The 115,193-nt window shown below is 41.4% G+C and overlaps 4 protein-coding genes across 11 annotated transcripts; 2 read left to right on the top strand and 2 right to left on the bottom strand.

Moving 5' to 3' along the window:
- Positions 1 to 1,613: 1,613 nt before the first annotated feature.
- Positions 1,614 to 14,565, top strand: cfap36 (cilia and flagella associated protein 36). 3 transcript variants are annotated; one of them, XM_040138911.1, is made up of 12 exons: positions 1,614 to 2,025; positions 2,773 to 2,837; positions 3,007 to 3,108; positions 6,446 to 6,560; positions 6,655 to 6,742; positions 9,160 to 9,319; positions 9,565 to 9,660; positions 10,488 to 10,593; positions 10,885 to 11,066; positions 11,839 to 12,003; positions 12,561 to 12,650; positions 13,151 to 14,565. In XM_040138911.1, exons 1-12 carry the CDS (start codon positions 1,920 to 1,922, stop codon positions 13,232 to 13,234), a joined length of 1,359 nt encoding a protein of 452 aa, XP_039994845.1. In that variant the 5' UTR covers positions 1,614 to 1,919; the 3' UTR covers positions 13,235 to 14,565. The 3 variants fall into 3 exon arrangements, with proteins under 3 accessions (XP_039994845.1, XP_039994847.1, XP_039994846.1); XM_040138913.1 differs by lacking the exon at positions 9,565 to 9,660; XM_040138912.1 differs by lacking the exon at positions 12,561 to 12,650.
- A 1,510-nt stretch (positions 14,566 to 16,075) lies between these two features.
- LOC120796531 (serine/threonine-protein phosphatase 4 regulatory subunit 3-like) lies at positions 16,076 to 25,308 on the bottom strand. Of its 2 annotated transcripts, none has more exons than XM_040139500.1 (16): positions 24,831 to 25,308; positions 24,202 to 24,257; positions 23,587 to 23,685; positions 22,782 to 23,405; positions 21,874 to 21,951; positions 21,180 to 21,296; positions 20,899 to 21,015; positions 20,072 to 20,203; positions 19,703 to 19,805; positions 19,568 to 19,609; positions 18,990 to 19,148; positions 18,556 to 18,725; positions 18,305 to 18,444; positions 18,023 to 18,162; positions 17,783 to 17,937; positions 16,076 to 17,394 (listed from the first exon to the last, which is right to left on the bottom strand). In XM_040139500.1, the coding sequence occupies exons 1-16, from the start codon at positions 24,970 to 24,972 to the stop codon at positions 17,290 to 17,292; spliced, it is 2,379 nt and encodes a 792-aa protein (XP_039995434.1). In that variant the 5' UTR covers positions 24,973 to 25,308; the 3' UTR covers positions 16,076 to 17,289. The 2 variants fall into 2 exon arrangements, with proteins under 2 accessions (XP_039995434.1, XP_039995435.1); XM_040139501.1 differs by having other exon boundaries at positions 17,783 to 17,922; positions 24,831 to 25,307.
- Positions 25,309 to 26,942: 1,634 nt separating this feature from the next.
- Positions 26,943 to 37,632, bottom strand: LOC120796926 (polyribonucleotide nucleotidyltransferase 1, mitochondrial). The gene is made up of 28 exons (XM_040140113.1): positions 37,404 to 37,632; positions 36,288 to 36,348; positions 35,345 to 35,419; positions 34,975 to 35,080; positions 34,795 to 34,844; positions 34,571 to 34,634; positions 34,436 to 34,483; positions 34,172 to 34,285; positions 33,125 to 33,311; positions 32,746 to 32,797; positions 32,426 to 32,483; positions 32,120 to 32,216; positions 31,902 to 32,004; positions 31,541 to 31,611; positions 31,267 to 31,303; positions 31,101 to 31,167; positions 30,873 to 30,962; positions 30,640 to 30,693; positions 30,025 to 30,134; positions 29,789 to 29,860; positions 29,326 to 29,389; positions 29,138 to 29,221; positions 28,927 to 29,010; positions 28,639 to 28,745; positions 28,238 to 28,293; positions 27,980 to 28,058; positions 27,822 to 27,869; positions 26,943 to 27,728 (listed from the first exon to the last, which is right to left on the bottom strand). Exons 1-28 carry the CDS (start codon positions 37,520 to 37,522, stop codon positions 27,573 to 27,575), a joined length of 2,313 nt encoding a protein of 770 aa, XP_039996047.1. The 5' UTR covers positions 37,523 to 37,632; the 3' UTR covers positions 26,943 to 27,572.
- Positions 37,633 to 47,843: 10,211 nt separating this feature from the next.
- LOC120796350 (girdin-like) lies at positions 47,844 to 114,814 on the top strand. Of its 5 annotated transcripts, XR_005708372.1 has the most exons (37): positions 47,844 to 48,261; positions 48,396 to 48,496; positions 58,778 to 58,886; positions 74,645 to 74,714; positions 80,560 to 80,618; positions 81,480 to 81,563; positions 81,843 to 81,983; positions 82,985 to 83,157; positions 88,332 to 88,413; positions 88,931 to 89,089; positions 89,247 to 89,393; positions 89,619 to 89,763; positions 90,372 to 90,550; positions 92,157 to 92,294; positions 93,445 to 93,628; positions 93,842 to 93,972; positions 94,606 to 94,899; positions 95,280 to 95,462; positions 96,052 to 96,330; positions 96,547 to 96,671; positions 97,092 to 97,230; positions 97,880 to 98,056; positions 98,208 to 98,369; positions 99,783 to 100,060; positions 100,319 to 100,462; positions 100,607 to 100,793; positions 101,050 to 101,195; positions 101,378 to 101,470; positions 101,950 to 102,152; positions 104,272 to 104,349; positions 106,223 to 106,459; positions 106,668 to 106,721; positions 108,523 to 108,612; positions 109,612 to 109,886; positions 110,327 to 110,780; positions 112,730 to 112,836; positions 113,830 to 114,814. XR_005708372.1 is itself a non-coding variant. In XM_040139094.1 (36 exons), exons 1-36 carry the CDS (start codon positions 48,199 to 48,201, stop codon positions 112,707 to 112,709), a joined length of 5,574 nt encoding a protein of 1,857 aa, XP_039995028.1. In that variant the 5' UTR covers positions 47,844 to 48,198; the 3' UTR covers positions 112,710 to 112,847. The 5 variants fall into 5 exon arrangements, 4 of the variants coding, with proteins under 4 accessions (XP_039995028.1, XP_039995025.1, XP_039995026.1 ...); XM_040139094.1 differs by lacking the exon at positions 113,830 to 114,814 and having other exon boundaries at positions 112,699 to 112,847; XM_040139091.1 differs by lacking the exon at positions 113,830 to 114,814 and having other exon boundaries at positions 110,327 to 112,847.
- The last annotated feature ends 379 nt before the right edge of the window (positions 114,815 to 115,193 follow it).

The following is a 115,193-nucleotide window of genomic DNA, read 5'->3' as shown; positions in this document are numbered from 1 at the left end:
AACATATTGGCTGATTGTAGGCCGAGCAGTTACCAATAATATTCACCCGACTGTCGACACAAGAGAAACCCAGTTCACTATGAGTTATGAGGTTAAAGTAACACCACAGGTTAACTCATTCACAGACAAAGAGGACTTCCAGTACAAATATTTTTATGCCTGAAAATGTTCCCACAGTCAGTCAATGAGAGTTGCGGCCAGTGAGTGGCAGGTGACAACTGGCCTCACACACACGCACACTCACATTTGAAATGCTTTATTTGAATCCACCAATTATATTACAAGCATACAGGGTTCACACAGGTTTACAGCCAGGCCAAATATTACAGAATTTTGCCAGCTCTCTAGCTCCTTTTTTAGTAAGTCTGCTTATTGTAACCTACTAACAGTAGTTTGTGAACATGCCCAAGGCTTTCAAATATCAGTTTCACTAACCTTTATTAAAGGATGGGTTCACAATTTTTCAAGTCTGTCCTAAAACAATAGTCAGGTGCCTATATGAACACTGAAACAGGTTTTACTTGTGCTGTTATCTTTCCTCCGGTTCACACTGGACATCAAAAAAACCCTGTCCCGACGGTCTTTCAATGTAAGTGATAGGGGACGAAATGCACAGTCTTTCATTCTGTGCAAAAAAATGATTCAAAAGTATAACTGAAGCTGATATGAGGCTTCAGCCATCCAAAGTTAGACAAACCAAATGAATCTCTTCCAAAATTAGTCATTTTAGTGCAAAACTCCTGCAGAGTGAGGACTGTAGATTTTGTCCCCTATCACTTACACGGGGAGAGCTTTAGGAAAGGATCTCTTAGGGTAAAGAAGTGCCCTCCTTTTTTTAAAATAAAGGAATATTGGTTTATGCTAAATAAATAAATATACAGTACTGTGCAAACATTTTTGGGAACTTTAGATGTTTATTTTCTTATCCATCATGCAATATCTTCAAGGAGGCGTCTGAACGGTCCCCAATTCATTCTGCAGCATTGACCCCAAACACACCTGCCAGAGCCATACAGGGCTGTCTTCATTCACAAGAAGAACAGGGAGCCCCGCAACAGATGATATGGCCCCTACGGAGCCCTGATCTCAACACCATGGAGTCAGTCTGGGATCAAATGAAGAGACAGAGGATGCTGAGGCGGCCTAAATCCACAGAAGAACCGTGGCAAGTTCTCCAAGACTTACCTGCCAAGTACCTTGAAAAATTGTGTGCAAGTCTATCGAGGAAAATCGTGGTGTTTTAAAAAGGAAGTACTGTATGTCAGAAACTGGATTCTCATTTTGCACAGTACTGTATATATAAATAAAAGACAATAGTGATGTATATTGTAAAGCTGTTGGTTGTTAGTGTTATTAGAGATAATTGTTCGTTTGGGATAAGTGTTGGGTTACGAGTGTCAAAGTGTATCCTGTGTATGAAGACCTGAGTTTTGGAGGTGAGACCAACTGTTGCGCTGAGCCGCAAGTTTGGCAAAGAGAAGTGCGCGAACTGTTTTGAAAAAGCGAACTCGGTATAGAGAGAACGGAACACAAACGAACAAAAACTGAAAATAAAATAAAATCACACAGCGTAACAGGCTGAAGCAGCGAGCTTTCGGCTCTTACCTGTGTGGCCTCGAGCAGCAGCGGCCTGACGTAACAGTTACCTAAGCAACCGATTAGGCGTCACCAGTCTGGACTCTCGAGTCCAACAGATACATGAGTGCGCATTTTCTTCTCGGGGACTGTCCAGTCGAGAGAGGAAAAACAGCCACCGAGTCGCGCTATGGGGACTGGTTTATGAAGGACAAGAAACCAAATGTCTTTTCCCGTCCGTTCGCGCTGTTTGTGTTCGTGCCGTGGCGGAGCTGGACGTGCTGACCCGAGGAACATCCCTGCGCGGGTGCTGTTGTTGCTAGCATTGCCCAGCGGCAGCCAACATGGCTGAGGATGACAGTGAGTGGGTCGTAGAGAGCATCGTTGGCTACCTGGGAAGTCCCGAATGGGTCATTCCTGTCACGGATTTTATGGAAAACAAATGCACAGGTAAAAACAGGTTTCCCACCACGTCCAGGCTCGTATATCTGGCTACACAGTAACGTTAAAGCCTTTCTGTACCGTTAGCGCGGTGGCTAAGCTACGGCTAACTTGTGACTGCGATGTTTTTCTGGACGTAGTTATATTTGTAATGTTTGAATTTTTTTTTTTCCAACCGCCTGATAACGCCACACTTTACTCGGTACGCGTCCTTGTTGGGAATTAGCCAGGTTTTCGGCGCATACGCCCGGACGTTTAGCCACAAAGGACACAGGTGAGGATACAGGCAGCGAGTCTTATCACAGTGAAGGTAGCGTCGGCGAGATGAGCCGGCCTGGGAGAAAAAGCCACCAAACAGCTCATGTACATTAACCTTTTGTGGGCAAAACCACCATGGAAACGAGTTATTTTCTCTCTTTCTCTTAGTGTTTTTTACAAAGTGTCATGCATCAATTTTATGCGTAACACTTGGTTTGCTCTGTATGCTACTAGTGGTTTGTTTTTTGCACGGTTTCTGTTGTACCTCTTATGTGTTTGTTTCATGTTCTATTGACTCCATTTATTTATTTAGTATATTTGTACACGTGTGTTTTATGTGTGGGTTGTTTCGTGACTAAATAAAATCAAACCAATTAAGGCTACAACGTGTAGTGTAGCTGTAGGTGTTTTTTGAAATGTCTGCCATGGGCACAGTATAAATGCTAAACTACTAACTAACTACTAACTTTGAGTGTTGTTAATCTGGCCCCTTTTCAGTTTTTGATGACGAAGATGAAAATAAGTTATCCTACACAGAAATCCATCAGCAGTATAAGAAACTGGTGAGTACAGTCTTTGATCCGCATGTGTCAACGAATGTTAACTGACAGATAATGTACATTTTTCCAAAGTGGCCTGTTTTCACACACGGCCTCATCAGCACTACTCGTGAGTGGTTGTAAATTGCTGGCTCATCAAACTGGAATGATGTAAGCTGCTTTGCTTTTGTAGGTGGAGAAGCTGTTAGAGAATTACATGCAGGAGGTTGGCATCAACGAGCAGCAGTTTCTGGATGCATGCACCTCTCCTTTTGCCAAGTCAAAAACTCTGCAGGTATCCCAGTTCACTCACCTCTGTCAGCCTGCCAGTTAACCTGAATGGAAAATCAAGGATGGGATTTGCTTACACAGCCCCAGTTATGCTACTGTTTTACCTGCCAAACATAGCAGGTTTCTGTCTCCTCCTTCAAGGCAGATGTGTGTTTTCCTGATCTTTCCGTCCATCCATTAGCTATTAGCTGATGAATCAGCAAAATGAGAATCCAGTTTGTGTCAGAGTTACAGGCACTAAAAGTAAAGTGAGGATGCTTTTGAAAATAATGCCATGAATCGTATTTATTTATCAGTTAACTTCATACAAACCAAATCAAATCAGTATTTGATGTGACCCGCTTTTGCCTTTTAAAACAGCAGCAGTTTTCCTCAGTACACTTGCATACAGTTTTTCAAGGTACTTGGCAGGTAGGTTGTTCCAAGCATCTTGGAGAACTTGCCACAATTGTTCTGTGGATTTAGGCTGATGCCAGACTGACTCCATAATGTTGAGTTTAGGGCTCTGTGGTGGCCAGACCATCTTTAGCAGTACTCCTTGTCTTCTTGTCTCTGAGGATATTTCTTTATGACTCTGACTGTGTGTTTGGGGTTGTTATCATGCTGCAGTATAAATTTGGGACCAATCAGAAGCCTCCCTGATGGTACTGCGTTAGTGATAAGAATCTAAATATTTAAAGTGCCTAAAACTGTTGCACAGCACTGTAACCTAGAAACACATTTATGTTTTTATCCCAAAATAAATTTATATCCATCCTATTTGAGTGCCATGAGTTTGTCAGACTGAAGTGTGTTACCCAAACAGTGTCCAGAATGGATATAACACTAAGTAGAGTGCAACTGCCAAGACAGGTCAGTTCCAAGCAAATGATTTTCATCACATTTTTGCCTGTACTCTGTTTATATACACATAAATCCAGAATTTCTCATGTTTTCATAACTGTATCTAAAACCTGACATGAGATACTCCTGTTAATGCTCTTGCTACTTTTAACATTATAGTCAAATGTTGCATTACCATGTGGCCTGTCAGCTCTACATATTTGTTCCGTATTCCTTATGGCAGACTTTATACAACTATTTTGGAGAAATTGACAGTGCACCTATGTCTAAAGCAGAAGTTATCTCTCCAGTGCGCCCATGTATTATCTTTAAGAAAAATAATAAATCTTTATCTCCTTTACATAGTTTGATTCTAAATTAATTAGTATGTCTTTTTCGAGGATTCATGCCCACCGCTGCAACCCCTGTGTTGTCTGTGGGAAAAATCTCAACTGTTGAGTCCCTTCATGAAAAGGTTTGTTGCAAATTTGCTTACAAATGTGGAAAGTGTCTTGTAAAGAAGCAGATACAGTGAAACAGATGGAGCAGGTCTTAAAATGTACCCCCCTCCATCCATGGTAGTGGAGGTAATAAACTGGCAGTATGTGATCAGGCTCTAAAAAGGTGATAGAAAAGTTGGAAAGTTAACCTTGTGTTTGGAAGGTCATCAGCAAACAGGTGGTCTCCTTCCCTCAGCAATTGTCAACTCTGGAGCTGGTGCCCAGTGGCCTACACATGTTTGTTTGTTGTTCAGGTGCTACTGGGCCAGCATACCAAAAAGTGTGTGTGTGTGTGTGTGTGTGTGTGTGTGTGTGTGTGTGTGTGTGTGTGTGTGTGTGTGTGTGTGTGTGTTTGTTTTGCATTTCACATTATGCACAGGTTTTGTCTGCTATTTTAGTTTAACCACGCATTTCTAAACTAAAAAATAAAAAAATAAATGTTAACGAATAAGTTCCTTTCATTTGTTTAAATAGTAAATAATTAAGTAAAATAAGTAAGTAGTAAGTAAATAAGTAAATAATTTGTTTGTTTGAGAGCATATTTAAAACTGCATCTACACTTCAGAATCAGACTGAGGGAGTTAACTGGAATATGGGAGTTTTACATGTGGTACCCTGATTTTCAATTTGAAAACAAACGTCAACACTCATCATACATCAAGATAATGCTAGAAATCTCACACCGGAAAAGTTTGTATCACATATATATGCACATATTTCTCATAGGGTTTGGCTGGTTTGGTTTAGGTAGTAAGAGAACAGAGCAAACCGTTACGTGAAGACAAAATTATTTTTTGCAGTATCTGCATGTAATTAATAACGCAAAGGGAAAACAAGGTCATACCTCAGATTGTTCTGCTGCATAACTCCCATCTGCTCGCATATATATTAAGTAATGTGTTTGATCAGAGCAGTTACTTCGTACAGGCTAACATGAGAAGTCCAGCATTGTATCTTCACTGGATAAATGGTTAAGAGCATATACGCTGATAAGAGTAGAAAATCTGACATTCAGTTGTAGACAACTGGGATACTGTAGATTGACGGAGGGTAGTGAGTTGCAGAGGAATATCTCTTTAGACTTATCTACTATAACTCACTGTGCCTTTTTTATGTGATAAAGTGAATCAGCGAAACAAGATATACTGTAGGTTTGGGCTTCAGGCAGGAACGGTATTGGATAAGAGAGAGACTGACAAAGGGAGAAGGGAAATAGTGAGGATGAGGAAGAGAGGAAATGAGTATGGAGACTTAGAGGCTGGTGACCCAGTTGAATGGTAAGGACACTGAATGTGTATTAATGGTTGGTCAGAAAGACTTGCCCAGCATTAGCCTAGATGGGGGTCAGACCTTTGAATACAGACAGGAAGCTATGTGAAAGATTAGGCCTAAGTACTGATCTGTTTACAAACATAGCTTAATTTTTTAAGGGACTTGAGTCAAGTGCCTACCATGGTAGAAGTACGGTACATCCTGTCCTGATCTGTTAGAGGCTTAACCGGGCAATAATTCCCTTATAAGAACATTGAATATTTATCATTTATTGTTTATGGTTTGCAGTTAGCTAATTTCATGTATCCAGACACCTGGACAACTTCATCAAAGCAACATAGGTCTTGAAAATTCAAGCACAAAATTTGGCCAGAAATGAGTGTAGACACAGAGGCCTGTTGATACACTTCAAACCAAAAGAAGGAGAACAGAGAACTTGTTTGGTGTAAGTTAACCAAAATAAAATAGACCAACTGAATGGCTGCCAAAGGTATGTCAATACCTTGTAATATTTAAGTAAAACCTATCTTGAACTTACTTAATGATGACTGGCATCTAAAGTAAAGTACATTATGTTCAACCTATATTAGCATTCACATGTGCTGTGTATATGTAGCTTCGCATACTGACCCATTCTCTACAGTCTCAGATGCTTCCCTCTGCCTAGGTCCTAATGCCATTCACTCATCATTATCTTGTGGGTTTGGTGATTTTTCATGGCCTTATGTAGTTGTTTTTGTTGTTCAGTCGGTGTTCCAGCCAGTGCTGGCTACGGATGACTTCCAGATTTTTCGCTCACTGATGGTCCAGAAGAACATGGAGCTGCAGCTTCAAGCCCTCAGGGTCATTAAAGAAAGAAATGGTGGGCTGGATTAACACACATACAAACACTCAACACACTCACAAACAGGAAAACGCTACTAATATAGCTGCAAGTAATATCTCCATGTGTGTAGGGGCCCTCCCAGAGTGTCTGACTGATGGTGTGGATGTGATGACAGAGTTGCAGCAGCAAGAAATGAAAATCCTGCAGGAGGTTCTCAAGTAAGTCACTTGTTCTCTCCTTCTCCTTCACTGTGTTTCTTTTTCTCTGACACACACAAACATACATAACGTCCACTGTCCCCCTTTGGGATTTTTAAACTGTTATCTTAAACATCTAAAATGTTTGCAGTGGCCTTGAATTTCTTCAATATACTATGATCTAGATGAAGGACAGTCTTTTTGAAAGGTCGTGAATCGTTTCAAGTGAAGTTGAAATTGAGCGTCCATGAACGATACAAAGGAAGAATCAAAGAGATACTATGACCCCCCCTAAATTTGGGAGTTGTGATGTTATGGGTAGCAATGATGAGTTAGCTAATAATCTTATCCTTGTGTGGCTTGACTTTTTACTCTCTTAATTCTGAGAATAAGCATTAAAATCAACTGTGTGAGATTGCAGTCATTGACATGGTTTAGGTTTGGTCCCTCAATCCTAAACCTTTTATGAAAATCCCAAGTATATTTATGTCATTGTATATGCGAGAACTTGCCACACTAAATTGAATAGATTATTTTTTCTCTTTATGTATTTAGGCTGAAATAATACAATTTCTTTAAACTTGGAAAACTTAGTCGTTAAGGTATCTTACAGTTTAATTCACAGCTTTTTGTTTTCTTTTTTTTTTCAGTTTTGTTTTGTATTTTACTAATTAATTAATTAATTAATTAGAACAGAGTTTTTTCTTCATTATAACTGTTCTGATATGTCCACATTTTCTTTAGGTGTCCATTGCCTGCATCTGCCCAGGTATCTTGAAGCTCCTGCCACTGCCCTCTAATGGGATTTTGCTAGTGGCAGCCTCACCAAGTAGAACACATGGAGTCTAATGGGGCCGCAGTTAAGCTCCTTAGGGTCCAGCTAATTTAGGTTGGAGGGATTGACACTAAACAAGCAAATGAGAAAATAGTATTTTATCCCCTTTGTCTTACCAGGTTACCTTGGCTGCTTATCAGCACCGCATTATCCAGCATTTCCTCCCTTCCATATCACCACTGGTTTCAGTTCATTGGATCTTGTAGAGACTTTTACACCAACAAATTTTTCTTTTCATGCATTCTCATTGTCTTCTGAGATACACTTTCAGACAACATATACTTTGCTGTACTATATTATGTTACACAAAAGCATTGTATTGACACAGTGCTTTTGTGACTTCCCTACAAGGACCTGATTGCACCACGTAGGAATTGTTTTCCTTAGTCCTTGATTGCAGCTGAAGTGATAAGTGATAACGTACCTTGAGAATCTTAATGCGTGTAAATGTTTTCTATGATGGATCTGAATGACCAATCTCAGGTTTATCTGCACGTTGACTTTCATTCTATACTAACATGACTTTAACCAGTGGTTTGGGGAGTTGGTGTGAAAACTGAATACACTGAAAGAAGATCCTTTTAGAGCACAGGTATACAGCAGTCTCAGGTCTGGTTGACTGACTTGAAATTGTCTCTTGATGCCAACTGCACTGTGGTTAGAATAGCATTAGAATAAGACAGGTCTCTAACAGTATTAAGCTTGATTGACAGTGAGTGTACTGCAGTGCTATCAATATCTCAGTCAGTCCCTTTGGATGCTATAAAAATCTTTACAGGATTTGTGATAGGGCGGAGTCACAGTAACAGCTGAAATGACTGTGATCAAAATGCTGAAATGTAACTTAAATGTCATTTATTCAGTATTTGTATAGTGTGCATTTCTTGGCATGCAATGAAGAAACAGTCAATAAATATCAAACAAACAAAAAATTTTTAGACAAAATCTGATTGATACATTGACAGTATCCTTTCATTAGTCACATATGGCTCTAGTTGGATAATTGTGAGCCCCTTTGGAAAGACTGCCACCATGACTGCGAGTGATCATCATGCTGGTGTTTCCTTTATTCTATTGTATAATCTTTGTTTAGTTTTGTTATCAGTTTCATTAAACACCTATCATGATGATATGCTGATCCTGTGCATCGTGTCTTGGAAAAATTAAATGATAGACCATCCTTTTCTTGCTCTTGTACATGGTCTCTCCCACCTTTTGTATACCTACTTGTTAATGCGGAAGTCTCTTCTAAGGCAATTAAAGTTGTTACATAGTGTGATCACCAGGTGGAAATCCCTGACGTTGATGTCTTATTCTAGTATCTAGTCCATTTGTGGCATTGGCCAAAGGCAAAATGGACAATAGAATCTGTTTAACTCCAGATTAACAAGGCTATTATAACACCTGGGCTACTAAACATACTCTGAAATAGTCCAAAGGGGCTCTTGAATTCTCTGCAGCAGGACCAGTTACAGGCTTTGTGAAAGAAATTACTTTTGATTGGGATAAAATTCCAAAAATTAGCCCTGTACCAACTCTGATGTTGAACAGCAGAGTAAAAAATGGACACTTCTTTTTTTCTCTCCTGCTACTTTGTCCTCAGAAAATCAAAAGAGGAGTATGATGAGGAAATGTCCAGGAGGCTGCTTTTAGAGGAAGAGGCCGGTTCCACCTCCAGGGGCTGCTCTGATAAGCCAATGGCAGAGAGCGGTGAAGCCCAGAATAACACCTCCGCTCCCAGCCAGCAAAGCAACACTGCCAAGGTTAGACATCGTGAGCTGCACGCGCTAAATCAGACCTGTGGACCAGCCAAACTGTGGAACCTCTTGGGAGCCTCTGAGGCTTTTTGTGCAAGCTGCATCAACACAAACCTTTGATACAGACTTTTTGTGTGTAGTGCCTGATGCTACCAGTGCTTAATGGTTATTGCCAATATCCCTTTTCCCCTCAAAGCCCCATGTCATATAACGTGACATTGTCTCTAATGTGCTATTTATTCCACGCTAAGGCCAAAGCTGAGGAGAGAGGTGACTGCAGCAGCAGCGGCAGTAATGGTCACCTCACCCGACTAGTGAACGGAAACACTGCCACTGAATTTAATCTGGTAACGGAACCATCCATGCAGTATCACTTTAATCAATGACCTGATAATACATACACCACAGTTTTCTGCCCAATCTAAGGATGCATTCATACCATTTCAGCCCTATCTGTAAAGGCTAACACAGAGTTAAAATGATAACCAAATGTAAAACTAAATATATTTAAACTGAGTACAAATTCAAGCTCTTTTTGTTAGTTTTTTGCTCTTGTTAACAAGCAGGAATCAGAGATTTCCTCTGATACCAAAATGTAATGCGTCATGCAGAGGTATTGGCATGACATTCAAAACCTCGGTATCAGTGCATCCTGAGGGAAAATGGAAACTTTTGGGTTCATAGCCTGCGTCTTGGGTTGGTCATGTAGTAGATTTGTAGTTTTAAAGCTTGTAATTTAGGTTTGGCATGAAGTATCAATGGAATAAAAACATTTGCTGACTGGTGGGTGATTGGGGAGTGTTTCATTTTACATTTTTTAGAAGTAACTTAAATGCACATGTTGAGTTAAAAACCAGTCAGGATCTTCCCCGACCAGTTTGTTAGCAATCAGAGCTTAACTATCAGAGGATGAGTTGACCGGAAGTATAAAGTGCATGTCTGGGCAGGTACCAGAAAAAGGAGAGAATCAGGTCGTTTGGAAAATGTGGCTTGTGTTTTTCAGTATCCAGAAAATCTTCTACACTGGTGTCTAAAAGCCTAGAATCTGAGGACTGTATGTGTTGTTGTAGCTTCTGCTTTCCAGCATTAGCATGTTGCAATAATGGGCTGAATTTGATGCAATTTTGTGTCATCTGTACAACATGTATTTATTCCTGTGTGTCCCTCCCTTCAGGTCAACGGCAACCCTGTCAGAAAAGAGGAGAGGAAGACGGCTGCCCCAGGAGGAGGAGATGAGAAAAGTACAGCTAAGAAAAGGTCCTCGTCTAAACTCATACCAGGTAACCGAGAAGAGGAGCAAACTCTTCACCAACTTTGAACTCTTCTTCTCTTTGTCTTATTAAAAACTCCTCACCGCACTTCACTGGTTTACTGGTTTTATTTTAATCTTGGAAAAATCCCAGATAAATCCAAATTGTAGTTTTCAAAACCTCATAAACCTCAGGCAGTGTATAAAGTGAGGATTAATCAGAATGTACTATACCATTAACATTTTTGACAATATTGTGTCATTTACCAACCAACCTGACAGAGCTACAGGCGACCAAACTGATATGAACATGTGCTTTCAGATTGTGACAGTAACAGTGTGGAGTCCAGAGTCCTTCCAGCAGTGAGAGCTCCAGTAAAGTCCAGTGAGCTCTCCGTCAGCAACAGTCGTCATACAGTGGAGCAGAGCAGCAGCAGCCAGACTGCAGCCGAGATGTGGCTGGAGGAGGCACACAGGGAGGCTGGCTTCTCTAAGCCATATACTGTGAGTCTGTGAGCCTGCTTATATACGCTACGTCATCTGTGAGTTGCAGTATGCTACATGTGATTCACTCTGCCGAGTCTCATGCACATGCTAAATCTGGCTGTCCCGGTAAGGTGGTGGTCATCACAGACTATTTTCCAAGTTCAGTCTAGCCTTTTTTCTTTGTTTGAATGAACAAATTAATACACATACATAATAAATACATAAATGCAGCAGGCTTTTCCTACATCCCTTGCTTAATTTAGCACAGTTGTTTGAAATAACAAGTATATAGTACAGTAGGCTATGGAATTCCCTCATGACCAAATTCGAGTGAAGAAACTTTAATGGGTGTGACTATGTCGTTTTTTTTTCTACAGTCAGAGATGAACTGTAGAAAAATAAAGATGCCTAATCTCGGTGGTATGGGGGTGTTAACAGCTGTTTAGTTTGTTCTCACCAGAGAGAAAAAACATAATGTAAAATGGCACTAGAATGATTTAACTTGTACACTTGAAAAAAATATTTAAAAATACATTTTTGTTTTGTCTTTTGATTTTCTTATAGCAGCCATTAGTGCCCCAAAATCCTAAATATCCTTCGTCCTCACAGTTGTTATTTTTTTTAATACATTTAGTTGTAAACTAAAACATCAATAATGACTTTGGAGGAAACCCCACCAACACTTTCATTTGTATTATTTTGAAGTTGTTGGAAAAGAGTTAACTGGGCAAAATGAATAGTGTTTGCTTGTGCATGGTTTAAATTGTACTTGCGCGCCTCTTCCCTCCAGGAGTTGTCAGTGTCACAGCAGGAGCAGCTCCAGCAGAGGGCGACGTATCTGCGTCAGCAGCGAGACAAGCTGCACGCGCTGAAGAGAGAACAGCAGAAAACCAAGCAGACAACCACGCCAGAGGAAGCACCCACCAGCCCCACACCATTACCTACCACTACCCCGGTAAATACATTGTGTTCCTGCCCTTCGTCCTTATACCTCCCTTAACAAAGTGGCCAGAGGTCAGGAATAAATACCTGACTGTTGCAGGACACTTTGGCAAATTGAATGCCTGTTGAAACAGGGACCTGAAAACTGTTGCTACAGTTGAAGGACACATAGTGAGGAGATAATGGCTTTGAGTCCAAAGAGTGTAATCTTACGCCTCATTACAATGTGCTTGATGTTAGACATTGGCTTATTTGAATTATTATTTAAAGCCATTGTGTGTACAGGCCACAGTTAATCTCACTTTGACACTGGCTGTGAATTGTGTCTCAGTAATCACATTGTGATCAGATTGTGCCATGACCTAACAAATTAGAAGTAAAATTCAGTTCAGTTTTCATTTTGGACATTTTTTCGTCTTTAAATTCTGGTTTACAACTTGATTTCACCCAATTTTCTTTAATCCACATTTTTCTCTAGATTTTTCTTTGTTTTTCTTCTTCCTGACTCATTTATTGGGTTCTTGTTCTTCATTTCCCTCTGCCTGTATCTGACCCGGTCTGGCCTGTCAGGAGGCAGTGGGGCAGTCCCACAGGAATGGGGCCTGCTCCCCTCCTCTTCCTCCTCCAGCACAACACTCTGCTAACTCCTCCAAACACAAGGTGATCCATCAGCTGCCTCTGCCTGATGTGAACACATACTCATTCACGGATAATGAGTTGTTCTGGTTTTGCTGTGTAGTGCTCTAAAAGTCCTCAGTCTTCATCTCTCAAGCTCTCAAACTGTAATTGCTTATTAAAGTCACAAAGGTAAAGAGAATGAGGTCTCACACCCACTGATAAGATATTGATATGTTTAAGGTAAAAGGTTGAATGGAAAGCTAGCATTTTAGCTTATGATCCAAACCTCATCAGATCTATAAAGTTTTATAAGTATTTGATACCACTACAGGCATAGCATAGCCGCATCTCCACCCTCAGCTGCTTTCATTTAGTTTTGTAGTTAACACATGTATATGTGTGTGCTATGTTGTATTTGAGTAGTCTTTCCCGCTGCTTTTTCACACACACACACACACCCCCCGGCGTGTTTTTTTGGTGGTGGTAATCCTATTATCTATCAGGTCGTCATCCTGACTGACTGGTCTGGTCTCTTTAAACAGGAGATATCTGCAGAGGAGCGGAAGAAGCTACAGAAAAGAAAACATCTGGCTGATAAGCTGAAAGAGGAGGTGATCAAGAAATAACTCCCCCTCCAACTGCACTATTCTCATCTATATCCTATCTCTTTACTCCGGTAATCAAGCACATGGCTTCCTTTACACTGCCCCCTTCAGACAGATCATTCACTTTACATAACACATTTCAGGGTTTTTCCCAAAGAAACATAAAAAGTATAAGCTCTTCCTTCTTCTAAGTTCTTCGCTTGGCTGTCTTCAGAGGAAAAAGGTGCACTTTCTTTTATATTTTGGATGTGCCAGTAATGTGGCAGTCTCCTCACATAACAGACCACGCAAGCACTCTAGGATCTGTTAGATACGCAAAACCAGGAGTTAAAAGTGGTCTTGGACGATCTGGAACGGCGTTCATTACTTGAATGACACTGGAGTGTCCAAACTGTAAGTGCAAAATTTATGGACTACATAATGTCCTCAACAGTTCCCACACTGGAATGAGAGATGTGTTCATGGTATGTACACTACTTGCTAAAAATCTCTATAGCTGCAACAGTTAGTTGATTAATCCATCAGTTGATCGGAAGTCAATCGGCAACTATTTTAATAATCATTTTAGTTATTCCCTCAAGCACAAATGCCAGACACTCTCTGGTTCCAGCTTCTCAAATGTGTGGATTTGAATCTTTTCTTTATCATACATTGTGATAAACAAAATATCTTTCCGATTTTAGACTGCTGGTCGAACAAAACGAGCTAGATCACCTTAGGCTGTGGGGAAATTACAATGGGCATTTTTCAGGCATTTCTGACTTCTTCAGAAAAACAACAATTCATCGATAATGGAAATAAACATTAGTTGCAGGCATAAAAATCTCATAATGCAATGCTTCACCCTCAGAAGATGTGAAAATTACTTTGCAGCACTACACTTGTCCGTAATGACACAAAATCATCATTCGTAAGTTACCGAAGTCTCATTTTACTACAGGATAAAGTAACGACTAGGGAACGGTGACTGAAGGAGTGATTTTGGACACAGCCCTGAGCTCGTTTGTAGACAGCAGTAATAAATGGGCCATGCGGTGAAAGACGGTCTCAACCTTGGCCACAACTGGTCTGGAGTTGTGACAGTGAGTTACGCATTAAGGCGGGGAAAGACCTGATGGGGAGTCTTGTGTTGAGGTGAATGTAAGCTAGCTCATATAGGTGAAAACACTGTAGCAGTTCATCCTAGCCAAAGAGCATTGTGGACGTTGTCACGATGAGCACACTGTACTGTGTTGTTAAAGGGGCCAAGAGAACAGTGTCGCTTTCTACAAGGAGTGCTGTATTTATCTTCAAACCAATCTGCAGTCTTCACTTTAAGCAATCATGATGCACCAGTTTCTATGTAATATTGTTATCAGTTATGCTGTTCAATAAATGAAATTTTATAGAAACAACCTGGACTCCAGACTTTGAATGTATGAAAACTGTGGAGCTATCATCAGTTGACAATTGGTCAGTCGGTAGGTAGCTGGTCTCAGACCAATCTTCTGTTTTACTCTTGAAAAAAGGGTTTTTGTTTTTGGTCTGCAGAGCAAAATGTGATTCCTTTCAATCACAAATTACCGTATGATCACATTTGCATTTGAAACACTTTCCAGAGTACAGAATAGTGTGTAGGAGTCATTTTCCAAGAACAAAAAGGTCAAAAAACGTAATGTCCTTTCTATAATAATTTCCAACAGCAAAAGAATTCAAAATATTGTAGTAACTACTTCAAGACTTGCCAATATCCTAAAAGAAATGGTATAAATGGTATTCAGGTACAATTCTACCAAGAGTCAAATTTGTGAGATTTGATCAAATACAACCACCTGGACTCAAAGGAAGAGTTGGGAATCAATTAAATTTTGTAGGTTCAATTGCCAAATCAGTAAATTATTGAAACAAAGCTCGATTCACAATTTCAATGTCAGGGTCACATTTAATTTCAAAATTTATCAAATTCATACAAATGTTAAGAATGGATAGTGGTAGTAAATGCACTTGGTACAAATTCATCAAGGGAGCGCATAAACAGTCATATTGTTGGGCAACACTAACAGACAGGAGGAAGGACAATTCACTGGCTCACATACTGCTGAACTCCTGAAAAGCACACTGAAAATAATCATTTTACTTGTGCTCCTACCCTGCTACTTGTGGTCTTGAGTCCAATCTGTCTCTCAGTGTGCTTGTGGTGAGACCAGGAGAGAAGATACAACACGAGAAATGTTTCGACCTGACACTGAAATGTCTCATTGTCCTCTGACATTGTCAAACCTGTGTGTTGTCAGAAATACTCCACCTGAACAACGCTGTTTTGATTCAAAAACTGCATTGCATCAACTCTGGGGTTAAATCATCTTTATCATAATAAAAACAGCTCATCCATTCATGGAGTTTGAATTTAAAACTATAAAAAAAAGTTTTCCTTCAACGTAGTTTTAATCTAGTTGTTTTGTGGATAGGCAAAAAAAAAAAAAACTTGAAATAAAGACAAACTGTGGAACTAAGCTCAATACTTCTGACCTGGATCTGAATATTGTAGTCCTTCAAACTGGGATTAAAAAACCCCTGGCACCTCAAGCCCCTCATAACTCGCTAGAATCATTCTCCATTCCGTAATAAATGTGAGATGTTTCACCGGCTAGCAGCGTTACAGCGCACAGACAAGGGTTGGTATCTTTTTGTTTCTGATGCAAATTGAACTCTGAACCTGAGATCTGTCGGAGAGGAAGGTGCCAAGACGAACCTCCTGAAACAAAAGTGTGCACTAAATCTACTGGTAAGCACACCAACAGCTCAGGGCTATGTGTGCATCATAGTGAGGCCACTAAATTCTTAAATCTACTAAAATACAAAACTCCAGACATCCTCAAAATGTTGGCTGCAAAAATGACTTTACTGCAGTTTTAATGTTATTTTTAAAACCAGCATTTTACATTGAATCAAATGAACTGGACTGAAAGGGTGAACAGTGAACCCACCTTTTTGTGCAACAACAACAAAAAAATACACAGGTAGGTAGGTATCTCTATCCCCTTTCAAAATCAGAACAGGGGCAAATGATTAAAAAGGGAAAAAAAAACATCTGTACAATACTTTTTAACAAAGTCATGAAATACAGGATTTCTGGCTAACGCAGTCCTGCGTGAGAGACACTGTTGTGTTGTGTGTGTTCATTGGCCAAACAGACGCCATGGCTTTTTAAGGTTTGAGTCCTGCTCCTCTGGATCAAAGCCTCATTACTGCTGAGTTTTCATCCTGGTACATTTTGTCATTTGCCACCTCCCTTGTCTCTCGATGTTTTGTTTATTTCTTCCATGTTGCCCAGATCCCTCTATCCCCAACAAAAGCGACCAGTTCTGTGGCAGGGCGGCACACACACTGCTTCAGCCAGTCAAGCTTTCTATAACTATGACGGCTAGTCCTGCTAGCCTGACTGGCTTGCTGAACAGTTCGCACACTGGCTGGTTGTGTTCTGGCTTCCTCTGTCTCTAGAGCTCACTGGTTCGGGTTCGAGAAGGATGGAAGGGAGAGTTCAAATGAGGACGTGTGAGGGGTTCCTGTGGGGTTCCTGTAGTACCACAGCTTCCTTGCTACTGTTGCTATAGCAACAGAGCAGAGTTGGGAACCACCTTGGCACTGTGATTTCCACTGCAGCCTCTCTGGTCGGTACGTGGGATGGTGGAAGGAGGAGGAAAACATTGTTCAGACAGAAAAAAACTGGGAGAGTAGGTGAGTGTAATGAAAGAGGAGGGGTGAGTTTGCAAAGGGTCAGGAGGAAGAAAGGAGATTTTGGGATCTCCTTGAGGAGGCTGTTGGTAAAAGGAAAAGGTAAAATCGACGGGCTGAAAGAATGGACTGATCTGTCTTTCTTTCCAGTAAAAGAGAAGCTCTCCATCTCCTTCCACTGAGGGAAAAAGAGGAGCCGAGATCAGGAGGGACTGAGTGAGTTGGGAGCTCGTCTTTGCCCGTCTCCTCAGCGAGACTGACGGGTGGCACAGGCAGGCCAAGGACTAATGAGACGACCAAAGGAGGGAGGATGGGAGGGACTCAGTGTCCGTCCACCACAACCAAATAGAGGACAATTAGCCTTAAGAGCTCAGACGGGGCCGCTTCCTTGGAGACTGCTCTTCCTCCTCATCTTCTTCTTCTTCATCCTCATCGTCAGGGTAGTCCACCAAACCAACCAGAGCAGTCTAAGAGAAACAACAAAAAGGCTGACAACAATGCCAACATACCAAGCACAAGAAAATACAACCATTTTTAAAACTTGATGTGATCAGTTTATATTTCTACATTCATGAGCCCAATCTCAAACATGTAATGTTGTAGATATCAGCTTCACACAAATTTTAGGCAAATTCAGGAATTTTGTTGTTGCTTATGAAGCGTGTGTAACTGCCCTGCTGTCTGAAGTGTTAAAGGACAGCTTTGCCCAAGACATAAAACTTTCTCTGGTATATGACTTAAAGTCTCAAATACTGTTTCCAAACATCTTCTACAGTTTGACAGTGGCACTAAAAAAAAAAAAAGATCCTGGACTCAGTTCTCATCTTCACGATACCATTCATAGAGATGCATTACCTTCACTACTGGTGTGGCAGGAAGCGCAACTGTTTTGACAGACGAAGTTGAACTGTTGTTTGGAGTGACGGCTGGTGAGGAAGGTGGGATTACAGCAGCTTTCCCGTTGTTGTTGGCACCATTAGCTCCGTTGGCAGCTCCTGCAGTAACAGAGACTGTAAATATCAAACTGTAAGATATGTGGCAATCTGAGGAAAAAGCTTCCGGGAAGATACATACAGTAATACCAGTGCAGCTTACCTTTTTTGGCCTCCATGTACTTGCCATAGCTGTCAGAAAAGTCATCCTCCATCCTCTTCTCCACAGCCTCTCCATCGTCGTCGTCGTCATCAAACCACAACTCCTCATCCTCGTCCAACGACCGGGCATCTCTGCGATATCTACCGGCGAAAAGACTGCCTTGTGAAGTACAGTTAATTACAGGAAAATGTGATGAAAAATGTGTGGGGGAGCAGTGGGAACTGGGAATATTATAAAGATCACTCTGCTGGTTTGACTTGTGTGTCCAATCAGTGTACTGACCTGTTGAGTCTCTGATTCTGCCTGTCTTTTTCCTGCTCATACCGGCCTTTCAGGCCCTTGAAAGTCTGGACGTACTCAATGGATTCAAGTGCTTTGTAGAAGTTATCCACAATGTGAGCTATGAGAGATTTGATGTCCTCCTGGAAAGAGAAGATACGGTGGAAATCCCAACCAATCCACTTTTAGTGCCATTTGAAAACACAATGAAAATATACACTTTTCATCTAGGAAGAGTTGGTGTGTTTGCGCACCACTTTAATGAACTCAAAGAGCTCTATGATGGCAGAGTTGAGGAGGTTGTATCGGGTGCCATTGTCCAGCAGGGCATTAATGACAGGCTCAAACAGGTTCCCTTTGATGATGTAGCGGTTGTAGTACTCATCCTTCAGACCAATGATCCTGCGCATGAAACGCAGGGCACCTTGGAAAAAAAAAAAACATCACAATTTTGTAAAAATGAAGCCGTGTTTGCATTTTACTCTGAAGAAAAAACTGTGTCTCTTCACTGATGTGAGGTTGGATGCATTATGCAGATCCACAGCTCCATACAAACTCATGACTGTATAGTTGGTAAAAGTTCATTGAGAAAGTGGGATAACCAGTAACAGAACACTTAGAGAAGGAAAGACAAAGCAGCGGAAAAAGTGCGTGTGCATGTAATCCCTTTGTGTGTGTGGGGACTCACAAAGAGCAAGGAAGGTGTGCTTTGAGTTCATGAGCACCAGCACTCTCCTGAGTAGGTCTTTGTTCATGATGTAGGTCTTGATGTGATAGGTGTGGTGCTCCACACAGAAGGTCAGAAGCTCCAGGATCAGTGCCAGCAGCTGAGCTGTCTGGAAGTTGTCTACACAAAAACAACACAGCTACTTCATACCAGGACGTAAATATTATATCATGAAACATAGGCGGAGACCAGATTATACCTTTTAGTACTGCTTTTTTTTTTTTAAAATACAAGCCACACCATACTTTGTTATTCAATTTAAAGCAAGTGTGTAATCATAGAATATACAATTATATCTTACAGTCCAGTTTTATTAAACAAAACATCTAAGACTTTGTAACTCTTAAAATGTTCTTCACATGAAGTAGCAAATCACAGCCACTGTATCAATTTAGCAAATTTAAAAGATGTACTGGTCATTTGAGGGGCTGGAGATAAAAATAATGCAGTACACGAATATTAATTTCCAGCAAACTCTGGCATGAAAAATAAAAAGACTTTGGAGCCGTTCATAGTTGACTGAGTTAAATAACACCCACCTGGACAGACAGGGTTGATCTTAGTTGATCCCTCCTGCAGATCTGGAAGACCCAAACACAGAATACTTGTCAAATTCTCTTATTTTCCAGTCTGAAACAATCCAGTTTATTTGAAGTCTCTCTCCCCTAGATTACCTTTTGAGTTTTTGTCATGTGCAGTGTTAGCCAGCAGAGGAGCAGTCAGAACATGCATGCAGTACTTGTAGAAGAAACTCAGAAATTCCGTCTTCTCGGTTTTCTAAAAGGAAACAAATGACAAGGAACGATAAATTGTTGAATGGGGTTTGCAGTTTAACAGCTGGCCACAGTGTGTCAAGGAAGCATCATGATTTATGTGGGAAAATAGATATCCGACTAAGTTTTAACAGAAATCCAGCTTTTCATGTGTGCATACAAGTTTGGCTGGAGTTAGACAAATGATCCTGGTCTTACTGTTCATCAATACATAATTGTATAACTGATCTACATTAAAAAGCTTGGGTATGTGTGTATTGTATGTTGTACATTGGTGGAAGCCAGCATGTTCTCAGGGTCGATGAGCGTCCTGAGCAGACCCATCAGCTGGACAGCCCCTCCTAACTCTGGGTCGGAGTCACAAATCATCTGCTTGATCACAACATTTATCAGCAGAACATCCTGGGGAAGGAAAATAAATAAATAAATAATTTAACACACACACACACACACACACAAACACACACACACACACACACACACACACAATGCAGTTTCAGGTCCAATAGTGTACAAAACTTTTGCATGATACAGTAAAGTAACCCTAACCCTGCAGGAAGGAAATTTGATTTTATTTCATTGTGAATTCCATTAACTATACAGGCTCCACTTCTTTTATGTATATTAGTGCTAGTGAAAGGAAGGGCCTTATTAATAAGCAGTAAATCAACTAGGCTTTCAGATAAATCCAAGCTATGGGCTTCGTATCCTTGCCTTGGTGTTTAGGTACTAACAACGACTTGACCCCCGCAATTTGGCGAGTTGTCAAGTGAGAAAACTGAGATGTGAGAAATTGCCCTAATTGTCAGGCAGTGGTGTAACATGTCCTTCAAATTTTACAAAAAAGCAGTTGAATTACTTCTTTCAACATAAAGCTTGTTTTATTTTAAAATGTGCCATTACTATACACACATAATTTAAATATTCTGTTCAACTATTCCTTTTATCACAACAATACTGTGCTATGTAGAACCTTTTTTTTTTTTTTTTTAAATATGGAATTTTATAAATGCAATCCTGGTCTTAACCAAACTATTCCCTGAAATCTAAAAAATGAGCACAAGCACGCTTGTTGACAGTGATATTAAGATGCTTACATCGTCTGTCTGCTGTGGCTCCTGCATGACAAACTCCCTGACCATGGAGGGGCTGAATTCCACCAGGTAAGAGAAGATGTCTGTAGCTGCTGCCCTCACCTGCAGGTCATCCATTCCCTGAGTAGGAGTAAAATAAGAGTTAAAGACACAGACATAGGGAGAATTTAAAACTCATACACGTTTTTTTTACCTAATTGAACATTCACAGAAAAAAAAATGGAGTATGTTATACCAAAGAATAATGTTTTATTAGCACCAACTTAGATATTCATATAACATACCATGACTATTTCAAGAGCAGGTAAAATGCCTAGATTTGCCAGAGTTTTGAAGAAAGCGTCCCTGTTTTGTGGCTGCAATGTTTGTGAAAAAGCACAGAATTCTTTGACAAAGTTCACCTGCAGAGGAAAAAAAAATAGATATAATGGTTGTTCAGCATTTCACACGTTTATGCAAGCCATTAAAGTTCAAAAACAAAAACACTATCCCCAGGCAGATTCATTTGTGAGATTTTACAGCAGTGGGAAAATTAATTTCTGGTTCTGTCTCAAACACTCCATTTACAGATGCAAAGTTTTTCCAAAGTTGAATAAATGACAACTGCATGGACGAATAAATTGGTTATTTCTTATTTCACTCTCAGTGAGAGTCTACAGTGTTGAATGAATAGCATTGCCAAAGTTCTTCTATTACAATCCGGTAGACAAAGAGGTTATATGCATCAAAATCATTAAGGAAAACTGCTCAAAAAAGTAAGTAAATATTAAACCACTGCGAAAAAAATGGCATTATAGGTAGCAGAATTAATCCATATAGCTAGAACATTAATACTGGGCACATTTCACTCTCACAGCAATGAACGTCAATCATACAATAAGTACTACAATACAGCTCAACCTTTAAGTTTCTATATTTTACAAAATAAAAATATTATCAGAGCATCTGGCCTAGAGATTTGACAACTGTTTAACTTACAAGCTCTCTCCTTTTACTGTCCTCTGTGGCTTCATCTGTGAGCTGTGCAAAGACCTCTGTTAGGAACTTCTCGTCTTCCTGCGGCAAAGGAAAAACAGGGTTCAACATCAAGACAGTGAAGAAATAAAAAGCTAAAAGACACAAAAGAGGAATGTAAAGCTTAATCCTGACCAGTTTGTGCTCATCTTTTGCTGCAACAAGAATCAAAAAGGTGTACTATTCCAACAACACTTAGAGAAACCCATGATTCATAGAGACAGGCACTTCACTTTTCATTAGCCCCAAAATACAGTCATTGGATGCCCAACACTTAACAATGAAATAGATGGACTGGCACTTTTTGAGATGTGAGATGGGATAGTAAGGCATTGTTTTCATCATGACAATTATTGTGTGGTGCAAATTAGTTTCAATTAACATGCTTCACATCAACTCACATTGAAGTCCACTAACAAGCAATACGATGGACCTTAAACCATTTATTAAATTACCATTCAAAAATGTTTTTATTATTTTCTAGTTTTAATAGGTCAATCATCCCATTACAAAACTTGACAAACACACACACAAACAAACAAAAACTACCATAAATTGAAAAGTCTCCCGAGCAGCCATATGGACCGTGTATAAAAACATGTACAGGTAGATTATCTCAAATTATTTAATGATGGAAGTTCAGTTATTCATTTACTAAGTATGAATTATGTTGTTGTCTTGGAACCACAGGGACTGTGGGTACTCCGGCATTTGTAAAACAAATTTCAGTCAGTGGCAGCACAGTGGAAAATGAGGAACCAGTCAAACTACACTGTAGATTTATGAAATGGTGCATTTACTGTATATGCATTAGATGAGGTCTTGTTGATAAATTGTTCCTGAAAGAATAATACAAATTACCAGATCCTTACCTGCAACATACTGACAATCTCCACCTTGTTGAAGAAGATAAAGGATGTGAGTGTGGACAGGAAGTTCTCCTCAAAGACAGATGGTGTTGGCAGGATGATGTCCTGGATGTACTGCACCCGGTAGGTCTGGTGGATCTTCTGCCGCAGCTCTGAGTCCGTGATAGGGATCACCTCCTTAAACTTTGCTGTCTTGGTCAAGAATTCCCGGTGCCGTTTAGGCTGAACCAGCGCTGGGTCATATTCAAGGCAGCCCACCACATCCATGATACAGTCGTCAGAGAACATCACTTCAAAGAGGGCCGCTTTATTGAGGAACAAGACGCCCCGGACAATCTCATAGAGGTGATGTAGGCCCTCCCTGTTGTCCAGATCCTCACATACTCTGAAGAGACCCAGGAGTTTCTTGATGTAGCCCTCGCTCATTAGGGCCAGGGCGAGTTTTTCCCTCCGGATGGGCGAAGACAGGACAGAGGTAACCAGGTCTGCGATCTCCTCCAGTCGGCTTAGCTCACAAGGAGGGAGCTCCACCAGGTGACTTGTCTCTGGAATCTCCTCAAAGCGCTCCTCCTCCGACTCATCAATGGGATCTTGGGTGATGTCCAGGGCAGGGTCCTTGCCTTGAACCTGAGCAATAAATAGTCCATAGATATGAAATGAAGAGTTAAACAAGTAATATCAATGTACTACCTCTCACCCTTTGTGGTAGTTTCAATAAAATGTGAGCATCGGCAAACCAGCATCACTGCTGTTTGTGTACTCTCCGGTAAACAATGTACAAAACTTGGTAAAACTGGATTGCCTTTACCTGACAAATCTTCTCCCAGATCTCATCACAACCAGCCTTTTCCTGGAAACTTAGGGCAAGGTCATAATTATCTGCTTCTGACCAGACAATCAGTGTGTCCTGGAAAGAGGGGGAAGAAACATCAGACCTTGCATGCATTCTCGCATAGGTTACATACTCAAAACACATTTCAAAAATTGTGAGACCTTAGTTAGCTAACACAAGCTCTTTAATGCTTGTAACTGTATGAGCATGAAATCAAGTCCTTTAAAATGATGAGATCACTTTGTCTACAGTATGCAAACATTTGGCTAAGATCTTATTTCAAACCATGTGGCAGGTTTCTGATACAGATTTCTGTCCTGGTACTTACTGTTAACATTATGAAAAAGCTGCTTAATGGTATTGTAATTACTAATGACGTGACCTGCCTATTAACTGTTCCCAGGTTTACAATCGGACCAGATACTAAATTTCCATTGTCTGCACTATATCATTGCAGCAGTAACTGTCCAGCAACAGGTCTCAGTGTTGAAATGACGGTCAAATCTTGGCATTACTGAGAATTTGAGTCTAACAGGTATGTATGTACATGCCATTTGTGGCTTATTCAGACTCAAGATGGTCTGTACTTACCTGTTGTTTCTGATATGCAGTATTCGGGCTTATCTTGGACTCCAATAGTAGTGATCCTAAAACACGAAGATCTGGGTAAGTTAACTTTCGAGCTAGTGTGCACGATAATAGCAAAGATTACTAAATGATAACTTAACCATTTGTTGGAGGTTAAGGTCAACTTAGTAGTACAATGACGCAAAAACACAAAGTTAATACTTATGAACTAAACACTTATTGCCCAGCGCCAGCCTATTCCGCATTTTTTTTGTGATCTGTGCATGAACACATACAGGTTTACTATCCTGAGAAATAACAAGTTTGTACGTTTAAGACTAGACTTTGAGGGCCCCCCCATGCTACTGAGATCACGTCGCCTGCTCAACTAACCAACTTGCTAGTACCAGCTATTGAATAAATTATTGCCTTTTATCTAGAAACAAGGTTAATATGGGTGGTTCCCGCAGTCTGCAACCGTTGGCTCAAAATACTTCAGCAAAATTAAAAAAAAAAAAATAAAAAAAAAAAATCGAGCCTAACAAGTTAACCAAGTATGCATATCGGTCAATTGAAGCATTCTGTCTGAGCAAGCAGGAGTTAGCATGCTAACATTAGCCAATGTAACGTTGGTATGCTAACTGAGGACTTACCGTCTGATTCGGCCCGAACTAATAATGATATTCCCTTCAGCCGTTCAACAAAGGTTGACGAAACGTGTCCGGTACCCCGATCGTCCCACTGCCGGTCTTCATTCAGCGTATACACTTTCACTCGCCGCCGAGTGTCCGACATGGTTAACCGAGTAGGAGCTAGCAGGCTAGCTGGCCGCTAACAAGCTATCACCTCACCCCGTCTAGTGTTTTCCTACCCTCGACCTGTTAACTTTGTTTCCACCCGCATGTTACAAAACATGCACGTCTAAGTAATGTTCTCAATAGCAGTACAATATACCAGTAGCTACTTCATAAACACATTACGTTTAAGATGTGAAACAACTCAACAGGAGGCTTAATATCAAACTGTAAATTCACACAGAGCACAACAACTCCAACGGCCTCTTTGCTAACGTCCACAGACCGCCATCTTGTAATCCGATCTTGTGTTCTTTTTCTTCCTCGACGTCAATCAAGCCTCGGTGCTGCGGGGTCTCCCCCCTCCGAGCGGTATCATCCAATGGCAGAGCCGCAGCGCCGCAAATTCAACGCGCCACCGACAGGCGAGAAAAGCAACAGCAGCAGCAGCAACAGCGGCAGCGGCAGCGGCGGCCGCTACCTGCAGGCGTTAGACAAAAAAAAAAGAAAACGTGCCGTGTCTATAAACTGTTTGTTTTTTGTTTGTTTGTTTGTTTTTTGATGAAGAGCGATGACAACACAGTACATCACTGGGAAATCCGTTAATTCCTAACCATCTAGGACCAGAGAGCTTTTTCCAGTACCTGCCCTTCGGACCAGCGAGGCAAACAGATACACAAATTCTTTAAATACCACCTCAGTTTATCAATACATACTCTCAGTCGGCAGTTCATTAGCTACACCTTATAAAGCTAATGTAGTCTGGTACAACAGTCCTGTCAGTAAATGCTACTTTCGTGGAGGTTTACAATGTTGAATTTCTATTATAACTGTTCTAGACAGGTGTTGGTTCAACCCTCGTTTGTGGTGCTATCGCGTTATACGGCAAGTGTTTCCATTATTTTGTCCAACCCCATTCATGCCAATGAGTGTAGGCCAACAGAGACTCCCCGGACAACGCATACAGTTCAACGGCAGCGCAAACTGCATCCTCCAAAATTATCATCGAGCTCAATCAACCCCTGTTTTGAAACACTTTCAACACACACTGAAAGTTTTAACCTTAACGAGTGGATAATTTATTGCAGGACCGTTTTGCTATACTGCAATATTATTAGCCAGGTGTACCTAACAAACTGCCAACTGAGCGTATATTGAGAAAGGAAGATTGTATGCATTAACTGCATATCTACATAACTACATAGGCAACATATCATTTTAGGGTTCCGGGTTAAAAATGTACCTCTCATTCTGGCTCGCTGCCGCAGGGCAAATAATGACTATTTTCTTATTTAGTTAAACAATTCAAGAGTCAAACGAATCACCAGGGGGCAACAGTTTCCTGACAGGGGTATTTCCCAAATCTCCCTGGCCCCAGGGGCCGCGCATCTCGCGGGTGTAGGAAAGTGTCTCCTCGCCGTCAGATTATTTAGTCGCCCACGTGGCTAAACCCTGCACATGTCAAGCAGTTGTCTTCATGGGACCTTCATCTGGCGATGAGGTACTCGTGTCTGTCACTGCTTGAGCCACTGAGGTGAGCAGAATTGCAGCAGCTATGTATACATTAGGAACAATTTATCATGACTCTGATGATTCATTTTTCAATAAATATTATTCATCCATAGTGTTGCATTTTTAGTTCATCCTAGCTCGTACCCTGTGTATACAGTATAAAAGCGAATTTAACTTTTACTATTATTGCCTTTACACTGCTTCAATTTGTTGTATTGACCTTTTTCTCTATGATTACAATTTGTGGCACTGAAGTTTAATTCCTTGTTGGCTTTTTTTGTACAACGTCTGGGATTGGAATAATGGGCCAGAATTTAAGTCTAGTACCTTATGTGTGCATGGTATTTTGTGCTAGAAGTGGCTGTAAGTTTGAACACTACAAAGCAACCAGTAATTGTTTTAATTATACATGACTGAATGACATATACTGTAAATGAAACACAACATAGAGTGAATATTAAAAAAAAAAAAAAAAAGGTTAATAAAAAATGGAAATTTCTCCCACTTGCTTTCTTTGTCCACATCTTGATCCTGGCAGCTTAGAGTTGACACCAAATGCGTAAGTACCATACCACAAGAGGCAGTATTATCATCACATGTAAATAACACAACCATTGTTAGACTGTACTGGGTCTATTAGGTAAAAGCTGCTAGATGACAGTGTTGGGGGAAGCTAAAAGAAAATCTAACCCTCTTACAACTAGATGCTGTCAATGCTGGCCGAGGTGGCATTTTTGAAAGCAGGGCACCATTAAAGGGGAATACTTAAAAAATACAAAACATTTCTAAATTCAGAAAACATGTATTGCCAGCTCGTTATTATTTAAGGGTTCAACTCAGTTTGTGCACATCCACTGAAGCACAATGTAAGCAGGCCACTGTATTTGATGAGATGCAGTTCAGTCCGGTGCAGTTTTATCACGTCCATACTGGGTAGCGTTCTTTATATACATCACTGGTTCAGTTTGTGACAAAATCCGATGCTGTTGGTTTGGGAGATTTCTTGACAGGGCTGTTTCGTAGAAAAATCTATATAATTTAAATCCACCTTAATGGCATAGTCAGAAGTTAGCCTGTTGTGCTGACGTGTCACAAATCAGTGCTGGTCGTTTGGCTGTTACTTGAACCCATGGAGATGCTCTGTTTCTCACTTAGTGTCTTGACAACAGTTGCAGCAGGAGACTGGAGCACCTTACGTGAAAGTCTCATTCTACCGTCTGTTGGGTCCCGTCCAAAGTACTTGACCTGTTAGCAGAACTCGAGTTAGAGTAAAGCAGCTCAGGATGTAAACGCAGAAGGCTACTTTTGACCATGCAGCTGGCAGTTATTGACACGTACCTGTATCTGCTGTCCCACCTCTAAACCCAAAGCACTTGGGTGTTTGATCTAAAAGAGAAAAATACAAAGATATGACGTTAAAGTAGTGATTTCTTTCTCAAACACTCAGAGAAACATGGACACAAAGGCAAACAGCGTGCAGAGACAGACTCACTGACCCGTTTGTGGTCCAGTTGAGAGTTGTGCAGCAGGACAGCACTCATGTTGGGATAAAGTTTCACCATCACACCAATGTCCCTGAAGCAGTGGATGAAAAGCCCCTTAGGAGTTGTTTGAAGGCTAAATGGCTGATTTAGCCATAGTTTAATTTCCTGGTGTGAGCGGAAACATGCATAAAATTGTCCTAGATAGCATGTTGAAAGTGAGTGCTACTGACAGGCATGTTTTACCGTAGATAACGCAATGTATTAGTTTACCTTATTTCAGTGATGGTGGCTGTGTAGATAGCGCCAAACTCCAGCTGCTGCTCTTGCTGCAGAAACAAAAAGAAGAAATATGCATGCACGTTGATGCACATACTCTGTATATGTATCTATTGATGTCTGCATATATGGATCTAATGTTTTTATTTGAAACCAAACTTACTATATGTCCAGACATGACTTTACAAATGTTCATAAATACATGCAGGTGAAAACACGCACATATATGAACATACACACATTCAGATAGACGTCTGTCTTGTGCTGTCTAATGTTAGTTCCAGTGTTTTTCAGCGCAGTAATTGCGACATAGTGCAGTCCATTAATTATTTCTTATTATGCGCTTAAGAGTACGAAACGTTTTTCAGAGCCCCCTACACGTGGCAGAGACTCACATCATCTTTGCAGATCTCACTGATGAAATCTTGAGCTTCGTTCATAGCTCCTGGTGTTGGAGCGAACACAGAGAAAGTCTCCTCGTCCACCTGACTTATTGTCACACCTTAAGAAGAAAAACAAAATGTGCTGAAGTTTTCCACTTTCTGTCAAAGAGTTTGCATTGCGTAGCAGAAATAATTAAACTCGATCCTTGGCTAGTGTCACATCTCATCAACAAAGACATCCCAGTCCTGGTTGGTTTTCTGATGCACTGAAATTTGGACTTTAGATTACATGACTGTTACCTGTTTGAGCTTGTAGCCTGCGAAGGTTATAGCCTCCTGGACCAACAAAGCGAGCTCGTCTCGAGACAGGCACCCGGACATTTTCTGAGGGTAGAATAACACTCAAATGCATCAGCCCAGAATATGTTAAACTTGTTCCAAGCATGTCCCTCTTCCTTTAAGATGGACACACACATATAGGTATTTACATATATTCAACCACGACACCTACCAACAACAGGTCCGTTCTCTTTCCTAGTCTCTCTAGGTTTTACTATACATTTGTTCATGATGCCCAAGATTTCCTTCTTTGCCACTGAAACATAATAATATAGAAACAAAGGCCATCAAACGATCACAAAATACACTCACTTTATTCTTTTGTTTAAACTGTTAAGTTTCACTGCCATTTTGGTTTACCTGTGGCCTGTTGGATAGCCTCCATGACCACCCGCAGAGGCAAACCTGGTATTTTCACATCAGCCTGGAGGTTAAATAAAAGAAAAGACAGAAACCAGAAGGAGGATCACCGTAATATTGTTGATCTACAGTTTGGCAAAGCAAAGCTATGTTTTTTTTTTTTCCAGACAGGGTTCTTTTTGGCTGGGTTTTACATTGATTAACACAATCTGGCAGCGTCTTATAATAAATAATAAACTCCATGTATTTTCTGCACGCAAGTCTTAAATTAAGGCTCCAAATGTGCTTTGGTCCCCTCTTTAACGTTTCACACAGCACCAGACTATATTTACACAACACGGAAAACGGGCCAGGTGAAATATTTCTATGAAAAATTTATCTTTTCAGGTAAATTTATTTAGTTTTCCTGCTCTTTTCAGCCACAGACTGAGCCAAAAAAAAAAAAAAAGATCAGATGCAGTACCTGTAAAGCAGTGATGCCCTTGTTTGTTCCTGCCAGTTTGAAGTCCATGTCCCCAAGGTAATCCTCTATTCCCTGTTTAGAAAATAACAATCAGCTCTTATTCAAAAATCACCAAAATATTTAATCAAAGACATTGGCAATAACGTTTCGATTTGTATTGTTTATCTGCCCTCTTTCTTCCACCTGGTGGTGATAAATGATCGGTCACACACTAGGTACAGGTGTACTGTATGTACCAGAATATCAGTTAGTAATCTGTAGTCTTGGATCTCAGCAGGTTTCTCTGGGTTGGCCTTGGAGATGAGGCCGACGGCTACACCTGCCACAGCAGAAGAGATGGGTACACCTGGGAGACACAAATTTGGACATTTGAGCTACATATTATCACACAACTGTACTTTACTAAATAGCAAAGGTTATCTATCCATCTTTAAACTGTGGTGTCTATTTGCATAATAAGGACCTTTCAGAAAGCCTCTATGGTAGAACGTATAAATATTCTTTGCATTGTTGAGTTGTATGGTGTTCTGAGTATTTGTAAAATGGACAGTAGCTTCATTATTGGAAACCATTAATACCAATACTGGAAATAAATAGCAGATATTAAATGCACTAATAAAATATTTTCAAAATTGCAACTGTAGTATTTGGAATGATTATTGACTTTTAATACAACCTATTTTTTTAATTTTATGTTTAAAAAAAAAATCCTAGATTGAATTGACTGTTTTATTAGAAAATCAAATTTTATCTGCTGCATTAAAGTTAAGTAATAAAACCACATTTGAACAATGTTACTCCAGATATTATCAACAGCACAAGAGCTATCTCATGCATTCCCACTCTGGTACCTGCATCCATTAGTGCAAGGCTGCCTCCACATGCTGAAGCCATTGAGGAGGATCCTGAGAGGAGGTAAAGAGGTGGAAATAGAGAGAGGCAGAAAAAAAAAAAAAAAGAACAATAGACATTCAGACACAGTAATCCCACGTTCCTGCCTGAGAGATTCTGCCAATCAATGGTCAAATTTCCCCTTGGTGACTGTATTGTTTTAACACTTTAAAAACCCCGTCACCACACTCACCGTTTGACTCTAACACTTCTGCAGTGACTCTAATAGTGAAAGGGAAGTCTTTGGGAATGACTGGTCTCAGAGCCTTCTCAGCCAGCGCCCCTGGGAATACACAGCCATGAACAAATACAAGTACATCCACATCCTCATACACACAGTCTTTGTCCATAAGGTTCATAATGGAGATGCATGGTTAGCAGACACTGAATACCAGTAGAAGATGTAAATTTTTATACAAACCATGACCAAGCTCTCTCCTGTTGAGGCCTCCCATCTTTCCAACTTCATTGGTTGCATATGGAGGGAACTGAAATTAAAAGCAATATCGTATTATATATTAAGTCCATCTTGAAAGGATAGAGAATCAAATCTTTCACTTTACAAATGAAAAAGGGATTTTACTCACTTCATAATGAAGCATGAAGTTTTTGTCTTTGATGCCACTGCAGAAAAGAATGATGAAAGAAATGGGTTACATTGTATTAACGGTTTATTTAGTCTGTGTGGATAATTTAGGACGGGTTTGCCACAGAGGACAATGCTCTGAGTGCCATGGCATCCAGATATGACAGGAAAGTACCAAAAAGGTGGTTTCTTGTTTTTAAGAAGCAAGGGCCAATAGTACCTGAACTGTCCCGATAATGTTCAGTTTCATGTGTGAAAATGAGAGATGATTTTACCTCAAAGCTGTGGTGATTATATCTGTTTTAATACTGGATTCCAGAGAATCAAATGTGACACTGCACAGCACCTACAGGAAACAGAGGAGGATCAGGACTGAGCTTTCTGGTTTAAAAGACTTTAACAGGGTTTTTATTTTACAATCACATATTTGACTATGGCATCAGAACACAGAATTTCAATGCTCTCCCTCCTCCTGCTATTGCGTTATGTATAAAACCTGCAATATTTTATCTTTAAGAATTGCAGAAAACTGCAACGAAAATCTTCGATCCCTTAAATGAAATTTAGCCACAGTTGCATTCATGTTTTTGAAAACTGAAATTCGATTTTTTTGTGATCTTCATGCTCTTTACCCACCTGTGTTTGTCCTCTCTGAAACAGAGCGGAGCCATGGAGCGGCTTAAAGAGGTCTACGTTGCACGAAATGTTCCTTAAAGCGCTCAAGTCCCTCCCATCACACCTAAAAACACACAGAACAAAACATTGATATCATACACTAAAATATAATGTTTGAACCACTTACAAGGGCGCATCATGTGTCAAAGGAAAATACATTCACCGTGGACAGTGCTCACCTCCTGTACTCATTAAGCACTAAATTGCGGAAGATGTCTTTGCTCACAGTGTTGAAGGATTCACTGACTTCAAAGGGCTCAGCCTGAGGGAATTTTTCTACATAAAGAGAAGTCATTTGATATTTTTAAGCAGACGTATAAGTACACAAATGCAAGTACAAAGACAACGTATGTACAAAGAATGTATGACTGTGAGAAAGATTGTCATACAATTTTGAATGAGACTTAGAATTTCTAGAGGGGCCGCAACATTATTTAAAACGCTTAAATTATTTCCATGCAACACAGACACTGAGCATGCCCTACCTTTTAGGTCCTCTTCTGTTTCTAGCCGAATTTTGTTGATAGCCCCGTCTCTAGAAATCTGAAGACAAAATTATTATTGTTATTAATCAAGAGACAAGGTATTCTTCTGAAATACAAAAACATTCCCATAACTAATGCAGACTCAATCCGATTTAAATTCATCTGGCTGCTTTGATGATAATAATAATTTTACTTCACCACACAACCAAAGCAGAAACAGAAAAAACAGAATACTAACTGGCCACAGAAGGTGCCAAGAGAATGCTGACGCAAGGATGTAACTTCTAGTCGGCATATGGGGAACAGAGATCAGACTTTACCTTATCGTGCGTGTAATCAGTGAAAACGGCGTAGATCCTCTCAGAAGCTAATCTGCAAGGAAGAAAATGAAAAACAAGTCATTACTTTACATCGAAAACAATATGAATCCGATTTTTGTCACTCAATTCTGAGTAATCAAGCTCAGATACTGCTTCATCACGTTCCCCAGTGCATCCACCTTTGTCTAATTCACCGTCAATTTTATTCAGAAAAAAAAAATAAATAAATAAAAATCCATGAAAGTTATTTTGTTTCATTTTCGGAAATTATATCTAAATGCAGTTTTGGTGCTATATTCAAATTTTACACTCTCTGAATTACATTTGATCACCCTCATCAAACCGAAACTATGGTAAACAGTTTCATTATTGGACTTACTGCCGAACATGTTCCACCATGTCTGTCGGGGCTGAGAAGACCTTGACCGGGGTGCGCTTGGTGACCTTCTGCTCTCGGGCCAGCTGCTGGATGGCTTGTATGATCTGCTGGGTGTGTTTGACTCCCACCTTCACCGCGTGGCAAAAGTCCTGCTGCAGCACGTTCTCAGCTGACGCCTCAATCATCACTGGCAGACAGAGAGTCACATTAAAGAAGTGTTGAATGATGCTATTATCAGACAGACAGAGGAGATGCTTATTAATAACCGGTGACACTGAGCTGAAAATGCAGGTGCTGAGCATATTTGTGGTGATGACATCTACACCTGAGAAAATTTACAATATATTTAAGGGTGATACTGTATCTTTCCGCTACCTAACTGATCATCCTACGTGATTCTTTGACTGAAGTAAAGTCACTGAAGGAATAACCCGTCAAAATGCAGTATAATGTCCCTTTCGATGAGTAGAAAATGTAATAAAACCTTAATAATGGGTATCATCACATTAATGCACGGGCTGGCAAATTGGTGTGAAACATTTTGTTTTGATAGTGCAGTGATAATAATAACTAATATTGTTTGATAGAGTTATTACATTTTGAGTTATTGCATTCTTCCCATTCTTCCCATTCTTAAGTAGTTATTCCAACATAACACATCACATTATATTGTCCACTTCTGTAATAGTTTGTACAGTGGACATTATTGTTCTAATTGTGACATTGCCAAAAGGTTTTATTACATTTTTAACCGATTTGGGGAAACAATTCAATAATTCTGAGTAATAATGCTTCAATAATTCTACATGACTACATTTTCAGTCACATTGATTGCTGCTATATGTACACAGCAATGTTAGGCTACTTGGCTTGGAACCTAAACTTTGCAACTGAATTGTAAGCAGCTTTTATTTTATAGCATTATGACATGTTTGTGCATAAGTTTTAATGCTAAACGACTATCCGTGTCATTGCTGGTCTCAAAGTTTTTTCAGTAAACAAACACCTGAGCTTCAGCTGGGAGCTTTACGGTGTTTGCCAACTTACCCACTTGACTGCTGGGGGCTCCAGCCACAATCAGGTTAAGACTGCTGGAAGTCATCTCTGCCCTGGTGGGGTTGATCAGCAACTCTCCATCTACCATGCCCACGCGCACAGCACCTGTAAAAACACATTGCTACGAGTAGTCCCAAGCTAGATTGAAAGAAGAGTAAAGTAATACCCCCAGGAACTGTAACTGAACAGATAAGTTAAAAACCAGGATTTAGGACAATAAATCAAAATATGTGAATAGGCCTAAAAATCCCTCACCTATGGGTCCATTCCAAGGGATGTCGGATAGGGCCAGAGCAGCGGAAGCTTTAATGAAAGAAAATATTGGTTTTAGTTAACAATCTAAAATAATTATGCTCTGTTGAAAACATAGATGGCTGAGATTTAACTCACCTGCATTAATAGCCAGCACATCTGGATCATTGACACCATCAACTGCTAGCAGGTTACAAAGGATCTTAAGGAGACATGAACATATATCCACACACACACACACACACACACACACACACACACAAGTTGGAGACAGATACACATCATATCATCTTTGTTCAAAATGCAAAACAAGGCCAAAATATTATCACATAATGGTGAAAACACTTTCAAAGTGAACTGACCTGAGTGTCATAAAAGTAACCAGCCGGGAAAAGTGGTCTGATCGACCTGTCTGAGGACCACAATCATGAGGGACAGTTAGTCAAAGTACTCAAGTCAAAGATAGTCACAGTACAACATCAGTACACAGACCTACTGCATCAAAGGCACACATTTAACTAGACACATTCATATCAACTTACCTATTAGTCTGCTGGTGAGGATCTCATTGTCAGTGGTGCCCAGCTCTCGCCTCAGGTAGTTAGTGGGGATTCGACCTGCGGCAGCTGCTTTCTGTCTGTAGTCCACCTGTCAGTCAAAGTGGACATGCATTCAGCAAACAGCCCAGACAGCCCAATTTGCGCAAGATCATCTCATCCATAAGAACATCTTTTTTATTTTCTAGTCCAAGCAGACTGAGTTAAGAATGACTCATGGTCTCGGGCTGGATAACACTTTCTATCTTCTACCGAATCCATTTGCATCACATACACACACGACTAGAGACCACCTCCTCTGAATGCGCTCAATAAACATTACTCAATCACTGGGAATGTTACTTGGAGAACGTACCACAAGGGGCATGAACTGGGACGGAGAAGGCTTGGTTTTGCTCACAGCAGTGACCATCACAGAGGTATCTCCCAGCTTCAGACAGAGAAATGATGGAACAGGTTATGAAAAAATAAAAATAAAAATAAAAATGACACATGACAGCGAACATCTAGGACTGCCAAGTTTAGCCCTACAGAACACGTTATTTCTTTTCATGGAGAAGTCTTCTTCACTACATTTTCAGCAGCAATAACATACATTTTAGAGGAAAAACCTTTAATTAACACAGGCTCTATTAAACTAGGGCTGGAATACCAGCCGGGCAAATTGGACTAACTGCCCAAGGGCCCCATAGGCCCGATATTCACATACCATGTGTCAGCTGGTTTGTGTTTAATTGATTAACTACAATTTTGTTTGGCAACATACATCAATAATACACAATATCAGCTCAAATGATTAGAGCCTCAGTGTTGGTTCTGCATTAATCGTCTTGTCTACCGGTTTGTAGAGGTGCTAAAATGTACATGATACATATCCCTAAATAAATTTGTGTTTAACCAAACTACCGCAAACAAAGCGTCAGTAGACATTTTTGCCCAAGGCCGCCTAGTGGGTTTATCTAGCCTTTTTTTCTTTCTTTTTTTTTTTTTTTTTACACAGCCTTATTCCATATGGGTATCTATGTTGTACGGTCTGTACAACATAGATACCTTTAAGACTCCTGATTCAAATAAGAGAAAAAAAACTACACCAAATAACCCTTTGATACCTCTTCTAGGACAGACACAAAATAGGTGTCATATACAAAGAGGAGAAAGAAGCAGAAATAGAAGATAAGATAATAATAGGTATATAAAGTTCAAGGAAATATGAAGAATATGCATCTAAGATTACACTGGGAAACTTTCAGGGGCCACCAAGCACCTGCTTGGTGCAACTGTTGACGTTGTTTCTGTACCTGTACTACAGCAGCTCCATCAGCAAACCTGGCAAATTTCCCCGAAGAGATCTCAAGTTTCCTACAAAAAAAATCGCAACACATCAAAATATCTGAAATACGAAACCACTCACATATTTATTTATTTTTTGCAAATTACATATTTTGTTGATTTTTGAAGTATAAAGAAGTAAATACAACCCCTGCAGCAAACCTACATCGAAAATGTGTTCTTCAAACGTTAATGCACTGTTTATTTCATGAACTTAACGAATAGCCAAAAATTAAACAGTAATTGTGGCATGTGCAAAAGTCTGTGTACCCTACTAAGTCAGTACTTGGTAACCAGCCCCTCTCTTTTCCAACTGTTAAGCATGAGGTTGGAAATATTCTTCTTTTGGGTTGTGTGGCAGCCTGTTGCACAGGAAACATTACACGGAGAGAGGGAAGAATGGATTCAACTAAATATCCGCAAATACTGGCTGCAAATGTCCTACAGTCAGTCATTGTCCTGTTGTCCTATTCAGCACAATGATCCAAGCAGCTCTCAAAACAAAATCCACCGTGAAATACTTCAAGAAACGCAAAGCTGAAGCTTTTGTAGAGGCCCTCACAATCCTCAGAGTTTAACACTACTGAAAATCTGTGGGTAGGTCATAAACATGCTGTGTGTGTGTGTGTGTGTGTGTGTGTGTGTGTGTGTGTGTGTGTGTGTGTGTGTGTGAGAAAGACAGCCTAAAAATATCTCAGAATTTGAAATGCTCCACAAAGAAGAGCGGAGGGAAAATTCCTAAATCAAGAATAGAAAGAGTGATAGGTGAAGATACCAAGTACTGACTTAGTAGTAACAGCACATTAACATGTGAAGAAAGGCTCATTTTTAACGTCTGTTAGCTGCAGAGGTTGCTCAACAAAATCCACAAAATATGTAATTTGCCCAGGGGTGCCCAAACTTTTGCACGCAAATGAATTATAATTCTGTGTTCTGGAAACCAACACAGCCCAGTTGTCTGTTCTGGCTCTGGTTAAGAGCTGCTTGAGAAAAAGGCGAGGATACCAAAGCAGTTTTGTGTAGAGCTCGAGCCTCGCTCGTTGACAGATATTGGAAGGGAGTAGAAACTGAGAAAGTCAACTCACTTTTCACCAAGGTCCACTCCCACTCCTCGTGGGTTTGCATGGCTGTTGTACACACTCTGGTGACACAGGCGGACACGAAGGCGGGCAAACGAATGCCCCAGTCGGAGCAAATACCTCATATCTCAAAACCACGGAACCTAAACGAGAAAATGATCCGGCTGTCTTTTAAAATTTAGACGTACGCATGGGGGCTTCCATGACAGTTCATCACTTCGACGGAATGACGTTTTAGAGCCGCGTCTTCTGATTGGACCGACCGAGGCGAGGGTGTAACATCAAAAGTTTCCGAACCACCCGATACACAAGAGTTCCGCTTTATAAACCATGGATTTTTAACTCGAATTGGCTTTTTTTTTTTTAAACACTCATTTCTCTACACTGAGTTTGCTTTTTTGAAATACTTACACACACAGGTCTCTTTACCAACATGCGGTTTACCGCATGGATTGTGCTGTCTTACAGTATTTGTTACAGAGATGAATCAGAAATGCTGCAACATGCTTCGGTAGGCTTTTTTTTTTTTCTAGAATAATTCCAGCAATGCAATTCAAAACAAATATATATGTATAGATTCCCCATACAGACTTTATAGTACCTTGCATAATATTCATATTCTTATCCATCAGGGAAGCGTCCCAAATTGAATCTGACAACGATCCCAAAAAAAACACAGCGAGAGCCATACAGAACTATCTTCAGCGACAAGAAGAACACGGAGTCCTGCAACAGATGGTCTAGCCCCCATGGAGGCCTGACCTCAGCATCATCATGGAGTCAGTCTGGGATTATACGAGGAGACAGAAGACACTGAAACAGTCTAAATCCTCAGAAGAACTGTGGCAAGTTCTCCAAGATGCTCTGAACGACCTACCTGCCAAGTACCTTGAAAAACTGTGAGCAAATGTACCAAGGAGAATTGGTGCTGTTTTAAAGGCAAAGGGTGGTACCACTAAATATTGATTTGATTTAGTTTTTTTCTGTCTACTTCACTTTGTGTAAAGTTCATTTATAAATATAAATCATTGATGGCATTATTTTTGAAAAGTATCCTCACTTTACTTTTAGTGTCAAAAACTTCTGCACAGCCTATAACTGTACATCTATAGGATAGCTACAGATACAGTTATACAGCAATGCTAGTCAACCCCGTCGTTTGAATTTGGCCAAATTCTCATCCACATCACACTTATGTCCTCGCTTGCAATCAACCTGCGAAAGAATCGTGTTGCACGTCTGATCTATGCCCGGAAATCTGCTGTAGATACCTCCAGACCTCCAGTATCCATTGTAACCAGGAGAGACATCTGATCATGTGGACGATGGTCACAAACCTTCCACCTCCATGAGGAAAAGAATTCCTCTGCTGGGTTGAGGACACTCTGTGGTGTCTCTGTGTTTGGCTGTGTCCATGTTTACGGGAAAAACATGTTCCAGAGATTTGCCCTTTTACAGTATAGATGGCATGAAATTGAAAAGCATTTGGGTAGGTGCTCTGCTAAATTTGGGAATTAGCTGGTTGGTATTCATTTGTTTATTTATTTTCAAGATGTAAACGTAGAAAACTGGAGTCTAATTACAGTAATTTTACAAGAAGTTTTTAAAATAGTATGCAAACATGTAAAATGGACTTTAAATACACAGAGTTTTGGTGATTGTGTAGGGGTTCAGAGAGAAGTCTTCAAATTAGATTGCTATAGCAGCAGGCTACATCCCCAGTTTGTGCCTCTCATGAAGTTAAATACATGAACATGGGTTAAAGTTCTTTTTTAAAGCAGTTTTGATGCCAGACTTGAGGTTTTAGAGCTTGATTATGCAGTTCAGAATGGCATGCAGAGATGTCTGGTTTTGACTGTTAAAATGGCACGTTTCTCATTCCTTAAGATCTTTTAAAACTGTTGTAACTGCTGTTAATTCATGTGTATGAGTTATTGATTTGAGGTAACAAATAAAGGAATTAAATGATACAAATGACTAATTCCTGCACATAAGTTGTCAAAAATTTTACCCCTTTAGATTTACACATTTACATTTATATCTACCAGGCTACAGATGAGTAGCCTAACTCATAGGATCACAATGTATTTCTCAAATTTAAAGCAGCTTCAAGAACTGTTATAAGTCCTGGCAATATAATTAATGTCCATTTAAAACAAAGTATAAGTCTCTGAAAGTAGACTGGCATAAGAAAGAAGGTGGCAGCCTATGATTCAAACATGCAATTTGAAAGCCTCACCATTAGGTGTCAGGAATACCCTACAGAGACCATCTGTCAGCTTCTAAGAACATTTATAAATAAACTGACCAACTGCCTCCCTTTAATAATACATGCACCACTGTACACCGTATACTTATTAAATTAATTTGAGGATCTGTGGCAATATTCTTTATTAAGTTTGACAGCCACAGGCTACTTTTTATATATACACCTATCAAAGATCAAGGTCCTTTTAAATGTATTTCGCAACAGGCAAGAAAAATTGTTAAGTGTGTTTGTTTGTATCTCCTTCACATAGTGCAAAGGAGCCTCGGGTCTAGCCTGCTGTAAAGTAGTCAAGTAAAGATAACTGTTACTGTTAACTGTTAAATGTTGCTGGAAAACATGGACTCACTGTGTGTTTCAAAAAGCCAGTCTATTCATGTGTCAGTACAGCAGAGAGCCGGTAAATCACTGACCTTGCGAGCTGATCAACCAGTCAGTCTGGAAGTTACTTTACCAGCCAGACAGCCCTCCAGTCTGTCAGTGAGCCAACATGCTAACAGTGGGTCCGCTGCAGTTGTTATGGCAACAGATCAGTGTTAACGGCATCTCTAACACTCTCTGGATTACTTTCACACATACACACACTTGTGCACGAGCCAAACACATGCACACACTCCGGCTAATTGCAGGGGAGAATAGCAGGACTTTACACAAGCACACATTCCCATTATTATGGAGGTTTCGTCTCGTATTATCTTGTTTCCATGGCTCCAGGGCACATTGGGATCTCATTATTACCAAGCAGAGCCATGGACTATTAGTGCGTAATGAACCAGTCAGTGTTTTGTGGTAGTATACAAGGGTCATAAACAGCTCAGTGGAGGATGCTGTGTTGCCTTGTCTTGAAGAGGTTTTACTTTTTGGAGAATCTGCTTGTATAAATGTCCGTCGACCAACGTAGAAATCAATGTCATCTGTCAACTGTGTCTCATTCTATATATCAGTCTAAATCTAGTAATCCTACAGAGACCTCTGGGACCTTTGAAATGATTTGAACCACTCTGTGTAAAAGAGACAAAGCATTTATGTATGTGATTGATCACTGGATTCACATTTCAAGACAGTAAACTGACCAAATTTTAAGATTGAACACCAAGACAGACAACCAAACACAATGTCATTTCTTTCTTTGTAAATGCATGAGTGGTGCAATTTTTTGGAGAATACTTGCAAAACAGTTCAAGCCAGAGCAATCGATCTTCAAGTGATGGAATATGTATGAAGTGTGTGTGTGTGTGTGTGTGTGTGTGTGTGTGTGTGTGTGTGTGTGTGTGTGTGTGTGTGTGTGTGTGTGTGTGTGTGTGTGTGTGTGTGTGTGTGTGTATGTGTGCGCGCCGCGGTCACTTCAGGACTCAGGAGGTTTAGGTGCTATTCTGATTTTCATGCTGCAGTGTTTCAGGAGGTGACAACGGGAAAGTCTGCATGAGCGCTGCACTGATCTCTTGAACAACATGAACAAACACACACATGCAGAATCCACAGGATTTTCAGAAGGGATGACAACTGAGGTTTGTCTGGGTCTTTGGCAACCACACATGGCTGTGTCTTCAAAGGGAGATTATCTATCATCCTAAACATCCAGTGAAAGCTTCACTGAACAGACTTTTTTTTTCGTGTGGAAACCTGTGACAAGTATTTTTTTGTAACTCCTTTTACTACGATTTGACTGACCAGACTGCAGCATTGGGCATATCCTAATTTCATCAGCCGTTATGTTGAAATAGCTTGCGTTGATTCTTTTCTGTGGTTAAAGAACATCTCACCACTGCTCCTCCCTGTCCATGAAAAGCCAGTAACTGGATCCACCCTCCTCTGACTGATATGGATATGCATAAGCTTGAGGGAACCATCGTTTAGACAGCTCTTCGCGACTTGAACTGTCAAGGCTTGACTTTCTTTGTCACAAGTGTGATAATTACACCATGGCACACATCAAGGGGCGACATAATGAGGTTTCACGCTTACAGAGGGAAGCAGAGAAGAATTATAGCTTTCGGCAAAGCTTCTTGCTCCGGCAGTACCATACAGAAGTGCACAATGGTGGTGAAGTACTCTGTTTAAGTAAAAGTACTAATACTAATGAAACGTCAGGGATTGTAACACCCAGTCCTACTAATGAATCTGTACATATACTCCATCACAAATAAAAGTCCTGAATTGAAAACGATATTCAGGGAAAAACGATACAAGTATAATCAGGAAAATGTACCAAACACGAAAGTGCTCAATGCAGGAAAATGGGCTCTGTGAGTATAAAACGCTTATAAATTATATAACTACATTATTATTACTCACGCATTAATGTGTAAGTAGCAGTTTACTGCTGTACCTGGCAAAGGTGCAGATATGGCATATGAGTATAAAAATGACTTACATGAATATAAAAACAGTTAACTGACTTTAAACTTATCACAAATCACTCTATGATAGATCGAAAAGTATCCAGTGGCAGGTTAGCTTTGTCAGTATGAAGCTTCCATAATAAATTAGCCTCACAGGATCAGTCTATTGATTGGATACAGATTACAAAACCCCCAGCATGTCTGTGAGTGTGGACTGCCTGGATATGATGATTCATAGATAAGTGGGTAAGTGTCTCATCCTGTGTGATTCATGCACAATAAACAACAAGCTGATGCAGTGCCAACCAACCAAGCCAGAGTATGAATCAATGACTGATGAAGAACATGGACAAAGTATGTCATAAAGGAACTGAGAGGGCACTTTTTTTTCCCCTGAGGGTCTCGATAATACCGTTGTGGGTCATGTTGGATGGCAGTAACAGTAACAGTTATGATAAAAATCAAATTCATTGGTTTCAGACAGTTACTGGATGCAGTTACCAGAGGGCAAAATGTAGAAAGTGCACAGCTCTTATGTTTAAATCATGAAAAACAATTTCAGCGGGGCGAATAATCTTCACAGCATAAATAAAACCACCCTTGCCCAGAACAAATCCAGTGCTAATTTGGTTTAGGTCTTACAATAAACGTTTTTGTGAAACGTACCAAGTAACTAATCTTTGTTTAATCACAACTCTGACCCCTGCATTCCTAAATATTGGCTCTCTGCAATGTTGTTGATCTAAAAAGCCTCAGACATAGGGGAGTTAGAGTAATTTAAAGCCTTGAGGTCTGGACTGCAAAGGGCTGATTACTTTTTGGTCTCAAGCCTTGAATCCAGATCGGTCATTAAGCCTCATCTTGAGGACCTCAGACTCTGCTGTGGCTCACGATGCGTTAAATGATCTAAATATAGCAATAACACAGACCAGGACAAACCGGAAATATGGGGCACAAAATATTGAAATAAATAATAAAAAAATGTAGAACAGGTAAAATATGAATAATAAATTAGTCTTAATCAATATTCTGACCCCCTGTGACTGTGCCACAGTAGGTCTTAGTCATTTCAACGGGAGATTTGATTGTTAGGCATTGATTTCCCAATGCAGCACTGAGAGAGAGTGGATGGTCAATGACCTCCACTGCAAAGATAAAGGTCAGGCCTTGTTTTATCAATCTAGAAAGGCACGAGTAATATTTGATGATGTTAAAGGTGTGTTTCTTGTGCTGTCGTTTCCATGGAGTTTTGTTATTATTGTCATGTTTATGATAGTGAATTTTTACATGCATCTTTTCACAACCTTGGGTCTGGAGGGGAAACTAAACACAGGTTAATATACAGTACATACCCAGACTACCTTATTTTACTGAAACATATTTGTAAAAAGTCCAACTGACCACGTGTTCATCAGTCCACCAAGGAGAGGCTTCCAACATTGTGAGTATTTATCAAATTTATAACCGCCTGGCGTAAGGATGGTAATGTTGGTCAGTCTATTCAACACAGGAACAAAGCAAGATCTCTCTACTACCACTGACCAGATTATCCTCAAATTCATCATGAAAAATAATGATACCAAGGCTATGATTCCAAAGACTTTGGGCACCTCCTGACACTTTGTCAAGCCTGATGACTGGTTCGATGTGACAAGGAATTTCAGTAAATATTGACCAGATTGATGGTAAATTTGGTATGAATATTCATTTTCATAATGTATATTCATATATTCTAATAATTGTCAACAGAATTCCAATAAATTTATCAAACATGCACTTTTATTCAGAATATGCTGTTTGTTTTTGACTTGTGCACGTGGCTTTTTGTATGAGGATTTATTAGTCAAGAGCACCAGGGTTCCGTATTATCCATTATCAACAGAAACATAACTACACTTTCCATCTTCCTACGGTATTATTCATATTAACTTATTATGGATATTCAAAACAGGTTATATGTTACTTGAAGAAAGAGAAAATGGTAACTACTCAAACAATTCTGCCCAGCATTACTCAGCCCACCCTGCATTTAGGGTCACATGAGATCATCTCAGCACCAAATCAAAATGTTTGTGGTGACTTGTAAATTCCTGTGAAATAACTAACAGGAAACTACAGTCAACTATAGAGAACAGAAAGAGAATTGTATCTGAGAGAGGAGCTGCGAGGTTATCCAGTTGCTCAGGGAGAGAATTTATTTTTTTCATTTGTGGATTTCAGAGCAGAACTGCTCGGTGGTCGGTGGATATTTTTTACTCCTGGGCTAGATTAATGCCAACTAGAGGAAAAAATTCCATGTGTTTCCATGTGTACACATTGGTTCCGTAGAGTTTTAGCCAGAAGAGCTGGTTGGTGGGCTTCCGCCGGCTTTAATAGCTGAGTGTGTGTGTGTGTGTGTGAGGAATGCTGCTGTGGGTCTGTGCAATCACTGACTCACTGGGCGGAGGTGGATGCTGCTTTGTGACAAAACTTAAAAGCATCATGAATAATAGAGTTTGATGAAACAGGCACGAGCGCCCAGTTCAGTCCAAGGTTAATGAATCCCACAACAACACAAACAAATGCTAACAGGCGCACACAATCACTAGCGCACCGAGCTATACAAAACATCCATCTACACCTCCACAGTAGCTTAGCAGAACATAATTGTGTTCAGGCTGCTATGTGGGTAAGCAGGCACTGCACGAGCCATGAGAAGTTTTCATTATCTGCGTCAATGTTTAATTGTGTGCTGGGGTGATAAGGTGAGTAGAGATGTGTGTGGGTTGCCTCAGAAAAGGCCCATATTTGATTTGAAAAGATTTGGTTTGAGTAGATTCTGAAACAAATTCCCCTTTTTATTTTACATCATTAAGATAAGATAAACGTCCCTGTTCTCGGAGGGGAAATTGAATCTTTGTGGGAGCAATGGGCAAAAGGATGACTGGAGAACAAAGTACAAAATGTATAAAAGGCCCCGAAAACCCTTTTTTCCTCAATTAGCTTGTTACTCTAAGCGACGGGGTCCTACATGGACACAACATTTCAGTTTTTAATATTTCAAATGAAAATATTTTAAGTATTTTTTTCTTCTTCTCACTGGTTTGAAGTGGGTGGAACTCGACTGGAAAAAAAAGTGGTCAAATTTATGCATCTCTACCAATCCAGATGTCGCCACATTTTATTCAGAGTGTGATGACAGATGTGGCGCTGTTTGCTTGTGTTTCCAGACCACTGTCAGTGAAATCTGACAAAACGACACCCCCACACAGCCGCGATTATTCAGATTAGCTGAGTTTGTGAGGGTAAAAGTTTGTTGTTGTTTTTTTTGTTGGAAAAAACATTTGATTTGATTGATTATTAATGTTATAGAGAAATACTTGAAGCTAGATAATGCATCTTTTGAAAGCATAAACAAACACATTCATCTTCCCACAAATGGAAAGTTTAATTAGCGAGCAATAAAACACACTCTTGCTCAGTTGAATACACTGCAGGGTTTTGCTGCTACACCCTCACTCGGTCCGTTATGACCAGTAGCGTATGGTGGCTAATGTCAGCTGATGCTAGCAAAATTTAGATAGATATTCCTGTATAAAGCATATTACCAAGTAAAAAGCAGAGCCTGATTGAACTGATTGAACTGATTGAACCTCTGGATGAAAACGCAGATTTCAGTGTGAGAGACAGACAAATGCAGAAAATAAAATGCATTTACCGATAGTTTGGAGGGCTGTTTTGGGCGTACAGTACATTGGATATTGAAAAAGCAGCACTGTACGTTGTAACCTCCCGATGTGCACTCACTCAATTTACATCCCTCTCGTCAGACCCGTTTTGCGGAAAACAAGACACGACAGGTACAGTCGGGATCTCAAACCGTTTCGCCTCCAGCTGAAGCGCCAACAACACCAGCCGTTATTCTAAGTGCAAACGAGAACCTCTGCTTATCCAAGAGAGCTGCTGCTGCTGCTGAAGTGTGCTTATCAAACCTTTTTAAGGGAGCATACGATAATTCACTCACTTTCACTCGGTTCCTGAGAGGTGATGCAGGTCCCGAGATCCCAAATCACCGATCGTGCTTTAGTTGACTATTTGCCCTTCGATTCGGTAACAGGGCCTCTAATGGGCCTGTGCTGCCTATTCATACTGATAGAGCCATTGATCAATTGTTGATTAAGTGTCTCCTGCTTCTATAGTGAATAATCGTGGGTCTGGATTTATCTTGCAGTCACCTACTTTAATGCTGACACATCTGAAATTAATACTGTGAACCGTACAGTTTAAAATAACTGGATGTTGGTGCAAACTGAAGTTCCCCATGCATTTCTTGATTCAAATTTGTCTTTGACAGCTGCATATGCTGTAGCACAGTAAGTCCCCAGTACAGAACTTCATTCAGCAGGAGCTATTGTTTAGCATTTTTGTTTGAAAAATGACTCAAATGACTCAAAATAGTTGCTTATAAAATAGTTAGGATGTGATATAGAGCAACAATCAGTTTATCTTAAGAAAATTCACCTGCAACTACTCAGTCAATTGATTGATGCCATTTTTCAAGCAAAACTGGAGAAACGTGATGGTTCCAGGTTCTCAAATGTGAGAAATCCCAGCTTTACCTGCTCTCACGTCGTAGCAAATTGATTTTTTTGGGGAGGTTTTGGGCTGTACCAAGACATTTGAAGTCGTCACCTTGCTGTAGAATATTATGATGTGAGTATTTTCTCACTGGTTCTTGAGGTTTTCACCGACCACGCGAACAATCGAGGAAACAACCAGCAGATCGATCAGCGATGAAAATAATTTCCCACACAAGGGAAGTGCATCTTGTCAGCTTGATGAGGGTCATTTTCTATTATCGGACGTTGATTTTTTTTTTTTTTTTTTTTTTAACCCCCTCTACATCTTTTAACAGAGCTCGCGGAGTAATCCCCCCGTGCACATTTACAGTAGCCTCTCTGCACGTTACCCACCAGGTGTCAGTAGCCTACTTGCCTTGCCGCCGTTAGTGCGCTTGAACGGCGCAAAACGCACGCACGGATCCCAAGTATTTCCACTCTCCGAGGAGTAAAACAGTCAAAAAACTGTTTAGCATGCCGCAGCACGCAAATGACATCACTTGAAACGTCTTCCCTCCCCATTTTATGTCTGCCTCATTCCTCCAGACCCTTTGCTTCAGCGCTTCAACTATGGGAATTGCGGTGGATGAACAAATGTTTTTTTCTAAGAGCCATTACGGACACTTGGAAATCTAGATGGGCAGGGATGCTCTGGCCAATGCCCTATTTTTCCTTCAGAGCGACAGAGGCGGAGGGAGATGCACAGGAGAGGCAGAGAGGGAGGCGGTCCCTCCGGCGTCCTCCAGTCAAGCCCCTCTCCACTCTCTGTTCAGTACCATGCAGCATTTGAACGGAGGCAGACGGAGGAGGGAGGGAGGGGGAACCATTGACCTGGCAGAAATGACATTAAAATAAATATGAGGACTAAACCGACGATTTGAAAAACCGGGATCTTAAACCTCTGGATTTGTCCGCACTGGGTGTTTACTTTTTTCCCGCTGAGTCGTGTCGGAGGAATATTTCCCCTTAACGTTAGATTCGTCTCAGTGAGGACAGATCTTGCTCCAGTGACTATCCTTTTTTTTTTTTAATTTATTTATTTTTTATTCCCCCTCACAGTAAGCCGCTCCAGGGTAAAACCATACCTGGCACAGGTCTCGTGTAGTCTGTCTTCACTCGCTTCTGTAGACAGGACGCCAAATTAGAGATTTAGCAGATTTTTTTTTTTTTTTTTTGCTCTAATTAGGGAATTACACACACACACACACACACACACACACACACACACACACACACACACACACACACACACACACACAATGTGATTCCCTGCCCTTCCCATGAGGTAGCCAAGCCCCGTCGTTGGCATCTGAAACAGCTGGGTCGCGTCGAGAAGATTGTGGATTAACGTTTTGTTTTTTTTCTTTTTTCTTTTTTTTTTTCCTTCTCTCCTTTTCCTTTTCTCCGAGAAACCCCCCGGACGTGCTTCAGTGGCCTTTAGCCAAAATGAGCGTCGATTTAATTGAATCAGCTACATGAGTGGAGTCCAAACAAACACGTATTTCTCCTAAGGAGTGCACTTTTTTTTTTTTCTCTCTCTCTCTCTCTCTCCTCCATATCTGCTGAAACAAACGGCGCCAGACGCTCTGGAAAATATGGAAAGCGAGGTTTTCAGCCCTTTGCTGGAGCAGTTCATGCTCACGCCTCTGGTCTGCTGGGTAAGATCCCTGATGAACTATTCCAGCGTGTTTTTAAGCTCTCTCATTAAACACCTCTGCCCCGCGAAAGCGTTTCTTTCGAGCGTTTATTTATTGTCTTAACGCCCGTTTGCATTGTCCCGTTTATTTTACAGGTGAAGACGGTCGGGCAGCCGTCGGTGACCGACGGCACCAAATTATCGGAATATATTGAGTTGGTGGACGGGATTTACCTGAACGAGATAATGCTTGAGATGTAAGTAATCTGACACACTCAGAAATGCTCCAGACCGACCCATCTGTCCCCGGCGCTGGCCACCGCAGTGTCAGGATTAGCCAAATGAGGCCATGCCGACCCTGCGCTTGGGTCCTCAAACGCACCATGTGGATGCTTGTACCTATGCCTCAAAAGCTTGGAAAATACAGGCAGTCACTTCCAATAGTTGGATAGAAAGATATACAGTTTGTGGAGTTTGTTTGTTTGTTTTTTTTAGCCGAGTGTACAGGGTCTGTAGGTGTGGAGGAGGACTGAGATGACACTGACCCCGGGGCCCTTTTGTGAGGTCATCCCCATGTGAGCAAATTGAGCCATTCTTCAAGGAGCCCAGCCTCTGTCCAGCGTTTGAAATTGAATTGGAGTGAATGTAGGCTACGCACAAAGGGATCTTGTATTGGGTACAATGAGGGGTCACACTGTCAGAAATCTTTGCAGACAGCTATTGTTAGGGTCCCCCGGAGCTGTGCAGACTGTCTGCAAGCATCCGCGGTGGAAGGAGACAGCGAGCAGCTCCACAACTTTCCATTGCTCTGCTTTCCTCAGCCACCCTACACTGTCATCCGCGGCCAACTGGCAAGACACCCCGCCCCTGGAGGCGGCAGCGCTCACGTTTGCTGCTGTGCTTTAGATTGAACTAGAAAATAGTAGCCTCAAGTGGAGAAACACTGGTAGCAGCACAGAGTCTTAATGCAGATTACACGGCGATGCAGCAGGCCAGCACAGACGCTTTTTTTTTTTTTTTTCCAGTTAAAAGGGAAGTAAATGCTAAGGCAGGTCTCTGGATGGTGAGACAGGGTGACTGCTGGATGAGGCTGAGGCATTAGATGTCAAATCTGTCTGTCTTTCCAGTCAGCTCCTAGCAGTTTATAGCATGACAGAAGACAATTTTCCTTTTCTTTGTCTGGTTCCAGACTGCTGCTTCCCACTAGCCAAACATTTTTTCATATTTTCCACTAATGCTACACTCTGCACTGTCAGCATTTACCCCTCCTGCCTGCCTGTCGAAGGAGCTTTCAACCCAGCTTGCTTCCAGTGGAATTGATTTTCACTTCTCAAGAGATTATAATGTGTCGCACTTTGATGGGACAACTTTGTGTGTTACCGCTGGTCTTCTGTACAAATCTTTCTTTGCATTTGTGGCTGTGCAGAATTTACTTCAGTATCCAGTGTGAATTGTTTTGAGAAGGATTAAGCTGTAGCTGTGTTGCATGAGGAGCTGGTTATCCCGACTGGCTGTTTCCTGTCTCTGGCTGGTGTCCTCTTCCTCCTGCTCTGCTCTCTTCCACCGTCCTCGACCTCCTGCTGCTCAGCTGTATCACTCTACTAAGCTGCCTACCTTCAGGTTTCAACTGTCTCTGCCACAACTTCAAAACAGAAAGTTGTTTAGGGAGGTCATTGCAGGTTCAGTTGGACAAGGGCTTATTTCCTCTTCCATGCGCAGCCTCTTCGAAACGGTTTACGAGCAAGCAGTATTTTTAGAGTATTTTCCCCCATGGTACATTGTACAGTGGAAAGCAACCGGAAGGATATGAGGGGGAAGGGTTGGAGGAGTGAGTGTGAGAGCAAATGATTTGCCAAAATGGCTGAAAACTTTAAACATGACCGGGATGATGTGCAAAGAAAAAAACAAGCAATGTGACATGCAAAAGACAAATTCAAGCCCCCGGTTTGCTGAGCCACATGGAAACTCCTCAGATCTACCTATTAAGACTTAAGGTGTTTGACTAGGTACCCAGTAGGAATTCGGTCTGCGAGTAAAAGGAATGAGCTGGATGGGAATATTCTGTGGCTGGTTGAGTGCTCCTGTAGAGAACAGCCAGCGTTGAGCTGAAATGAACTGTGACTGGCTTAGTGATCGCCTGACAGGATGTCAGGGATTGCCAGTCACAGCCAGCTCTGTGTGCTTACGTTTGTGTGTGTGTTCCTTTCTGCAGGGCTTCTGTGTCTGCGTGGGAGTATATGTATCTGTGGGCCTTGGTTTTTGACCGAGGCAGCTGTTTGTAGTTGTCTTGCCCAGGCACCCTCCCACACAGAAGGCCCACAGTACTGGTCAGATGCTATGTTGGAGAGACTGCTCCTTGTTTGCCTCTCCCACTTTACCAGCACTACGTGTTCACCTCCAGTAGGCTCGGCGAACTAAAATAGACTGTATCATTAGCTAAAGTGCACGTTACAGCTCATGCATCAAACCTTTGGCGCTGTTGCGGGGAGTTTTGGATGGCGACACCCATCAAAGACACATGCTGTATCTTTTTTTCTCAGTCCTATTCATTTTTTTAAAAAACTCAGCGTGAGTTCTTTCATCGTTAAAAGGAAGAAATGTAGATGAAACGGTACATTATCCAAAGTTTGATCACATTTTAAGCTGTATGTTGACTGGGAGAATTAAAAGGCTCTTTAGCAATGCCTCCGTCCCTCCCTTCATCTCTGTCTTACACTGTTACTCTCGTTAAAAGAGGCTTAGAAACCACAGGTGACTTTTCCAACGTCTTTAAAGGACGGTAGGTAATAATTAACAGGGCTTGTATTGGCTCCCATTCTTGGGCTCCCACAAACGCACTCTCACTTATTCGTTTTTGTTTTCTCCTCAACCCCTCCGTTCTGACAGCTTGAAATATGTTCTACTGACTGTTGGTCGGGATCGCGCTGCTTGTGATTGATCCAGTCGGGCTAAAAAGGCTCTGCTGGGGCTAGCCCCCCACACAGTGGCTGTTGTTTTCGCTCAAAAAAAAACATCACTCTGTAGATGAAGAAAATTTTCTTTGAAGCCAAGAGACACGCTTGTCTTCCAGAGTGGATGATGAAACTCCAAAAATGCACACACATTAGTAGATGAGAGTCAGAGTGCAGGAATGTGGACACAAACCATTGGTAATTATGGTTGAATTATTTTACTTGAAAATATTCTTCTCTTTCTCGTTTGTAAACTCACACTTTACGTACCCAGGCCGAAGAAACTTGAGCTTTTCTCATTTTTACTGGTGCTGCCAGCTGTTGTGTTGCTGTGTGACACTAAGCAAGAGACATAGCAGAAAGCCTGGCAGCAGTTGTCATCGGGGCAGCATGGGGGGAAAAAAAAAAAAAAAAAGAGCCCCCAGGATTTTCTAACGGTTTGCTGACACCCAGATGGCTACCCCCTCTCTCCCCGCCCTCTTGTGACTGACATTAACTAGCCAATTAGATTCCCTCCTCAGCACTGTCAGACCAATTAGTTTTCCCGCTTAGCAAGTGGGGGCCAATTAAATTTTTGTCAGAGTGACAACTGTCCAGTTCAATTCTTTGCTCCCCTGCCAATTCTGTGGACCGTTCAGTCAGGTTGTCTTCTATGGGCTGTTGGGCAAGATTCGTGTGAGTGAGGAATTAAAATAATTTGACCTGATGTGTCCTACCTGATTTTCTTGCGCAGCAGGTTAACTTGCACTTTTTTTACACACCGCGCGGTTATCTAACCCAACTTCAACCCCGAACATTTGTCAGAAACTTCTATCGTTTACTAATTTTGGTGACGAAAGTGCGGAGCGTGGAGAGGTAAAACGCACGTTGATTATGAAAAGAATGCTGCTATGCATGTTCCGAAGGGGAATGTTTATGCCCTGGCGGATCCGTGCATGTCTGTAAATCTGTCTGACTGGCTGCATTCGGATGAGTGTATAACTAGGGTGAAGGTAACTGTCACCTTCCAGGGTTTTCATCTGCATAATTTTTCTCTGCAGACGATGGTGCTTGCCAGTGGTTGTCTATCATAAAGAGGTAAACCTACGAGTCGGTGAATATGGATCTATTAATACTGACTGCAGAGTTGAAATTCCGTTTTCCTCTCAAGGCCACACTACAGTAAATTGAGTGTGTAGGCTCACATACACAGGATGTAGTCCTCACTACACCTGTCCTTTCGTGACAGAATTCGCTTTTCGACACACATGCACACACTCTTGACCGAACTTGACCGATGAGCTTCGTAGCAGAGTTTTGGTTTCGGGGACAAGAATGAAAGACGTGTTGGTTTTAAGTCCTGGACTTACACCCCGATTGGTCTGTCGTTGAAGATGACCTTCTTTTGTTGTACACGGTCAGATGCGTCATTTGATTCTCTTGTAATTGTTATTTTAATGTATGGAGGCTACGTTATGCTATGCTTTTTATGGCTTTGTTGCTGTAGTGGAATATTCTGAGGTTAGACAACCATCTGGGAACGTTTTATTATTCCAGGCAGAATCTAAGTAAGGCCACGTACAAAGAGACGTTTGAGCCGGCTCTTCTCCTTTTGTTTGTCACAATCTTACATTCATCGCTTCTATTGTTTTTCGAATGAGAAACCCTGGCTGTTTGAGAAGTGTAGGTGATAACAAAGTTGGAGACGGTTTAATGCATAAATGAAAAATTTCCTTGTCTTATTCATGTGACATCTTGAACCTTTTTTTTCTTTTTTTCTCACCTTGTTTTTGTTTCTTCTCTCTGTCCTTTATTTCTCCACACTTCAGTTCTTCTCCCCATCATCCATTTTTTTTTTTTTTTTTTTTTTTAATCACTCCCATTCATCCTCCTGCTGGTTTTGTTTATCTTCTTCATCTCTGTGTCTGCTGTTCTGTCCCTGCCTCACCTCTCCTACCCTCCCTCCTCTTTCTCTCCTCTGTTTTCTTTGAGCAGCACGTTGAAGCCTTTGTGGGCTGTTTCTGGGGCTCGTTGCAACAGACATAGTTGGGATTCCAGCTGGACTGGAGAAAGGAGGCAGAGAGAGCTGCTGCTGGGATGTCAGTCTGTTCAGTTCCCCCTCTGCTGCTCCTCGGACTGCGGGGTCCACAGCTTTCTACATCACGGTGTAGAATCGGACAATAATCTGGCAACTCCCGTCATTATCTTTGTGCCATGCCATTCTCTCCGTGACTGTCTAGCAGGAGGATGTGTGTCATGTCAGACAGGAAACAGCAGCTGTGACCTTGAGAGGACACAACTTTAACAAGGCTGTGTTAATGTGAGGCTCTCAAAACCTCAGAACCAGGGCCATGTCAACCCCGAAGGGATCATTTTAGGACTTTAGACACAGGTTTGCTCTTAGTTTTTCTGCTCTAGCAATTCAAAGTCAGTCCGATATACAGTGGTTGACATTTACAGCAATGTATTATCAAGATTACTGGAATTTCTGGGCTTCAACATGTTCAGCATTTGTCAGGAAACGGCATAGATATTGCCACTTAAGTGGTCAATTGTGCTGCACTTCATTTGACTACAAATTTTTGTTTTTGGTTGACTGACTGCTTGTACTGTTAACTTGGGGGCATGCTAATAGGAATCAGGATAAATGTAAATTCTTAAATACTTATTAATTATTTACCACGAGCTAATAGAGAACCAGGCCTTTTTTTTTTTTTTTTAGACTGAAACATTACTAGAGACTAGTGTTTATTTGTAATTTCCCTTTCCCCCTGCTTCGTACTTGATTATACTTGAGCCGATTTTTCTGATCTGCCCCCATTTTGTGTGTTAATTTGCTGTTGCTGCTGTTTGCAGTTACTGCAAACTCAACACTTCCTCCATCTGTTTCATGTTACAGGCCCGTCAGTGGCTCAGGGGACCTAATCCCTTCTGTTCCCTGGAAGACTTTTGCTGTGCATCATCTGCAGGAAGTGTTGCGCTGCGTTAACAGAAACTTACCATTGAGAATTAAAAGCAAAGTAGAAGTAATCAGTTACCAAGTACAATACTTCTGTTTTAAAAAGAGGAACTGCACCAAAGTAGTCAGTATGACATGACTATGTTGATGTATTGAAGAAATTGCACACCATGCTATATTTACCTCATGAGCCATTATAATACAGGAATTTTGCCTATTATTTAAGAATCATGATTCAATGTTTTATGGGTAGTCCAGTGCAAAGTAATGCGGCTGATCACATCCAACATGACAGGAGTGTGTTTAGCTTCAGTCCCTATGGATACAGTGACAAAGGAGAGGAATGGGCAGAGGCCCTGTGGAAACAGAATGACAAAGACGGGAGAGAAACGAGCCCATGAAAAACGAAGACAAGGAAACGGGCTGATGAGAACCACATACCAGTGGTCAGATCCCCACTAGTCTGTTTTTGTATACTACGGTTCCCAATGGGAAAAGGGTAGGGGATGATAAAGCAGGATGCATTCATCCTGAGGATTACACTTGCATGATGGCAAAATACAAAATATTTGCACACCTGCGATACTAATGATGTTCTAAGGTTGTTACTTCATTCTTCACTAATTTGAGATGAATTGCGTTTGTAATTTCAAAAGTGGAAGTTAGCTTGCGTGTTTGTGCGTACTGTACTCAGAAGCTTCAGTTTGGAAAGGCGGTCAGTGTGTTAACGTGATCTCCGGTATAACAAGCTTTGATTCTAACAAGATTAAGGCAGAATTCCAGGTACTGTAGCTGTCGTGTAAAGATTTAAACAAACTTGAGGTTGTACTCTGAGTACTCATGATGGGATTTACAGAGCCACACTCTACTCTTGAACCACTATGACATCTATACACCATTGTCTGGTTCTTGTTACTGTGCAGACACCATAACGGGCACAGAGTGATGTATTTGGGGAACGGCATGGCAATATTTGACAATAAGGTGTCCTGTAAAATTCAACACAAAATCCTATAAATTCATTCAATGTGTTATTTCATTTTCCCACTTATTTCATATTAGCCTTGTCAGCTAATGGGAACGTCACTAACAAAAATGACTGTCAATTTTATTGGTTATTGGGTTAGTTGTATCCCTACCAGAAATGTAAATGATTTGATTTAAGTATGACTTTTATCTAGGTAATTGAGTTAGCTGCATGTACGAAGTGTGTATGTATAAAAAAAAAAACAAAAACAAAAAAAAAACTGACAATCTTGATTTGATGTTTCAGTGTGTCGTGAGTGGATGACTGCTCATGTTGGCGTCAGCCTGTTTTAATTTGTAATGTGGATGTTACAGGAACACACCTGACCTGTTAACCTTAGCATGGTCTTAGCAAGCTGCTCATCCGCCCGAGATTCCTCTTAATGTGTGTGTTTGTGTGTCTCTCTCTCTCTCTCTCTCCCCCCCCGCTGAGTTTGGACAGTACAGCTCATAAGCTCTGTCCCCAGCACGTGCCCAAATGTAGCCTGCATTTTCTCTTTGTGTGTGTGCATTTAGCCTGCTTTCTGTGTGTGTGTGTGTGTGTGTGTGTGTGTGTGTGTGTGTGTGTAGGCATGTGCCTGGCTGCCCATGCTGACTGTAATGTAGCCTGTCATATATAGGTTAACACTACTCCCTAACCTACCCAGCCAGTCAAAGCCAGGAGCTGGGAGGAGAAAGCCCAGTGGCCCCAGGCCTCCACATTGGGCTGCAGTGCCTATCGACAGCACTGGCTTATTGACTGGCCGTCTGGCTGACTTGCTGACTAGTTGTGGGCCTTGCTCGCTCTTAAGCTGGCTTTCTGCCTGTCTCTCACTAATCTATTTGTCTATTTAAAAGTCTTAGGTTTACTTTATCAGCAGGAATGGGAGCGAGGCAATAAGTAGGATTTTTGACTCCTGTGTGTGTTTTAAGTCCCTGTATTAATTTGCCTACTGATCCACTGGGGGGGGGGGGTCTGCCCGTCTCATGCTTGTATGTGTGGAATCAGAGACGGAGCCAAAGAAATGAGGGGTGAATAGTGTAGCGTTGTCATGGTGTCGTTGTCGTGGCCGCCATGTTCTTGGCTGACTGTGACCATGAAGGAATGTGTGAATGGGTGACTTTTTTTTTTTTTCCTCGCCGTTTTCCTCTCTTTCAGCCCCTCTTTCTCTCTCGCACACCTCATCCACCGTGTCACCCTCCTCGCCCTGACAGGATTACAGCCTCCTCTGTGCTTTTTTAATTAATGGGTTAAATAGACCCCCTACTATGGACCTCGAAAGGGGCTGAGTGTGTGTGGAAGGGGGGAGATGGGGCGGTCACATGACTGTTCATTTAGACCACTATTAAAAAGAACCCCTGTGTCCTTCTGATTAGCATGATATTGTGTATGTGTGTGTATCAGGGGGGAGGATGATTAAAAGGCTAATTAACACATCCACACTGCATCCGGTTGACTTAGGAGACCGGCTTTTTCATTTGAAACAAGAAATTCTGCCTTTTTTTTCTTTAACATCTTTTTTGTAACACAATACCTATTGTATTCCAACAAATTCTTGACAACATTTTTTTTTTTTTTTTTTGGTTTTTGTCATCAACATGTAAATTGGAATAAATTGGTAGTTGGGATTTTTGGGACACGTACATGGGATTTACTGTATATTTTCCTGAGCATGAAGCAGGTCCCTAGGGTTTGGTTCATGTGAAATAGATGTGTGTTTTATCAGTCTTAGAAACAGGGCAGCCACACGGTATACTTATTAGGAATATGCTATTCAGCCAGGCGTCCCCTGTGACTCTAAACATCCATCAAGCTCAGTGTCCTTGAGGAAGATAAAGAGTCCTTCCCCTTAGACTTCCTCTCTCAAACGGAGTAGGACAGATAATATGCATAAAAGCAAATCTTGATTATATACTGCTTTTGCTGTATTTCAGGATGAACCTTTTATTTAGCTGTAACGGCCAGAGATATGGCTGTGCTGTTCTGGAGTGCAAAAGCACAGATGTAAACATGCAAATGAATGCATGACTACACATGTGCTACATGCATGCATGCATGTGGTGTCCTCTCCTCCCCCCCTACTAAGGGCATGTTGACCCTCATATATAGGTCATGCGATGTACATTCTTTGAGGTGAGAGGTGCATACGACGAAAAATAGAGCTGCTCTCCAGCACTGTTGATGCAAGGCTCTGAAAGTCTGAAGTACATGAGCAGTGTTGTTTTTCCTAGACAATCCCAGGGCAAAATGTAGCATAAATTAATTACAGGCATAGTTTATTTTAAGGGAGAGCGGTTGGGATTTACTATTTTTCCCTCTTGGGATCGGTGCAAGGTAGACAAAGGACGACACTGTCAAAACATGCTGCCCCCCCCAGTGTGCCAGAACAAATTATATTATTGAATATTTTAACAAATGAATTTTCAGACACAGTATATGAGCAGTGAAATGAACTAACTGTTTCAATAGATTCAAGTGATGTTTATCTAGACGTTTGATTGTATAATCAATCAAGTTATGTCAATTGTGCTGTATCTCATTTGACTATGAATATATAGCATTGTGTTTTTAGATGTAATTTACATCAATCCACATTAAGCAGTTAGGAGCTCTTTCTTGTTAACTTTAGAGTTTGAGTTAAAACATGGGAAAGTAATTAGTTGATAGATGCATGAATGGCTGCTTAGTACTCACCATGTGACTGACAGATAATTAGCATATCAAGCTTTCCAAAGAGACAGAAAGACAGACACAAATTGCCAGGTCAACTTTTTGCACTAGTTAGTTGAGCTAATAACCTTGTCAGCAAATTTGCTTCAAAGACAGGTTTGACGCAAAATGAGGTTTGAAATTCTAAAGGTTTTTTCAATAGATATGCAAATGGTAATTTGTTGCAGATAACAGCCGCTGGGGAGGTGGTACTGTGTTAGTGTGTGGAATGTGTATGAGGCTCCCTAAAACATGTTGACACCCGTGATAACATCAGTTGTCATGCATGCTCCTTTTTTAAAAACCCCTCGAGCGATTGCAGTCAGATTAAAAACACAGAGTTTCTGTTCTGCTAGCATTGAGAAGATACTTCTTCTCTTTGATTCGGACAAATGAGGAAAAATGAGATCATGGTTAAAGAGAGAATTATTGACCGTATTTTTAAGCTCAGATGACTGTTTACTCCCTTTACCATGCTAATGAAACCCTTCTCAGTAGTTTGAGGTACAGTCTATAGAAGGTGTATCGGAGAATTTTCAGTGCTTCACAAAGATGTCTGAATCTGATTTAACTCCCCAAATACTTTTATTTGAAGGCAGGAGACAACACAGTGTGAAACGCCGGTGACATCAGATGGAAGGGGCAGCTTTTTTATTTGGCTCTGTCTCGTAACTTGTCTGTGGTTTCTTTAACATGGTTGTGGCACTGGACTTACTGAAAAAAGGGTCCATTGTCACTGTGCTGCTAATGTTTTTAGTCAGACACACACCCGTTCCATCACACGGAGCAACACAGGGTCAAACTGAAAACAAGCCAGTGACATGCACTTATAAACATTAACTTTAAAATGTATCTGTCCACATCTTCGACTGACATTTATCTTTGCTATAAACAGTGATTAAACAACAGTATGCCATTTTTTTTTTCTCCGCAGAAATCCTAAAGCCACGGTACAGAGGACCAACAAGAAAGTGAACAATGACCCCACACTGCGCATCCAGAACCTTTCTATTCTCATCAGGCAGATTAAAGCCTATTATCAGGTAAGATTGATTTCAGCTGAACGAGCTGCAAAGTCAGACATCACTTGTTCTCTCTTTTTTTTTTTTTTTCTTTTGCTTCATTGGAAGTTAAGGTTGTTCAACAATGTCCATGTTGAGGGTGAAGGTTGAGAGAGATTTTTTGCAGTTATCTAATGAAAGAGCACGTGGATCTACTGTTATGGGTAAAATCATGCTGATTTTGATGTACACTCTGGTCCCATGTTCCCTTATGCCTGAGCCGGGGATGGGCTGCATTCAAACGGTGGGTTTTAACCTCTTAGGTTACAGTGAAAAAATGCTGCTGGACAACACAGCTTTCACTTGCACCCGCAGAACTGATGCGTCCACACAAGCATATACCACATAAAAACTTGGCAGTATAAACAAAGATATATTTGCGGTTTTGTGTGTGTGTGCGTGTGTGTGTATGTGAGTGACTGCATGTGATGTGGTATCATCACCCCCCCCCCCCATATCCAGATGTTGGAGGGGGCCAAGTGAATATACAGAGACATCAGGAATATGAAACACATAAAGCCACTGATGTGGTTCTGCTTCTCCCGCTTACTCTGTTGAATATCTGGTATTTATTTTATTTTATTTTTAATTTTATTTTATCGACTTGGAAACTTACCAAGTCACATGTAGTTAAGTCTTATCTCATGTTCAGGCTCTGTTTTCTGCATAACACAATATCAGCTCATCAGGGCCTGAAACACATCAATTTACATTCTCACCACAGTTAATCATTACTTGGACCAAAAGGAAATGATGGAGACTTCCTATTAATGTAATGGGCTACACAGAGAGAGAGAGGAGGAGGAAGTGTGGGGGAGTAAAAGATGGTGGAAAGATAAAAGAGGGGCTCTTTGATAAGATATCAGTAAGTGAGCCCCGCACTTCTCATATGCAGCACTTCAGTGCATATTTGATGATCTGATCACAAGTGGAAGGATACAATGATATACAATTAGTCAGGAAATATTTGTACTTGTACTGCATTTGTACGCATGCATCCTGGACCATCTCTTGACCCTTTTAGTCAGCTTTGCACCATGCACATACAGCACGCTAAACCGCTGATTCTGCCTGTGTCAAACAGCTCAGATAAGGGTTTGCAGCCTATACTCGAGGCTAAATGCTATAATGTCACTGTAATCCTAATCTATAAACCATATCTATCTGTATGGCTGAGTGTGAAATTGTATTTTTTCCCACTTGCCAGGCTTTGGTTTCTACATTGTGAAACCAAAGCCTGGCATGCCAGTTTCTCTACATTGTGCAAATGAATTACTTAGTGTGTTTTCAGGACATTATTATATTGTATCATGTCAATCATCCATATTGTCAGGTCATTTTGAAATGTTAGGTGTCAAGAGTAACAATATATGGTGGTTTCTGATTGTATTCTACAGTATAATGTGATTTCAACACAAATCAGAAATCAAGGTAAGTTAATGCTGCAATCGTACAGTTCTTTGTCTTTAAATGATTCCTGTTAAAGTCTGCTGTCATTCAGTATTAAGTGCACAGTGTCAGTTCTTTACTGTGTGCAACCTGTTATGCGCATTGTGAAACCCAAGAGTTCAGCAAATTACACACAATCCAGAGAGAAGATGATTCACTATATATTGCTGCAACAGTGTTTCGGCTGCGTTTGTGACAACCAGGAATTGAGCATGACCCAGCATGCTTTTGCGACAGTGCAGCGCGTTCAGGAATGTTATCATGGCCAAGCAGTCGCACTGAGAGAGAGGCAGATTTCCCACACTTAAGACTTAGGACTGTGATTCATATCCTCGGGTGCTGTGGCTGTGCAGAGTCCGTGTAAAGGCAATTATTATGTAAATGGTGGCATTCGATTATAGATATATCAAATGGTGTAACAATGAATTGTAAGGCCAACTATAGCTTTTAACCAGCCCTAATCACATTTTGTCTAAGTTGATAGTGTTAGAATAACACTGAATAGTTCTTAAGGTTGTTGTTTTTGTTGTGTTTTTTTTTAAATCTTTTTTTAATAAATCTGCTGTTTTCATGTCTGAAGTCAAGGGAAAAGTGTCGATAATTGGTTAATTGATTTGTGATATCTGGTTTGCCGTGGTTCTAAACATCTTGTTAATCACTGCCGGGTCATCTTATTTAAACAATCAGCCTATTGTGTCGACTTTGGCATTATAAGCCTACAAAAGCTCCACTAGGCTTCCTCAAACGGCCAGCAGAATGATCTGTCTGAGTCAGTGGTTGGGTCAGTGGCCGCTGGGGTTAAGTAGTGACCAGCAGAGTTGGTGGATGATGAGATGACGGGAAAGGTTAAGGACATTACTGAGGGCTTCTGGGTGACTCGATTAACTACAGGAAGTGCCCTGTGTCTTTATCATCCAGGCTCCAGTATATTTATGCAATACTACCAACCTTTTTTGTCCAAAAGAAAACAATACAGAAAATTTGAAATGGCCCTTTTTTTTTTTCTTTTTTTTTTTTGCCATGGAATGGATGTGCACATTGTAAACCTAATCTAGTTCATCTGCCCGGTTTCCTGTTAACCTCCAGTTGAAAATGTACTGAATTGAACTGGATAATTGTTTTGTCTTCAAGTTGAGTCAGCCTTGGTCGATGTGGCCAAAGTATTCAATACGGGGACGTAAGCAGGTACAGAGGAGGTTTTCTCATCCCTTTCTGAAAAATGTTTTGGGTGTTGTTTTGGGGATCTAAATGCAGGGCAAGAATTAAATCATTAATTTGTTTGTGGGGGCATTTAACCCATACTATTGTGTAATCTCAGTTGTTTTAGCGTTAGGAGGACATTGTAAGCCAACAATCTCATGTTCGTCTGCGGTGTTTCGTTAATCTTCTCTGTTTGTCCCTGATTGCACTATTGACCTGCTGGTCACACTGTTGTTCAGCCACCACGTGTGTCTGCAGGGTCTCCCTCACAGAGACCACCTACAGGTTAAAATCCCTGCTGTCCTTGCTGTGTGCCCGTCTGCCCCCTTGATGGCCTTTTATGGGCTTAACCAGACCGCTGAAAGTCATTCAGTGAGCTGGTGATGAGATGGACTTGCCTGTTTAAGTGGACATTTTAGTGTGTCCTTTTAGACAAAAAAACACACTATATCATAAAGTGTTCTTTGTTACATGGGGGCTATCAGTACTTCATATCTATGAATTTGGTGTTTGCATTACATAAAAAGTCATGAGTAGACTTCACTTATTTGGTTCAGACCTTCTTGATTGTTTGCTCTTTGAATTATTTCAGTTCCGTCATCCATTTCCCTTTTGATTTCCAACTCTTTGATTAACAGGTGGTAGACTTTTAGATGATTAGCAGCTTCAATAATTGCAGCAGTAAAATAAGAACCGCTTAAAGTGTTAAGAGGGTGGGTGTGAAGCGAAGACACCGACTCGGATTAGTAATGGTCAGAAGTAGACACAGAATCCAAGAAGACTGAGGCAGAAAGTAAGTATGAGAGACAAGTCTGACTTAGAAAGAGATGGACAGATTCCCCATCCTTTGGTCTTCGTTTGTCAGTAGGGCAGAGACAGACAAAAACAGCAGCGCTACGAAGTAGACCTGCATTAATTTGTGTTGTCATGCATGCATACAGCATCCTGCTCACACACAGACAGTGAGTATTTGGACAGTGACGCATCTTTTTAATGTTTTGGCTCTTTACTGCAGGTCATTGGATTTGAAATGAAACAATGACTTCAAGATTAAATTGCTGACTGTCAGCTTGAATTGGATCAGAAGGTGTTAAGACCTTTTGTTGGACAGTGTGGGTAGTTGTGGCCTGTTGTGTTTTTTTTTTTTTTTTTTTTTAACGGCTGTGCTGTTCACAAATTTGGGGTGGAGGGCAGTCTATGAAAAGGGCTATATTTCCTACGTGGGTCAACATCAAATCAGTTGTGCTGGAACACAGAGCCAAAACAGCACAAAATGTGCTCATGTCTAAATACTTACGGATCACACTGCACCTACCCACGCTCAGTTTCTGTCTGATCAGAAAGTCGATCGGAACCGGTTCTTATTAGGGTAATGAAGAGTAGAACTGCCTTTGAGATATGCTTTTGTTGTGGTCTCTTTTTCCCTGCAGTTGGTTTGTCGCTTACCGGTTTCACGTTTCTAGAGCCATATGGCTGGAAACAGAACCATTCAGGTCTTAGGCTAATGGATTTAGCAGGTTTTAAATTTACTGTACTTCTCAGCACTTTGAAAGAGGACCTGGAGTGACTGGAAGCCTTGTATGGTTGCTAATGCTTCCTGTGATTTAATAAAATGATCCTCACTTAAGACTCTTTTAATTAAATTTTCCCAGTAGTCTTAGACCCCAATCAGTTAGAAACCACTCTGTGTGTAAGGTGATAGCCTAAAAAGTAATGCATCAACATGAGCTAAATTCATACACATAAAATAAATGTGTTATTGAAGGCAATGCAGTGATGCTTTTTAAAAACCTATGCTCTGGTGCCCATAGATGTGTTGTCTCCTCTATAATAAAAGCGCCATATTTCATTCAGTGTGTCTGGGAGGAGGAAGGAGGGGAAGACTTTATTGAACTGGAGACGTTGCCGACTCACCAAAGGATCTTCTGGTGTCAAGAGAAAACTAATTCATTAACCTTTTTGAACCATCAGAGGCAGGCAGTCGAGGACGTTTCCTGATACTTTGTCCCTCTCCTCCCCCATCCCTTACCGTGACTACTTTTCCACTCCCTTTCCCTGTCCCTTCGCTTCTGTACGAGATGTAATCCTAGAATATTGTGTATATGTGCGTGTCATTTTCCGCATGGAAAACGCCTGGAGATCGACTTTGTGCGGGAGTTGTGTAAAGTGAATTCGTGTAAGACAAGAAATTCAATAATAATGGTTTTCATTTCATAATGTGAGCTCCCCTCAGCTGAACCTGCATATGAGGAGTGTGAGTCAGTGTGTGTGTGTGTGTGTGTGTGTGTGTCTGTATCCAGAGTCTGTTATTCTGATGCAGTAGATTGTGTAGGAGTCAGAAGCCTAGACAGGCTTCAGACTTTGATTTCAGGATATGGTGAACAGATCAAGGCTGAACAACTGTAAATGTCTGTGTGTGTGCGCTTGTCCATATGAATGTACTGTGTATTTTTTATATTACATAGAAGCAGACATGATGAATGTGGTGACCTATTTTGTATAAAGTAATTATGTAATTATCACATCTCTGCTTTCAGAGTGGGATATTAACTTTTCCGGTTGGTCTTTCATTTCTGTACAGTAGAGTCCAAGGAAGGTTTCATTTCTCTGGTGGTCAGTCCAAATATATGCTGGGCCTCTTTTTAATTTAGTGGCCTTGGTTTGGCATTCTTCAGGGGGATGTGATATAGAGCCTCAGCCAGCTGAACTAAATTCTTTGTGCTTTTGTTGGCTTTTCTCATATCTTGCTAAGTGAATCACTTTATCCTGGTTTATATAAATCAGACTCTGAGAACATCTGGTGCCATTCAATGTCAAAACTACTCGCTCAAACAGATTTTTTTAAAAAAAAGAAGAAAATAGCTACTTTAGTGATAGTTTCATAAAAATATGCAAGCACCAGTGGATGCTATTCATTGTCATCGTGCTTTATTACAGGGTGATTTGTACTTAAAAGTGAAATTTTTCTCTGCTCCCTCCCTGCTTTAGATCTTACCCTTGGAAATAAGAGCAGTCCTTTCCTCTCTTTGCCAATGCTTTGGTTTGGGCTGTGGCGTAAAGGCTGGGAGCTCTGTTTTGACTTTTTAAAGGGTAACAGAGGCTACCATTCATGGCGAGCGGCCCTGGCCTTAAAGCTTTGCAAGGTTCTTTGGCAAAGCAGTGGGAATAGGTAATGTAAGTAAGTTTATCAGGCCTTCTTTAGCTGTTACTTGTTATCAGCTATGGACTACGTTCATCAGAATCCAGCATGAGAACATTTTGAAAGGAAGTTGCACAGTCTTTTTAGGAAAAAAAAAACTTTTTTAGCATTTCAGTGCATAATTTTGGCCTCTTTCTCCCTCATTTGGTCTCAGCTGTTTATTTAATGAGCATTCAGTATTCGAGCTTGGAACACTGTCACAGTCTACGTCCTCTGCTAGCATTAAACCTGGACATACATGAGTGTTAGACCTTTGAGATGACATGGCTGTCTCACTCCCTTGCCTTTTCTGTCACGCTGAAAGAACACACATGTTTAATTACTGATATTATTAAACTTGTTTTCTCTGCTCTAAAATACCATGAATTATCTAGTGTTATTTTTTTCTGCAAGTGTTCTTCCAGGTTAATGAGAAGAAGACTTCAGGAGTTCAGCTTACTAAACTGTTGCCTGGTTTGGGGCATAAGAGCCTGGCTTGAGCCTGGCTTTTTTTTTTTTTTTTTTTCCCCCCCTTGTTGACCTAAAGCCTCACAAAGGTGCTCTGTTACTGGGCCAGAGTGAAACAGACACACATACAGTATATCCTCTCACCCTTACTCACATGCATTCATCCACACATAATGTGCTGAAACATACTGTAGCTGTGGATGGTTGTTTTTGTTTTTGCCTTAATCAAAAATGGAGAAAATAATTTTTAATCCTTCTTATTACAGCTTTTGCCTAAAGTCAGCGGCCATTTTCATTACTTTCAACTACAACTTGGGCATAGAAATATAATTTTTTTTGTTTTAATATATCTTCTTTTATAAGTCTGGAAATCCCCTTTGACTCCCCGTCTTTCTGCCCCTTTCAGCATCCGTCATGAGCAAATCAGTTTATTAGGGCATGTGCTTGTAGCTGCAGGCTAAAAATGTGTTTTCATGCAGGCTCACATGCTAGTTAGTCTGAATGTCCTGTTCATGTTGTAGTAGCTAGATAACTAGTCAGTTTTTTTTTTTTTTTTTTAAGCAAATCACATAGGCAGCAGGCAGCCAGACATCTCTTAATGCAGGTTGGATAAGGCTGATCTGTCTGGCTCAAGCCATAAAATGGACTTTAAACTTAAAAAAATACTACTACCTGACTCTATTAAAAAGAACTATCAATTAGCCATATACGTAATTGTGCTGCACTGCTAGAAGTCAATCTGTTTCTTGTTTCTGCCAAAACCACAAGCTGATTTGGAAAAGTTTACAGGTGTTTACTACAGTTTGATCCTGCCTGATGATGCAGCAACACATCCCATTCAAGTGAAATTGATTTGTTAAAATCAAAGCTACAGTGAATGTGGCCTCCCGTGTGGAAGGTTTTTCTGCTTTCACATTCCTGTCATTGATATGATTTCATTCTGAACACAGTCAACACACACACACACTGTAGTGTTTCCGATCTTGAGCAACAAGGGAGGCATTCCAGTAAATGTCATCCAAGTGTCATTTATTACCGCCGGCTTTTTAATAAGCTGCCTACTGTAAACAAGCACTCACTTATTCTGAGACACATTTGTGCACAAACATCCCCACTGTTTGTGAGCTTTCACGACCTTCATGTTGAGCGGTGTTCCCCGTTACACCCACAACATCTCACCAGTCACATCATGTAATCACAGCCTCGAGTGGGAACTGAACATTGGCTTACCAAAACAACTCGGTATGCCTGTAAGTGTGCCGACATGTCTGCAAGATCTTACTTTGTATGTTTTGCGCACGTGCCTACTGAGGTAGAGTACATGTGAAGAGGAATTTGTGCCAGTTATGATGTAGCGTTAGGTTCCCATATGCTAAAAGGGGGCTATTTTTAGGCGCTAGCAGAGTTGCCGTATTAAGGGGAAGCTAGAAGCTGGGTTCTTCTTTTCCATCACTGAACAGCAGCCTGTGGGTTGTGGTTCAGTGCAGTCGTCATTGCTCTATGGTTAAAAAAAATAAAAATAAAATCCAGCCTTAAAATTAAAATTTTAGTTTGAAGGTGATTATACTTTTTTTTCATTCAGCAGTCACACCTTTTTAGAATACAAAATGTGGGGGAAAAAGGGAGCCCATTTTCACTCCAACAATTGAAAAAACACAAGGCACAGTTATTAAAATGACCACTTTTAATTGTGCGATCGAAGTTGTAGCCGGTAAAAACATTTACTCAAAACCGCCACAGCAGAAAACAATTATCGAGGCCTCCTGGCCATTTTAGTACTACAGATCTATTCAGCGAATTAAACAGTAGGTTAGAGTTGAAAGAACAATCAGCTGGAAAAAAAAAAAAAAGAAGCTTCATTTGAATAACTTGCAATTGCAAAGGAATGACGTGTGTTTGCTCGTGTAAACTTTTCCAGCCAATGCGAAGCAGAGCCCTGGGGTGATGGGTGGGGGCTGAGGGATCGGGCTTTTCCAGCCCACCTGCCTCCTCCTTTGAGACGTGCAGCAGGATCAACCCATCCACTCGTTCAGCCTCAGGGCTCTGTTCTAAAAAGCACTCTAGCTGATAGATAACAGCGAAAAACAAAAGAAACAGGGTACTAATGGCTCGTTCTCTCCTCCTCCTCATGTAATAGATGATCTGTCCATCTGGCCAACAGTAGACCCCAACTGCTGTTCTTTTCATTGGAGTTTACTGTTGAGCCAAGAGCAACTGTTGCTGATTTTTTTTTTTTTTTTGGCCAGAGCATATCTAATTAATAATAATCTCCTCAGTTGAGGAGATTTTAACATTGTCTTGCCACACTGCTTGTGGCCAGCTTTCATCCATGGACAATCACTTTTAAGATTGTTGTTTTCCTGTTAAAATACTAGTTCCTTAGTCTAGTAAAGAGAACAGGGTATCAGTAGAAAATTTTGTCATTCACCCAAAAAGCTATTGTGTGGGTCTGTTACAGTGCTGAACAGCAGGAAAACCTTTATTTGCATTGATTCTATTCATGGGGATATAGTGAGATCAGGTGTTGACTGGTTTCTCTGTGTGTGTGTGTGTGTGTGTGTGTGTGTGTGTGTGTGTGTGTGTGTGTGTGTGTGTGTGTGTGTGTGTGTGTGTGTGGGGAAGAGGAAGCACGCTCCTTCCCGTTGTTGGTGGTTATAACCTTTTCAAGTTCATAATCTCTGCAGTTTTTTTTTTACCCAGGAGAGAGCTTATGTGTGTGTGCGTGTGCATGCACATGTGGGTTTGAACATGTACTGTACCATGTGTGTCAGACTCACTAGCATTGGGAGACTAAACCCATCTCCCCGTTTCTATGGTAACACCCCACGTCTGCAGAATGGGTGTGATTCAGGCTGTCAGGGTTCAGGCAGCATTTATATTTACATGCACGAAGACACACACACACACACACACACACAGCAGCGGCAGCACAATTAGCCCCCTGTTAAAGCTGCGCCGGTAGCGGAACTTGTGCTTGGATGGATAGATGGGAAGGAGTCGTAGGGAGGTGTGTGTATGTCTGTGTGTTGAGAAGGGCTAGTTTAACAGACAGGGTTCCTGTGAGACAGAAACACAGCAGCCTTATAACCTTTCCACTGACACCATTTTAATACAGACTCTCACACATGTATGTTTACCTGATCTAAGAGCACATGCACTAGTTATCCTAGCATGGCCCTTGCCATGTATTACACTCACGGCTCTGTGTGTCTACAAGGCTGCTGTCTCGATCAGGAGAATATTCTCTCTATTGTCAGTCGATGTCCACTCAGCCCACATTTAGCCCAAGACAATAGAGTAGGATGCAGAGCTCACAATCACACCTACCTCCATAATTTGTTCTTTAAAATATGCTAAAGTATATCTTTAGTTAGTATATCAACAGCATAGGGAGGATGATGCAGATCAAATTAAGTATTGTCAGTCCTTACCAGACCTGCAGAGCTAACTTGAAGATTTCATTGCTCTGCTCACATATACACAAAAGGCATATCTTTTTGCACGTTGTATGCATACAGACAAAACATATTGAGAGTAAATTCCATTGTGTTTGACAAGCTCCCCTTTAACCGGCACCTCGTCTGTCTAAGTGTCTGTGGGATGGAAGAGGAGCCAGTTTCGAGGAGCTGCTGGAATCAATAATACAGCAATATAGTGTAAGGTTAGGGGGATGGGAGGGAAAAAGAAAGAGGAGGAGGAAAAGAGGAGGCGGCAGCTCAGCCCTGCGTGCCTGGAGTGAGAAGTGATGGAATCAAAGCTGCATCTCTCTCACATTCTTCCCTTTCCCCCTCCTATTTGTATTTTCTTTTTTTCCTCCATTCTCCCCACCATTTTTTTTTTTCTGCCTAACCACTCACTCCCTCTTTGTGTGAATATTGACTCTTTTGAAAATTTGAATGACTGGCTATTCCACATTTTCCCATGTGTTTATGATTTAGACGGCGAATATTGAAGAGTGACACAGTGACCGAGCCAAGGACGTTTCTGCTGTCCCAGCTACAGCGAGGCGGCGAAAACTTTCCATTTGAAAGCTGTGCTAGCATGTGTGCGTTCGCGCATGCCTCTCAGTGATTGCAGCACATCGCCGTGATATGTTCTTTGTGGTGACTGTTCTCTCCCCTGCACTGTCCATCATGTTTTATGCATGAGAGCTAAACCTTTGCCAGTTAATCCAAGAGGAATATTAGGCTACTGTAGTTTAGCTTTGATATTAGCCTGCAGCTAATCCTCAAAGCGTGTTATTACCCACATCCCTCAAAAATACATTGCATTTGACTAGAAATATATTTAAGTTGCTGAATTAAGAGCACATGCATTATCCAATTTTATCAACATACAAATAAAGTTGGTTGGACTTGCAGCTCTTTCTCTTATTGGTAACATCTGTGTTTTGCCAATTTCCTCCTATTTCCTGCTCCTTAAGCAGCCAGAATCCTATAGTTTGTAAGTTGTGATTTAATTTCCCCCTTCATATGGCATAAAATATAAAAATTTTCTCGTACACCACTTCGTGTGCCTTGCGACGGAGAGATAAAGCTGTGACAGTGCCATACGCTGCAGGAAGGACACAGCGGTGTTACCACTCTGAACATCTATCAAGCACCTAGTCTGCGTTAGTCCCGTGGTACTACGATCTGCCTTAACTGTTATAAAGTCAGGTACAGAATACAGATTAAAAATAAGAGAAAATGCATCAGAGGATACAGGTGCATCAGATGTTTTTTTTTTTTTTTTTTTTTTTCAGAAAGCTCCAAGCTAACATCAGGGTAGATCGGGGAAATACTGACTAATGAGCAGCTGAATGGACCCTTGAGAAGGGAAGGGAAGGAAGGAAAAGTGGTACTGAATAGCCATAGTGTAGGGTTGCATCAAGCTCATGACTCTGCACAGCACAGATCATGCCACTGAAGGTCTTTATGTAAAAAGAGAGGAAATCCGTTGAAATGAATCATGTTGGGGGTAGAACAAGATTCGGTAAGCTACACTATCTGTTTGTGTAAAAAGTGGTAATATTGCCCTGCGCTTGTTTGTTAAAAGCTAAATACTCGAATCCCATCTGTGTGAACCTAGGGTGATAAATTGAAATGTCATTACTGTATGTTTGGGTGGTATGAAAAGTGTGACAGCCTGAAATGTCGTGCTTGCAAAGCAAACACATGCTGCCATTGAAGGGGACAGGTGTGACCGTGAGTTGAGGGGCAGCAGTGGTCATAGTTGGGACAGGTGTGTGTGTGTGTGTGTGTGTGTGTGTGTGTGTGTGTGTGTGTGTGTGTGTGGTCACCAAACTTGAGATCACGTAGGAGTTCTCTTCTCTGCGGTGACTCGTCGTTTTCTATAAGGCTAAAAGCACAATTAGCACGGTTCTCTCCACACACAATTCATGAATCAAACCTCGTGTGAACTGCAGAACTGGACCCACCATCGTTAACACGGTTATGCTGGTGTTGTTTTTTCTTCCTTAAAAGGCCCAGTATGTAATGAATTTGAGTCTGTGTGTAGCTGTTCACAGCAGCACAAATACAGGGCGTTAAATCAAGACTTAACAAGCGGGCCTATTCCAAAACCACGGCGTGACCTTTTCGTAACGAATAAAAAAGCAAAGGAAACAGACCGATTTGCTTTTCCTCCTGATACTGAAGAGAGAACTCGGGAGACGTCCTGGAATGTCCTAAAGCTTTAGATGGGTTGATTCTGGGCCTCACAGTTATCTTGATGATGCAGATTCTGTTTTATTTATTTATTTATTTATTTTGCCCTTTTAAAGTGTTGGCTGATTCAGCCCAAAGTGGCTGTCATGAATTCTACATGGTGAATTGGCTGTCAGGCACACCAAATGCCTCTCTGTGAGACACCAACTGTGGCTTTCTGAGCTATGCTGATTATTCTGTCTGACGCTTGTTGAGTCGATCTGTCTCAGTCGTCAGACATTGTGGCTGTTTGGTCATTTCGTACTGGAACTGCCTGATATTAGACATCATTCTTATTATGATCACAGTATATCATCATCAGTTTTGCTGCTGCCACCGCCTTATTTGTGGATGTCTATTATTCTCTATGCATTTATAAAACATTTGGTTTGGATTAATATTACTTGTAGCAGCAGTTAAAGGCTGATCTCATTTGCGTATCTGAAAAGGTAATTGTCCAATAAATTTTCTGTTGACATGGGCTTTTATATATTTTTTATTTATTTTTTTATTTTTTTCCCAAGGATAGCATCGTAATACACCATAACCTCTTTCCCTGCATGTCCCATACACCAGTGTAGACATAGAGATAGACAGTCAGGGCAATTGGGGTCAGTGCTCCTATCACCAACGACAGGAAACCATGACAACCATGCTCCTAACCTAATAACTGTGTCTGACAATCACTGCAAGCCAAACTTTGACCTTCACCTCAGAACACAGGGGCCTCTCTGTGTGTGTGTGTGTGTGTGTGTGTGTGTGTGTGTGTGTATGTGTGTGTATGTGTGTGTGTGTGTGTGTGTGTGTGTGTGTGTGTGTGTGTGTGTGTGTGTGTGTGTGTGTGTGTGTATGGAGGTTAAAGCATAGATCTGTTTGTCATGATTTTGGTCTCCTCTTGAAGTCAGACCATTTGTTTTCTTCATGTGAAGATGCACCAGTCTATTGAAGCGTCTATAAAAATGGGTGTCATGATGGTCAGTGTCACACATTTGTTCTGGTAGTGTATGAAGCATAGGTGATTTTTCTCTCCACACACAATTCATGAATCAAACCTCGTGTGAACTGCAGAACTGGACCCACCATCACTAAAAACAGTTGGGGACAACATGATAAAAACACTTTACAGTACAGTATGATACATCTTGTTGTAGCTCCTTGTTTCTGTCTGTCAGACTGTGCTATCATCTGCTTGTAACCAGATGTGAGTGATGCACTGGCCATCTGTCACCCCAGTCTGCACATCTTCCCCTGTAAGCCAGTATTTCTTCGGTGTCTGCGTCATATCAGACGGCCAACAAACGACCAGACGACCACAGGCGTCAGAGTCACCTCTGCTGCAAGCTCTGATAAGGTCGCAACTGTACTGAATAAATTTCCCTCGATGTGGACAAACATGGGCACGTGTGGGTTCTTCAAACACAAGCACATTGTGTGCATAGGCTGGTATATGAGATATAAGGGAAACTGAATTATGGTATTGAAGAACATCTTGTAAGAAAGAATGGTATGTTTGACATATTATTAAAACTGCATCTTAGGACTTAGGAAACATACTCTAAGAAAACATTTTCAAACATCTGCATCGACTATTTAACTGGTGTAAACTGTAGCATATGATATGTAGTTAACTGGTGTAAGTTTATGAACTCTGAAATCGATAGAATTGCTCTGTAATGACCTGTGTTTCACGACACCTGTTCACAGAACCCAGAAATGCCAGATGTATAATCTGAAACAGGACACACACAAGACGGAATCCCAGATCTTTACATAGTTTGACTTCGCTCAGCACTGATCCCGTGTATATACGTGAATATGATAATATTGACCATATGGTTGTAGTTATCGTGTTAGGGGTTAGACAGCCTACTTTTAGAAACGGACGCTAGCTTGTTCAAAGTTCAGTGCTAAATCTCAGACAAGAAAATCTCTGCATCTTTATACAGATTAGTGAGAAACACATAATGTTGCTTGTAGAGAAGTCTGTGACAAGAATATCCTAGTGAGTACGGTGTCCTCCTTCTGACTGGGCCTCAGCAGTGGCAAGTAGCAGTGATTTTACCTTCTTTTTTTTTTTTTCTTCCTATACCTGCAGCACTTGTGCCTCTCCAGTGTGACTTTGAGGTAGATTAGCAATGTGTTGAAGCTATGTTATCAGTAAGGTTTTGAATTAATCAGCTCTTGGTCACCTTGATTATTTTGAGAAGGCACGAAAGCAGCGCAGATGTGGCTCTGGTTTTAACCAATCAAAACCATCCAGTGATGTCAGGTTTCCTGTCCCCTGTTATCTCCGAGATGAGGTAATGCAATATGTATAGGGCAGATGGTTATGGTGTGTGTGTGTGTGTGTGTGTGTGTGTGTGTGTGTGTGTGTGTGTGTGTGTGTGTGTGTGTGTGGGGGGTTCCAAAATCCCTTACTTATATAAGCCTCTTTGTCAGGACTTCAGCAGTAACCTGCATAGACTAGTCGAACCGCCGGGTCAGATGAGTTCAGACTGTTCTCTGCCATCACGTTGGTATGAAATATTCAAGTTCGCCTAACTTCATGTCCTTTCTGCTTAAAGAAACCGGCTTTCCCTTCTAACACAACTGTGGTTTGGACTCGTGTCTGTTGCTCTAAAATATAAAATATTTTTATAGTTAGGACTATAAAAATATTTTGGCAGGCTGCTGTTGAGTCATAACAGCCATGTACGATTTTTATAATGCAAACAAGGGCAAACATTTGGCAATCTAATTATGTAAAGATATGAATGCAAGTCATTTGTTGTTGCTGGTACCTTGTTTATGGTCTATTGCAGTGCCCAAAATTTGAGATGATTTGACTCAAACCAGAACATTGGTAGTAATTACGTCTTATCCATCCTTACCCGCTGTACGTCTAGATCGTGTCTGAGTGTTGTGAATTGCAGGTCGTGGTTACATTTTGGTTTTTGAGATTGACTTGTGAATGGAGGGGGCATAACCCACACCAGCAATTTAACTCACATGAATAACAGTGTCACTTGTATCCTCTCACACTCTCACACTCACACTTTACTCTCTCTCTCTCTCTCAATCACTCTCTCTCACTCTCTCACACACACACACACACACACACACACACACACACACACACACTCACTGGATAACATCACCAATGCACATGCAAGCATTGATACTGTTAATTTTCGTGTCCATTGGCTATTTTGATAATCTTTTGAAGTTTACGCCTTGCCCCCACTATAACACTATTAAAACTTACACCTCAGGCCTGCTATTCACTATTACTGTCTTTGATTGGAGATGATATTACAGTCTGTCAGTGTTAGAGCCCTTACGATTGTCGTTTGAGTGTTGTATTCTTCCTTTAATGCCAACAGCTTTCTCGGATGGTGGTATGCACTGAAAACCTCCGCTCTCATGGCTAAAATAGAACTGCGAAATTCTGAGCTCTTTTCATAATGAGTTCTTATTGGCAACAATTTGGATTTACACTAATGGAATTAGTTATATCAACAGTTAAATCACATTTAAACCATACTTAAAGTGCTTGAATCTTCCATTGAAATGTTGACCAAGCACACACACAGTGACAAAATCCAACGCTTATAAACTCTATGAATAGTTAAATCAAGCTATTTGGGCTTGGTTATGTTCTTGGAGTCATGTAAATTGTATTTCTTCATTTCCTTATCCATAACTGATTTTAAATGTTGACTATTGGTCAGTGCTCTCTCCCCCTGACCACATTTTTTGTTTATGTCTTTGTGTGACAGGAGAGTCTCCAGCAACTGGTAATGATGCCTTTACCTAACGTGCTGGTACTGGGCCGGAACCCTCTCTCCGGTAAGTGTCAGTTCACTAAAAAAATACAACCACAACATGGATGATACTTTGACCAGTGCTGTGCTAGTTTCGATTTGAGTGCCCACGGCCTCTAAACATGGACTGTGGACTTCTGTTACCCGAAGGGTTAAATTAAAATTCAGTTTAACCATTTTGCAGCAAAGCTTTGACCTTCTGAACCCAGCCATGCTATTTGATATGTCTGAGCGGCCTAGCAACAGAAGCGCAGTGTCAAGTGTTTCATGAAAACATTTTTGAGCAGCTTGACCTGTGCACCCCCAGGTGCTACTTGATATTCCAATGTGATCATGATGAAGCCACCGAGCAGAGATGATGACTAATGGCAGGCCATAATTTAAGATCATGGTTGTGGAAATAAAAGGCTTGTATGAATAAAAAGAGAGTTATGTGATGAATCAACACTCTGCCTTTCCCAGCCCACATAAATCAGTTATTGGCACAATAGCCCCCACTCCAAAACTATCGGCTAAAACCACTATAAGGAATTGGATTGTTTGTTTTACTTTTGGAAAACAGTGTCCACACAAAGTTTCATTGCCTTAAGTACATCTCTGCAAATGCAATTATTAGCTCTTCAAAGTGAATTGTTGCCAGGCACAGCTGGCAGAGTTTGTTGAAAGATATCTGTACCTTTTTACGCAGACGAAATGGCCTCTAAATCCCTTTCCTCCCTAAGCTGCCTTTGTCACACTTTCACCACAGCCTTTGCTGTTATGTTTGGCTTTTCGTCACTTTTCAGTGGTCACAGTTACCTCTTTAATTTTCATATGCCCCCGCTGGCATGAAGGGTAAATAGACGGACAAAAGGAGCTGTAGTGAGTACATATACATTCGAGAATGTGTCATTGTGTTTGATTGTGTTTCCTTTTCAAGCAAGAATAACTTGGTTGATTTTCTGTGGGGATGAAAAAAAAAAAAAAAATGCTCTGCCAAAGTAAGTAAAAGGAAGTTTTCATTATTTTAAGACCAAAGCCACACAGTCTACACGATCCCTTAGTTTTCAGTTTATTGCAGTATAAACGTATTGTAGGTACTCTGGATATTCTGAACATTTCTTCCACTGCTAGTGATAACAACCGGCAGCATACTTAACTATTAAAAAGCTTTCTTTTTAGTATTTTATTAATTCCTTTCAGTGCTGCTGCCCATAATAATCCAGTATAGTCATTGTGGAGCCAAGAGGGATTCTTTCATTAACGGAACTCCCGAAATATTGTCTTCTGTTTGAATATGTCATAGCCAATTCCACAGCAGTACATTTCTGAAGATCCACTGTATGTACAGCGCCTTGGAAATCTTCCAGGTCCACGGCCCTGCACGGTAACCTTACACGTCGCTGAAGTGATTACTAAGTGAATTCTGAAGACGACCCAATGCAGACAAGCGTGTAGGGCAGCTCAGAGCAAGTTGACCAGAGCAGGCCAAAAAGCATTGGATTGCCTTCCTTAGGGTTTCCTTTGCCCTTTACCCTCTAGCTTGTCAGATAATCAGTCAGCCAGCCGGCCAGTCAGACCAGTGGTGGCGGTGGAGTCTGGCTCTCTGGCTCAGCGGCTGCCGGCTGAAAGTCATTGGCCATGTGGCTTTTATTATGCTCTCATTAGGGGGCAGGGGACGACTCTGCGTGTGTGTGAGTGCATGCACGTGTGTGTGTTTAGTTGGTGGATGGGGGAGGGGTGTCTTCACAACACTGAACAGTGGGAAAGCACTGTAGTGCCCCCCAGGCTCCGATTTACCCTAGTCTGCCTTGTAAAATGTATACACACAGATACACAGGCACACAATTCACTTGTGCATGCAAGTAGTGTTTAGTGAGTATGCTTGGATGAACGTGTCAGTGCACACACTCAGACACTCAGACACACAGTACTTCCTTTGTTTAGTCTGTCTTAAAGCCTGTGAATTTTCTGCAGTGATCTGGACTGATATTCTGAAAACGGTCTGTCCCCTCAAAATGTGTTGGTGACTATCAGTGTCCCTCTCCAAACCCGAAACTGATTCCTGATGTATCGGCTGGTCTGTAGGTGCTTCAGTCAAGGCACTTGCAGTCAGTAGTTAAAAATATTGCATGAATACGGTCCGCAACTGACCCCAAAAAAAAAAAATCTTATCTTATCTCCACTACTCCTACTGAGGGAAAACACTGCACATTGGACAGCTTGCCACTTAAAAATCCCAGATTCAGATTTATTTATCTTTTTATAAATATAGATTTTATGAATAAATATGGAAAAACATATGGAAGAAAAAACATGGGTTTAGGTGAAAGCACTTCTCCATGAATAGAAATTCTTCTAACAGTAGCTCAGTTGTCTTTCCTTTTGAAAAGAGGAAAGACAACTGTTGTATGCTGACAGCTGACAGAAGGCGTAAACCGAGGGGCTTGACAGATGTGTGTGTGTGTGTGTGTGTGTGTGTGTGTGTGTGTGTGTGTGTGTGTGTGTGTGTGTGTGTGTCAGTCATATATATAGTTAAGAATAAACGTCAGGCTTGCTATTTTTGCTAGAAAAGTTGAACTGTTGTGTGTGTGTGTTGGGGTTATGTTTTCACAGTGTTGTGGTGAGTCCAGTGTCTCCACGAGAAACAATAGAATAGAAAGAATTGTTTGTGTGTGTCTGACCGGGATGTAAGTGCTGGGTTAGTTTTGAAAGTTTTGAGACTGAGACAATGAAGATTAACTGGGGGAAAAATGCCGATTGACCGATATGTTTTTTTTATTTTTTGTAATTTTTTCTTCTTCATGGTTATATTCAGCCAGTTCAGTGGTCCTTCTGTGGTCCTTAGGCAGACTGGTTCGTGTGCATTGCTGCTCATGACTCTCACCTTAGCTCCAGGCTGTCTGCCTCTGATTTAACTTGACACTGTATCGTGTTTTACAAAAAGCACAAATGCCTCTAAAATAATCTGAAAACGAGGTTCAGCCATCTCCGTCCTCTGTTCCCGTGAGATGGTTGAATACACTCTGGCATGCTGTCAAAGCAATATCAGATTGCCTATACTAGTTTTATCAATGACGGTCAAGTCATTGGGGCCTGAATGACTCTATTCATCATGGCATAAGAGAGGGTTGTAGCAATAGATGGCACATGCACGCCAGCACACATTTTTGTTCCTTCTTATTTACTCACATCCTCACACAGATTAACAATGGCATTGAAGGAGGAAGGGGTTAGTCACTGGTTAGTCTCTGTCCTCAGGTTTCCTGCTAAGAGGATAAAGCAGGCAGGGAGGAAAGGAGGTGAGGAAGGAAGCCTCGATGAGTGAATGCAAACACTCAGGAGGCGCAGATGATTAATAACAATACCGAGGGAAGGAAGGATGGGTGGATGTATGTTGCAGCAAATAAATGGGTGGATGAAGTGAGTGTGTAAGAGGGAAGGAAGAGAGGGATAGAGAATAGATTAGGCTGGCAGAGAGGTGGGTAGCAACTCCTTGAAGCCTCTTTGCTGCTGCTGCTGCTGCTGCTGCTTGAGGGAGATTTCTTTTTGTCTATTTTCATCCTTGCCTCTTTGCCTTCCTCCTGCTCTCTTTCTCTCTCTCTCTCGGTTTCTCTCTTTCTATTTTCTTCCCCGGTGTTTATGGTGCTCATGCTCTGTGGTGCTTTCCCTCTTTTGTCTCTCTTCCTTTCATCTCTCCCCCTTACCGCACCTCCCTCTTGTTCTCCTGTTCTAGCTGTATAAATTATTTATCCTATGAGGTCTCTTATCTTTTCTCCATTGCTCCAGTAGATTTGCTGAGCTAAATCCCTTCCCTGACTAGAATAGGGTTCCTGTGGCTCTGCAGAGCGCTGTTAAGCCCTGCAGCAGTGAGAATGAAGTTTTATCAGCCTGTCAACCTTCTAGGCCCAAATTCTCTTAATGTGTTTAATATTTCTTTAAAATGCAGGTGCTGACGATGAATTCGGACATTTTGTATCTTTCTCTAATATTGACCAATACTAAATAACTGCACCACAATATTCACTCACTGAAAAGAGTAAAATCTCTTCATTTACTGCACACCATCATAACAGATAACTGAAGTTCTTGGTTGACGATATATTTTCTAGAAGTAATTACTTACTTCTATTACAAATATAGTTAATAATTGATTTTAAGTAATGGAAATCAGCTTTTCAAAAAGTCTTGATACGAGCTTTTCCAGCTGTTAACACCCATAAAGCCATGTCATTTATGTCTGGGTGCTACTGGGTACGGCTGCAGTTGTTTTAGCAAGTTACTTATAGTATGGTTAAGAGAGAAGTTTAAACTTCCTTTGCTTACATTATAGCTTTCATCCACTGTTTTTGAGCTTGTAATACAAGTGTTTACTTGTAATTTACTTAGCTGTGTTGTCCAACGCAGTGGCTGGAAAGTTTTTTTTTTTTTTTTTTTTTTTTTCCCTCCACCTGTCCTCGGCTGCAGTTAAGAACAAATACAGTTCCAACTGAATTTCTGTATTGTGATTGATATACCCAAACATTAGCCAGTCTTAATGAGTAAAAAAAAAAAAAATGTGAAATCACATACAAAGGAAAATGTTGCTGCAAAGCTCTGATTGTGTCGGAGAATCTGTAAAAACAGTGGAAGGATCCTGACAATAAGACACATTCTGTTTTGGCGTATTGGGCCCCTCCCATAGGACACTGCAGGGTAAAGCACACTCTAAATTCGTGCTTTACACAGACAATCCAGCAGAGTCGTTTTTTGGAAGATTATTCTATAATTTGCGATAAAATTTGAGAATTGGTTTTACTCATCTCATTTGATTTTAAATCATTAAGAAAAATCCACAAATGGTAAAGATATAGATCAGAATAGTCTTTCTGTATGTCTGCGATTTAGCTGTTCTTGATGTGAAGATTGGCCCATTAAACTGAAAGGCAAACATTCCACCCTCCGCGGAAAACATGCTTTCACTAATCTGGATTTATTATTATTAGACCCGGACAGTGTTAGCACTCCACTACCCTTTTGGACCACATGATGAGCTGGCTTATCACATGCCCTGCTCCAAATAGGGAAAGCACCCAGACATAAACACAAAGGCACACAACTTGTATACCATACCACTTAGTCAGTGTAACACACGCACACACACACATACGCCACCTGGTTTACTGTTGTTCAGCCCCAGAGTCCCACAGATGAGCTCAGGCCTGTTGAGCATGCTAGCAGCTGTTTGTGGGTTTGAGCAGGTTCTGACAATATGTCCTGACATGTGGAAGAGTACTGGAAGCTCATCCTGCCAGCCCACTACACTTTGGAAAAAAATGTCGCACTGTGACTAGACGAGGGGGTTTTATTAGGGGGAAATTGTAACAACGCAAGAATGAAGTTAATTGGAAGTAAATGTGGGATAGATGTGTAACTATTTTTTCTGCCTTAAAATTTTGTCAAATGTGGCCCCCCAACTATGTCCCACGAAACGTTCTCATTTATTTTTCAGGGAAATACATTTAAACATCTTCCAGAATAGACAGATAAGTGGAAACACTGGCTATGACCTAGATAATAACTAACTGAAAAAAACTGGGAATATTTTGTTACACACAGTTGGTTGTTGTTGTTTTTAACCTCCATCAATCACCAGATCTCGGTTCAATAAATAGACTTTATTCATCAGTCTGTGTGTTTTTACTTCTACCTAAGCCACAAAAGCCAATTGAACAGACTGTCGACAGGGCAAAACAGGAACAAGACAGAATTACAGTGACAACAAATTGTCAGTTGTGTTTGGTGTTTCATGCAGCCATGTTTAATGTGGTTTAGCTGTAGTAATAATAATAGTAGTAATAATACTTTGTGTATTTTTTTTTGTGTGTCTATCTTTTTTGTTTGTTTTTTAGAGCAAGGCCTGGAGGAGATGAAGAAACTACTGCTGCTGCTACTAGGCTGTGCTGTTCAGGTACGAGCACAGTTAAGCCCACTTAAACATTCACACACCGAACACGTGCGTATGAAATTCGGTTCATAACAGACGTCAATCATACTTTGAGGGAGATTGAAAATTTTATTACTTTCATTACAAATCATCTTGTAGCGTTTTAATTCCAAAGCCAGGAAATCTAGTTTTGGGAAGAAGTCTCTATTGGGTTCAGCCTCCAGTGATTGCGGACACTTGCTCCCTCTGATAAAATGAATGAACTCAAACTCTGTCATACAGCTAATGCTGTGTGATGAATGGCATAGCAGACCTTTTCCTGTCCTGTGACAAAGCCCCCACTCAGCTCTTACTCACTGCATTTCAGACAACAGCAGTGACCTTTCGCCACCTCTATTGTTTGCAAAAAGATACCGTAGTTGCATTCATGGGATTAACTCTGATTAAATACTGTCTACTTCAAGCCTGTCTTAAGCACGGCTGCACCTGTTGCTGAGTAAGAACTGGCACACCATGAAAAAGAGAGAGCTAATATCTTTAATGAACAGTCTTGTTCGGATCTGATCTTGTGCCAACAAGAGAGGAAACTGATGTTTGTCTGATCCAGAAGATAAACTTGCATTTGAAGACTAGACCTCTTTCCTAAATACAACTTCTGCCTTCCTGGAAACCTGTGTATCAGATCATGTTCTTCTTTATGTATACAGTGTCGATCTACTAACCTCTACTGGACCCCCCCCCCAAATCCGCCTAACCCTTTAACATCTCACAAATCTCCCCTTTTCTCTTGTGTTTGTTGAACATTCAAAGATTCAAAATAATAACCAAAGTCTTGATTGCTTTTTCTGTGTACCCCCTCCCCCAATCCCCCCACGATTTACACAGTGCGAGAAGAAGGAAGAGTACATTGAGTGTATCCAGACTCTGGACTTTGACAGCAAAGCTGCCATAGCCTCCCACATCCAAGAGGTATTTCTCCTCCATAGTAAACAAAACTGGAAAGAATTAAGATATTTAACTTCTTGGTAGACCTCTTTTGCCTCCATTAACTGGTGTGTGGTAATCATGGGATGGGCTGATGAATAGGTCTTTGTATGGCAGTGAGAGTGCTGGAAATCAAATGTTTGTCAAATGTAGAGTCCTGACAGGGTGTTATGAACGCACAATTTTAATGTATTTTTCAGCAGCAATCTTTTGCTTTCCACCGTTGACAGACTCTTATTAATGATACAATGGCGGTGATTTTAGGTGACTCATAACCAGGAGAACGTAGTGGACCTGCAGTGGTTGGAAAGTGGGGAAATGCCTCCTGAGGATCTGGACAGCCTCTCCAGAAACCTGGCTTTCCACCTCAAACGCCTGGTGGATGAAAGGGACACCCAGCTGGAGGTAGTTACATATATATTTATATACTGTGTGTACTAACATTAATTTATTTTGCCTTGTTAGAAATTAATTTTATTTCCAAAACAACATAAGCAAAATAACCATAAACAGGGTAGAAGAGAGTGCAACAAGGAAAGTGCAGTAAATGATGTGGGTTTTTTTTTTTTTTGTTTGTTTCTCTTTTTATATTGTTGGGATGACGTTGCCGTGTGCAGATGTGCGTTTGTGGATGTCTGTTACATCTTCTTCAAACAGAATTTTGCTAATGAAAATGATTGGCTGCGTTTAGGAGGGTTATATGGAAACTTTTCTCTTTTTTTGCCATTACCACAAGAGAGCAGCCTCAGGAAGGAAGGGTTGAAACTGTTAACTGTCTCATGGACCGAGGGTGTTTTTTTTTATACGTATATACGTCGTCAAATGAGTTTCCAACCCATAGGGTGCAGATGCCCACTACTGAGATAACAGATCTTTTTTTTTTGTGTGTGTGTGTGTGTGTGTGTGTGTGTGTGTGTGTGTGTGTGTGTGTGTGTGTGTGTGTGTGTCAGGGGTTCTAATGGCCTCCAGATTATCACTGTGTAGTCCAGCCGCTCTCAATTAAAATCCCATTTCCTGTCACGGGCACTAGATCAAAATAGACTGTGTGTGGGACTCTGGATGTACTTTTTGCCCTAGTGCCTGTAGTCTAGTTTTGGGGTGGGGGCTCTTTTGCTGAATCCATTTATCAACTCTCCTTTGTTTTGAAGTCCATTGTTGCATCCCAGTCTGCTCTAGTCCAAGTATTTTACATTTAACTATTGCTTTAGAAAGTAGTGACTGGTAGTTCTGTACAGATTCTCCTAAATACAGATTCTTATTTACTTATTTACAAGTTCTTATTTATTTATTTTTTTTTCTGAATCTGGCTTTGAGCTTTTTGGTTGCATTTTGGTTCATCTAAACAGCTAGAAATCTCACTAACTGGCTTGTTTTTTTCTTTTTTTTTTTTCTCTCCTTCCATCCAGACTATAGTGGAGTTAACCCAGGAGAGAGACTGTGTGCAGTTGTCTCCACTGGCTCCCTGTCCAACACAGTCTCCCGGTGACTCCCCCAGCATGAGGAGAACCGAGAGTCGACAGCATCTGTCTGTGGAGCTGGCTGATGCCAAGGCCAAGATCAGACGCCTTCGTCAGGAACTGTGAGTGCCACATTTTTTTATCAGCTAGATAAGTAACTACTTATAACTGGCAAAAAGGACAGAAATGGAGAACAAACTCAGTAGCTACCACTAAACAAGTTCAAGAACAACATCCAAAGAGGTCATTGGCTGGAATAAGACAGAAGCTATCACTCCTTATCTTGTTGGCTACAGACGTTTCCATTTTGGTAGCATTGCAGCTTCTCTTACTGTTGCATGTTTGATCTGAACTGGGAGCCCTACTTGTTATCGGCGAGGTTTTTAAGGAGAATGTGATGCAAAGTCAACAAGGTCATTACTTGTACTTCATGAGCTCCATTGATATATCCCATATCAACAGTAATCAAAGCTTCTGTCATCATTCTCTGTTATTGGAACACAGTTTACTATTTTTAGAAATTGAATATTTCATCCAAAAAAGGAAATTCAAACATTGTTTTGGATCTGTGACCGAGCCTATATTTTGTACCTCCTTATATACAGATTTCACGGAGGATTTCCACTGGTTATGGCTGACTTTTCTGTCACTGTCGTTGCATTAGATGGTGGTTTTTAGCTGTTTGGAGACCAGACTGGTTGTGTCCTTTTCATAACAAAATTAATGATGGCAAAGCAAGAAAGATAGGTATTTTAGGTAATAGAATATTTCTAATGTAAACCTGCAGAGATTTTTCATCATGGTCTTGATGGGAACTCACTGTACGTGTGTACTTTCAGTTGTCAGATCTCCATGGTTATTGTGAATTTTAACGAGTGTATTCAGGCCTCAAACATGATGTTTGAAGAACAGCAATGACGAGGCAGAGTGGAAAAATCATGGAGACCAGCAGTCCCTTTCCTCCCTGCCTCTCCATTAATCAAATGAGACTTGACTGCTGTGATGTCTCACTGCCCCACACAAACACACACACACACACACACACACGAGTAAATGCCCTCTCACATACCTTGGAGAGGCCTTTTAAATTCTGTCTATGAATAATACAGTTTCCTTTTTAAAGTGCTATAATCCTTTGCCAGACAAAGGCTTAATGGTAAGGACAGATCAGTTAAATGGAAAGGAGGACCAACCGTCATTTCTACTGCATAACAAATAATTTAACAGCCTGACTGGCGCCATGAGGTGGTGGTTGATATTGAATGGTCTGATTTGAAATTGTTTTGTTGAGAGAATAATAATTTAAGTGTTGTATACTTCATAGTCTATCCTTCGTCTACCTACCGTTTTCCCCACTGAAACTAATCTTGGATTTGATTTCAGCGATGATCTGTGTGATCAGTGTCAGATAACTTTTAGTTCCTACTTCTGTGGAGTCATTTGCTGCTGCAAACGCTTGAGTGGCTCTGATTTCCAGACTAGACGTCCATTCATCAACTTGGCAGCATTAAAAATGAATATAGCCACCTAATATGACATAAGAGTTTCATTATAACTGCTCAAATTTGTAAAAACAAAAAAATATACGTTCAACATGCCAAATTATCTGCCATTTAAAGCTGTTTGCAAATAAATTTCAATTTAACTGTATAAATAGTGACTGATCTCAGGCTTGCTCATGCAGGGCTTCCTGTTGTCCCCCACTGTGGAGAAATAATGTTTGTTTTAATACATTTTTAACTATTACAATGGGTTAAGAATAACCCATTGTAATAGTAGAAAATGTATTAAAAAGTCGTCTTTAGTTTAATTTTAACAGTGGACCTCAATGATCTGGAAAGGCCTTAGGACACATTTGGGTGTATTATTCGGTCCCTGTTATTTGCAGAAGATTTTGTTTGTCTCCTTTGTCAAATAGCCCTCACACAGACCATTGTCTATTTGAAAGCACATGAATAGAGTGAAAAAAAAATCTCTCCTTGAGTGAGCCTGAAGTCATTCACTAGGGTTCTTGTGCTGAAAAGGTCTGACATTCATCACTGTGGACATCTCCCTTATACTTCCTTGACCTATATTATGACGATTTCTTCAGTAGGGCTACAGAACAGCAGCCAACAAGCCAGTGAGTTATTCGCGTTGTTGGTGGCTGTGGAATTGTTTACTTGTTGCTGTGGCGTCTGTGACAACATGTGATGGGACGGAAAAGGGACAAAAAGTCCGTCCACGCTAATGTAGTCCGGTCACATGATTGCGGTTTCTTTTCTAAGGCAGAAGAGGGGAGTGTGTTTGTTGTGTGTGGGTGCATGGACATGCACAGATATGAAAATGCAGTTATGAGCGTCTACTGTGTGGTCTTGTGTGTGTCTGAAGGAGACCAGGTCAGAGCCAGGGGGTATGGCTCAGTATTCCCACAGTGGTCTGTTTGTTAATGGCTCTGTTAAGGCTACTGTGGCTTGGCTGCTTTTCCTCCTCCTGTTCCAGCTCAAACACACACTGGGTTTATACCTACAAAAACACATTTAGAGTAATATTAAGGGCAGTTATTTCTCAGTGAGTCTTAACTTGATTCCCTGGCCAAACATTTATTTTGTACTGTTTCATTTATCTGCCTCTAAAGGTCTCTTATTAGCTTTAAATATAGATGTATTGTACCAGTTCATTTTCAAGGCAATCAGATACAAACTTAGAATTTAGAGTGATCTGGAAACATCTGGATAGAAAATTCATTTTTTTAGTTGAGTAGTTTGGATCTGAAATATGACAGTATTTATTAAACAACAGTAACCCAACTAGTGGATGAAAACACACATTTTCAAGTATTATATCCTTTCGACAACAAGTAAATCGTTGAGGAGGAGAGTCTGTGGCAACAGGACATCATTATACATTTACTGCTCCTCGTAAAGTCTTCCTGAGTTTCCGGTCAACCAACCAGAACACCTTGAATGTCAGTACAGTAGATCATTAACTACTAGAAATTCTAACTAACTCACTGAGATGAAAGACAGCAAGTAATGTTCTGTTATGCTGGAATGGGAGACAACCGAACTTAATGTGCAGACTTGGTTATAGACTGATAGCAATTGATGATGTTTTAAACTAGTCTGCTTTCTTGTAATCCTTGTTCAACCAGACCGTGTCCCTCCAGGACTCATCAATTGAATAGGATTATTTGCTATTGTAGATCTGAACATTGAAAGGCAATAGGGTTGATCACCCCCCCCCCATTCGTCATGGTTAGGTATTGTTATCACCAAGCTGTGTGTATATGTGTACAGTATATGTGAGTTTGCAAATGGTGTTTTTTGTAGACAAAGTTGAACCACTTCCCGCTGATACTACAGTGACTGCTGCTCTGAGGTGATGTTCAATATCTTACGACAATGTCTGTTGTCATAGCTTCATGTTTGAATGGTGCATCATCTGTTGACATATAAAAAAGTGTAATTTATCGGTTCACAGAAAGACAAAGATGTCTTCTTGAGTTTGGGCTAGGGATAGAATTTATGATTTGGGTAAGGGGGATAGCACTTGGACATATATCAGACTAGGGATAAAGGTTGCCTTTATTCTTTGGCTTTTAAAATATAGCAGTACACACAAGTGTTTGTGTCTGTGCTTGCGCAGATGCAACAAGTTTTAAGCCATTAACATAAGCAGCAGAGCCAGCTGCATCCATAATATGGGCCCAAAGCTAATCTGCCATGCTAGAATTGACAGGTGTTTGTAATTTGTGGAAGGGAGGGTTGTGGGGGACGGGTAAAGGCTGCAGGAGGTGCAGGGATTTAACTGATGAAACAAAAACAGAAATGGGTGAAGGAACATCCTGCCTGAATATCGACTCCAGCTTCCCAAATAACGCTAGCTGTGGGAGGAATGAGGAGATGCAACACTAAAAAGGAGGATGCCTTTTCCTTATTGAGATGCACCCTGAGACTCCAGAGAGTTATAATCAAATAAACCCATATTCAGCGGAGCAGTTTTACGCAAACCCACACACACACACTCATCCAGAGCAGCATCTCAGGAATGCAGTCGTTTTCCTTCGAAGCAGTGTGACACACTCTCCCTCTATGGTAAGAGAGTGGAGAGTTTGTGCACGCGCACACAAATTCACACAGACAGCAATGTCAAACTGCCCTGTTTCGCTGTCAGTTAAACAAATGATAGGGGAGAGTGTTAGATAGCAGATAGCGAGACCCTACTATTGAGGGTGAAGAATGAGAAATTGAATTCTGTGGTTTTTACCGCTTGCACAACCAGAAACGAAAACTTTCTTACCTCCTTCCCTAATCTACCATTTTGCCTGTTGTGGTAGTCTCTCCAGAATAAAATAAGATAAGGGGTTTAAGCCTCAGGGGCAGATTAGCAGATGTCTACCCCTGAAGTAGTGCCCCACACACACACACACACACACACACACACACACAAGGGGGGTTGTGCTGAGTGTGTCCAGCAGCAGGAGGTTGTTTTATTAGTAGTCGAATTCGGGGCAAGACACATGACAGACATTGTGGGTTTACTTAGAACATATGAGTCGCTGAATTTTCTAACTTGCCAACAAAGGCCTATTATACTTAATTGGATGTTGCCTATGCTATGTGTCCATGCTAACAGTAGGTTTATAAATTAACAAGCTTCTATACCAAAACTCATCAAAATTGGAATAAAAATAGCAACTGATATTGACCAATTAAATACACTACCTATGACCTCCATATACTTAAGTAGAATTGCTTTAGAATATTTTTAGTTGAGTCTTCAGTTCACTCTTCAGGTTGAATATGTAACTCTGTGGAAAATGATGCTACAACTCACAGTGCTTGGATTACTACTACCTCCTGCACGATTAATAGCAATAATTTACCGAAACAACCCAAACAATGTAAAAACTGCCAACTCACTGAAACGGCTTCTACTAAATGCTGAGAGTAAAGTGAAGATGGTGAGGCTATCATGCAAATTCTATGAAATGCAACTATTCTGTGCAATTGTGTCAATAAGTTGCCTCCATTAAATGATTTTAGTTGCAATCCTTGAAATGGAAATAACCCCAAAGGAATGTCCTTGTTAATACTCTGAATTGATACATGCACAAGCATGCACACTTGTTTTGTGATTTTTGGTGAAGGGCTTCAAATTAAGCGTACTGTCACAGACACAAAAACATAATTTTCTTTTTTTTTTTGTTTTTTTTTTTTTCTCTTCCTTTGGGCATTCTTTCTGTCTTTCCTCTCTGACCTTTTCCATTTCACCCTCGTTTAACTACGAACCCTCCCATCTCTTTTTATTTCAGAGAGGAGAAGAGTGAGCAGCTTTTGGACACCAGACAGGAGCTTGACAACATGGAGGTGGAGCTCAAGAGGCTTCAGCAAGAGGTACTGCCACAGGTCACAGTAACCTACAACACACCTACGGACACACAACACAGAAACATTCATATGATTTCCTCACCTGCTCCTTCCTCCTCTTTCTAAGTACTTTGTTTCTGCAATAGTTCCAGGCTTTAATCAGCTGGCTAGTGACTTAGCTCATTAGGGGCTATTAGAGCTATCTTTAGTTGAGGAACATGGCTTTCGATGTGGAGTGGGCGGCAGGCTGACTGGCTGGCTAACGGACTGGATGCTGTAAACAAGGTGGATGAGTTCTGTGTGTGTGTGTGTGTGTGTGTGTGTGTGTGTGTGTGTGTGTGTGTTCATAGATAAGCCACTAGTTGTACATGATTACAGAGTCAGTGAATGCACTGACTTGTAAAGAAAATCAGTATTTTTTGAAAAATGTGTTGTTTTGAGATATTCTCTTTTGAATGCACTTTTTGTTTTTTGGAAATATTTTGAATTACTTAAACATATTTCCACATATTGATTCTTTATATTTGGCTATCAACTCGCGCAGAGCTACCAGCTGCTGTCAGACGCCCGGTCGGCCCGGGCCTACCGTGACGAGCTGGACGCACTCAGGGAGAAAGCGATCCGTGTCGACAAACTGGAGAGCGAGCTGAGCCGATACAAAGAGAGACTTCACGACATCGAGTTTTACAAGGCCAGAGTCGAGGTACACCACCGCGCACACAGAGCATTATGTCAAGCCAAGAAGGCGTTTTGGCGGTGTTTGTTAAAGCACTTGCCTGGGATACTTCAGCATCATGAGCAACAGTGGGTTTTTTTTGTTGTTTAACTTGTTGCGTCTGCTGATGTGGTGATTTCTGTAGGAGCTGAAGGAGGACAACCAGGTCCTGCTGGAAACTAAGACTATGCTGGAGGAACAGCTGGATGCTAGCAGGACCCGGTCTGACAAACTGCACCTCCTGGAGAAAGAGAATCTGCAGCTCAAATCCAAGATCCATGACCTGGAGATGGTAAGATGTTGCAGTGTCAGTGTAGACAGATGGGATTTTTGGATCATTACTACAGTGATGATTCAGTTGATGTAAACAGACTGGACTGTACAAAGAGTGAAGAGCGATAGAGCTGGAGAGCCTGAGGCTCAAATCAAAAACCAGGATCAGTAGTAGAAGTTTCAGCAATTGTGTGTTCAGCTGTTGTTAATCTCAACAGACCCTCCATCACTGTGTTATCTCCAGGAGCGGGACTTGGACCGTAAGCGTATGGAGGAGCTGTTGGAGGAGAACCTCGTGCTTGAGATGGCCCAGAAACAGAGCATGGATGAGTCTCTGCACCTGGGCTGGGAGCTGGAGCAACTATCCAAGACACCAGAGATGACTGAAGGTAAGACGTAGATGGAGCCAAGGACCTTTTTAAAACCAGAGAATGTTTCTGTATGTTGACAGGCAACTAAAGTTTTAAAAAGTCTAAAAAAAAAAAAAAAAAAAAGCACACAAAGAGGAAGGGAAAGAATGGGATGTTGAGTTAAAATATCATGCAGTTGAAAATCACCTGAGTTGATCAGGTTGAAGGTTTCAGAAGGGCCAACAGATCAAGCTTTGGTCATTGGCTCTTGGCCCTTCTGTCATTTCACGGCCCTTAAGCATTTGCGGCCCTCCACTGGGTTTTCTTTCTACTTTGTTAAGACCTGTAATTACCGTTCAGTGGCTCTTGGAGGATAATCTGTGCGTTTGGATCTGGACCTGTTAAGAGGTTTAACTAGTCAGGGATCTTGATAAAGACTCTGTGTGTGTGTTGGGAGTGGGGGGTGTTTGTTAAAATGGCACTTTAAAAGCTTTAAGACCTGTAAAGTTGGACCAAAGGGCTTTGTATTAATTTCACTTTTGATGGATTTACTGCAATCCCAGTCATATCAACTGTTTTTTTTTTTTTTTTTTTGTGATTTAAAACATTGATGTGCAAACTACGTTTTCTTGCTGTCATTAACTCAGTCCCTCAGAAGTCTCTTGGTGAGGAGGTGAATGAGCTGACCTCGAGCCGCCTGTTGAAGCTGGAGAAAGACAACCAGACCCTGCTGAAGACTGTGGAGGAGCTCAGAGGAGCAGCCAGTCAGGACACCATGGCAAAACTGGCTAAAGTCAGCCATGAAAACCAGAGACTGAACCAGAAAGTAAGCAATGGACCGTGTATTTAAGTATTTTTCTTTGCTTGGGTAAGAATTAAGGGCTAGTTGAAAGTTCTAAGTAATTTCCTGTTTTTTATTTTGGAGAAACTTTTGTATGACGTATATTAAATGACTGAATGGCAAAATCACACACAGAAATATACTCTTCTAACATTTCCTCAACTCTTAAACGCTTTTGACACAGTTAACCATGAAATCTTCAAAATGGTTTGAATATTTACATCATAGACATCAGTGTGTCAAAGTGCAAAAGATTATTTCCAATACCATCCTCTGAGGAGTACCCCATGGCTCCATTCTTGGTCCAATACTCTTTGTAGTTCACATCAGTGCTTCTTAAAAAATGCAGCAGGTACTCATTGCAAATGATACAAATGTCTGACAACTTGAGGTCGTTGGCGAAATGCTCACCTTACCGCACGCTCATATGATAAAGAAAAAATAGAAATGTAATGAGTCATTTCTTAGTTACATAGTGGGGTTTGTTCAGCCTTCAGATTGCCTGTAAAATAAGGTGTGCATCATGGGAAATACATCAAGCAAAGTTGCTAACTGAATAATAGGCTAATAAAGAAAGCTGAGCGGACAGTTTTCTTCTATAGACTAGAACATACCTGCAGTACATATAGTAACCTAAAAGCCAAAACCCAAATTTCTGAGACAGTTTGACATAAAGTGAGCATGAGAGATGTATCAGTTTTCAGTTATACTATAGAAGGATTGAGCATGCTGTATCTGTCTTTAGACACTTTGCATTTTCATTTTCTACCCCTTATCAGGGTCACCACCAAGATTAGCATATTGGACCAGCACTCCTCCATAATATATCACCCTAACACTTGGCTTTAGACCTTTTCACACAGTGGCAGTGACAAATAAAAAAGAGAAAGAAGGAGACTCTATAAAGAAGGGTGGATAGGAGGATGAAAGCAAAGCTGTAAATCCAGTCAGCCCCTTGCGTTTTCTTTTCCAGTCTTTGACACTTGAATGCCCCTCGCTAAGAGAAGTCTCTCAGCTATTTTCAGAAACATAAGCCTCTCTCTGTGCCCTCTAAATAAAAAGCATGAAATTGTGTTTTTTTCTTACAAAGAGAAAATCCGAAGTGAGTGTCTTGAGCTCTAGAGCCAAAACACATTAAAATGTGAATGCAGCTGCTGGTGGACTCAAGCAGCAGAAATAGTGTAATTTAATATGTATCTGTGTGTGTGTGTGTGTGTGTGTGTGTGTGTGTGTGTGTGTGTGTGTGTGTGTGTGTGTACATTAACTTGTGTGTGTTCTTCTGCAGAGTTGTGACAAAATGAGATGACAGAGTAATTCACAGTATTATGGCCTACACCAGTAACAATGGTATCACAACAAAGATGATGGGATGTTATACAAGAAAATCATCTACAGTGCATTATGATTTCTGTGTAAAAAAAAAAAAAACAAACAAAAAAAAAACAACCTAAAATGGCACATAAAAGTTGGAAAAAAGTAGTTGACACTAATTGCTGAGCCACCATCTGTTATCCTCATGAACACTAACCGCAGCATTAAAACCCAATCGAGTCAGTGCCAAATTTTAAAATGTTATTTTGTTTGTGTGCAGTTTGAGCAGCTGCAGAGTGAGCTGACAGCAGACAGGGAGTCGCTTCGCACCGCCGAGTCGCTCAGTACCGACCTGATGAAGGAGAAGGCTTTACTGGAGAAGACTCTTGAAACACTCAGAGAAAACTCTGAGAGACAGGTACACACACACAGTAATTTAAACTCTCTTATTCTTGAAGTGTATTAAATCTTCTCGGTGATAACTGCTTTTATGCCATTTTTTTCCTGAATGCCACATTTTTGCTCAATGAGACATTGTCCACTGATTAGGCCCATTACGTGTGAGACGTCAGAACAAGTCAGCACAGTCTAATATGTTGCAGAAACCAACCTTTCTTAGAATGATCACATCAAGCATTCATGTGCTTTAAAATATAGTTAACATTGCAGTCTGTCTAGTAGACAAGCATATCCGATACACCAACGCATTGAGTCAAACAGAGCTTTGTGACTGTGTGTCATACACACTGCCCTCTCCACAAAACCATCATTGATTCTCGTTCCAGGAAACTCCAAGAAAATAACATGACTAAGCTGTGTAATTGACTGAAGTCTATGCTGAGTTTTCTTGAGAGCAATCTTTGTGCAATTGATTTGCATTTGGCTCACTACGTTTTATTGACTTCGCAGATTTCTGGCACTCTGGCCCACATGCAGTCGCTCGCTGTGTGTCTGCAGGGACTTAACAGCTGTGAGACCCAAATCTGACACCTATGATTAGTTTAACCGTCTGATTTGTAAAAATCCAGCCCCGATGAGCAACAGAGGCAGAGAAAAAACAACATGCTGCACTCACAGATTACTGTGGGCATTTTTTCCCCAGTTGGTGGTAAACATAATGAGATGTAACCAATGCAGTGCCATTCCAAAATACATAATATACAAATGAACAGCAGTTTTCTAGAGTTTCTTTTGTGTTTCTACATGTCATTAGTGGTCCTCCTTAATGTCTTCTAAATTTTTACGAGTTCTTTGGAGAAACTTCTAATTGGACTAAATTAGACTAAATGAAAATGTGAAGTAGAAACTTCAGGCTTCCTTTTTTTGTATTAGCACGGGCTCATACAACCATTCCCGTTACATAAAGCTGGTGTCCTTACAAAACAAGCCACAAAGCACAGAATCCTGAAACTTGTTAACAATAAGCATCTTTTCATCAGCTCCAATGAGCCACAAACAAACAAGTGGGAGAGACGTGTCTGGGTAATACCGAAAGCAAAGGTTTACGAGCCCAAATCATTTATATTAAACATATGACCCTTGTTGTGAAATCTCTTTCTGTGCTCCAGCTGAAGGGTCTGGAGCAGGAGAACAAGCACCTGAGCCAGACGGTGTCATCTCTACGCCAGCGCTGCCAAGTAGGTGCTGAGGCGCGGGTCAAGGACGTGGAGAAAGAGAATCGCATTCTCCACGAGTCCATCTGCGAGACAACCGCCAAACTCAATAAGATGGAGTTTGAAAGGAAACAACTGCGTGAGTGACAAGTTGTTTTTGTGATTCATTGGAATAAGTGTGGGTGTTTTTTCTCTCCATGTGTCCTTTTTGATAACAAGGAATCACAGTTTTGACAGCTACCTTTAGTTTCCGGCTTCACTGTGTAGACATTAAGTGGCTTCTTTGTTCATTTTGAGTTCACATGATCAACATTTTTGGTTGTGTGTAAGAATGCGTGTCTTTTGTATGCAGGCAAGGAGCTTGAGGTGATGAAGGAGAAAGGTGAGAGAGCAGAGGAGCTGGAGATTCAGATGCAGAAGCTGGAAAGGGACAACGAGAGCCTGCAGAAGAGAGTTGCCAGTCTTGGAATCACCTGTGAAAAGGTCTGGTGCATTTTGTTTTCTGCCTGGTCTGTATTTTGAGATGTCAGTGTGTGTGTATGCAGTGTTTCCCCACATGATTGAAATTCAATACCGTTTTGTTTCATGATATCAGATAAGATGGAGAATATTAGTTATTCTCCAAAGTATTTAAGTTAATTTAGCAGTGACACGGAAAATTTTTAACATGAGAAATATGTTTGTATTTTCAGCAATAAGCAGCCTCAGTAGCTAGTATTTTCACTTTTTTAAGCATGTTGTTAACGATTTTTGACTATCCGTAGTTAATTTCTATCAGTTTTTTTGATGCATGTAAGGCTATTATCTCCCCTAAATCAATGACTCATTTTCTACATCAGAGAGTCTATTACAAGTTGGGTAACCCTTTTTTGACATATTTGGTCTTTCGTCTCTCTGTCTCATTCACTATTTGTGTTACTCTTGGAACATTTGTACTGAAACTAATTAAAATTTGTAATTTGATATGACTGCAAAATTTATAATATGTTTATATTAAACCACAAAGCATTATCTAATCATGAATTGAAGCTGTGACACCATCATAGAATAAAGTACAGAGTTTTAGGCTGCCATTACACACCACCACGACCACCACCGTCACTTATGTGTGTGTAGGTGTCTTCTCTGGAGAAGGAGAACACAGAGTTGGAGGCGGAGGCCCGTCGTCTCAAGAAAAAGCTGGATGCTCTGAAGAACATGGCCTTCCAGCTGGAGGCTCTGGAAAAGGAGACCACCCAGCTGGAGCAGGAGAACCTGGAGCTCCGGCGCTCAGCTGAGAGCCTCCGGTCGGCGGGGGCTAAGGCTGCTCAGCTGGAAGCTGAGAACAGGGAGCTGGAGAGTGAGAGGAGCCAGCTGAAGCGCGGCCTGGAACTGCTCAAAGCCTCGTCCAAGAAGACTGAGAGATTAGAGGTAAGACTTCAGGAGTGCCAGTCATACGGCGGGTACTTAAGTGACTGGAGAGCAGTGAGATGTAGCGAAAATTCAACCATGTGTGGCAAGAAGCTTTCTTTTAGAAATAAAAAGCAGGCTAGTGCTAGTTATAGCATTAAATCAGCACCGGTGGTGCTGCATGAGTTGCTTCGTCCTTTCAGAGCCAATTTGAGTTTTTAAACATGTTTGTGCAGAATAACTGTAGAGGCACCGTACACGTTACATTTTTGTAATTTATCATAACCAACAAATATTTTTACAGGTAAGTTACAGGGGATCTGGCATTCAGTGGCACCAGGGAGCAGCACAACTAGTTCATGGACGCTTTTAATATCCTAATCTGGCTATTCCTCTCCCAGGTGAGTTACCAGGGCCTAGATACAGAGAACCAGCGCCTGCAGAAGGCTTTAGAGAACAGCAGCAAGAAGATCCAGCATTTGGAAGCAGAGCTGCAAGAGGTGGAGACTGAGAATCAAACCCTCCAACGCAACCTGGAGGAGCTCAAGATCTCCAGTAAACGCTTGGAGCAGCTGGAGCAGGAGGTAGGAGAAAAAAAACTTTGTCACATGCATTAATTCAGTAGTAACAATCACATGTGCTGAAATGTGGGAAATGGCAGCCTGAAAAATACAGTGAGTGAGTGTAAAGAAATTATTTTTGGACTGCATTCTTCTCGGGGGCAGAACAGGTACAACATCCAATGGATTAGCTGTAGGTGTTTTACTGACACAGCTTCAGTGACGTTTTCTTGTGGGATGGACTGATTCTGCCTGGCAGAATGGGGTCAGTCAGACTGGCCAAAAAAACTGTAGTTTAGGCCGATTGATAGTGTTCTGTTACTGTTCTGTTAGGTAATGTTTGTGGTGTAGCAGGCTTGTATGGAAAAATAAGTGAAAATGTATTTGGAATTTGAGCAACACTGCCACTCTTGTAGTTAATTCTGATAAAATTACAGCCTGTTTCCCAGCAGTGTTGGATTATCCCAGATTATTTGTCAAACTTAATTTTTGGCCCTTCGAGTTAATCTGTGTCCACTTTTAGCCAAACATGTATTTACAAGGCATTTAGACTAAAAGTAATCCCATCAAATGATGTTTTATCCATCTGCCCTCCATTACGTTATTCCCCCAGAACAAGACTCTGGAGCAGGAAAGCTCCCAGCTGGAGAAGGACAAGAAGCTTCTGGAGAAGGAGAACAAGCGGCTGAGGCAGCAGGCCGAGATCCGCGACTCCAAGCTGGATGACAGCAACCAGCGGATCTCCACCTTGGAGAAAGAGAACCGAACCATGGGTAAGGAGATGATCTTCTTCAGGGACTCCTGCACGAGAGTCAAAGACCTGGAGCGAGAGAACAAGGAGCTGGTCAAACAGGCCACCATCGATAAGAAGACCCTCATCACACTCAGAGAGGTAAGCAGAGCCCTCACATAGTTAGACGTTTGTAAATATTATTAGATTATTCCAATATTTATTATGATTATTGATGAAAATTGATTTGTATTTTTTGATTATCCTGGCCACTGAAGACTATGTTTAATGATAATTGTGATAATAATGATAATTTTTAATGAATTGTTGGTGTCAGTGACATCTACAGGGACTCAAAGTGTTTATATGTGTGTTTAGGAGCTTGTGAGTGAGAAGCTGCGAACTCAGCAGATGAACAATGATCTGGAGAAACTGACCCATGAGTTGGAGAAGATTGGACTGAACAAGGAAAGGCTGCTACATGACGAGAGCTCAGACGACAGGTATCGGCTCACAAACACTCATACAAGTCACTGTTTTTACTACTCCGGGATGGCTTTTAAAACAGTTTTAGCCTGGAATCCAAATAAGAACTTAGTCTATCATCATGGGATCAGAATCATCAAAAGTGATCAGTACAAGTGGGACTCCAAATAAATCAGGTCTTTGTCTTATTTTAGATTAGGTGCTGTAGTTATAATTAATCTGGCTCTAATGCAAAATCATCCTGTGGGAGCCAATATCTTCCCCCACCTGCCACACTCTTGCCAAGAAGTCAGTTGGCCTTGCTACAGCGTGGCCTATGATGATACTTGACCTGTATTTAGGATTACAGATGTGCAATAACACTCTGGCCACACAAATACACACACACACACACACACACACATGCACACACAGCTAACTGAACCTATATTCCTTAGGTTTAAGCTCCTGGAGACCAAACTGGAGTCGACTCTGAAATCATCTTTGGAGATTAAAGAGGAGAAGATTGCCGCCCTAGAGGCCAGACTGCAGGAGTCCTCGAACCTCAACCAGCAACTTCGCCAGGAACTCAAGACAGTAAGAAACGCACATACACATCCATAATAACGGGCAAGCAGAAATATAGTATTTTGGCTGTGTTGCGTACAGATGCTTAGCAGTACCACAATACAGAAGACTCAGTATAAAATCACATCCCACAAAGCCAAGACACCAATCTGCAGTCAAGAACACTGGAAACACTGAAAAGACTGAAGGCTGATATATTATTTATTCATCCACACTTCCACTTTTAAAACCAGTTTATCTATGCATGAGGCAGCAGGAGTCTGTGAAAGAGGTGGAGTGGAGTGGAGTGGAGTGGAGTGGAGTGGAGGATTTCTGTTTTCCTTTAACAGGCGTTTGTGTTTTGAACTTGCTGACACGAATCCGATCCAACGCTTAAATGTTGAGTGGAAAAGTTGAGGCGTCTGTGGATGAACTCTGGTTTTCAGCTGAGACTTTAACTGTAATGGATCCGGTCTGCTGTTACTTTAAGGGGGTATTACATGAGTAATGGTAGAGTAGTCTGCTATTTTTCCAGTTAAAACTAGAGCAGTAGCTCACTCTCAGTCATCTTGGATTTACATGATATTTATGTTGGAGGAGTGAATTTTAATGTAGTGAAGGGGGCCACAAACATCTCACACAGATATTCCGTTGAGTTGTCTTATTTGTCTCTCCCCAGGTGAAGAAAAACTATGAAGCGCTGCGTCAGAGGGAGGAGGAGGAGAGGATGGTGCAGAGCTCGCCCCCTAGAGGAGGGGAGAACCCACAGTGTGTCAGTAAATGGGAGAAGGAGAGCCATGAAGCCACCAGGGAACTGCTGAAAGTCAAAGACAGACTCATTGAGGTGGAGAGGAATGTAAGTTAACATGATTTCAGGAATGTGAGATGGTTTACCTGACTCTTTGTTTACAAACAATGGGCACATACATACACACATAGCTTCTTTTCACTTCTCTGAATGTATTTGTCCATGTCTGATATCATAACATATGTGTGCCCCCCCCCAGAACGCCACGCTGCAGGCTGAGAAAGCAGCCCTGAGGAGCCAGCTCAAACAGCTGGAAACTCAAAGCTCCAACCTGCAGGCTCAGATAGTGGCCCTGCAGAGACAGACTGCCTCTCTACAGGAGAACAATACGACACTACAGACACAGAACGCCAAGCTGCAGGTAACCCTACATGTCCAACATAATACACAGTGTCCAAAAGGCAATGACTTCTAAATGGATGACTGCTTTCCTACAGAGGGAATACATTAGATACAGAGAGAAAAGCTATCAGGCTAGTTTTGTACATCTGAAACTACAGTCAAGCAGTGACGGGATGGTAACCATTATCTCACTTAAATACATTAAGACTGCAACAGGTTTATGTTATCACTATAATCAGTCTACTGTCTATTGGAGACGCACTCTACTGACACTGCAACAATATTTTTTGGAAAAACGTCCAACTCTCTGATGGTGTTCCGACATACATGCACTAAAAACTTATATTGGTGCATATTATATAATTATGATAAAGACATATTATGTATAATAAAGATATGATTAAACTAGGGTCATCTTAGTATTTAATAGAAACAGATAGTAGCAAAGATAAAATGACACCTGAAATATTATATGTACTGTATATAATACAATAATACATATTCCACATTTTTAACACAAAATCCAACACTATCCAGCCTTCTCTCGATATTGCTCTGATTGTACAGTTGCCTTGCCAGGCTGCTTAGCTCCCTGGAATGGATTTACACTTGTGTACTCCCTGTTTGGCAGCAATTTAAACCCTTCTTATGGGTGACAGGATTTACACTGACCGTACAGTCGCTTCTAGCGGTTTCTGTGGGGGGTTTGTGTCTGTCTCTTGGTGTGTAAAGTGTGAATGTGAGAGCATATGTAAGGTAGGTGTGTGTGTGTGTGCGTGTGTGTGCGCTGGAGGTAAAAAGCTGTTTCTGTTTAAAGGTACAGAAGGTGTGTCAGCACCTGCACAGAAGTGTGTGTGTGTGTATGTTTTTGTGTGTCAGATTGTGAATACACACACGCTAGAAAGGATTTCAATAGAGAATTGAGACTAGGAAACCACTGTGACCACAAAGAAAAAATGAAAAGAAACAGTTTTCCCGCAGGTGTTTTGTAGATGGAGATTACGGTAAAAGGGGAGAACAAACCGAATAGAGAAATAGTGCCCCCTATAGACTAAAACAGCAATAACCTCTACTTACCTTCATTTGCTTTAAGGTTTGATTTGAGGAGCCAAGTACTCCCCACAGGTCACAGTAAAAAAGATCTTTTAATAAGTGTAGATAGATGACAAAATGAGTGATTGATTAGAGTGTGTGTCATTTAAACTGCTCAGATTTTCCACTACCTGCTCAATGTTTCCTTCCTCCACTTTCCTCTCCTTGTCTTCTCTCTTCTGTCTCTTCTTTTCCTTTTTCTTTTTCATCTCTGTGCTTGACTCATTGTTTTTCACAATCAATTTCCCCCCTTATCCATCCCTTTCTTCTTCTCCTCTCCTTCTGCACATCCCTCTTCGCACCTCTTCACTTAATTTATCTCCTCCGACCTTTCCTTTAGGTGGAGAACTCTACCCTGAGCTCGCAGAGTGCAGCCCTCATGGCCCAGAATGCCCAGCTGCAGAGTCAGCAGAGCAGTGTGGAGGGCGAGCGCGAGGGAGCGCTGAAGGAGAAAGAGGAGCTGAGGGCCACCTATGAGCTGCTCCTCCGTGATCACGAGAAGCTCGCGGCGCTCCATGAAAGGCAGGCAGCCGAGTTTGAAGCCCTGATCGGAAAGCACGGGGGCCTGAAGATCTCCCACAAGAGCCTGGAGCAGCAGCACAGGGACTTGGAGGACAAGTGAGATGGGGTTCACAAGCACGGGATGGGCACATGCTCAAATCTAATTACAGCTTAAGTCTCACTGATGGCTTTATACACTACTTTGACCGTCTTTTGTACATTATCCTATGAAGATAATATTAAACAACCATGGTGAGAAACTAGAGGAAACTGTAGACCCCTCGGGATAATGAAAATGTATCTGCTTTGTGTTGTATTTCTTTGCGTAACTCGGGGACCAGTTTGTAATGTGTACGTGTGTTTTTATGCGTGCAGGTACAAGCAGCTCCTGCAGAGAAAGGGGGAGCTGGAGGAGCTGGAGAAAAATCTGAAGGAGCAGCAGGAAAAGATGGCACTGGAGAATCAAACCCACCAAGCCACAGCCAACCAGTGCAAACTGCTCAAAGAGGAAAACGATAGGTCAGATTCACCTGTATCAATATTTTTATTTGAAAAACTATCCAAATGTAATAATAACATATGAACAATGTGACTCAACCTTTTGAACTCTGTTTACATACAGACGTGTCTATATATTTAGGAGTCCCTCTGCTCTCTCCTCAGACTTAATACAACCTACCGTCAGCTGTTGAAGGACAATGAGAATCTCCAGCTGGACCATAAGAACATAAAGAGCCAGTTAAACAGCGCCAAGCTGGAGCAGACCAAGCTGGAGGCCGAGTTCTCTAAACTGAAGGAGCAGTACCAGCAGCTGGACATAACCTCCACCAAGCTCACCAACCAGTGTGAAGTGAGGAGAGACTCTTTTCTTTTCTCTTCTCTTCTCTTCATTTGGGGGTTTCCTGTTATGTGTTTGCGTCACAATTTTACGGCCAATAATCTTTGATTGGTTTACCCCTTTTATATTTGTACAAACGAGGCAGTTTTAAGTCAGCTGTGGTGCGGAGGGTTTATACCTTTTTAATGTATCACATTTGTATTTGAGCCAGGTGTCGTAGCATCTCATTAATATATCTGTGTGTGTGTGTTTGTGTTTTTTGTGCTAGCTGTTGAGCCAGCTGAAAGGAAACCTGGAGGAGGAGAATCGTCACCTGTTGGACCAGATCCAGACTCTGATGCTACAGAATCGCACACTGCTGGAGCAGACCATGGAGAGCAAAGACCTGTTCCACGTGGAGCAAAGACAATACATGTAAACTCCCGATTATGTGTTTTGTTTAAAATGGACAGCAAACATGTTGTCTGTTGATATTCCATCAAGGTGTTTTTAAGGGGATATTAGAAAACAGATTGGTTGCATTTATATTAGGAATGTATGCATTTCCGGTCTTGTCTGCCTTTATTGGATCTTCTCTCGTGTCTCTACCCTTCCAGAGACAAGCTAAATGAGTTGAGGAGACAGAAGGAGAAGCTCGAGGAGAAGATCATGGACCAGTACAAGTTCTACGACCCCTCACCTCCACGCAGGTAAAAAGCAACTTCATCGAGTTACATTAGTTAAAAAAATATTTGACAAGAAAATGGTACAAAAACAGGAATTAAGTTATTTTATGTAAATGACCTGCCCTTGTGTGGTGTAACAGTGGTGAATCAGGGTGACTCAGGCAAGTCAGTGTATCAGAAAACTATGATGTAAAACATTATGTTTGCTTGTTGACTCTTATCTCAGAGGCCTGGGATTGGCAGAAAACACTCACACTGCAGCCTCAGGAAGAGATGCATCAAATATTTATGGTCTGCGGAGCTTTAAACAGCTGTATACTGCAACATTTTTTATCTTGAGTAGAATCTATGGCAAGATTGAGAGGCTGAAATAAAGCTTTAAAATAGTTTAAACACATGGAACAAATCAGACAGCTGAAATAACTCCACCATTCATTTTCTTTTTGACCCGTTTTCTCCCGTTTGTTCCTGATAGTCTCTCTGTCTCGTCTCTCCTTTTGTAGGCGTGGCAACTGGATCACTCTGAAGATGAGGAAGCTGATAAAGCCGAAGAGCCGGGAGAGGATGCGTTCGCTCACGCTGACTCCGTCTCGTTCAGAGTCTGGCGACAGTTTCCTTACCTTTCCCCAAGACAGCCAGGACAGCTCGTCCATAGGCTCCGGCTCCAACTCGCTGGACGACACACTCACACAAAAGAGGAGCAGCAGTGAGTATAAAGGAAATGCATATACACACAAATACACATTTATGTGTATTTTGTATTTTGTGTATTTGCATGTACATTTATGTCCATTTGTGTATGAAACCCAAATACACATTTGTGTATTTGTCTCTCATACACGAACGGACATAAATGTACATGCACAAAATCTGTGAGCAAAACAGTTTCTAGTGATTTTCTTTTGATGCTGAATATTCTTTCGCCAACACATAATAATAACCCACATAGTCACTGATGTGCGAGTGAGTGTGTGATTGTGATTGTGAGTGAATGGGTCTTTCCTCACCTAACTGCTCCTTTGCTTCTTTATCTCTCTCTGCGAAGGGAGGAGAGGGCAGCAGTCCCATGCCCCAGGGCAGGGTTCCACCAATGGTATGCTGCGGATGGGGAGGGTGGGCGGGGTTTGTGACCCGACTGTCACGTCTGTCAGGGCATGTTTTCGTGAGTTCACTGTCCGTTTCACTCAGCTGTCCCTAGCGGTTACGGTTGAGCTGTGCAGCACCAAAAGGTTGACTCTTGGCCACAGGCCTGGTTCAAAAATTAGACACATTTCCTATGTTCGAAACAACAGAGGGAGCGCTTGATATCTACAACCGTATGTAAAGGGCTGCTAAAGTATAGTATAGGTATATTTTGAGCCAGGTCCAGTTCACTCTTAACTCCATTCCCCAACAGGTCTAAGGCTAATCAGCTTTCTGTTACAGACATGTCAACCTGCTGATCTGTACAGTTCACCTGTAAATAAGAAAGAAACGCCTTGTAACGTAGCATCATAGCTATTAAAAGGTGCAATGCATTGCAGCTCCATTCCAGTCAAAGCAACATGTTAAAATCCAGGTTGGTCATATTCACTCTATTTTATCAGCACATGGGCAAGTTTGTGAATTTTTTAAGATAAGTATGTAGGTCTTTTTGATTGAGGATGAAACTGCATGTTTTAGCACCTGCAAAATGTAAGTACATGAAGTATTGGATAATATCTAGAAGCTAGTCAGTAGAATACGCCAGTACATTTTTTTTTCACTCAAGTGGGAAATCAGATAAAGTAACACATCAAAATACAAAATGTGTTTTTATTTCCATTTCAAGTATCGTTTGAGCGCTATAAGAGAGAGGAAGAATTGCCTTTAACAATCAGGTAGTAAAATGGACATTACAAAAAACTGTACCAAAGACATTACACAGTCAAGTATGCAGTGATAAAGTTAATAACTAGTTATTCTTTCTGGTTTTTGGAAATGTCTGTACTAGAATCATTGCATTCCTCCCTGATGCTGTTAATCTGCCCTTTGACCTTTTCAATCTCCTGATTGCATCCTTTAATACTCTTGGTCTTCTGTGTCTCATCTAAGTGTGGCAGTGTGTTGACACTTGTGTTGTTGTGCAATGTATGTAATGCGTTAAAATCACTTGGTAATGTAAAATACAACACTCATGACCATTAACATGACAGCGTTTGTGTGTGGTGTCATGTGCTGATAGTGTGAGCGTCGTGCGCGTGTGTGTGTGTGTGTGTGTGTGTGTGTGTTTATTTGCATAATGTATTTACATTGTATTTGTTTGCATAATGTTTTTGTATGTATTTTGTTGTTATAATTTATTTAAAAAGCTAGTAAAAAAACTATGGGGCTGAACACAACCTCTCTGGAAGATTTAAAAAGCAAGAAAATGTGCATAACCCTCCTAGCACAAGCTTTACAATACAAGTACAATACAAGTTTCCAGCTCTGTTAACTTTCTACTAGCATTGCTAATATATTTCTAACAGTATTGTCATTAAATAACAAGAATGAAGTGTATTAAATTGTATTTGTGTAGACTGAAATACAGTCCTATCAAAATCAAATGGACTGTAATACGATGATTCAGCCCTCTAAATCGTATATTGTAGTGTCTGCTGTCCAGTTGAGTGCCCAGGGTCTCAGCTCTCTATGTGCATCTCTCTCCCCTGGCTCTCTTTGTGAAAACGTTAACCACATCCCTCTGTTCTGCCCTCCTTTTTTCTTTTGTTTTCTTTTCCTCCACCTCCCCCGGGATTGTTCTGTCGCTCTCTCTCCGCTGTCTGTCTATCCCTCTCTGTCTGTCTCTGGCTGCGCCCTGACAGCTATAAAAAGGTTGCCTTTCATGAGGAACAGATCCAAGGACAAAGACAAGGCCAAAGCCATCTACCGGCGCTCCATGTGTAAGACCTCCGTTAGCCGCCATGCTAGCCTTCCTCCGCCTCCTCACCCTGTCATCGTCACACTAGGAGAAACAAAGAGGGAACAGTCACTGATCTCAGGGTGGCGGCAGTGTGGGGGTGTGGCAGGGACAGTATGGCGGAGTCAGATATCAGTCGTAGCCCTTAAACCTACTCAGGCCTACAGTTTGGGATTTCTTTCCATTTAATATTTAAGACAGAGTTTGTCAGAGTTGGGACATTATCTGATGCCTTTTAGAGGGGTCTGCCAAAGATTTACCCAAGATTCGAGTTTAAAATTTGAATGCTTAATCACCATACCCCCATGCTGCATTTGGTGACATCAGTGACTTCTCCTTTTTAATTTTTGTCCTAGTAACCCTTCCGTCATCACCTCCGCCCTGCGTGTGCCGCCTTTACTACCTCCTGTAGAGTATCTACCATTAGCTTTTATCAGCGTTCACCCGTGTAGTGTCACTTTACTCTCACTACTAACTAATGAATAACGCAAACTTCTCTAACTTTGTCTGAAATTAAAGACGTACAAATGAAAATGAATGACAAAGGGACTAACCTCACAAAAAAGCATAATGCAAAAACGGATGATAGTAGGATTTTTTTTTTCTTTCCATGTATCTGTCTCCTGTAGTGTCATGCAGTTTGATTTTCATCTATCTTAGTTCTGAGTGTCATATCCCAAAGCTTATCTTTCAATTCAGTTACTGTGGGAATCACTATGGAGGGGACAACTTATCAGGCAGCTTTGTCATGTGCTCTGTGGTTGCATTTTGTTCGCGTTTACTGAACGGAAGGCTCTATGTTTGTGCGTATGTGTGTTCAGGGAAGACAGTGGGAGAGACCCCGGGGCTGCTTTTCATGTGCCTGTGTTGTTTTTGCCTTCATCTTTGATTACAGCATGACTTAAAAATCACCAACCGCCTGATCACCGCTGCTCACACTCACCATGAAGGACTTGAAATGGAGCCTCTACTCTTTCTCTCTCTCTCTCTGTCTCCCTCTGCCTCTCACTCTTTCTCTCCTTTCTTCTGTCAGCGTGCTGCATTTCAGATCTTATTCTGCTGACATGGACTTGCCTCGCTTTGATTCTGGCTCTGATCTTTTGTGTACAGTGCCTCTGCTGCTCCGAGCAGCTCTGCATGCTTTCATGCTTCTCTACCATCGCACACAGCTTAGTAAACAAAGTGCATAAAGACAGTGGCCTCTAAGGCCTGGTGCATCACCTGCCCGAGAGGGTGTCTAGCCGAGATGGTGCAGGACGGAAAGATGACAAACTGTGCAGCTTTCATCTTTATGCACTTAAGATGATACTCATTGAAATCTTCGAGTCTGCCTGCATGTGCCGTTCCAAAACGGTCTGTGTCAGTTCCAAAATTAGATTTTGTTGGATTCTACAAGATGAATTTATTATCAAATACTGAGATAGACCTATTAGTCATTTTGACCAAGGCCTCACCAAAAAGGGCAATTCTCTTCTATATTTCATTGCTTACTATTGAGCCTTTGCCTTAATGATGCTACCACATTAAGGCGCTGTGAACAGGAAAAAGTTTGGAAACCCCTTTTTAGAGAAAAAGTCCTCCAAGGTTAAGCAACTTTCAGCAACTTGAAGGACTCTGCAGGACTTAGGAAATTGTAGCTTTCATCTGAGCTGTTTTCCATCCCCAAGTCACTATGTCTTACTAACGGGATGCAAAATGTCTGACATTAGGTTAAAGAAATTAGTTTTATTATCTGAATATATATATATTTGGCCACAAAATCTTGGTCATGACTTGAGATGTTATAAAATGCCTAATGTTATACACTATGTGCCTGTCCTAATGTCCCTTTCCATCCCCTTCGTCCGCCCACTCAGCCATGAATGACCTGCTGCAGACCATGGCGGTGGCAGGTGGTCCCGGGGCGCAGTGGGCGGGCAGTACGGAGAACCTAGATGGCATTGAGGCTGGAGACGCCGTCATGACGGGCAGCGGCAGACGCAGCGGGCAGCGCATGAAGGAGCTTGCCTTTTCCACCAACGCCATCGACTGTGCTGCCCTCACCCTGCCCACTGCAGGGCACGGAAGGGCTAAGCACCAGTTTCAGGTCAAAGGTCAGATCTTTTTTTTTTTTCTTCTTTTTTTTGTGATTGATGTATTACTGACCACATTTCACATATATGAATGGATCTGTTGGAATGTAATTGTCCATATATGTAGACTGGACTGACTGGTTCGTATGAAGGTTGAGGAATTTTGTCAAATCAGAGTGGGAGGCGGGCGGGAGCAGCTGTAGCATCAGCCTCTTCTGTGTCTCAACAGATAATGCCTCCTGTGAGGATGTTCCCGGCTCCTCGGATGACCCCAAGAGTCAAGGTAAGACTTGACATGGCATCAAGCTGTGGATGTGTCAGAGGAAAAGGAAAAGGATGGGTAATTGCAAGAGCCTTTCAACACTAGCCGAGGAATCTGAAGGCCTCTCGAACTGAAAAGCCCCAAAAGAGCAGGTCATGTCCTCAGCAGTCCCACGGCTAATCTTTGGGCTGCCTTCCTGCACTTCGATTAAGCCTCATCTACACTTGGAAAAGCAATTTTAGTGGAGAGCAAAAGGGAGAGAGAGAGAGAGATCAGCCTCCATTGAAAGTAGGATTGACTCTATTCCAGGCTTTAGGGCGTTATCCAGGGCAGTTAATCTGCGGCCAGGCAACTATTCATCAGCTCTGTGCTGCTCAAATGTAGATGACCCAGTTGTTAAACAGCCACAAAACTACTGACACAATTTCCTAGCGCTTAGGCCCGATCTACAACCTAATGCCATCAGTTTTGTGTCTCTTCAAGCACTTTTTTCATTTGTTTAAATGTGTTTTGTTGCCTACCTACCCAAAATAAACAACATAGTGCCAAAAATTAATTAAAGTGGTTCCTCAGGACATTTGTGTAGCACTATTGCCCAACCTGGATTTTACTTAGCTGATGAGTTCCCAGAATGCATTCACAAAATCTAATATATTGCTGTCAGACCCATTTTCTGGTACATTTCTGTATTGGCTGGAGGAAACTGCCATCCACTTTCACACACCGGACATTACTTATAATGGCCTTACTTAGATGTTATCATATGTAAAGTCATTAGTGGCAGTTTCAGATACCTATTGAATTTTCAAGCAACTTTTCGAGCTGCCCCATCAATTTTTTCAAGTTTCTGTCTGTCTTTCAACCATTGGGGAATATTAAACTCGGCTGTTCTAACATTGTGGGCAGGATTCATGAGTAGTGTGATGTATCTTTTTAAACATGCTATGTGTCACAGCCAGGGTGTGTTGGATTGTCCGTGTGTGTGTGTCTGTCCGTGTGTGTGTGTGTGTGTGTGTGTGTGTGTGTGTGTGTGTGTCTTATCAGGCCTGCAGGTGTATAGCAGTGCTTTGGCTCTGTCTCCTTCCCCTGTTGAGCTGAGCATTAGGTGCAGAGTGCCCTGTAGCATCTGTAGTAAGTGACAACTACTTGGCACTGATTCCCACTCTGGGCCACGAACACTGGGCTGGTTTCCTAGACATATTAAGAACTTTGATACTGATCAGTAATATAAAGGTTCATTTTAAATTCTAATTTGGTGTCACCCATGTCCTGAAAACCAGTTTGAAATGATTTCACGGTCCCTGGTTTCCAGCTGAAACGCTCACTACGAACACAAGAGAGACCAAGGTCACATTGTCACCACTGCTTTTTCTTATCTTTCTTTCTTCTTCCTTCTCACTTTCTCCTTCTCCTCATACTCCAGTTTTACACAAGACACAATCCCATTTCTTATTTTATTACTAATTTACTCGCACTCTGTCGTCCTCTGTTATTCAGTATCCTCTCTATCAGTTCCCCTTTTTCCTTTAAAGCGGATTGGTCCTTGGATTAAATGTCCCGGCCGCCTCCGTCCGTAGTTTTTTGTTTACTAACTGGACATATTGGGGATGCAGCCTGGCACTGAGCCACCCTTCCTGTCCCTGTGCCTGGCATGTGCCATCTGCTGCCCCAGCGGGAGACGTTCTATCAAACTGTTAGACGTGCACCTACGTGTTACTCTCTGTGCTAGTGCATGTTGGTGGGGATACATGTACGCGTATATATAACCTAACTGTGTTTGTATCTTTGTGTGCATGTGTCTTCCCTCTTGTGCCTTACCCAGCCACCAGACCCTCCAGTCTCCATAGCAACAGGACCACCAGTAGTAATAGTAACAATAACTCCCACCTCACTTCTCCTCTGGAGGGTAAAGGTATGCTCCTCCTTCCCTCAACCCCCCTCCCCTCCTACCCCTCTCAACGAACCACCCTTGCCATCCTCTTTTGCTCCCTTTATCTTTTTAAAGGCACGAAAGCCTTTACTCAAACCTACTTAAACGTGCACCGTGGGTTAGTTTTTTTTCTCTCCTTTACGGAAAAGGAAGTAAGGTTCTTATTCAAAATCAGTCAGCTGTAACGATTAGCTGACTGGAATTATTAGTCGATTGAAAGAAAAAAGTAATTGCCAACTATTTTAATTATCCATAAATTGTCTACGAAATTTCTCAAGCAAAATGATGATCCATGTTCTCAAATGTGAGAATTTAAATGATAGTAAAGTGAATATTTTTCGATTTTGGACTGTTGGTCGGATAAAACAAGACATTTAATGACGTCACCTTGTGCCCTAGGAAAATTTATTGTGGCTTTTTCTGATGGTTTATAGACCAAACAATTGCTTGAGAAAATAATCGGCAGATTTAAGAATGATAATGACAATAATCATTAGTTGCAGCCCTAAAATCACTATATTAGGATGATCCAATGGCTTTTAAGAGACTGACTGCTTGCTTCATTTAGTCTGTTATGCATTACTGGCATATATAGATTTATTTAGCAAATTCAAATGGGTCACAGGTGCACTTTTACTGCACTATGGTATAAAAATGATAAATCATTAAATATTCAACATAGGTTTTGATGTATTTACCTTTCACAGCTTATTGGAATTTCATAACACTCCTAAAGAGTTTCTCTTTTCTCTCATTTTCAAGTCGTCAGTGATGAATGGACAGTGTTATAAATAAACTATCAGAGCCACAATAAACTTAGATATCAAGCAGCAAAAAAACCCCAACATTTAAGTAATATTACCGTATTTTGCAGTATATTTCACTTTTAAATTACCTGATTTACCACTGGATATCCTATGAAAATGTGTGGCGGTTTGATCGACTTCCCCACGATCTAATCATTGCCTCCCATTCCCACAGGCACATTGAATGGCAGCCTCAGTAGGCCTCAGAGTGAGAGCAGCGGAGAGTTCAGCCTGAGCTTAGACCAGGAGGTGTGGTCCAGCAGCGGCAGCAGCCCCGTCCAGCAGCCCACCTCCTCGCGCTCCTCCCACCAGAGCCCCCTGCAGCTGCGCAGATCGCTCGACCCATCTGCCGCCGCGGGCAGCCAGAACCAGATCAGGAAGACGGGATCCCCTGGAAGTGAGGTGCTTTCCCTGCAGCAGTTCTTGGATGAGGGTATTGATCCTGCAGAGGTGAGACCTCTAACTCAGTTATAACTGATGGTGTTATGTTGCTGCTATGTTTCTGTTTGGTTAAAACCTGCAAATTAAGTAGATTAATTTTTTCTGAAAACAAAACTCATATTTTAATCAGCAGCAAATCCTTATTCTAGATAAGCCGGAACAGAGACTGGCATTTTTCTTTTGTTTTAAAAAAAAGACTTAAACGATTAATTGATTATCAAAATAGCGGATTAATAATGGATTAATCAACTGATCATTTCACGTCTGACTCTGATTCTGAATGATTTTCAAGACTGAAGGCAACATTAAACATGATCAGCGCGTAGAGGTTTTTGGTGTTAAATTATTTAAATGTAGAATTTAACAAAAAAGTTAAAATACCTTTAATTGAGTGTATGATGTTTTTGATGGTGCTCTTGTTGATACTGTTTGTTTGCTCTCTTCTGTAGTCCGGCAGTCAGGAGAACCTCACTGTAGACTCTCCCCGCCTGTCCACTTCTACTGAGCATGTGCAGAAAGAACGCACCTCCACAAAGAGCCGAGGCATATTGCGCTCATCCAGCGGAAAAGCAGCACCAGTCAGCTCCGACCGGCCACCGCGATCCTCGGGACAACCCGGGCGCCCAACCCTGCGGAAGGCGGAGAGCACCCGTGTGAAAGGCTCCGTCCCAGTCCGCTCCAGCCTGTCCACGCAGGGCAAAGCCACATCCGTCTCCGAACGCCTGGACTCGGCCTCCTCCACGCTGCCCCGAGCCAGCAGCGTCATCTCCACCGCTGAAGGCACCACGCGGCGCACCAGCATCCACGACCTGCTCTCGAAGGACAACCGGCAGCCCGTGTCGGTTGACGCTTCTCCTCCCATCGCCTCCACCAAGGCTGGGGTACGCTCCCAGTCTACATCCAGTGAGTACCACCCCAACAGCACCAACCTAAAGGGACCCCTTATCACCACCACCCCCCTGCCCAAGTCACTCAGCTTACCTTGCCATAGCTTGGAAGACCCCGACCTCTCCACCATCGAGTCTTTCCTCGGCCCTTCCTTCACTGTAGAGTCGGTGTTCATGGACTCCATTTTTAGTGAGTCAGCGGGCAAAAACCTCCCCTTCCTTGCTCTCAACCCCACCCTAGTCAGCAATATCAGTGGGCCACCTGTTACAAATAAAACCCCCCAGGCTCCACCTATTCCAAATTACATTTCCACCCAAAACCAGACCCCTCACAGCCAATCAAACGGCCAGATGAGATCCGGTCCAGCCAGTCTGCAGGAGTGTAACGAGGGCATCGACCCCAGTCATGTGAATAATTCGGACCAGTCACTGAGCCCAGAGGACAGCCAGTCTCTGTGGTATGAGTACGGGTGTGTGTGAACGACAGGGAGGTTCTGGCTTGCTGATCTTTATACCAGACTTGACTTAGAGTGGAGAATGAAAAGGATAGATAAATGACAAATCCTCCTCCTCTGCATGTATTTATCAGAGCCCTGTCTGTCTCTGTGTGGTGTATTGGTTTCATGCTTTCTCGTTTGCCATTGTGCTGATTGGTGATTTGCTCTTTTGTTATTGTTATTTTTGTTTTTTTGGGGGGAATTTTTGGTTTGGTTTGGTTTGGTTTGTTTTTTTGTTTTTTTTTTGGTCACCACCTGTTCTGACCTTTTTCTGTCCTGTTCTGTTGGACTCTGATGAATGTTCTTCCGTCCAACAGCATTTACCATATTATTGTTTCCTCATCAAATCCGTTTCACTGGCTAACACTATACTATTATCTGCTGTAGTGGGTTTATACATCACAGTTAAAGCTTGGTGTTTCTGTTCAGAGCTTCACTCGTAAATTAGCTGTGAGCAGAAATGTTGGAGATTCAGCCATAAAAAAACAGCAGGAAATGTAAATGTGAGAAATAGCTGTCTCCAGATAAGGAGCAAAGCATTGTGGGACAGATCTCACAGTAGCAATTTCTTCAAATTAAAGTCTTTCAGTGTGTCAGATAATAGGTTCACTTGTTACCCGTTGCTTATCGTGTTTTAGTGTACTGGAGACTGTCTTTTTCACTGCTGTTAACTCGGTTGCATTATCCACTAAACTGCATGGCTTTGTCCTGTCTCAGTCCGACCTGAAACACTCATTTTGATTGCTCTGATCAAAATGTTTATGTTTATCCTCTTTTTGTTTCTATTGACGGTGTGTATTGTTTCTTTATTGTACATTTGACACCTTTTTTCTGTATTTTCTTTTACGTATATTAACTGTAGCATTTGCTCTGCGGATGATGGGTTTTGACCTGGAGGACTTCTTGGGCTGGTGACAAAATGATGTAGCTTCATTCCCAGAATGATCTGAGGGGAGGATTTAGTTGGTTAAGGGAAAGTTGACAGTGAAGGTAGTGGAATATGACCAGAGTGATTGTTATATTTTAGATGTAGGCAGTCTTTGATAGAGTTGTTGAAACAGGGAGTCATTCTAGTAAGTTGAGGGTAGTTTGTAGTGGTCCGATTGTTTTGCGAATGAAGCTAACATCATTTCTTTTGGTATCTGGAAACTTCTATTTATCCATCCCAACGCACCACAATTCGAGAATGGATAATATTTGACTATGTATTTTAGACTGACAAGACCTTGTACAGATTGTTGTAATCATTAAGTTATAATCAAAGACGAGCACTGCTTTATGTGCCAATACTAGTAGAACTGTCTGCATCCTAGATCCTTATTTATTTCTGCTTTTGTACTCTGTAGTTGCTGTTTGAAGTTGCTTTATTGTATTTATCTTGATCTATAGTATATGCAGATATAAAGTAAATGAAAATGTTCTTGTCATTCTCTACAGATGTAACATAAACATTGCCTTTGTCCTACAGATGAGGAGGGCAGAAAGTCTAAAAGCAGGAGCGGGGAGCCGCAGCAAAGCTGCTAAACCCTGCCTCCCCCCAACCTCGTCTGTCTGCTACCATGCTGTGAGCGCGTGGTGAGTGAGTGCTGCTCGAGCGGGGGAATAGGGGGTGGGATGACGGGGGGGAAAGGGGGTTCAGTCTTGTCTCCATGGGAACCTAAAACATGGTGTAACAGATGTCGTCCATCCTGCCGTGCACTTGCTTCCCCTGCTTCTCTAAGCTGTTACCCCAAAAGCTCCCCCCCTCACTGTCCTGACCGTTGCCCCACTGTCCCTGTGGTGCCAAACGCCTGTTCACTGAGCCTGATGGGACCCGGGTCTGCATGGCATATGGGCCGTTTACCACGTTGCTCAATGTGGATGGACATTTGTGTCTCCACATCCCCCAGAATGAGGAGTTCTAAAACTCCAGCAGCTCACCGTATCCCTCCTCCCTGATGCTTATTGTGTTTTTTTTTGGTAAAGGTGGCTGCTGTGTGTCCTACTGGTGGGAAAAAAAGTAGGCTCCTTGCTGTTTTCAGGTAGCTTATTGTTGCTGCATGGCCATGATGTAGCGCTGAAATCCTTCCCCTTCTCCTTCCTTTGACAATGCATGTAGATCCAGGCTGGCTGCCATCTCCTCTTGTGCATCACTGACTGTCTTTACTGATACAATTTCTGTCCTTTAACCGTATCCTGTTTTTTACTTTGTCCCCCTTTGTGTTCTCTTTTCCTCCACCTTGGCTTCCTTATTTTTCTAACCTGTCTCCTTTTCTTTCTTTTCTTACTCTTTCCACTCCTCTTTGCTTGCCTGGGACACAGAGAGAAAGGTGGCCTTGGAGCTGTGTGTCTGAAGCCTAGTAGAGTTAATCTGCTGAGACCGTCTGCAGTGAGAAAAGATTGTATATCCCAGTTTCCTTTTTCTTCCCTTTTTTTTTTTTTTTTTAAACCCAGGACACTTCAGTAGAGAAAAGTGGCTTCCTTCTCTGTTTTGTTTTTCTTCCTTGAATCAAGGAAACACCAGAAAAATACTAGAAAATGTGACAATGCGGTGACAGTTTTTTTTGTTTTTTTTTTTTTTCTATAAAGACTGATGTGGCAGATTGCACTGCCATGTGTCCTTCAGTGTGACGGACTCCTAGATGTGCACTAGTCTCTACGGACTAAGATTGAAGTGCCAATTTTCACACAACAGCCAAAAGGGTTCGATCTTAAACCAGGCTGATGACTCCATTTTGGACCCTCTGTGCAACCTCAAAGCCAGCCGGACCTTCTGCCGTCTGACGACATGATTATAAAAGAAATTAGCGTTTTTGCAAACGGGCAGCATGCACAGGCAAAGACGATGTGTAGTCAGGCTCTCACAAACCATTTTCAAAGCATGTCAGCACAAAAATTTCCGACGTAACCTACTATCAGACTGAAAAATCACAATCTGCATGGAGCAATCACCCCGCTTCCTTTCTCCAATCCAAGAGGAGGACAGAGTTCAGAGGGGATTTTACTTGCAAGGATGCCAAAAGGACTTGGACCGGAAGCCATTACAGCTTGTGTGATTGGCGTCTGTTGCCCGCCAATCAAGAGTGGGAGGTTGCTTGATCTGAGAGAGAGTGCGAGAGAGACTCATCTTAGGAGCGTTCCAGGTCACCTATATGACCGTTGGCAGCCACGGCTCATGTCACCACAGAGCACCACCCTTAAACAAACCCTGCACATTCTTCATCTTAGCTTAAATTATAGAGCAGCATACAGTAGATCGTTGACCAAATCGCACGAAATCCTCCTCATCTATCGCTTTCTGTCTTGCTCTGAAAAGAAGTAAGTAAAGGCACACTGACAGCTCATTAACATCACAATATTATCTGTCTACTTCCTGAAGAAGGCACTCAGTAAGGTACTGTTAATAAATCAGACTGGAGTATAGGTGACCTGTAACTTGCCCGGCACATGCAGAACATGTGCCCGTTTCTGTTGCTGTGATGTTGAACATGATGGTGATGATGAGGCCCAGTGTTTTCCTCCTTTTCCACTTTTACATAAATCCATTTGATGTAATTAAAACTCATCAAGACCACTGTGTGCTCGTTTTGTTTTTGTGTTTTTATGCTGAGCGTTTCCAGAGGGTACAGACCCAAATGTCAGTGTTGTTTTCAAGATCACAAGCATAAGTTCCTGGAGTTAAAACAAGGTGGGTGAAGAACCTGCACACCTTTACAGGAGTGAAAATGGTAGCGGGAAGCTCGGCCATTTTCTTCTTCCCTTTCAGCTTTGCACTTGAGCACTCTTGATGTTCTCTTAACAGTGCACATGTAGAATTGAAAACTTTCACTTGTATTCACTATACTGCTGAAATGGAGTTTATTATATACCAGTCTATTGGATACGCTTGTGCAATATAATAATCATAATCATTTTTCGCAGCTGCAGCCTGTGGTACTTTTGAATTGTATTGT

Source organism: Xiphias gladius, chromosome 11, assembly GCF_016859285.1.
Source record: "Xiphias gladius isolate SHS-SW01 ecotype Sanya breed wild chromosome 11, ASM1685928v1, whole genome shotgun sequence".
Taxonomy (NCBI): domain Eukaryota; kingdom Metazoa; phylum Chordata; class Actinopteri; order Istiophoriformes; family Xiphiidae; genus Xiphias; species Xiphias gladius.
Note: the sequence above shows the minus strand (reverse complement) of the source record. Positions and strands in the feature narration are given on the sequence as shown.

Coding starts and splice junctions, on each gene's coding strand:
- LOC120796531 (XM_040139500.1), bottom strand. CDS start 24,972: ATGTCGGACACTCGGCGGCGAGTGAAAGTGTATACGCTGAATGAAGAC. Junction 21,297..21,873: donor ACAGTAAAAGGAGAGAGCTT/GTAAGTTAAACA, acceptor TTTCCTCTGCAG/GTGAACTTTGTCAAAGAATT. Junction 17,395..17,782: donor CTGCCACACCAGTAGTGAAG/GTAATGCATCTC, acceptor TGTTTCTCTTAG/ACTGCTCTGGTTGGTTTGGT.
- LOC120796926 (XM_040140113.1), bottom strand. CDS start 37,522: ATGAGGTATTTGCTCCGACTGGGGCATTCGTTTGCCCGCCTTCGTGTC. Junction 32,484..32,745: donor CTGATTACACGCACGATAAG/GTAAAGTCTGAT, acceptor TTTTGTCTTCAG/ATTTCTAGAGACGGGGCTAT. Junction 27,870..27,979: donor CTCAACTGGACCACAAACGG/GTCAGTGAGTCT, acceptor TTTCTCTTTTAG/ATCAAACACCCAAGTGCTTT.
- LOC120796350 (XM_040139091.1), top strand. CDS start 48,199: ATGGAAAGCGAGGTTTTCAGCCCTTTGCTGGAGCAGTTCATGCTCACG. Junction 88,414..88,930: donor TCAAGAGGCTTCAGCAAGAG/GTACTGCCACAG, acceptor CAACTCGCGCAG/AGCTACCAGCTGCTGTCAGA. Junction 89,090..89,246: donor TTTACAAGGCCAGAGTCGAG/GTACACCACCGC, acceptor TGATTTCTGTAG/GAGCTGAAGGAGGACAACCA.
- cfap36 (XM_040138911.1), top strand. CDS start 1,920: ATGGCTGAGGATGACAGTGAGTGGGTCGTAGAGAGCATCGTTGGCTAC. Junction 2,026..2,772: donor TATGGAAAACAAATGCACAG/GTAAAAACAGGT, acceptor GCCCCTTTTCAG/TTTTTGATGACGAAGATGAA. Junction 3,109..6,445: donor CCAAGTCAAAAACTCTGCAG/GTATCCCAGTTC, acceptor TTTGTTGTTCAG/TCGGTGTTCCAGCCAGTGCT.